Here is a 104,312-nt window from a genome sequence, read left to right on the forward strand (position 1 = left end):
AGCCATAAAATGCAGTGTCATCCTCACTGGTCTCAGCTGTCACCTCAGAACCTCAGGCTCTCCAGTGAGTCTCAAAGGCCCAGGATGTGGAGAAGGTTCAGCCTCACCTTTCTTCAATCCCAGAAGCTCTGCTTCCTATGAATTAGAATTTCTTATGTCTGAACAAGACTTTTTTTAAAAAAAAATTATGTTTATGGGTGTTTTGCCTGTATGTATGTCTGTCCAACGTGTGTGTGTGTGTGTGTGTGTGTGTGTGTGTGTTTAAAGTTTAAGAACCAAGATTCCTTGAGAATTCCCAATTCCAACAGAATCCATGGTAAAATATCGCAAGCTCTACCTACAGACAGCACCGGGATGCAGGCTACGCAGTGAGGAGCCAGCCTCAGATGCAGCATTGACAGGATGCCAAAGATCCAGCGGTGCAGTTGGATTGCAGTTTAGTGCACTGGGGGGTGGCTGTTGCTTTGTTTGTTGTTATTAGACAGGGTCTCACTGTGTAGGTCAGGTGAAGCTTACACTCACCATCAAGAACGGTTGGATTCCAGGCCCAATCTAAAACCTGTAGCTACCAAAGTTTCTTCCCTTCTCTCCTGGCGATTCGCAGGGCCATGTGACCTCCGCTTCCTGGAGACTCTGCACTAGCTCTGGCTTGAGGGGATAACCTAGCTAAAACCTGGTTCTCTTTGTTATGGTGATTCCACTTGTATTCAAGGTCTTAGCAGTGGGCCCATGCCTGCCTCCCCGGACTGCCACCGCCAGACGTCTCAGATATGGGGTGTGACCTTCCAAGAATTAACGATAAACTAATGAGGTTCTTTGATCATTGTGAGAAGTTTTTAACTGATGTGGAAAGAAACGATTCGGCTCTTTATCATGTAGAAGCCTTCAAAACTGGACCTGAAATGCAGAAGATTTTAAATAAAGTTGCCATTTACTCTTGTAGATGAGCCAGGTCTCTTTTGTCTGTGTCTCTTTTTCAACCCTCAGGACAATTGTCCCTTCTCGTGGGCCCAAGTTCAGGAAGCGCGCAGCCTGGGTCGGGCGTGGGTATCCATTTGGAAAGTGCTGACTCTTACAGATGGCGTCCCTCGAGTGGGCTTGGCTTTAAAGAAAAATTGAAGAGTCGCGTCCTGCCGTCAGTGGATCCACCACGAGAAGCCCAAATAGAGGTGAGGGCATTCCCCCACGATCCGGTATCTGGCCAGATTTTGCAGTTTTTGTAATGTGCAGTTGTGCACGGGTGATAAGGGGGTGAATAGGTTGAACAGTTTGATTTTTAGGAATATGGGTGCTGAAAGGTCTGATCCAGAGCTGAAGGCCAGTGGGCAAATCAGCTGCTAAATTTCTTTAAGAGACCAGGCACCAAGATCAAAAGATGACACTGCATTAGAGACTGCTTAGATTTCAGAGCTCAGTCCCTGGCTCTCACATGCAGGGAACTTTAATTTTTGACTGAGAGCACAGGCTGGGCGCAGTTAGCTCCCAGCGGGAATCCGTTCCCAAGGCAACAGGACCGCACTGGGTCATTCACTGTGGCTGAGGTTCTGCAAAGTGCACTTTAAACAGAGATACAGGCAGCTGTATGGTGCAGGGAGAAGCGCAGGCAGCCGCCAGGCCCTGCCTGTGAGTGGTGGGACCATTTCAGACAGGCCAAGGAAGGTAAGCGCAGCGGTGTGCCAGTACACTCAGCCGCGGGTGCATACTCGTTCGGGAGGCACATCCGCGCTCACCAGACACAGAAAGGCAGTCGCACGGCTTCCTCGCCCAAGGCAGCCAGTGTACGGCGGCGGGCTGCAGGTACCTGGGGCAGGGCTATGCCGGTTGTGGCTGCGCCCGAGCAGACAGATAAAAAGAGAATGCTAGGCGGCCAAAAAGAAAAAAGCGACAATAGCAGGCCTTGATGGTACGAAGAATAGTTTAAATCCGCCCGCCTAATCTCAGGTGACAGTTTGCAGCTGGAGGGAGCGGGTCTGTGTCCCGCCCCCTGCTGTGCAGCGCAGCTTTAGCAGTTTTAAGTGGAGACTGTAATAGATTCAAAGGTTTTACAGACCCAAAAGAGGTTAGTTAAATCTTGGAATGGTTTGTTGCCTAATTTTCTAAAAATCCAAACTGCGTCAGTTTGCATTTCCACCAGTGGTGGAGGAGTTTCTCTTAAGTTATGGACAGTATTTGATCTTAATCATGTTTTAGGGATAAGATAAGAGTCAAGAGTTATTTTGATTCACACTTCTCCAATGATTAAAGATGTTACAATTGAGGATTTTTTAAATGTCTTTCAGTCACTTTAAGTTTGTCTATTGAGAGTTTTCAGTTTAGGTTTGTTGCATATATTTTAATTTTATTAATTGCTCTTTGGAGGACTATTCATGGAGTCCTAATATTTTTTATATGGATTGATGACTGACAAAGATTTCCAAATCTATAGCCAGATATGTCGATCCTATTAATTATTTCTCTAATGATGGCGGGAGGCAATGTGCCCCCATAAAGATAACAATTTTTATAATTCTGTCCAGTTGTGTAAGTGCTCATGTACTGGATCAGATAATAATTTTCTGCCCCTGGAAAAGTTCCAGGCGGAACTGATTCTAAAAGATGTTTTGGAGCTGACCATTCAGCCCAGTTCAAAACCTGCTATGATGGTACAGGCCAATAAAAAATAATGTTTTGAGCTTGGCTAATTCAGGCCAATATTTAGGCCGGTTGCAGTAACACAGGCCAATAGAATTTGCTCCTTGGAGACAGAGACCTACAGATCTCTGTATGTCCAAGATCTGCTTGGTTGTAGTTTAGATCCTAAACAGCTAAGCACATTGCTCCCAGAGACTGACGAGGGGAGCCAATTTCAATGGTGCACGCAGGCAGGATTGGCCTCAACTAGCGTCTGACAAGGTCCAGGTCATGTACTGATGTACATGGTCCGGGCCAGGTTTGATTTGGGGAAGAGGAGTGGTTTGCATATTTCCACAGGATGCAGAGCTCCCGATCTGGGTTCCTGAACGTTTGGTGCGGACCGTGGATTCCTCTGTTCAGAAACCTGAGGACGAGGCGAGTTCAAGAGATCCCACGGACACGGCGGCAGAGGCAGCAGCGGAGTTGACAGATTCCTGAGAGATGATCCAGCGCCTGATTTTACCCCTTTCCCAGCTTTCTGTCTCTCTGCCTGATTTGTCCCTTTCGGCCAAGGCTGCTTGGCCTCCTGAGGGGAAAACAGCTACTTTCCCCCGCCCTGATAGCAGCTTTGGATGCTCAAGGCTAAAACCTTGCCAGATACGCGGAATTACCATACTATTCATATTCGCAATTGGACGTTGTAGTCAATCTTTACAACTGGGTGTGAATTTTAACCTCTGCTGGTCACAGGTTAAGATTGTGCTGCTTTTTCTCGGACCCCGGAATACAAAATTGCTAATTGGCTCTAATCTAGTTTAGCTAGTCACATCAGGGGTCCCATTTGCCGGTGCTGCAGCCCTACCCAAGGGCGCTATGCTGAGCCAACGTTTCAGACATTGTGCAAGCACTGTCTCTTCCAGGAATGCTTATGCATGCATCCGCTGGAGTGTCTTCTCCTGGCCAGTGGCTTCAGGTCCGCCACGGCCTGGCCCTAGTAGGTGTTCACCTCAGAATATCTTTCAGCATAAACTGGCTGAACGTATTGGAGGATGGCATTAACCAGAGACGGGTCTAAATCACTGGGCAGACATTTCCAATCCAAGACAGGGAGCGTCGGACCTGAGGCGTTATCCTAAAGACGGATCCGGATCTGTTCTTCTGGCTACTTCCGGTGATGCCTAAGGCAGGTTATGTCATCATATTTTATATATATAAAAAGGGAGACTTGTTGCTACCAAAGTTTCTTCCCTTCTCTCCTGGCGATTCGCAGGGCCATGTGACCTCCGCTTCCTGGAGACTCTGCACTAGCTCTGGCTTGAGGGGATAACCTAGCTAAAACCTGGTTCTCTTTGTTATGGTGATTCCACTTGTATTCAAGGTCTTAGCAGTGGGCCCATGCCTGCCTCCCCTAGCTGACCCTGCCCGAGGCGCCAGGAAAGCTTTAATCTTCCCTACTGCTCCTGGATGGGAGGAGGCTTTGCATTTTCGATTCTTCTAGCCCACTGGTATAAATATCTGACTTGAGTTTAATAAAGTTGCCATTTACTCTTGTAGATGAGCCAGGTCTCTTTTGTCTGTGTCTCTTTTTCAACCCTCAGGACAATCATCCCTTCTCGTGGGCCCGAGTTCAGGAAGTGCGCAGCCTGGGTCGGGCGTGGGTATCCATTTGGAAAGTGCTGACTCTTACAAAAACCATTAAAATTAAGACCAAAAATCCACGATGAACAAAATTCTCAAGATTTTAAAGACAGGATCTGCACTGTTTATGCTTCCTTTGCCTGGCGCTCTAACGCGGTTGGTGTGGCCCTGCTCAAGGGACACTGTGGAGCGTTCAGGGTTACATCCGCCCAGTGAGTCAGGTTTCCCTGCTGCTGGGACAGCGCAATCGGAGCAAAGCCATGTGTGACAGTGATCTGACAGTCAGGCAAAGGGACTGGGAGCACCACGCACTCCCCAGGCTTCTGTGTGTGGGCAAAGGGACTGGGAGCACCACGCACTCCCCAGGCTTCCGTGTGTGTTGAGTTCCTTCTTAGCTTCCTGTACAGCTTCTGCCCAGAGTGAGGAGGAGACCTGGGCACTGGCGGGGAGGGGAGGATGGAGAGATAGGGGTGGGAATGGTGGGTAGGGATGGGTGTGGGGGGTAATGGTAACCTCACTGGGGTATTGAAGTCATCTGGGCAGCCTCTACTTTATCCTCCGCTAAACCAACATTCTGGTCCAGGCAATGGCACTTTTTGATGTTCCCTAGGTGATCATAGTGTGCAGTCGACGCTGAGGATCACTGTTCCAAAGTGGCACGGATGCCTTTGGCTCTCTCTCTCTGTGGCTGGTCCGTGTGCACAGAGGAATCAGCAGCCTTAAGCACACCTGCCGCAGAACACAGGCCAGGGACTGGCAACCTCTGCACCCGTGTGCCTACAGCCTCCAGCAAGTCATAGAGAGATGAGGGTGCTTGAGCAAAAAAGGCCACCTGGCTCCCAAAGACAGTGTTCTACCGGCCTTGAAAAAGGTCATTCCTGTCCTTAGAGAGAGTCAGGAGCCAGGGCTGCCACGGTAAGATTGCCATTCCCCAAAGCGAAAGGTTAGGAGGAATGGAGCCGTGGCAGGACCTTTCCAACAACTTTCCCTTAGGAGGGTAGCTGTCGGTGCATGGGGAGAGCGCTACCTGCCCGCAGGTAACTGCCGCCCGGTGGATTTACAGCAAGAGCTGAGGTTAAAGGGGAAGAATGAGAGAGGAAGGTGTCCTAGTCAGGGTTACTATTGCCCCAATGAAACACCATGACCAAAGCAACTTGGGGAGGGAAGGGTTTATTCAGCTTACACTGCCACATCAACATTCATCACTGAAGGAAATCAGGACAGGAACTTAAAGATGGCAGGAACCTGGAGGCAGGAGCTGATGCAGAGACCATGGAGGAGTGCTGCTTACTGGCTTGCTCTCCGTACCTTGCTCACCCTGCTTTCTTAGAGGACCCAGGACCACCAGCCCATGGGAAGCCCCTCCCACAATGAAATGAGCCCTCCCACGTCAATCACTTGCCTTCAGCCTGGTTTTATGGAAGCATTTTCTCAATCGAGGTTCCCGTCTCTCAGTCGACACTAGCTTGTATCCAGTTGACATAAAGTCACCCAGCCCAAGAGGAGTGAGGAGAGGAAGGAATGAGAGGAAGGAGGAAAAATCAACAAAAAGATGGATGAACCAGTGGAAGAAGCAAGATGACAACCCAGTGAGTGTGTGTCAGACCTGGCTACTGTAAGCACGGCTCTCAGACACACAGCATTGACACCGTCCGGAACATGTCTCAATGCTGGCCCTCAGACCAGCCAGACCCACTGAGTCTGTAGTCTAACAAAATACCTAAGTGATTTGTGTGTGTGTTATGATTTGGGAAGCACTTTGGTAAAACAGCAGTGCATCCTCGGTCCCACTAGCTCCATCCCAGTCACACCCAGGACTTTATAAATCAGCATGCTACTGCATGGCTGTTATCCCAGTGCCCAGGAGAAGGCAAGAAGTTCAAAGACAATGAACTACAGAGGAAGGCCTTGTATCAAAAAATCAGAAGTAAATTATTAAAAAAGGGACTTTAATAACAATGTCTGGATTTGAGTCTGGGCATGCCCCTGAAGGATTAATGGAAAAATAAAGACTCAGCCTGAATGTGGGTGGCACCATCCCATGGACCAGGGGACCAGCCTGAGAAAGACAGGAGAAAGGAGAAAGTCAGCCACTGTAGGTACACAGGTCTTTCCCCCTTTTGTTCGTGGTGATTTGCAGGACCGTTTGACCTCTGGCTCCCTGGCTTTTCTGCACTTGCACCGGCCTGAGGGTTTAGCTTAGAAAGAACTTGGCCCTCTTTTGTTATGGTAATTCCACCTGTAAACAAGTTTCCAGCCGTGGTCCCTATACGCCTGCCACGCCTGTCTCCTGCAGCTGCTTCTGGCCTTGGGCGCTGGGCACCTGTCATCCTCTTCCTCTGCTCCTGATGGGAGGGGGCTTTGCCCTTTTGCCCCCTTGCCCTCTAGTATATATACCCGACTTGAGTTTAATAAAGTTGCCATTTACTCTTTGGTGAATGAGCAGGTCTCTTTATGTCTGTGTGCTTCAACCCTTAGGATATTAATCCATTCTCGTGGGCTTGGTTCGGGAAAGCGCGCGCCTGTTCCGAGGTCTGGGTATTCACAGAAAAGTGCAGGCAACAAGCCTCCGAGTGCCAGCTTTGGCCTCTCTCTCTCTTTCTGTGAATAGAGTGACCAGCCATCTCATGCTCACTCCTGCTACGCCATCCTGAGCTGTCCTGACCACCACCCTGTCCCCACCATGATGGACTACGTGCTCACACCGAGCTGAGATTCTCTTCCTTCTGTCAGATACTCTGCTCAAGCAACGAGAAAGGGAACTGATTCCAGGCACCAATTCAATTGAATCAGAGCTTTTGAGATTCAAGCTGGGGTGACCCTGGTATGGGACCTGTGTCTGCTTCCAGGTAGACTAACATCCACCTCGAGGCTGAGACAGAACTGGGAGCAGCCTGGGACATCTTCAGAGTGTCGGAGGGCCAGTATGCAGACCATCAGAGCTCAGGGCCTCAGCACAGGCCCAGTGCCAACAGTGACTTCTGGAAGGTATGGTGAGCCCCTCCCTTACTGTTCTTTTTAAAAAATAATACCATGATGGGATGTCCCAGGCGGCATGCGAGCCAGACAGAGGCTGCTGCTGCCAAAGCAGTGCAGGGTCCCCGGGCGAGCAGCAGAGTCAGGCGGCTGGATGCAGTGGACGGCAGAGTAAATGGACATAAGGCTATACATAAAGCTAGACATTTATTACTTAAAGAAAGGAAAACATAAACAAACATAGAGAGAACAAAGACACACACACACGCACACATACACACACACACACACACACACCAGAGAAAAGATGGCTGCGGGGGAGGTCCAAAGTGGCTGGGGTGGGCGTGGTTAGTTCTTAAAGTGTCCCAAAGTAATAACATTCCCGGATCCTTTTTATAATAAAAAGTAGAAGGTTAGACATTACAGGTTGAAGGAATTGGGGGGGGGGCGAATTCTCAAGACTGCTTCCAGCTGATTTGTGGGCGTCGTCTTTGGGGGGGGGTGAGGGAGATCCGAGAGAAGCTGGGTGTTGGAGTTGGTCTCTGCTTCTGACAGGACAGGTGTCTGTGGCATGGAAATGTCCCTTGTACCTGGTTAGGGTGTTGGCAGAACAGAGGACAAAGTTAAATTGAGAAAAAAATTTTAGGACCAGGGAATTGAGAGGTTTGTATCTGACCTGTTTACGGTGGGTTTTTTAATTTGGCTCCCTGGAACTTATAAGAAAAACAGAAGTTTTAGACATATATATATTGTATTAAGAACTCCTTGGGTTTATAAAAAAAGAAATTATAATGAAAAATATTTTTATTTGGTGAGACAAGCTGGCAAAACCTCTTAGCTATCAGACTGTCAGAGATCTTTGAGAAGGATAAGATTTTACTTGAGTTACTGATTAAAAAATGACAGAGAACTTACTTGGTTGGCATCTAGAGCTACTCTTTGGTCCTCCCTGGTCGCTGAAGGTTGCATTTGACCTTTGTTGTTTAGCGCAGAGCCAGTCAGGCTTTTAAAGACCCTGTGGACTAGGAAATCTTTAGGAAGACAGGCCTACCTTGACCCTGGGCAGCTAGACTGTCGATTCTGGATCCTGTCCACGTTTGGAGGTCTCCAGTTTAGGTGATAGGCAGTTTTTGCCCAATGGTCAGCACTTGGCAGTCGAAGCAAACTGCAGATGAATGTTGGTCTTCTGTCTTCTCGGAGGAAACAGAGTGCTTGCTAGGAGCCAACCTGTCTCTTTTTGTTATGAAAAGTTTTTTAAATAATTAAACATTTAAATATCTCATTTCCCAGATCTCTGAGCAGTTGAGGGCTGATTATTAGGTATAGCTGCAGTATAGAATCTGTCTGGAAGATTGGGTTTGAGTTTGACTGTATTGACTCTTAATAGGTAAGATCCACATTTGTAAAAAGACAGACAGAAAGAAAAAAAACTGTTTGTAACATTAAGATTAGTGGCAGAACTGACAATGGTAGAAAACAGCTTAAAAGTACATACCAGTTTATGATTTTGTAGTCTGAAAAGAGATGAAATGAACAATCATTATACATAGAAAACAGGAATTAGGCAAAGTGTATGTTTCTGATGGGCCCTCTCAGAAAGCACGTCACTATGCAAAACACCTGTAATCAGAGTTAATGAGAACACCGAAGAGGGGGAGAGGAAAGGCAGGACATACATAAGAATGAGAAAGCTTGGTCGCATGATCTGGCTCTCAGTGAATCTATTGATAAAGTCATCTGACCCCAATGAACATGGTGGCGGTCACGTGTTGTGGCTTGAATGGAAAGCTGCGGGAATTTTAAAAGCCGGGGGCCGCCTGGTTGTTGAATCGTGAAAAACCCGCATAGGCTGGTACGACTTGCTTTTCCAGGTTAAGACCGTGAAAATCCCTCAAAAACCGTGGCATCTCGAGCCTATTGGGAATGGCTCCCCATTTAGGTGAGATGCAAGCGAACATCCAAAACCATGTGCCCAGGCGTCCGAGTGCCCATGTGGGATGCTAAAGGCCGAACCGGATCAGCCAATTACGTCCGCGAGAAAGGTAGGAAGGAAGAAAAGACAGAAATAAAGAGGAAGAAGGAGACTGGAAGCTCCGGGCCTCCAGATGAGGGAATGCACGGGCTTAACAGGATCCAAGCCGTAATGGACGCCAGCGACGGGGCAGAGAAGTACCCCTCCCTGAGCCCAGAAACACCAGGAGGACCAGTCAATCCCGGGTTAAAAAGGCTCAGATAAGCTGGCTGGAGTGAGGAAATTTACAATTAGAAGCCGGTGTTGTTTGTAGGAAGGAGTCCAGGCAGTTGGCGGTGTTGAGGAAGGCCCTCGGTCCGATTCAATCCCAGAAGTTGGTGGTCAGAGTCCCGGACGAAAGGTAAAACTGGAACCCTGGCCCTTGGCGGGTGAATCTTTCCAGTCCCGGCACCAATATTGTTCTTTTTTAAAAATAATACCATGATGGGATGTCCCGGGCGGCATGCGAGCCAGACAGAGGCTGCCACCGCCAAAGCAGTGCAGGGTCCCCAGGCGAGCGGCAGAGTCAGGCGGCTGGATGCAGCGGACGGCAGAGTAAATGGACATAAGGCTATACATAAAGCTAGACATTTATTAAAGAAAGGAAAACATAAACAAACACAGAGAGAACAAAGACACACACACACGCACACGCACACACACACACACACACACACACACACACACACACACCAGAGAGAAGATGGCTGCAGGGGAGGTCTAAAGTGGCTGGGGTGGGCGTGGTTAGTTCTTAAAGTGTCCCAAAGTAATAACATCCCTTCTCACCTGCCCTTTCTGGCACCGCCTCCTCACCGCCTCGGAGAGGCCTGCTTCCGGGTCTACTCCGAGAGACAAGCATCACAAGCTGAAGCGCCATGATGATTGAAGAGGCCTGATGTAACTTCCCGGTACATTGCCAGCCTCTGCTCAATGACCCAGGACCTGGGGACTCCAGCCCAGCCAGTCCCCAGGATCAGTATGACCAGAAGCCTCCTGTTTTCTGGGTATAACCAGGCTACCTCATCGCTCCCAAGCCCCACAAAGAGCTCAGCTTCTGTGAGAAGCAAGAATTTCATTTAATTGAAAATGTTTCTTCATCCCTTCCCTCCCTCATCCTCACGCCCCGCCCCTCCCTCAGGAGAAAACCCAATCAAGAAGCCAGTCCATATGGGAGGCCCAGGATGTACAGTTTCCAGAGAACTTCAAGGAAGGGGCCTTGGGAAGCGACAGGTCCAGGCATCATGGAAGGGGATCGGGGCTGGAGGAGGGAAGGGAGCCCAAGAGGACCCCATCTAGAAAAGTGGCAGACATTAGCGACACCCAGGGAAAGGAGAAGATGTATGACCAGTTTCATTTCATCTTGGTTCTTGGTCAGCTCTCCCTCTAGCCATTGCAGGCAAGCCATGATCTGTGAGAGACACCGTCCAACTCAGAAATTGATGCTTTCTCAGAAAACTTTCTCAGAAGTGGGAAGTCGTGAAGGCGACAGAGACCAGGCCAGGCAGAGGCAAGGTTGAAGACAAGGGACGCAGAGGTCCTCCCTTCCCTGGGGACCATGGTTCCAGGCCTCTAGCTCCAGCTCAATCCTGTCTCATCTGCTGATGAAGTAAAGAATCTGCGAGTTCATGGGTGATGACTCATGACTGGATTCCATGTTCTTGTTGTGCAATAACAAGACACAGCAGAGGGCAGGGGTTCCCAGGGAACATCCTTGTGCTCCAATCGCAGGCCCCTCTGAGCCTCCTGCCTCCCTGAAGTCAAAGACAGCTGGAGGTCAGGGCTCACGGACCAGGCCTCAGAGCCCTGGTTGATTGGTTTCTAAGCAAGGACTTCACCACAGGCTGTCTTGGCAGCAGGCCAAGGCTCCATATCAGCGTCCGTGCTTCAAGATCCCTTAACTCTGGGGAGGGGAGTCCCCCAAACCAGCTTGGAGGCTGACGTGGAGGTAGTCATAGAGCTCTGCCTCACTTCCTTTCTGCTCAGGAAAGCATGGGAGGGGCTGGGGTGGCCAGTCTCCAGAAGGCAGCTCCAGACAGTATGTGACCCTGGGCTGGGTGATGGAGGAAAGGTGTGTTCTGCTGATGGGTGTCCTGGGGAGCAGGATCCGGGGCCCGGCTGCATGAGCCTCTCCCTGAGCTGCTGTGGCATCGCTATATCGCTGGGATCCATTTGTTGTCCTCATTGTAGAGGAAGGATTGCTTCCCTGGGATCTCTGGCTTGTATGTGGCTGAAGAGAAAGAAAGAAAAGACATCAAAATAGAGAGGCGTGGCTGCAGGGCCCAGGCCTAGTCTCAGAGCTGGGAAGGGTGAGGGAGCTCTGCTCCTGCCCCTCAGCCTACACACCCCTCTTCCTACAAGGAGAGGAAGCATCTGCAACTGACCTCATGGTACATGGCTCTTTTTTTTTAAGGGTAGAGGCAGAGGTCACCCACTCCCCCCCCCTTTTTTAGTTTTTTGTTTGTTTGTTTGTTTGTTTGTTTTTTGTTTTTCAAAACAGGGTTTCTCTGTGTAGCTTTGGAGCCTGCCCTGGAACTAGCTCTTGTAGACCAGGCTGGACTTGAACTCACAGAGAGCCACCAGCCTCTGCCTCCCGAGTGCTAGGTTTATAGGATGTGCCACCACCACCCAGCTCCACTTTTATTTCGAGTTAAGGTCTCCCACCAAACCTTCGGCTCCCCCGTCTCCGTCCTGGGTCATAGGCTACACTAGCAGTTCTAGCTTTTGCATGGGTGCTGGGGATCCCAGCCTGGCCCTCATGCTTGCCCAACAAGCACCTGACCCACGGGGCCGCCTTCCCAGCCCTGTTGCATGGCTCTACTGGCCGAGGCTGCCCTCTGACCGTCTTTGACTCTTTATAGCTTCTATAACAGAACCAACTTTACAATACCGCTTTCTAGAAACTATGAAATGACCATTTCAAGTAAAAAGAGTATTCTTAAAGAAGAGAGGGAAAATTGCCAGGAAACTGAAAGTCACGGCCATCGCAAGACATATTTCTCTAGCAAACAAGACTTGGGAGCCACAGTCCCGGCATCCCTCCCATGTCCTCTCAGGAAACTATGGAGAGGAGCCCATGGGTTCAGGAAAACTTCTGCCTGCTGGAGGCACCAAGACGGATGTGTGCATGTGCGTCCTCCCAGCATACCCGCAGGATCATCTTGATGGAGGGGACCACAGCAATAGGAATGGCCTGTTGGAGCACTACCCTGGGGCCCATGCTTCAGAAACCCCCGTGTACATCATACTCAAGACGCCATTCCCAGAGGACTCAACCAAACAGCCAGACTGGAGCCCCTCTGTCCCCAGGCCTCCAAAGCTCAAGCAGTGATAGACACTGTTCTCCAGCGCTGGTCAGGTGCCCTCCAGAATAAGACCACAGGCTCACTGACCTGATTGTCGTCCATCTGAAAAACCAAAGCTGGGAGCCAGGCCTCCCTCCCCAGGGTCCCCTACCACTTCCTTGCCCATGGGTGAAAGAGCAAGGAGAGGCTCTCTCCTGCCAGACTGATGCCTCTGGCGGCCCTCAGTCACCTCAGGGCTACCCAGAATGGGAGTGTCAACAGTGCTTGTTTAATGACTGAGCATGAAAGACAAGGTGGCTACCTGTCAGTTCTGCTTTCCAGTCCCTGTGCGTACGGCACAGGCCACCAGCTCCTGCCATTGTCAGAGATAGGCCAGGGAGCCTTAGAGAGCTGCAGAGGCGTGGGGAAGCACAGAGACCACCCATCACTGTGGAGGGAGCACCAGCATGGTGGAGGGGGGGCCTCAGGATGCTAACTCGCAGGGAGATCTAGATGCAAAGAGCAATTCCTTGGTCTGGGTCAGGAGGGAGGAGCTAAGTGGCTACAGAGAACCACTCCCTCTGGTATCCATTACAAACAAGGCGCCCCACCTGGAGACTGGGCCCTATCGCAAATGCCCCTAGCAGTAAGCAGCTTGCCCTTCAGACCTTAGCCAGTCTAGACTAGAGGCTTAAGATTCCTTGGCAAATCTAGACTAGAGGTTTAAATATCTTTACGAATAAGAATTTTTATGAGACTCTTACAAATGCTATGGCTCTTTCCTTCTAGAACAATCTCTGGGGCTGGAACAATGGGCAGTAAAGTGCCAGTCACACAAGCATGAGGACCTGACTTTAGCTCCCCGGAGACCAAGGGTAAAGCCAGGGTGAGGACATGCACCTGTAACCCTAACACCGGTGGCCCGATGACAGGCAGATCCCGAGGTTCACTGGCCAGCTGCCTAGCAGAATCAGTGAGCTTTAGGTTCAGGGAGAGACCGCGTCTCCAAAAATCAAACAGAGGTGCTGAGATGACTCGGTGGCTTAAAGCACTCGCTGCCAGGCCTGCCAGCCTGAGTTCAGACCCCAGGATCCACCAGTTATCCTCTTACAGCCACACACAGCATGGAATGAGAGTGTGGGCACATGGACACACATCCATATACATACACACACATACACACATACATACACATACACACATGCACACACATACATATACATACACACAATACACACACACACACATATCTACACCACATGCACACACATGCATACACATACACACATGCTCACACATACACACACAAGGTAAGAAGAGGGAGGAGAAAAGAGAAGAGTGGAGGGGAGGGGAGAAGTGGAGATGAGGTTTGTAAGGTACACATTCCAGCCAGTGCAGTCACTACTACTCAGAGCCTCTGGCCTCTTGGACCTCCCAGCCTTGGTTTCAAATCCAAAGCAAGCCCTCTTTACATGCAGAAACAAATATTTTAGTGCCCTGAAATTGTGAGCTGATAACCTGCTAAGTCCACCTCACCCTTGTAACCTGCTTAGCAAACAGCACATAAAATGGTGGAATTTGATGGCCTCGGAATGAAAAGCTGCTGCGGAAGATTTGGGCTCACAGTTCTCTGACCTGGGCCAGGTAGGCTTGGTCTGGATGACAGCACTGGCCACCGGCTGGTATTGGACACAAACGATGCACTGGAGATGAAATGCTTAGGGGGTCCCTCGTAGTCCACGATCTCATACTGACCAGGCCCGGGCAGAGGTGGCTTTGGGGGCAGAGGCAGAGGGTGGGCAGAAAAGTTCAGGAGCGCACCTTTCCTTTGGAAAAGACAAAAATGCAAAGACGTCACCACAGCAGCCTCATGGGGGAAATGGCAGAGTCTAAAGCACAGGCCATGCCTGGGGTCCTGAGGCTCGCCCTGACCAGTATCTATCCTAGTCCAGTTGCCTGTAAGTCCAGGGCCTCTAGGCCTCAGTTGTACAATGGCAACCAAACCTCACAGGCTTATCAGAGTTGAAATGAGGTGCTGGTATCTAACACAAAGTCCTTGGGGCAGTGAGAGCACAGACACTTTTCTGTTAGAGATGTCTGTTGCTGAGCTCATTGGGAAAAGCAGGTTGTACTGATCGTATGTGCTGACTGTGATCGATTGGTAGAGTCTGGCTGGAGCTCTAAGAACTGAAGCCTGGATGAAAGAGGCCTGGATGAGCCACTTGTGATGTCTGCATGGCCAGGGAAAAGGAAACCTTCTTCTGCTTTCCAGGTATTTGTTGTCCCACAACTGACAGATTTCTGTTGACATCCCAGAACCCTGCTAGCTTGCCCTTAAGGCTGGAGGCAGGGATGGAAAAGCACTGGTCTGGAATCTAGAACTTATAAGGACACTCACTGCTTATATTGCAACTGTTTCAGACAGACATCTTTCCCTCCAGAAAGGGAGTCTATTTTGTATGGCATCTTTGCCATTAAGTCACTAAAGAAACACTTAAGTTGGGCCAAGCCTACTTCACAATCCTGGAACACAGTTTACCCATGTGTGAGTCGGGGAGTTAGATGAGAGGACTTTTGAGAACTGTCCCTTCCCCTCAGCCCATAGTAAGGATAGTTACTGGGTGTCCCAGCCATCTGGGGAGTCAAACCACTGTGCAGGGAAAGGGCCACCTCCCACCTAAAGTTTCTTCTGGATCCTTTCATGGAAAGGGGAGTGAGGTTTTCAGAGCCGAGAACATTCAGGAATGGACACTGTGCCTAAAAGCAGTGGGGAAGTCCTGGCTCCCATGACCCTGCTGACCTTGGGCCTTTACCTTCTTAACTCCATAGAGCCAGAACACCTAGAGATGTCTAGTCAACCTCCTTATTTGCTAAAGGAGCCCGTGTCCAGAGAGACCATTGCAGACCTGTGGTTCTAAGTTCTCTTAGTACCAGCAATGTGGAGACGGTCTATTGTCAGCAGAGACTGCTCTTTCTTTTCCCGACCGCCCAGATGCGAATAGTCAAGCAAAACTACATTAATTACAACACTGTTTGGCCAATAGCTCAAGCATATTTATAGCTACTTCTTGCATCTTAAATTACCCATTTCTATTAATCTGTGTATCTCCACGAGGCTGTGACCTATCGGTAAGGTTCCAGTGTCTTTCTCCTTTGGCAGCTACATGGGGTCTGCCTTGACTCCACCTACTCTTTATATATATATATATATATATATATATATATATATATATATATATTCAGATCTCTCGCTTGACTTTACTCTGCTAAGCCATTGTCCGAAACAATTCATCAACCAATAAAAGCAACACACATACAGAAGGACATCCCACATCACACCATGACAAAGGTGTCTGCATTTTAGAGACTCCTACATCGAGTATGAATTCTAGTCACGCCACTGGCTGTCTGCTGGGGTCTCAGACAAAGACCCTGGAGCAGGGAGTGAGAACCCTTACATTTTGTAGGGGAGCTATGAGAACAAACCAAAAACAGCAGAGAAGGTCTGTGGAGCGGCTCCCACAGAGCCAGTGCCTATTCAGTGCTCACACCAGGGCCACTCTGGCGTGTGGGGATCGGCCTGCAGCTGGCGAGGCCCTGGAAAGCCGCTTCTCTCTGCTAGAGGCTCGAACCATGCAACAGCTGGCCTGGGTGTTTATATCCGAACAAAGGTACCCACAGGAAAAAGGTAGAATGTAACCCTCTACTCCGTATGGAGGACTTGGCTCTAGGGTGTGGTCAGGAACCTTTCTCCTCATAAATAAATGCTACCTCGTTCCTATTCTGGCTCTAACTCCCTCCCCAAGACACCCTGACTGGCTACATTTTGAGATAGACATGACTCCTAGAAGTCACAACTGGAATGAGCCAACTATCAGATGAAGTCATTCACTGGTCTGGGTCACTCCCAAGCCCAAGAGTCCCACATTCTTTCCTGGGAAGACCATGAGGTGTCTGCTTGCCCAAGCAGGGGCAGCTGCTGGAGGCAGATGCAGGCTGGGCCACATCACACACTTGCACATTTGGTTGGAGCAGCCTCTTCCTGTCTCCTATCACAGCACTAGGGATGCCCCAGCTCCTCAGCAGAATGCTAGGGTCTCCAGTGAATGCCAGTTTTACCTGCAGCTCTGGTCAAGCACTTTGAGGAGTCCAGGCTGCGGACTAAGACACAGATCTTGAGGGCTGGGTAGTCCACAGCTAGTGCCATCTGAACGGTGACAGTGGAGAGTGCAGCTGTGGCTTAAATGTCCCCTTCCCTGCTCACTGGCTATGTGTCTTCAGGAAATCTGACCACCCCAGATCATACGCTAGGAGTAACTAGGTTTCGCTCCTGTGCCTAACAGGAAGTCTGTTAAAAGGGGAGTTTTAAATCCTGAGCACAGCCAGGCAGTGGCACACACCTTTAATCCCAGCACACGGAAGGCAAAAGCAGGTGGATCTCTGTGAGTTCGAGGCCAGCCTGGTCTACAAGAGCTAGTTCCAGGACAGCCAGGACTGTTACACAGAGCAATCCTGTCTTGAAAAAACAAAACAAAACTAAATAAACAATAAATAAATAAATAACTTTTAAAAATAATTTAAAAGTTCTGAGCACAAATGAAGGCACATGTCTGCAATCCCAGCACCTGGGGAGCTGAGGCAGGAGGATTGGCACAAATCTGAGGCGAGCATGGACTATATGCAGAGTGCCCAGGCAGCCTGGGCTATCCTGTGACGCCCTCTTATGAAAACAGGAGGGCAGCAATGATTCTCATTAGGGGTCCAAACCTGTGCCCTGGAAGAGGTCAGCAGGGAACCTTGAGGTAGGGAGAGTAGGGAAGGGCACACAGGGGTGGACATGGGAGAGAGAGCAGCCAGCCTCAGCCCTTCTGTGGTATCTGAGCTCCACCACCTTCTGTGCCCCTCCCCCTTCTCTGCAGATCAGCAAGGGGCTAGGGACCTCAAAGCTGACTGAGTAAGACAAGGTCACCACCCTTGAAGGGTGAGGCAAGTAGAACGCACAGTTGGCATGAGTGTGTGTGTGTGTGTGTGTGTGTGTGTGTGTGTTCCTTCCTGCAGAAGGAACAGTGTGGGCAATGGCACCGGGTCGGGAGCAGGGCTGTTCTAGGTCTTTCTGGGAGGGAAAGTGTGTCTGAAAGGCTACAATCAGAGCTCCCTCTTAACTTCACATTTTCAGGGTCTGTGGAGAAATGGGGAAGAGGATGGTGAGAAACGAGAGAACCACCTAGAAATAATGGAGGGATGGTTGGGGGAGGGCTGAAGGTAACCGCTATTATCATCTCTTTTCCTGTGTCCCAAAGTCTGTGTTGTGTGGGGGAGGGGGAACAGCATGCAAGGAAGGTGATGGAGTCAAGACATCAAACTTCCCCTTACCCAGGGCTGGTTTCTGGTGGTGTGAGGCAACTGGGAAATCACAGACGTCCAGTGGTCACACTCAGGATGTGTGTGACCGGCAATGTAGTGTGACCAGTCTGGGTTTGGTGGCTTAGTAATGAATGACAACATGGATCCAGCTCCCCCAGCAGCCACAGCAGGGATGAAGCACACCTCAGCTTCCGAGGAAACCCTTTGTGGCTCCGAGATAATGGATGCCCTCGAGGTCTCGGCAGGTCACTTGTGGGAGGCCTCAAGACCCCTGGGACACTCCCAGGCACAGGTTCTCTGCCTGAGGGATTCCCAGGTTTGGGAGGGATATAGGGGCAATTTCTCACAATTCCCCTCCACATTAAAGGGCAACCGACTGCCTCTGGGGTGGAATGCAGTATCTGTCTGCTCTTCAGGGCAGGGGCAGTGACAGATGAGCCGCCTGGGAAGATGCATCCCACAGCGAACTGACAATCCCCGGGAACTTTAGGTGGGCCCAGCATAATTGGCCCAGCATAATTACTGAATTGGAGCTGGGCCAAGGGGCTTGATTCTCGGGCTACCCTTGACAGGACGGCATGCTATGCAAAGCCAATGACTTAGGGACTCCAGGAAGTGGTCAGAAAGGAGTCTCTGGGTGTTCCTCCACCTGGCAGCAGGTGGCATCGGGAGGACCCCATTCTGCCCTGCCTCGCTGAGTCACACCCAGGACCGGTACTGAGAAACTTGAGAACTGAAACCCTGGTGAACGCTCGCTTCACATCTTAAGACAACCTGCAAGTCAACAAATCCTCCTAACTTTGAGTCAGCTGGGCAGCCGAAGGCAGAAGACACCCACAACGCGTTCCTCAGCCACGTCTCCTGAGGCACAAGCACCAGCCTCTGGTGTGGAATGGCCCTACAAGTGACTCCAGAAAACTCCTGGGTTGGTCCACCTCGTTGAGGCTTCCAGATCTGGGCTGTGGGTTTGAGCCACCATGCGAAATTGCAGCTGTATTCTATTTCGGTAGGATACAGAGTAATCCTGACTGTAATGAGTAAGAGCCAGACAGATGTCTGAGACAGACGCTTCTCCCGGTTTGAACATTAAGTAATGCATCAAAACATCACATGGTCTCCATAAATATGCACGGCTTTTATGCGTCAGCTGGGAAAAAGTAAGAACTGTTTCCAAGTTCTGCTTCATTCAGCCTTGCAGGAGCCACAGCGGAGAAAATCCTCAACGCCACTCAGCGAAGAGGCAGGCAGGGGAGGCTCCATGGAAGATAATCCCCTGCCCCAGAGCCTGGAAAGGATCCTGCAGAATCCCACAATGGGACCACAGAAGGAACTTACCTGGTAGCCTCCATCTAAGGCCTGCGTCCCTTCTCCACCTCCTATTTGACTTGACAGATTCCTGAATCCCTGCCCCCATGCCCCAGACTGACAGCCAGATGGTGACCAATGTTTCCAGCCCCCTGCCAGATGCCTGGGTGACAAGCTGTGGCCCTGACCCCTACCGTGTCACTGTGGAGGGGCTCAGGTGCCCATACACTCAGCCCAACCCTAGTGGTCACCCTTCTTGGACCTACAAGGGGGGCTGCCACAGGAGTGAAGGCTCAAAAGGTGACAAGGTCAACCTCATGGACAATTAGTTCTGGAAGTTCCACAGTCAGTTAAGGAATTCTTAAGCCCTGAATACCTTTGAGTCTCTTCGATGAAAATAACATTAGGAATGGTAGATAAAGAGGCTGGAGGGAGGTTGGGGGGCAAGGAGCACTTGTTCTTGCAGGGGGCTGGGGTTAGGTTCCCGGCACCCACAGGGCAGTTCACAAACATTTATAGCTGCAGTTCCAGAGGACCTATCGCCCTCTTCTGGCTGCCATGGACACTGCAGACACATAGTGCATAAACATATAAAGGCAAAACACCCACACACATAAAATAGAAATGAAAACTCTCAAATGGTATATATTTAACGGGGTGACACGGTTGTCTCTCTCCACCTCCCAACCCCACTTTGATGAAGCAGGATCTGGTTACATAGCCCAGGCTGGCCTTGAATTCTCAATCCTCCTGCCTCAGCCTCCAAAGTACTAGGATTACAAGTGTGAACTAACTGACCCAGCTCTGTTTCTTTTTAAATTTGTGTTACTATGAAGTCACCATTTGCACCTACTGTATGCCTGACAAATTTTTAAGTCTGAAAGCAACCCTACGAGGCAAAATTAAACCTGCTTAGCTTTATAGATAAAGGCATGAGAGCTCACAGAGTGTAGCACATGCTGCCCAAGGCCACACAGCAGAGCCAAAGAGCAGATCCAGCTCTCTGCATCAGCGTACCACAATGAGTGTGCCCCAGCTGTTGCATCTCCCAAGCGTGGGGGAAACCCCATGTTATAAAAACAGAGCAATCGTAGCCCGAGGAGAAGCCAGCTTTATGGGGAGCATAGAAAGACCCTGCCAGTCCGGAGTCCTGTTGGCAAGATGTGAGCATGCAGAGTCAAGCAAAGCCCCAAGCCTTCCGGAAGCTCAACTCCTACCTCCAGGAAGTAAGGGTGGTGGTTTTACTAGTGTGGGGCACATGTTCCTAACAGATGCTCTCCAATGGCTTGTGACACGGGAACAGGGCCCCAGACTGAGTCCCGCCTAACTGGTGTGCATTCTCGTTTTTGCCTCTTTGAGCATCCCCTGGAGCTACCTCAGAAGAAAATTCAGAACTCACGGGATATGAGGCTTTTTCTGAATCTTGGTTTGATCGTTGGGGTTGTAGTAACCAGGTCCTGGGCCTGTTGATGTCAGTTTTAATCCACGGCCAGTTTTGGATTTGAAGCAGGACATTAAGATCTTCGGTGAGCGCTTCACCAGCGATTCATTGACATTGTACTGCCCTGAACAGAGAGAAAAATTGACATAGGATGAGACGCTCTCCCCAGATCAGTGAAAAGCAGCGCCTGCCACCGGCTCTCACAGGTACCACACAGCCGGCACAGTAACGTCACTTCAGTGGGTTTTAGTGGACCCAATGGGAAGGTTGCCTGTGTGGACTGAAAGTCAGGCCTTCCACTTGGATGACACACTTCAACCCATGGGCCACATAGCAACCTGGCCAGGTGGGTCTCATCCTTCAACCTACACCCAGGGCCCTGCAGCCCAGAGATAGGAATTACCTAGCCAGAGGACATCCATCCAATCAGGCACCAGGCACCTAAGGAATGCCCACAAACACAGTGTAGCCTGTACTGGCACAGCTCCCCCATTCTGTAGAGTAAGAACACCTAGTTCCTGGGCACAGGGTGGTTCCAATAGCTGAATACCATCTTAATGGTTTGTAAATGTCAAATAAGCTAAGGGTATGTCTGTGTGTGTGTGTGTGTGTGTGTGTGTGTGTGTTTGTGTGTGTGTGTATGTGTATGTGTGTGTTATACAAACATTTATATGTAGGCAAAGATCAGGGATGGCCTGCCCTCTTCTGTCATTTTTTGCCTTATTTCAGAGATCTTTCTCTGTCCAGGCTAGTGGCCAGCAAACCTCAGAGATTCTTCTGTGTCTGCCCTCCACAACACTGGAGTTAGGGGCGCATGTGTGACCACACCCAGCTTTTTCATAGGTAATGGGGATTCGAACTCAGATTCTTACGCCTGTATAGCAAGTACCCTTACCTGATGTGACCACCTCCTCAGGCCCTAAGCAATAGGTTCTTAATTTTTTTTTAATTTTATTATTTTTAGGTGGTTTTGTTTGCACATGGGCACATGAGTGTAAGTGTCCTTTGGTGGGGTCAGATCCCCTGGAGTTGGAATTCCAGACAGTTGGAGGCCACATGGTGTGGAGGCTGGGAACTGAATTTGGGTTCTCTGGAAGAGAGCAAGTGTTCTTAACCACTGAGCCATCTCTCCAGCCCAGCATAACAGGTTCTTACTGAGAATCTGCTGTGTGGAATGCCCGTGCCCCGTGTTCTGTCTTAAGAAACCATAGTCAAATTCACTAAACCTATGCGCAAAGCCTCAGGGAGGAGAGAGCGGCCTGGCTGGAGGGAGAGCGGTGAGCAGTCTCACCCCTGACATTCTCACAGCTCAGGGAGGGGTTGCAGGTGTTTGGGAGGAGAGACAGCAGTACTGGGCAAAAGTCCTCACACACATGTCGGTCCTCACAGCTCACGTCGGTCCAGCCTTCCCATCACTCAAATGAGGGACATTTGTCAAGGAGCAGAATAACTGCCGGCAGGAAGCTGGACACACAACAGCCCCTCAGTGTGAACACGGAGTGTAGCCTCAGCATCTAGGAGAGCATTGCGGAAAGCAAGTTTGGCAGTGACACTCTCGAACACCAGAAGGTCACTTGGGTGTGGCTTGGGTTTTTGTTGTTGTTGTTTTTGTTCTGTTTGTACCTTCAGTTATCTGCATGTCTGTTAGCACCTCTGTTAATATGTGTGTACTTGTATGTGCTGGTGCATGTGGCTACCAGAATTTAATTCCAAGTGTCTTCTCCCATTAATCTCTGCCTTCTACAATTCTTCTGATGTATTTATTTATTGCACGTATGTGTGCATTTACACATGTGCCACAGCACACACGTGAAAGTCAGAGGACAACTTGAGGGAGCTGGTTCTCCACCGTTTGATCCCGAGGACTGAACCCACGTTACCAGGCCTGACAGCAAACATGTTTGCCTGCTAGGCTATCCTGGCAGTCCTCCTTAAAGTTTTGAGACAGGGTCTCTCACTGAACCCGGAGACTAGTCTAGGGTTTGGCCAGACTGGCTGGCTATCAAAACCCGGGACCCTCCTGTCTCTGCCTCCCCAACTCTGGGATGACAGGAACCACTCACTCCTGGAGCTACTGTGTAACCACCACGGCTACTCCTCCTGGCTTTTCACTTGGTGGTAGAAGCCAACGTGTTCTCAGCAAACACTTTGTCAATGGAGTCATCTCCTAGTCACAGCCCCTCTAAAGAACAGAACCCATATTATAACAATTCTCCTGCCTTAGCCTCCCAAATATTGGGATTACAGGTGCACACATGAAAAGAAGAGCAACACAAAACTTGAAAGTCTATACATATTATCATGACAGCCATGCACAAGTGACCACGACTGAACCAGGGCCGGGGTCGGGGGGTCAAGAGGAGTCAAGTCAGGAAAAGAAATCCAGTAGAAGTGGTGGATCCAGATAAGCGGGACAAGCTTAGCTGGCACTGCAGGGAAGGGAGTTCAGATTTTCAAAGCACTATGAATTTGACTCTGTTTTGTCTGCGTTTTTGTTTTAGAGTCAGAGCCAGGCTCTTTAGCCCTGGCTGACCCCAAACTCAAGGCAACCTTCCTGCTTCCGTCTTCTGAAAGGGTAACTTTGTTTTAAACAGGATTTCCTTTTCTATTAGAAAAGTAATGAAGAGACAGGGTGAGGCTACGGGATCGGGGAACAGCTGGATGCCCCATGGGAACCAGAGGGACACTCATCCTGAGCTGGAGGAGCAGCTTGGTCCCCATTCTGTTCTTTGACACAAGGAGCCCTGGGGAGCCTGTGTTGACTGTGATGCCCTATCCCAGTGCTCTGTAGTGGGGCCTCTGGCTAAACCCCAAGGGTGCCAGCTTTGTTCTGCTGTATAAACAAACAAGGTGGGGCTTTGTGGGGATGGTGCGGGGGAGGGGGAGGGGGTGCCTTGTGGCTGAGCCTCCTAATTAGTGATGGTTTTGTTCCTCAGCTTCGCCTGATCTTCTGGCTTTAATCTGGATTTGCTGAAAGCTGACATGCCCTGCAATTTTCTCCACACCCTATGCCTCCCTGCCCCTCCTCTGGGTTCTGGGACCAAAGCTCCAGGCTTGACTGGGAAAGGCCAGGAGTCAGGTTGTGTGCGCTCTTCTGGACCCTCTGAACTGATCAATCCTCTAGGATGTCCTCCAGGCCAGCTTTTGGAATACAGTAGTTCGATTCAGGCAAGCTCTGATGTGATCCTGGATCCTGGTCCAGAAGGCACCAGGGGCCAGAAGGGAAACAGGGGTCTGGTCAGGCATCTTTGAGCTTAGATACGCTATTTAGTGGCCAGCGGCACTGGACAAGTTTTATAACTCTTTGAGCATCTTTCTTTCGTGATGAAATCCAGGAATCTGGGCACGGGCAGGCAGAACGCTCCCTGTGGAATAAACGCTGGGAAATGCAGCCAGGACCTGCCTCATCATTTAGGAAGACAGTGAAGTGACCTCTGAACTAGTGTCACCCTCTCTCTCCCTGTCAGTAGGAAGAGGCCACTTCCTCACCTGGCTGCTGTGCCTGACCCCAAAAGGCCACATCAAGAAGGCTGCTTAGGCTACATGTGCAGAGCCACTGGGTCCCTAATCCTCTCCTCTATGTTCAGCACTTTCTCTGCATACATGAGCACGTACACACACACACACACACACACACACACATCTCCCCACATCCCCCCGCATCCCACACACACACACATCCTACCCATCCACATACATCCCACCCACCCACCCCACACACACGCGTGTGCGTGCGCACACACACACACACACACACACGCACGCACGAGAGCGCGCACACACACACACACACACACACACGGGCAAACCAAGCTCTTTCCCAACAGACTCCCTTTAGGAGATGGTGCTCAGAGACCCAGAGCCAAGTCACTGCTTACCTGGAGCTGGCCCTCCAGATCTGGTCAAAGGGAAGACTCCTCTTTCTGTTTTTGACAGAAACCCAACTCGAGGAGAGACATTGCTTCGTTTTTTGCAGCCTGGGAGGGAGGCCTGTGAGGGAGAAAACACACCCCGTGTGCTCAGTGCCTGCCCCTCTCTGTCTCTGTCACCCAGCCTGGACAGGTGGCAAATAGGAACCAAATTGAAACCTGTCCTTCTTGAGAGGAGAACTGACGTGAGCTGAAAAGGTGACTCTGCACGTGACTTTATTACTTAGTTCAAGTGGTCTGTGACCATCATGCACGTACACACACACACACACACACACACACACACACACTCAAATACACACATGCGCACATGCACACACACCAAGGTGAAACCAGAGGAGAATGGCTAGGAGGGAGACCTGAAGACCCTGGTCTCTGGCCCCTCTTCAGCCTGGCTGAGGCTGCGTGGCCCTGATCAGGGGGCTTAATCGCTTTGCGCTTGAGTTCTCGCACTGTAAAGGGCATCAGGTGACCCCCACTCTGCTTGTTTTAGAGCATTGCCCTGGGCAGGCGAGGCCATCACAAACCGTCTAGAGAAAGTTGGGTTTTGCTTGTTTGTTTCTTCTCAGTGTTGGGGTCCTGTGCACCACAGCTCAGCTGCACCCACGGCTGGGTGTGTGTGTGTGTGGGGGGGGGGTGTTCTTACTGAGCGTTTGGTGCGGAGCGGTCACAACTCATTTACATTTCTTTTGCTGTCATTTTTGTCCTTTCCAGGACAAGTCCTCATGCCTCTCCACCTGGTCCCCGGCTGCATTCTTCTCTGTGCAAACAGTGCTCGCTGCACACGGCATCTGGGGAGCGCCGAGTCCTATCGCTCGAGATTACGATCAAGTCTGCAATCGCTCTTCTCTCTCTGCTTTTCTGGACGGACCAGAAGTTAAGAATTTTGGCTGATCCACGCAATATACATATGAGAGTGTCCCATGCTCTCAGAACTCTAAGAATGGTGTGGGGGGTGGAGATGGGGAGTTGGGTCTCGCGGGACCTGAGACCATTCTGATGTTATGCATGAATCACAAATATTTGAAGTGCCAGTTTGTAGCCAGTCTCCTATTTGTTAGATAACAGAAGCAATAAAATTGTGCCCCAGAGCGCTGGGAATTTTGCTGAATGGGTGAAACTATTTGCTGGGGGCTGGGGCAGCTTGAATCTCCCTGATACTCCTTTGTTTGAAAAAAAAAAGGGGGGGGAGAAAAAAGGTTTCTTGAGACACACAGGTGGCATTTGATTTTTGTGCTCACAGAGGTGGAGGAATGCGGCTCTTCCCAGGGCCCTGGCGGCGGGTTGCATGCAGAGAGCTCCTGAACAAAGACCAGATGGGCAGGCTAATTACTGGACAGGAGAGCGCCAGGCCGGGGGAAGATAATAACAGCCCCCACAGCACAGGACTCCAAAAGAGAAGCTGGACAGAGGCTGGGCAAGTTGCTCAGGGCCCAGCATGGCTAACGGGATTATGGCCTTTGGGCTCCTTGCCTGATGCCGCCACCATTGTTCTCCAGGCTGGGGGAAAGCCTCCTGCAGACAAAACAGTTCCCTGGCTTTGTTCTTTACCCAGACAGAAAACCTGTGGAAAACCAGGCATCTCTGTATACCTGTGAGTCCACAGGAAGATTTCGCCGGTAGACTAAGAAAATACGCAGCAGGTCAGATGCAGAACAAAGCTGAGTTACTGGGGTACCTGGAGAAGAATTGGGGGGGCTAAGAGGAAATACACCCGGACCCTGTGCAGGGTGACTCCAAAACTGATGGAGGGCATGTTGTATGTGCGTGCGTGCGTGCGTGTGTGTATGTGTGTGTATGAATGTGACTCTGAAGGAACTGCACCCGGCTCTTGATGGCATTTGCCTTGGGAACCCTCACTAAAAAAGAACTGGCCCAGGTCAGAGAGATGCTTCAGTGGTTAAGAGCACATACTGTGGGCTGGAGGGATGGCTCAGAGGTTAAGAGCACTGACTGCTCGTGAGTTCAATTCCCAGCAACCACATGGTGGCTCACAGCCATCTATAATGAGATCTGGTGCCCTCTTCTGACATGCAAACATACATGGAAGGAATGTTGTATACATAATAAATAAATAAATCTTTAAAAAAAAAAAGAGCACATACTGCTCTTGTAGATCAGAGTTCGGTACCCAGCACCCACAATAACTGACTTCTTACTTACTGCCTGTAACTCCAGCTACAGGATCGATGCCTCTGACCTCCAAAGGCCCCTGACTAAGGTATAAGACACTGCCCCCACCACACACACACATATCATTTTAAAAAATAAACTTTTTTAACAAAGAGCAGAATAATCACAAGGAAATTCTACTCTGCATGTTGGATTTGTACAGGGCTTAATTGCATATTCAAAATGTACGCGTGCTACGTTCAGTCGCCTTGAAGCAGTTATGGACAAAACTCACGCACTCTATGGGGCTGGAGGGATGGCTGAGCCAATAGAAGGGCCCAAGTTCACATGCCAGCACTCAGCATAAAGTCAGGCACCATGACACACACCTGGGGGAGGCAGGGACAGGAGGGTCCCTGAGGCTCATTGGCCAGCCAGTCAGTGAGGATGTGTTCTCAAAAAAAAAAATTAATTAATAATAAAAACAGTAGGCAGCAACAGAGGAAGAAACCTGATGTTTACATATGAACACATAGGTGCACATGCTCGCACGCGCGCGCACACACACACACACACACACACGTATGCACCAAGCATATATTGGCAAAAAGAAAAAAAATTGGTCTGGACCTCAGTCATTTGCAGAGTCACAGCTGTGTGGGCCCAAAGATCACTCGTTTGATGATGGACATTGATCCCACACTTCTGTGTCCAGGGCCTGTGACCAGCACAGGGACGCAGCCAGCTGCCTCAGATGACACAGAGCCCTGGAAGCAGCCAGGCAAAGCTCAAGCCCTATCACCCACTGCTGCAACTATGGAGGCCACGGAGGGGTGCTCACGAGGCCAGAGCGGAGCCTGTCTCCAGGAGGCCAGTGCCTCTCTCTGAATGCCATGCACCTGGGCAGAGCAAGCTTGGACCATACCCCTCCTTTCTCCCTCAGCCTAACAGCTTCCTCTCTGAAGTCCCCACACTGCAGTCTGAGAGAGGTGCTCTAGGAACCTCCTCGGGTTTTGTTCCACCCCTCCCAGCACCACCCCAGGGCACAGAGAACAAAGTTCAGACACTCCCCTGGGGTCTGCAGTGAAATGCTGAGCTAGCCACAATCAGCCCTGGAAACATGACTGATCCAAAATTAAGACAGGTTGTAAATATCAAATACATATTAAATGCCAAAAACTCCCAATGAGGCAAGAGGCCTCCTGAGACATCTCGTTAATAATCTTATATCAGTATGTGACTGACGTCGAAACAGTGACATTTTGGATCTACTGGGACATATTGCAAAATATATGACAAGACACGTTATAAAAGTTCATTTCACCTGTTCCTTTTTAGTTCTACATGCCACTGCTAAAGATCTCTAAAGGACACAGCTGTCCCCATCAAGTCACTACTGTCCGGAGCTGACCCAGCAGGTGCCACCCCTGCTCCATGCACATCACAGTCAACTGACCCGGTCATATATGGTGGGCAGGAGCTTGGTAGACAAATAAGCATGACTTACAAGTCGGGTTTCAAAAGAGGAACTTGAGACTGAGGTTTCTAAGACCAAAGACCTTTGGGGCACACACCTTCTGTGTGGGATTGTGGGTCATAGCCCCCTAAAGCAGTTGTTACAAATTCCACTTAATAGTGGTAGCTCCACAGACCCCGTGACTTACCAAGGACGGCCCACCCCCTTCCCTGCTTACTGCAGACCTGTGTGCCGGGTGCCGGACTCATTCCTCAACCTAGAATCTTCCCATGAGTATCTTCACCAAGTCTGGAAGGTGAACACGTATTCACACACACACACACACACACACACACACACACACACACACACGATACAGGACCAACAATCCAAGTCCTGAAAAGGCTAGTGGAGCATGGGCAAGATGCGGGGCATGGGAGAGTGGCGATCTCAGCCAGAGTTTCTGCAGCGGGATCATGGTTTTGCACACTGTGAAGATGTGTCACTGTTTTACCGTGCCTGCCAAGCCACCTTTTGACTGGTTTAGCAAACAGGTGAATGGCCAATAGGCAGGTAGGAGAGGATGGGCAGGACTTCCAGAGAGAGATAGGCACTCTGGGAAGAAGAGAGGTAGGATTTACCAGCCAGAAGTGGGAAGTAGGGCTCACAGTACGAGCCCCATGGCACAGTGTAGATTAACACAAATGGGTTAGTTTAAGTCGAAAGGGCAAACTGGGAACTAGCCTAAGCTAAGGCCAAGCTTTTGAACTTAATAAGAAGTCTCTGTGTCATTATTTGGGAGCTGGTGGTCCAGAGAAAGTTCAACTACAGCTTCCTGCAGACACCCTTTCCCACTATTCCATTCTACTTAGAGCACTACTGCTCACACACACACACACACACATGTACACACACACACACATACACACACACATGTACACATACACGTACACACATGCACACACACACGTACACACATACGTACACACACACGTACACACACACGTACACACACACGTACACACACACGTACACACACACGTACACACACACACACACACACACACACACACAATTCCTGACACCTTTATTCCCAGCACTGAGCAGGCAGAGACAGGTGGGTCTCTGTGAGTTCAAGGCCAGCCTTGACTACATAGCGAGTTCCAGACAGCCGGAGCTACACGGTAAGACCCTGTCTTGGAAAGCAAGAACGCTGGTGATTTTCAGATATAGAAAGAAGCTGGGTTTTCCTTATCATATTCTAAAAAGTAAACAAATAGTGCCAGCAGCTGAAACAGGACACACAGCTGTTAGGACAGAGGAGAGAACCACTGGCAGGCTCCGCAGAGTGAAGAGGTGGTCTTCCTGCAGCTTCCTGCTGCCCTCTACCGTTGCCAGACCTTCAGATTCTTGCCCTAGCCTCGGTGACCCCTCTTCACCCTCAGCTTGTTCACAGTGCTCACTGGCTGACCCTCTGTGTTAAAATCCTTCTCCTCAAACCTCATGCTCTCCCCTGAGCACTGGCAACACAGGCACTGGACAAAGGTGGGCGACGTTCCTTACATAGTAATGGTTTGGGGCAGGGGTTCCCGATTTGACCACTTTCATGAAGCTTGGCAGCTGGAACATGCTGGAACACGAGTTGCTGAAGTCCTTCTTGGAAGACAACTCTGAGCGGATGGTGTATGCATTGGCAGCAGGATATTTAGAAATGTTGTCGTCCAGCCGGGCAGACTGAGGAAGAGGGAATAGAATCAGCATTGCCAAGTGCCCCCAGGGCTGTGAAGACAGGTCAAAGGGAAAGGACCCCGTCCCCAGTCCGTCACTGTTTGATTTATTGCTTGCTTGCTCGTCTGATTATTTGTTGAGACAGGGTCTCACTCTGTAGCCCAGGCTGGCCTGAAGCTCACTATGTGACTCAGGCTGGCCTCACAGACTTGCAATGTTCCTCCTGCTTCAGTCTCCCCAGTGCTGGCATGCTGGGCACTAGCCACCATGCCCAGCTTACAAGCAGTTTCCCCTAAGAGGAAATGCTGTAACAAGTAACAGTAGTAATTGGACCTCGGGCTTTGTGGGCTCGCTCTTGGGAAATGCAAGTTCAGACCCATTCCGACTTCTGTAAACTAATTTAAACTCTTCGTCATCTGCTGGGACCTGGACAGGGCGATTTTCCCAGCAACACATTTTCGCTGCGCCCTGTTCCAGGCTACTTCCACCCGCCTCGTCCGCTGGGGGGTGACTCCTGCGATAGGAAGGGTCACGTTGGTCCCAGTGGCATCTACAGGGTGTCTTCAGTTAGCTTAGAGGGGCGGGGCTAGTCAGGGATGGGTGCTCACGCAAGCCTCCCAGCCCTGCCAGCTTGCTTTCATGCCAGGTGCGGTGGCACACACCTGTGGTCCAGAATCTGGGAGGCAGAGACAGGAAGGCAGAGAGTCTGAAGCTAGCCTGGGCTACACAGGGAGACAGACACTGTCTCAAAAAAAAAAAAAAAACCATCAAAAAGTCACCAAGAGCAACAACAAATCACGCAGCCATAAAAACCCTAAAATACTTACTGTTTCAACAGAACCAACTCCAGCCCCTTCGAGAAGCCAAGCTAAAGTATTTTCAGTTCAAAACCAAACACAACCAGTGTTTGCCACCTGAACGGGGGCAAAAGCCATAGAAACTCGAAGATAACATCTCCTCACCCTACGACAGCACAGCTAGTATTAGAATCTGATAAAACAAAAAAGTTCCCACAATTTCACGGTGAAAAGCTTGGGAACCCTGCTCTGGGTTTTCTCCACTCAACGGAGGTCAATACCACCCAGCACAGGAAGTGGGGGGAGCTGGGAGCCATCCTTTTCCTCCCTCTACCCTCTCCTCGAGGGCTGGGTGGAGATGGTTCTTAAGGGTGGCACGGGGTGGGGGGTGGGGGCGTGGGTTTCACCAGAAGCAGGGCTGTCCTTATCTGGCTTGTAACCCGGGTTCAAATCCAAGTTCTCAACAGCAAAGCCTCCGCCAACGGCAGCGGCCTTCCCTTTCTGGCCACTTTAAACACTTTAATCTGGCCACGGATTTGTTGCCACCTTTGGTTTTTACAACTTTGAACAGCAGACATGATGACCATTTCACAGAAGAAGAAACTCAACTCTGCGAATGAAAGGGTGTAGAACCACCATCTTCAGGAAGGCAGTCTGTCTCCACCTGGTGACGCGGATCAGACATGACATTCAAAAGAGAAATGGGTCGGGAGGCACGGCCCTGAAGAGGCCAACACCCTAGTGGTGTCTTTTTGGTCTTCAGAGACTTACTGCTTTTATGTTTGGGGAGCGGGGTAGGGTGGGGTGCGGAGGAGAATGTTCTAAAAAACGTCCAATGATGCCAAGTTCCTTGAGGCATCTTCACAGAATATTAGTGTCTATGGCACTAGCCCTCCGGTCTGCACCTTGAATTTACCTGCCAGGCCTGTGGTGTCCAATCAGGCCCCACACTGGCCCTTGACAACTTCTCCCGGACACATACTGACTCCTCCAGAACCACCCCACCCGCCACTGTGTGACCCAGAAAGACCACCAAACTTCCCGCCCACCTGCCACATTTAGCTTCCCCGTCAGAGTTGTAGAAGATTCTAGAACAAAACCTTGGAGTGCCTTAATGAGGTGCTTTATGTCAGTTAAACTCCGAGAGACGACAGACCTTCTCAAAGGGTTGGGTTTCACCCTGACAGCCATCAGGAAGTGTGCAGAATTTATAGGCCCACGGGCATTTCCGGGCAGCCTCGCCCCGATTACACTCAAATGGACCCTTGTGATCCTCTTCTGAGGTGGGAGGCTTGAATTCCTCAAGTCTCAGAACCCAGAAGTGGGGCAAACACTTTCTGACCCTCATCTAATTTGGGCAGAAACTGGAGACCACGTGGGGCCTACAGTCAGGTACCACAAACCACTTAAGGTCTGCTTCCCAAGAACAAAGGAACACAAATATTTAAAAACATAAAGCTGGGGCTAGAGAGATGGCCCAGAAGCTTAGCTTTCACCAGAGGACCTGGATGCGTTTCCTAGCACCCTAGCACCCACAACAAGCAACTTAGACCTACCTGTAACTCAGTCCCTGGGGGCCTGGCACCCTCTGCTGGTCTCTGCAGGTACCTGCACTCATAGATCCTGCCTCCTGCCCCCACCCCACCCCCAGACTCATAATTTAAAACATTATCTTTAAAACAAGAGCTATAAAATGGACATCTTGGCTCCAAAGGGAGGGTAACCCCACATCTCCTTTATGGGTCTTTTTTTGTTTTTAAGAAGTAAAAGGCCTGGTTAGATTCTACACTTCAAACCTTCCCATGCCTTCCCTTCTGGATAGCTGAACCATTTGAAAGTCACGCTGGTGAAGCCTGGCAGGGCCTTAACCACGTCTCCAATCCAGCCCCTCCTTGGCATCAAGAAGGAACGGTAGTGCACTGTCTGGCAAAGGCGCTCTCAGTGAGCACCTAGGCGCTCTGGGCAGTCTGAGGGGTGACTCAGGGAGGCAACGCCAGCTCCTGTTATGCTGTTCTGCAATTTCAAAGTCTTTCTCACTGCACTTTGCCCGGAGCCTCCAGGGAGTCTCTGAGGCAACTGGAACACGGAAAGGTGACGTGCTTGAGGTCACATTCAGGCTTCACAGCTGAGTCAGGATGAGGTCTCTGGTTCCTGTGGCCCGGGCTGCGGCAGGCGATACAGCACTTTTTTGACAGTAGCTTTAGGGTCTTTCTCCTGACTGGGAGCTAAAGGTCTGGCTATCCTGTGACTTTGCTGAGGGCTAAGAGACTGTGGGCCTTCGCTCCTAAGTCAGTTTACTCCTGACTATTCCACACTGCCAACCTGAGTCCCAACAAGAAGTGGCTGCATTTGGTGACCTTTAAATGGTCCCTTTGTGTGAGAGTAATAAGAATTGGCCCCAGTGTCAGACATCATAGACGTTCATGTAAGACACTGTCGTAACCTTTAAAGGAACAAGCAGGCACATGTGTCCCATCGATGGCAGATTCTGGCTCCGCTTTCTCCTTTGCTGTTCCACTTAAGCAACCTGGCTCTGGTTTGGCTCTCTCCCTTAAGGCTGAGACCATAACTTGCTTATTCGTAGCAGCCTCGGGCGCCATCCTCAGCATACACATACCAAAACCAACACAGAAGAGCACTGTCTTCATCCAAGCCTGCTCAGGCTCCCTGGGGCTTCATATACATATCTGACTGCAAGAATCCTCAACAAAGATAAAGTCTCACATGGTACCATGAAGTATTTCAGGCCCAGTGCAGTCTCTCTCTCTGTCTCTCTCTCTCTCTTTCTCTCTCTCTCTCTGTCTCTCTCTCTCTCTGTCTCTCTCTCTCTCTCTCTCTCTCTCTCTCTCTCTCTCTCTCTCGGGGGCAATGGCTATGCCATGATGCGAATGTAGAGATCAGAGGGCAGCTCTCTCCTCCCACACAGGTCCCAGAAATCCATCTCAGGCCCTCAGCTTTGGCAGAAGCACCTCCTATCCTCCATGCCCTCAAACTGTCCCCTCATTTCTTATTTGGTCCATCCAATTTCCCAACAATTTGAACAGCTCAGTTATATGAACTAAGTGTTAGCAGTCTTCCCAGAACAGGACAGAACTGTTTCCTGGCAGACCTAACAGCCTCAGGAAGAAAACTGCCTCATACTCGGTAACCAAGTTCTAGCTGCCCTCCCTACCTCGTCCACGTGCATCCGTGGAGACAGATGGCCTAAAGACATGGGCTCAGATACATCTCTGTGAATTCACAGGACATGGTTGCTGTCTTAATCAGAACAGGTACTTTGGAGAAAGGACCAGCTGCCCACTGCATCATTACGCAATGAACAGAGGGAATTACTGTGCATTTAACACCCAGGGGCTCTCACCGTGGAGGGGAACATGCAGGTTCCTCTATTGGAAAGAGAGACACTGTTGAACACTGGAGACTGGTGGATGACGTTGTAGAACCCAGGGCCCGGGATGTCGTCCTGAAAAGGACAGAATGCAGTGTCATTGGGCACAGCAGCTTCAACACGCTTTTCCGCCAGCTTTCCATCCATTAGCGCTAAGCCTTGCTCTAATCCTCCAGGGCAGGCTCCATCATTTGCAGGGGTGACAGCCTTGCTCCACCATTCTTCTGGCTTACCCAATCTCTAGCTCAGTGACCAATGGGAGGGGCAGGAATCCTAATCCAGGTCAGCTCTCCCAAAGCCCTTGCTCTTTCTCCCAAGTCTCCATCCTGAGTTCTAAAGGAACCGTGTTGTGTTTTTCATGTCATTAGGGAAATGTGCTGGTGTTCATGTCAGCCTGAGTGGACCGGGCCAGCCAAGCCCGGGGTAAAGAAGGGAGGGTGACCGATTTTATGGGAACCACACCCACCTGACTCAGCTTCCTCCTGAGGCCTCTGAGAAGGGAAATTGGGGAGTGTTTCTGTTTATAAAGCAAAATGAAACAAAAACAACCTTCATTCCAAATGAGGCCATCTTGAAGTCGGAGACAAAATAAGGTGAGCCCATGGGGCCCAAGGGCAACTCGAGACTGGAGTGTCAGGGAGCAGCCAGCAGATGCCGTGTTCAGAGCAAGTTCTGATGCTGTTGCTGCTGCTGCTGCCTGAGCCTCCGAATCTTCCAGCTCATGTCTGGTGCTAGTTACTAAGGGGACACCAGTGTTGACAAAAGCTGGAGGAGCAAGTGGCATGAGATGAGATGCTTCATCGTTGGGGCAGCTTCCTGGGTCCTGCCCAGTACTAGGAGCTTTACAAAGCTAATCTCATTTTGCCATCACCCAATGAGGAAGGGATTACTGGCTCCATTTCACAAATGGGCACATGCAGATGAATTTGTCCAAAGTCCAAATGCTGAGCACACAGTGTGTGGTGGTCATGTCACCAAAGTCACCTAAGGAAGCAGAAGCTGGGCATGTGGGGCCATAGCCAGTAAGCAGTGAACCCCAGATTTGAGCCCATGGACCCAGATTCCAGAGTTTACTAGCGCCACTCAGTCATAGATACATTCTAACTCTACTGCGCCTGCTGCCTTATCTAGGCAGAGAGCTTGAGGCACAGCTAGTGCCTTCTAGAACTTTCCTATCTGGAGAGCGGGGACAGAGTGATTGAAGTTTATTATAAAAAAATAGAGGCATGGATACTACTAACAGGATCTTGGGGCTGAATTTTAGTATGTGTGTGTATGTATGTGTTGTGCACAGGTGTGCACACACATGTGCACATGTGTGTGAGGCAGGCAGAGGAAGAACAAGCAGAGGACACAGACTTCTGGCCAAGAGTCAGAAGCATGGACACTGAAGATGCAGAAGGGAAGGACCACAGAGAGAGGAGTCAGGGTCCCCGGTGCTGTGGGCCCACTGTGTACAGCACACTGAGACTTCACAATGGCGGCTCACTGAGTCTTCACTGGAAAACAGAGAAGATGGGGTCAAAGAGAGACGACCTAATGCTGCCCAACCAGCAAAGGTCGGAGTCGGAATTGAACCTGGACAGTCCGGTGAGAGTCTCCTGACCACGGAGACCAACTGCCTCTCAGATGAGACTGTAGGGGACTAAGAGAAAAGTCCTGCCCAGGGTTGTGGATTGGGAAGTCTGTCCTCTGTGCTGCTGCTCAGCTTCATGATTTTCAGTAACTTTAACCTCACCGGGCCTCAAGGTGCTGGGATCCCAGTGTCGCTAGGGGAAGCTGCAGCAGGAACAACGGTGGGACATGTGACTAATTATGATGATGTTGTGTATGAGTATCTTGCCTGCAGGGACGTATGTGTCTGGTGCCCATGGAGGCCAGAATAAGGCATTGGGTCCCCTAGAACTGAAGTTACAAACAGCTACGAGCTGCTATGTGGGTGCTGGGAACCAAACCCGGGTCCTTGGAAGAGCAGCCAGTGTGCTAACTGCTATGTGCCTCTTACAGGTATGAACAGTGGGCAGAGAAGACATACCTCTAGCTCCTAGTCCATCTGCACATGCCCACTGCTCTGACTCAACCTGCCCAGTTAAATTAGAATCACAAACAGCAACTAGCTGTTTTTACTTAAGTATAGCCCATGAAGTATTTGGGACATACTTATGCTAAAATAATTACCTATCTGCAATTCTAGTTTATCCAAGCATCTGTGTTTTTCTTTGCTGAATCTGACAACTCTACTGGACATCCATCAACAGGGTCAGACTGCAAAATGGCTAGAGTTCAAGGCAAATGGGAATAGGGCTGTCTCTGTTTAGCCTGTGGGGATGAAATTTACTCTTGATGGAAGGTCCAAAGAGAATCTCTCGGGCTGAAGCATGCTGGAGCTGGCCTGTGAAGGCAGCCATTAAAATCCTGACAGCAGTCATTGAAATTGGTAACTCGGAGTATTTTACACTGGAGAAATCTCCTGAGGCTACCGTGGAGGGAAAAGCTGGATGACGTAACAGCCAGAGGCCCTCCACAGGGGCAGAGATCCCTGTGAGACTGCTGGACACGGGATGACCAGAATAGAAACAGTTGCCTACTACGGCCACCTGAGAGCCAGGACCACCCCGTGGGCATGGGACTGAGCAAGCGATGCTTGGCGGATGTGGTCCCCTCCTCTCACCCGACACACAGCTTGGGGGACACTTGACTGAAAAGTACTTGGAGAGCTCATTGGACTGGCAACCTCCGCAGGTGCAGGAGTGGGAGATGGTCCCTATCCATGTAACCTTGGAAGGGTCATGAAGGAGTGGGCATTCAGCTCCTGGGCCAGGGAATCTCCCCAGGCTTGTAGGGAGAGGGGGTCCTACTGCAGAACCTAGAGTCAAGCATGGCCCCCTACACTGCGGTTTCCACAAAACTTCCATAAATTCTGTCGAGTTCATCCGTAAACATAACCTTGCATGATTTTGTCATAATTTCAACTGTGGCCCCTGACTGTTCGGGAGGATAGCTCTCCTGTCAGACCCTGTACAGAACTACCCGAATTAGCTAGCTAGCTAACTAATTTGTTTTTGAGGTGGTTTCTCTATGCCAGGCTAGACTTTAACTCACTACACAGTCAAGGATAATCTTAAACCACTGATTCTCCTGCCTTAGCCTCCCAAGTGCTGGAATTGCAGGCATGGGCCAGGATACTCAATTTCCTTGTGCATTTTATGAGCCACCATATGGGTCCTGGGAACCGTATCCAGGTCTTCTACAAGGGTAACAAATGCTCTAAACCACTGAGCCATCTCTCCAGCCCCTGATTATGCACCTTAAATGATGCCCACTTGGAAGACACAGGGTCCCTGTCCTCCCAGCTTGTGTTCATTCCGATGGAAGGCAGCAGGTTTGGTAACATGCAATTGCCACTCCCAGGAGAAGCTAATCTAGTGTAGCGTTCTAATTTTTTAAGAGGAGGAAACAGATGCAGAGGCAACACATGGGGCCTTTACAGCTCCATGGCCTGGGAAACTGGGTGAGATGGAGCAGAAGATGGGAGACAGGGAAGAAAATATCCCACAGGCTGAGGAACAGGGCTCCGTCACCTAGCGGCAGGTCTCCTCAGGAATGTAAAGTTAGCCACACATTTGTAAATAACCACGAAGTTTATTCCTAGCAATCAAAATTGCCAGTTTAGCCACAAGTCTGTGTAGGACTCTCACACCACCAGTGTTGAGATTCCTTTACTCAAAAAAAAAAAAAAAAAAAAGTGCGCGTGCAAGGGCACACATGTGCCACCGCGTGAGAGCAGAGTTCGGAGGACAAACGAGGGAGTTAGTTCTGTCCTCCTTCTGCATGGATCCCAGAGTGTGAACTCAGATCCTTAAGTTTGCCGGGGATACCTTGACGCTGGCACCCAGGCGGAGGGATTCCTACGAGAAAGGTAGGAATCCCTACTGGCCCTGAGGTTCAGAGGCAGCAAAAGTGAGTGCCTGCCTCTGAGGACACCAGGGAAAAGCTGGGCTAAGTGGGTCACAACTCCGAGGTGAGCAGATGACCGGGTGTGGGCTCAGCACAGGGCGTGTTTGCCTCCTGTCTTAAGAAGGAGGTGAGGCAGGGGAGGTTTCAAATCTCTAGTTAACTTGCATTGTCTCACTAAATTACTGGGTGATGCCGCGCAAGCGCATTACTTCTCCACGCTCGTTTCCCCAGGAGAAATGAGAATGACGGGCAGAGGGCTCGGAAGGAGTGGAGTCTCTGTGCTTAGGACATGGGGAATTATATAACTCCCCAAGAATTACACAATCCCAACTTTTATGATGCAGATGAGGAAACCAAAGCCCAAAAAGGACAAGCGGCTGCTCTCAAGGCTCCCAGCTAGGGACAAAGAACACAGGGAGCTGGGTCCATAGAGACACCATGCTTTAGCAAAGAAAAAAAAGTTTTCAAAGGTTCAGACGAAAGTTTTCTCATCAAATGGATGCAACCACCCTGGAAAATTTGAAACCAAACTTTTTAGTGGTTTCCGCCTGTATCTGTGCGGCCAGCCATTCAGGCTGCGTTCAGGCTGCTGGCCATGCCAGCTCCCTGGGCAGGAGACGTGACAGGATTTCACAGGGCACCTTGAGCTCTGGGATCAGAGCCTTCAGAGCTTGCCATGTGGGTCGGAGCCCCAACAAGAAGCATTTATTCGCGTCCCTGGAGATCCTTCGGTTTTGCCAAGGCCGGTCCAGAAGCATGCTGACTTTCATCAACCAAATTTACAGCCTCGAAGGCCACAAAGGCGGGCGTGGCGCGGTGTGGAAAGAGTGAGAGGCTTTGGCGTGAGCTGCGCCTGGGTTGAGGTCTAATTCTTTCAACATTGACTCAGCAAATATTTACTTAGTCTCTCTTATGTGGCAAACCCTGGGTTGTGTGACCGAGGGTGGGTCACTTTACCTCCCTAAGCCTCGGTTTCCTCTTATGTTCTGAAGTTCCTTTTAGCATTGTTCTGGGGAGCAGTGACACGGCCTAAAAATGCTTTAACACTTATTAGGGGATGGTCAGTGACAGCTGCTGTTCTTTTTCGTGAGAACTGAGCTGCAGACACCCCGGACATGGACAACTAACACACCCTCATTAAAGGTGATCAATGGGAACCCACACAGCAGTGGGGAAGGGGCTGACAGCTGAAATACAGAGAAACTAGAAAAAAGAAAGAAAGAAGGAAAGAAAGGAAGATGGATGCCTGAGCAAGTGTTTATCATTCTGAGGAAAGCTACCAGTGGCTCTAAAATATGTGTGTGCTCTATTATTTATTGCGGGCTTCATAGATCCTGAGGTAATGGGAGCTTAAAGGAACTTAATCCACTCTCTAGTTCCGCATACCAGCTCACAAAGGAAGAGCTGGGCTTGGGGTGAGGGCCCAGCAAAGCGGGGAGAGGGGTGCACGATGGCATACCTCACTTGTATTCAGAATCGGGGTCCTCCCACCCCTTCTCTGCCATCTAGGCAAAGTGGAAGGATGAGAGCCCAGCTGCCTGCAGAAGGCAGCAGACGGTAACAGGGATGGCCCTTGCTGCCAAGGAACGCAGGCTCCTACTAAAAGCCAGGGATGGGAAGTGGTGAAGACTCTCCCCGGATGCCTGCGAGTTGCTACAGCCCCCTGCTGGTGAGAAGGGAGAAGGTCGAGTCCCAGGAATAAGTTAAATAAAGGCTGGCCAGGAAACAACCAGAGCTTCCCAGACGTGGAGATCTAGAGACGAGGGGACGGATAGAGACAGCCAAGTCGAGCATTGTTTTTAAATTGCATTTATTTATCTACTTGTGTGTGTGCACATACCATGGCGCACACGTGGAGATCAGAGGACAACTTTTAAAAGAACTGGCTGCTCTCCACCATGGGGCTCCAGGACTCAAGGCTTGGTGGCAGGCATTTTTACCTGCTAAGCCACCTTACCAGCCCCCATAGTAATAGTAAGACATTATTTAAGGAATTTTATTTTATTTTTGTTGCTGTTTAAGGAAATTTTTAGTGGGGGAGCTCATCACAAATACAACAATAAATGTATCAGAAACTTGTTTGCCCATGTGTTATCTGGGGGATGACGTAATTCCCTCTGATAGAACAGAGTAGGCTGGTTTTTAATCTTCTACTGCGTATACATAGGATTTGAAAGATCTTGTATTTTTATTCCTTTCAAATTAAAGATAATTTTGGCTACAGGGTATTAGTGCACAGTCCTTCAATTCAAACACACAAATGGCCAAGGAAGAAGGACCTTGAATTCAAAGCCAGCCTGGGCTACACAGCAAGACCCCTGGTTATGTTTTCCAAACATATAGTATATACAAAGTCCTGGGGTGGATCCCCAACACAGCAAATAAGTAGATCGATCGATCAATCAATCAATCAATTTCAGGCTGGTTCTTACCTTACTGACACATCCTTGGAGGATAGCACCGGTCCTTGGGTGATACTGCCCTCTGCTGTTCATAGAGGAAACACAACAGCTAAAATTCAAAGAATTTTGAAGGCAATGTCATTTACCTTTTTGTTGTAGAATCTCTTGGCTTGGCTGTTAAATCCCTTTCTTTCTGATTCTAGGATTACTGCTGTTCTGTATCTATAAGGAATGGAAGATTGAGTTGGGTACGCAGCGGTAAAACCTAAACAACAACAAAAAGACAGCCATCAGCGTACGCCGCCAGTGTTTGCTCAGTGCATCCGCTAGGAAAGCGCTCTAAGGATCCATCCTAGGCTGGCGATGTAGCTCAGTGAGCAAAGTAAGCAGAGTATTTCCCTAGCATGCACAAAAGCCCTGGGTTCCATCGTCAGCACCACACAGGACCAGGTGTGGTGGCACACACCTGTACTTGCAACACCCAGAAACTGGTGTTAGAATTAGAAATTCAAGGTCACCCCTTGACTACATATTGAGTTCAAGGCCAGCCTGGAATATATGAGACACTGCCTCAAAAAATAAGTAAACAAACAAAAAAAACCCAAATAGTTATCCTAGTGAGCTAACGAAAGAGAACTCACTATAGGCAGTCCTCACTAGGGGCTATGAGGTTCAGGGTGATACAGAACCTTCTGTGACTCAGAAGGATACAACTTTTCCTTTCTCTTTCTCTCTCTCTCTCTCTCTCTCTCTCTCTCTCTCTCGGATTCTGGTCAGAACAAATGTATACTTATATTGGTAGTCTATTAGACTTCCTTACTCTTTCTCTACAACATATATGCACACACGTGCGCACACACACATGCACACATGAATGCACAGGCATACACATGCACACACACACACAGAGAAATGTGCGTGCATGCGCACACACACATGCACACACACATGAATGCACAGACATATACACGCATACACATGCACACACACAGAGAAATGTGCGTGCATGCGCACACACACACGCACACACACATGAATGCACAGATACAGACATATACACGCACACACATGCACACATACACACACAGAGAAATGTGCACACACATACGCCTTGCAGCTGCCTGATGACATGCGGCTCAACTCCATGGCATTTTCTACATCTCTTCTCTGTTCTCCTCCTCCTGGAAGCTTCTGAGATTCACAGTTTATCTGCTCTGGGGTCTTTCTTTTCTCCAGTAAGATTGTCCTCTTTGAATTAAAAAAAACGCTCGATACAGGGTCAGAGAACGGCTCAGTGGGCAAGGGCTCTTGTTGCCAAGCCTGACCGCCTGCGTTCAGTCCTCAAGAACCACGTGGGGGAGGGAGAGCACCAATGCCTAAAAGTTGTTCTGTCCCCTCCACATGTGTTCCCCGGCATGCACATACAAAATAAATAACTATAGTTTTCAAAAATTAAAATAGAAACTGAAGAGATGACTCTGGGGTTAAGAGCACAGACTTCTCTTCCAGAGGACCCAGGTTCAATTCCCAGCACCATATGCTCACAACCATCTGTAACTAAAGTTCCAAGGGGATCCAACACCCTCTTCTGGCCTCTTCAAATGCTACATGCACATGGTATGCAGACCCAAACGCATAAAGTAAAATAAATGCTTTAAAATTAAAATATTCAATACAAAAGAGTGAACAAATACAGAACGAGCAGATAGGACAGAAAGCAAATCACAAACCAGCAGACTCACACATCTATAACCACATTAAACATTAAGTGGTCTAGACATTCCAGTTCAAAGACAGGAATTGTCAGACTGGACAAGAAAGAAAGACCCAGCTAGATGCTGCCTACAAGAAACATAGTTCAGCTATAAACCCAGAAAAAGAAGTAAAAAAAAATGAGGACTTGCAGTAAGAATTTAGTTGTCAGAAATAAAGCAAGCAATACCTGCTACACATTAACAACCAAAGAACAGGACTCTGACTGAACATATGGAAATAGCATGTACCTTGTTGTTACTGAAGGGACAGTCACCTTCCCATTTATCCTTCCTTACAGTCTCTCCCCATCTACACTCTGGGGTCAGCAGGGCCAAAGGCAATCTGTCTCATACACTCTCAAAGGATGGCCTTGTGGATAACACCCAGGGTTTACTAATCCGCCCAATAGTGCTCTTCTGTACTAGAGCAGGCATGCTGAGATCGAAATTCACTAGACCTTTCTGTAGTTTGTAGTTGTGCTTGTTACGTTGGCCAGAGTCTTCATATTTCAGGGCACCGTTGTCCGCTTTAGTGAAGCCCTGGGGCATGTTCCGTCTGTTTGAGGGGAACCTCAGGCTTGCATTCTTCTACACACCTGAAATAAGATACAGCGTGTTCAGGGGCCGTCTCGCGCCGTCCCAGCTCTATGCTAATGGTGGCTTAGGTTGAGAGATCTTGCGGGGCAGACGAGGACACCCACCAACTGCTCTGTCGCCCCAGAGTCCAGGCACACTGCACTGACGGAATTAGGAGGCCACACAAGATCACCCTCGCTGCTGCACACAGCCACGGAGGCTTTACATATTATTTTCATTATTAACCTAGCTTGGTCGAGATATATTTACATGCGATAAAGTTCTTCGGTGGTAAAGGTAAGAGTCTAAGCTCCGACAGTGTGCGCAGCTGTGCTGGAGACCGTCACAATTAAGACATTAAGGTTATCCGTAACCCCAAAAGTTCCCGTGTGCTTCTGAAGTCATTTCCATCTGGATCTGGCATCTGCCAGCTCCCGAACTTCCTGTCACAACAGCTGCCTTTCTACAACGCCACACAAATGCTACCATCAGCAGATCAATTGCTACCAACACAGTCTTCCTGGGGCTGGCGAGGCAGCTCAATGGTCAGAGCCCTTGCAAAGCAGCCAGGTTCACACCCCAACAACCCACACACAGAGCAAGCCTGGAACTCCAGCTTCTGGGAATCAGACGCCCTTCTCTGACCTCCACAGCACCTGCACTTTACATGTGTGAACACACGCACACACAACTAAAAGGGTTACTCATTTTAAAAAGTTCTTCCTAGATCTTGATTGGCATTGCATCAAAAGATTCAGTGTGATGCAAACTTCCTCACCTATGTGCGTGATTATTAGAGGCGGTTTTCTTCTATTTTTAAAATGTCTTCGACTTTTGCTTCACAAAATGAATTTAAAAGTGTTCATTTCTTTTTTAAGATTTATTTATTAATTATGTATACAGTGTTTTGCCTTTATGTATGCTGCAGGCCAGAAGAGGGCACCAGACCTCATTACATGTAGTTGGTGGGAATTGAACTCAGGACCTCTGGAAGAGCAGGCAGTGTTCTTAACCTCTAAACCATCTCTCCAGCCCCTCTTTTTGTTTTTTGAACATTACATTTATTGTGCGTCTGTGCACGCACATGTGGAGGTCAAAGGACAATTGGAGGGAGTCCATTCTCTCCTTTCCCCATATGGTTCCCTGGGATTGAACTCAGGTCATCCCTCAGGCTTGGGAGCAAACACCTTTACCTGCCATACGTGCCATCTTATTCTATTTTTCTCTCCTGGTGTTGGCATTATTTCTTCCTCAAATGTTTGCTTGGATTGATAGTATTTCTTCTTTCCATTCACAATGGAGTCAAGGCCTGAGGTTCCCTTGAGGGTGGCTCTCAACGGCAAAGTCCACAGCTCTCCATGCCGTCTGTTTCTTGTTTTGTTTTTGTTTGGTTGGTTGGTTTGGGTTTTTTTTTTTTTTTTTTTTTGAGACAAGGTTTCTCTGTGTAGTCAGCTCTGTAGACTAGGCTGGTCTTGAACTCAGAGATCCATCTGCCTCTGCCTCTGGAGTGCTGGGACAAAAGGCGTGCACCACCGCCATCTGACTAGTCTGTGTCTTCTTGAGGGAGCTTTGGCAATAAGCATATTTAAAAGAAATTCCTCCATTTTCTCTTCAGAAGTTCATTCCCATAAAGTTGTTGGTATTGGTCTTTGATAGTCCTTGTTGGTTGAGACAGGGTCACATTCTGTACCTTTGCTATGTAAACTAGCCCGCCAGTGCCCAAGTGCTGGGTTTAGAGGTGTGTACTCCCATACCTGGCTGAATTGTCCTTTTAATATCTATGGAAATGTCCCTCCTTTATTGCTCTTATTGGTGATTTGCATTTTTATAGACTTTTGTTGGCAAGCATCTTTTCGGAAGCAAACAGTTTTTCCATATTCGTTCTTTCTCTGGCTGTCACATGCTCTGTTTTTTTAACTCTTAGAAGAAAGTCTGGGCCACCAAACTCGGCTCTCTCTTGCCACTTAGTAAAGTGACAATATTTACTCTCTTAATCACGTCTTGAGGTGCAGTCTTGATGGCATCTCTTATATTCTAATATCTTACATCTTTATTTTCCTTTTAGTTTCTTTTTGAAATGCAGAAGTCCGCTCTCTGATGTCTAAGGAACTGGGGACTTCCTGCTCACTCCTCCCTTTTCCTAGACTGCTGGACAGCATTTTGCACAGGTGTCGATCCGATCAAACGCTCGGCAGCGATGCTCAAGTTTTCCATGCCTCGATTTCTCGTTTATTCTGTCAGGACTGAGGGACATGCTGATGGGCCCTGTGCCACATCACCGCCAACTCATCTGCATGTTTAGTGTCCTCACATGTGTTCCACGTATGTAGAGGCACTGCTAACGGCTACCTGCACAGATTTATGTGTCCTTTTGAAATGCCTCTCTTGATCCCTGGTAATCTTCCTGTTCTGTCCATTTCTTATGAACACAGCCCCTCCAGCTGTCTTTTGATGACTATTACTATCCATACCTTTCCCCAGCCTGTCGTTTTGAACCAACTGTGCCTTCATATTGAAAAGTGGCTCCTTTTCCCTTTTTCACCAGAATTAAAGGACCTTGCCCTGGGCTATAACCCCAGACTTTCGGAGAGTCTAGTTTCATGGCAGAGATACTGGCAGGAGTCATTTTAATTGCCACATTTCTATGCAGTTTCAAGGTCCCTACCACTACCAAGAAGCATGCCAGCAACTGCTCATAAACACCATTTAAGTGTTTGGTGGCAGGGCCTCTTAAAAGAGCTGTGAGGTTTTCATGGCTAAAGTTGAGTCAGGAAGATTCTCTTAAAGGAGCCACACCTCTGCTTGCCACCAGCAAACAGAGCTTACTTTTCTTTTTTTAAAAAAATTATTTATTTATTTATTTATTTATTTATTTATTATGTATACAATATTCTGTCTGTGTGTATGTCTGCAGGCCAGAAGAGGGCACCAGACATCACCACAGACGGTTGTGAGCCACCACATGGTTGCCAGGAACCAAACCCAAGAACTCTGGAAGACCAGGCAATGCTCTTAACCACTGAGCCATCTCTCCAGCCCCCGAGCCTACTTTTCTCAATGAGGCATTCTCATCTTGCTTCCTCTGCATCTGGGTGGTGACTGACTCTTCCTTTCCTCTTCCCAGAATTCTCCTAGTCTGGTTGCCCCGCCTATACTTCCTGCCTAGCTATTGGTTAATTGGCATTTTATTAAACCAGTATAACCAATATAAATGACAAATCTTTGCAGTGTACAAGAGTATTATCCCACAGCACCTCTATCCCTCACTCATTTGGTTTTGATAATGTATTTGTTAGTATTCAGGCATCTCTACTGGCCTGACCATGGGGTTCTGCTGTGGGAAGTCCTTACAGCCAAGAGGCCCATACATGCTTTTCATCTGCATTTATAGTACATGAGATCATGCCCAGAGAGAGAGGAAAAAAAGTATAGATAGTTATAAAAAGATAGACAGTCATAGATTAAAGAAGTAAAGATAATGAAATAAATATTAAAAAGTAATAGGGTAAAGAATGAGCCACATAAATATGGAAAATACACAGAGAGTCCAGATTATGAATATTATTGTGCTTTCTTAGAATTTTTTGGTTGCAGAAAGACATTTGATTCTGAGGGCTGCTAAGTTAAACCAACATATATATTTCAAAGGTCTATTGGCTTCAAAATTTGAGTCTAAGGATATGTTACTTTGGAAAAAAGACTCTGCTTTTGTTTCCACAGAAGATGAGAACATGTAGATTCCTTCTAGGCTAATGTGGTTTGATGGAACAAAATCCCCGAAGTCTCCATGAACCCTAAAAATACTTCACCCAACAAACAGCAAGAAGCAGTTTGAAGAAAACTATATCCAAATTCCCAAAATGATTGTTTATAAATGTTTGCTTTCATTTAGAGGGGGTTGATTAATGGTCACAATCAATTTCTAAAATAAATAAATAAATAGGGGAGATATGATATAGAGATGAATACTTTACATTGGTATGGATTTTGATCTATTGATACAAATTTAAGGTAGATTTGCTACACTGTGTATATGTATTTCTGCTTTTGCTTAAGGTATTGTGTTCGTGAGGCTCATTTAAAAATATAACGTATAGGGCTGGAGAGATGGCTCAGTGGTTAAGAGCACTCTCTGCTCTTCCAGAGGTACTGAGTTCAATTCCCAGCAACCACATGATGGCTCACAACCATCTGTAATGAGATCTAGTGCCCTCATCTGGCCTGCAAGTATACACGCAAACAGAACACTGTATATGTAATAAATAAAGATTTTTTTAAAAAAAGTAACGTACAATTAAATACAGAGTGATAGTCATATATGATAAACAAACATTGTAGTCATGTAGTTAAGTTTTCTAGATGTATAGAGATAGGTTTCAGATGGATAGGTATTCTTCAAACCCTTCAAAGACTTACAGAATATGACATTTAAAATAATTTAAGAACTTAGACTTTTCTTGACAGTCTGCTTCTGACAGCACCAATTACTTCAGAGAGGTTGATAGACACTGAAGAAACTTGTTACAGAATTTGCCTTCAATGAGACCAGGCTAGCCATGTGGGCAAGAACTGCACTGTTTGATGGTATGCTGTATGAACTGAACATGCAGGACCCACAGAGAAATGACTGCTGAACTTGCCTAAAGAAGGTGATACAGTCCTTCAGGGTTCCTACTTCATGAAAGAGTCTGCCAGACATTCTGCAGGAATCAGAAGAAGGTGACTAACAAACTGCCAATATAGGTGAAACAACCTTTCAAATTTCCTATTTCATGGAAAGGTCTGCCAGATCCTGTGGTCCTGTAGGCTGAAGATGGGATGCCCCAACATTACAGAAGAACTTTGGGAGACTGTCCTGGCAGCAAGATGTCTCTGTCAATTCTAAAGTTTTGGAAATTGCTTACAATGCACTGTTTACTGTTTACTTAGGTAACATTATATCCTTCTGGAGTTGTTGATGGAATTGAAAACAGTTTCCCTTAGTTATGGTAAAAGATAAATTAGATATGAAATTAGATATAAAACTTTCCAAATACAAACAGACTAAATACTGTGGTTTTTTCTTTTGTTTTTCAAGACAAAGTTTCTCTGTAGCTTTGGAGCTTATCCTAGAGCTAGATCTGCCTCTGCCTCCCAAGTGCTGGGATTAAAGGCATGCGCCACCACCGCCTGGCTTTAGACTAAATATTATAAGTGTATTCTTGCTTGATAACTATTTTATTATTTAATTTTACTATGTTTAAGTTAAAACCTTCCTTTTTAATTAGACAGAAAGGGGGAGATGATGTGGGATGCCCTTTTGTATATATGCTGTCTGGGACAATGGCACAGAGTAAAGCCAGGCAAGAAACACAAAAAGAGATATATACAAAAAGAATAGGCAGAGTGAAGGAGACGTCACATAACTGCCTAAGGAGGTAGATGCCATGTAGCTGCCCAAGAAGCAAGAGGTAACAAACCACATATCTCATGGTAAAATATAAATAATAGAAATGGGTTAATTTAAGATGTAAAAGTTAGTTAATAAGAAATATGAGCTATTGGCCAAACAGCGTTGTAATTAATATAGTTTCTGTGTGATTATTTAGACCTGGGTGTCCAGAAACAAAGGAACAATCTTCATTTATAGGGTTCTGGCAGGATTCAGCTACTAAGAGCACCTGCTGTGCACACTTACTAAGTTCCTTTTAAAAGGGCTCTGACCATCTCCCACCTCTCTCTCTTCTCTCTGTCTCTCTGTTCCTCTCTCTCTCTCTCTCTCTCTCTCTCTCTCTTTCTCTCTCTACTTCTCTGCCTGTCTGTTTCCCCACACACACACTGCCTCTCCCCTCTTCTGCTGCTCCTGTCTCCAGAGGCCAGTCTCCCCCTTTTCTTCCCCCTTTTTATGTTCCCTTTCCCCTAATAAAAAACCTTCACATGAGTTTTGCCGCATGGCGTCTTTCTCTCTCATGCCGCTTTTTAAATTACAACAGCCTTGACATGATTTTCTTCAGGGTTTTTAATGTTTGGGATTCGCTTCATTTCCCGAATCAGCAGGTTTAGAGCCTCCAACAGATTCTTGAAAACACTTTGCATTCCTTCTGCAAATAGTTCCTTCTGCTCTCTCCTTTTCCAAGGTGACAGTTATACGTGCATTAAACCACTTGGTATTTCCTTACAGTGGTTGAGAGTGTGTCTTTGAAGTTCAGCCTTGTTTAATCTCTGTATCTGTTCAGGCGACCTGAAATGCTCTGCCTTCAGGCTCTCTGATCTAGTCTTATCTGAGACTCTCACCAACCGTTTTCATTCTAATTGTATTTTTTTTTCATTTCTAGATGCTACCTTACGGCCTGTGTGTGCTCATGTGTAGGCATGAATATAAAGGTCCACATCAAACGTCTTTCTCAATTGCTCACTTTATCTTTTGAGACAAAGTCTCATGCTGAACCTGGAGCTGACTGATTTGCCTTGTTGGCCTGGGATTCTCAAGGACCCTTGCGTTCTCACTTCCCCAGCGCAGGGATTCACAGTTTGTGGACAACCTGTGGGAGCTGTATAGGAGAAATCTACCTCCTGGTAGACATAGGTCTCCTCCCTTGAAGGTTAATCAACTGGGACAGGTCTGGGGGCTATCTGGGGGACACCCAAGGGAAGGGAGGTTTACCTTAAGGTAGTTGCCAGCTGCCATGGCATTCTGCTGGCTCTGTCCGCCCAGGTATAACGATTTCCTCTGTTCCTTTCAGATGCTGGCCAGAGCTCAAGTATGCTTTTAAACTCCCTAATGCCTTGAGCTTCCTTGATCATTTTCTAAAGATCCTGTCCCTGCCATGTCGCTGACCTCCATTCCAGCATCTCTTCTCCACCCTGTTCTTCCCTTCCAGGCAACTGTGAGGCTTAGCTCACCCGCCCTGGGCTTCTCCTTTCAACTGCTAATACATTGTTCTGAGCTTCGGTTTGAGTCAGTTCTTTGTCCTCACGCTTCTGTTTGGGTTCATTCTTAAATTCTTTTATTAATGAAACGGAGACCCCGAAGAAAGGACGCCGACTTCTCCAGTGTCATATGAGGCTCTCTGCAGGGACTCCCCAAGATTCTGGGTAACATTTCTCTATTGCCGTTTAATTCTTAATCAGTGGAGAAAACTAACCTGCTCCTGTCCCCCAGGCAGCATCTTTTTCTTTCTTTCTGTTTTTAGAAAGACCTCCCTGTTCAGCCTCCTTCAGCTCCTGGAGATCTGCCGGATTGTGACGGCTGCCCTGAGGACCGTTTCTGCTGGTTCTGTCATGTCTGCCATCGCGGGCACTGGGGTCACATTTTCCTTGATCTTTGTGCTGGGTTCAGAGAGTATGAAAGTTCCATTTTTGCAAATTTACATTTTTTCCTGGCTCATTTTTTAAGTTTTATTTATATTTTGTGTATGAGTGCTCTGTATGTACACCTGCATACCAGAAGAGGGCACCAGATCCCATTACAGATGGTTGTGAGCCACCCAAGTGGTAGCTGTGAATTGAATTCAGGGCCTCTGGAAGAGCAGTCAGTGTTCGTAACTGCTGAGCCATCTCTCCAGTCCCCTGACTCATTTTCAGTAATTTTCAGATTCATTGGACCCCTCCAAGCTTTCAAATTTTGAAAGGTTCAGAACAGCTTTCTTTCTGGAAGAAGTTTATCTTCACTAGTAAGGCATGACACTTTTTTTTTTTCTTTTAACAGAGTCTCTTGTAGCTCGGGCTGGCAACCTCACTCTGCAGCTAAGGTTGACCCTGAACTTCTGATTCTCCTGCCACTCCCTCCTGACTGATGGGCTGTAGGCATGCACCACCATTCATGCCCCTCTGTATGTGGTGCTGGGACTCAAATTCAGGGCTTCATGCATGCCTGCTAGCAAGTATTCTACCAACTGAGCCACACCCCAGTCACTAGGCACGGCACTTCTGTGGAGTCTACCTATCCCTTATCTGACAATGTCCTCCATTCTGGCTTATGGAACACGAACTATAACCAGTTATGTGACCCCAGGAGATGTCCTGCCTCCTGCTTCCTTGTTGGATTCTTCTTAAGCTTGGGCAGGTCATTCTTCAAGACTCAAAAAGATCTCTTCAGGTTGCCAACATTTTTCTACACAACTCTCTCCTCTGGTATTTTCCATCATATTCTGGGTTCTTTGGCTTTCCTAAACTCTGACCTCTATGTTCTTACACTTGGTGGCCTTCAATCACTGAAACAAAATACCAAAGACTTGTATTGGCTCACAGCTACAAGGGTTTCAGTCTCTAGTCACTGTCCTGCTGCTCAGGGCCCACGTCAGCTCTGTACATGACATCAGAAGCACAGCGTAGTGGAAGGGGGTCTCTTCACTGCACAGCATCCAGGAAGCAAAGAGAAATAGGGAAGGGCCAGATCCCAGCATCTTCAAGATCACACACCCAGTGACACAACTTCCTCCCACTAGGTCCCACCTTCTAAAGGTTCCACAAGCCCCCAATACCACCAAATAAAGGGTCACACACACACACACACACACACACACACACACACACACACACACCGTACCACCAAAGACCAGGGACCAAGCTCTCCATCCAAGATGCAAACTATCATGAATGTGCTTCAACTCGGGAAGCCAAAGTCTGTTTCCACCCCCTCCTGCCTGTGGCGCAGTCTGGAAAGGACTCCCTCACTGAGCAAAGGGAACATCCCTCGGGGACTGCATTATTGTGCCACCTGCTGCCTGAGAGACCAAAGAGTTTTCTAGTCTATGCAGCTGGGGCTGCTTTGTTCTTTTTGTTTTTAGTTGTCAATGGCACAAGCACAGTTTCATCGCCAAAGCTGTTAATTTTTTATGAGCAGACTCGGGATTCATTTCCTTTCCCCCTATGCAGCTCACACCATCTCTAAACACTAACGAAGGGAGCATTGAGCAAGCAAAGGTCTGTCTAGGCCTCTCTTCCTCCGTGGGTTTCTTGCTGAAGGCATCTTCACAGCTGCAATTTGTAGCCTTTTTGAATCATCTAGGATTTTAACATTTAATGACAGCATGAGAAACAACGGCTTTAAAACACTAAGGTATTTCAAAACAATAATCAATACTGACCACAGAACAGTGTCTTTGAGAGTCTCTGAAAGCCATTAGTATTCGCTTGCAACACTGCAGTGTGACCTTGTGTTTTAGGAAGAACCATTAGCGGCCCTACCTTTAATGAAATCGCAGTTTGAGAAAGCTGGGAATGTGGCTCCTTTGGTAGAGCATTGCCTAAGAAGCACAAAGCCCCGGGTTAATCAGCAGAAGTACATATTGGAATCCAAGCACTCAAGAAGTAGAGACAAGAGGATCAGAAGTTCAAGGCTAGCCTAGTCTACACTAAGTTCTAGGCCAGCTTGGGCTGTCAAGACCCTATCTCAAAAACCAAAATGGCAATGTTGGAGAGATGGCCCAGGGGTTAAAGGGCACTGCTGGGTTTGTTGTTGTTGTTTTCCCCCAGAGGACCTGGGCTCAGTTCTAAGCATTCTTATGGAGAGCTCACAACCATATATAACTCCAGTCCTAGGAGATCAGACGCCCCCTTCTGGCACCAGGCATGTGCACTGTGCACAGACGTCTGTGTATGCAGACAAAAGATCCATAGACATAAGATTTTAAAAAATGAGTTTAAAAACTGACAACAAAAAGAATCGTGGAAGCCCAGTGTTGTGGTTTATAGTCATTTAATGCCAGCACTCAGGAGGCAGAGGTGGCTGGAACTCTCTGAGTCTGAGGCCAGTGCTCCATAGTGCATTCCAGGCTAATCAGTGCTACATAGGTGAACCTGTCTTTAAAAAAAAGAAAAATTTGCAAGATATTTTTAAAAATTATGTTTCTCATGCAAATTATCAAATTTTGTAAAGTTTAAGAAATTATAGAAATGTCAAATACATTATCCTGTCACCAAAAGGTAACATTGTCAATCCTGTTTTCTGTGAGATGCCGGGGCAGTTCGTGGAGAACAGGTAGAGCCTAACCCGGAACAGAATGCTGCCCAGGTGAGCATCCGGCACTTCACGGTGGTCCTGGCCGAGAATCTTAATTAAAACATTCCTCCCGTAGGAAGTGGGAGGCACAAGAGACCCAAGAGTCTTTCTGAAGCCTGGGGATGAAACCGTAGCAGCAGCTGGTAGTGGCCTCAAGATTCCAGTCTCACTCTGGATAAAATGAGGCCCAGAAAAAGGGAGACCTGCTGAGGAAGACCCAATGTACCGGAGGGGCTCTGTTAGAGCTGGGCTCTTGGTGATTTGCCAGTGCGCGGCCCAGCTCCAGTACCCCACAAAGACGGAAGTAGGGAGAGTCAGATGTCCACACCACTCACAGGATCCGAGGGGAAGGCGAACCATAGTTAACAGCACTTTCCAGATAGGTGCACTGGGGCATACACTGACCCCACCCCCACCCCCACCCCAAATGGCACCTTCTAGCCCTGGAGGCACCACCTAATTTGGGCACAGAGATTCCGCACACACCCGGAGTCCGGAGGTCTCAGTGGGTGTCCCATGGAGTGCGCAGAGTCCTCCTCACGACCTCAAGGACAGGTCGCTCAACAAGAGCTGGTTCTCACCTAGTCAAGGGGTTGCCGCCCAGTCGCTATGGCAACCACTGGCCTAACATTCCAGAGACCGGTGGCAGGCGGCCGGCTAACTCTAACCAATGGTGTCCTCTGTTTCTCTAACGTGAAAAGCTGTTGGCCAATCGTGAGAGCCGTTTCAAAATCAGCAGAGAAGCTACCAGAATTTTAGGGTTTAGGTTGATTACGCCAGGATCCTCGGCAGGTAACTATTAGGGAGTTCGTTTCTGAATCTGGGGTTTTTGTTGCTGTTTTGGCGACTTCTTGAAATCCTTAGAACCAAAGGCCTAGGAATTTCGCTCACTCAGAAAAGCCTACCCAAGGCATAAACCTGAATGTTTGTATCCATCCACGCCCTGAGCGCGCGAGAAAAGGTTGATCATACAACTCCGCAAGGACAAGCGTGCAGGTTTCCCAAGAGCTCCGTACCCGATTCACCGCAGTCACAGTGCCCCTTCGCAGCCCGCCGTGAACCCACCAGTGGCGCCTTTAAATTTGTGGGATACGCCTTTTATTATAAACTGTCCCCGGCGTTCTCTGCTCACAGCTCCTGCCACCCACGTCTCAAGAAAAAAAATCTCGCACAAGCCCAGCTGGTCTTTAAGCCTCTCCCATAATACAATATGGTAGCTTCATTCTCTCTTAAGTGCTCCCTCCCTGCTTGCTCTACTGTCCCCTCACCTGAGCCCCCTCGCGTCGCCGAGGTCGCCCCAAAGTCATTTCCTTGTAAAGCCTGCATGATCTCAACATCTCCCCCAGAGGTTGCTGTGAGGCCCTGAATCGAACGGCGTGTGCAGGAAAATGTGCGCGCTAGAAGCTCCACGCGTAGGTTCATGGTCCCAGCTGAACACCCGGGAAACAGCAGCAGGGGACTAGGATGATTGACAGCCCTCCGGAACTGCTGAGCTGCAGGCGTGCTGGGAGACAGAGGATGCCACAGCCAACAGGTGGGACGCAGGCGCAGGGAAGAAGGGGTACGCATGGTTCCCGACACACGTCACGACTCTGCTGGGTGCCTATGCTGAGGTCCTCACTACCTGGTGGGAGCAGCAGGGGCACCTCGCAGGTTTGTGGTTGTTAGCGCAGGTTGCGGGAACGCCAGGCGACCTGCACAAGCCCAGCCCAGCTGTCGGGCAGGTTGAGGTGAGCTGCCATACCCAGGGAACCAAAGCAGCCCGGGACTTCGTCCTTTGGCCGCTAGAGGGGACTCCTCCAGGTGAGTGTCAGGTCTGGCCCCTACGCTTCAAGCGAGCTTGGCAGCGCAGCCAATTATCTCAGGATATCCCGCCCATCGCCTCCTGACAGCCACTCGCCTGCGCAGAAGCTCCACCAGCTTGGGACTGACAGACAGGGTGACAAATCAAGTCTCGATCTTTGAAAGCAAAACACTGACTGCAGCCCCCTGGCAACTCGGAGCTGGGAAGGGATCCAGGAGGCTGTACCTCGGGGTGGCACAGAGTGTCCCGGTTGCTTCTCAGGAGCCTGGGATAGGTGAATCAAGAAGCAGCGCCGCGGGTGAGTCCTGTCAAGACTGAGAGCAGGGGGAACTTGAATTCAGGCTTGCTGTTTTAGGAAAAGCAACGCGTTTTTTTAGCTATCTAGCCTCTCCCTAGTATAAATACGATCTCCCTTGCTGTGGCCAGCTTTGTCGGTTTGGGTCCTGTTGCCTCCGATTTTTTTTTTCTTCCATATTTTCAAGGAGGGTGGGCACGGGCTTGCCTTAATGAAGGTGATTCTGGGCGTTACCAGATGAGGAAGTGGAAGGTATTGCCAGCTCCAGCATCCTGGAAATAGCCGGCGGAACTCGCAGATGGATAGACGAGCCCTGTACTTGGTACTGGAACAGAGGTGTGTCTCCGGTGCGCCGGAATGTCCAGCTCAATGGGAAAGGACCCGAGAATGCCACCCTTCGGTGCTCACAAGTCCCGGGAAGGGAAAGCTTGGCATGAAAATGATAGTCTCTAGTCAAACTAAATCGCCAGGTGGTGGCAAGACCTCCTTCCACACAACACACACACACACACACACACACACACACACACACACCCTTGTTTTCGGTTACAGCTGATTTCTAAATCATCTATTTTTCGTGGCGGTGAGGCTGATTTTTCTCTCTGGAAAACTTACTCGGTGGGGTTAATGGAGTACTTCGAGGCCAGGGGACTGGATTGGAAGCAGGCACTTTGTGAATTCTCTCTCCCTTCTTGGGGCAGTGACCATGAGTTGTGACTGTGACTGTCAACACCGACTTGATTGTGTGCCACTTGGACATATGTTGGTCCTGGAAAAGTGCGTTGAAACCAACACTAAACCCGTCACCAGGCCAAAGTGTGAGCCTTAGAAGGGATTGCAACCTGAAGAGCCCACGGAGGCTTCCGAGTGACTGTGTGCTAGCCCAGGGAGGGCCTCCCTCTGCTCTGTCTTCCTGCTTTTAGAGCCCTGCGGGTTCCCCAGGTAGAGAGAGAAGCTGGAGCTGCTGGTTAAAAGCCAACAAACGAGAGAGAGAGAGAGAGAGAGAGAGAGAGAGAGAGAGAGAGCGAGCGAGCACTTGACTGGAGAAGGTTAGAAGGCCTGAATTCCTGCTGTCCTTTCTAGCTGATCCCCAAGTCCTGTGTGCTTTCTCTGACATCCTGTGGGTGGGGCTGGGTATATCTGTTTGTGGTTATACATCCTGAATAAGGCTTTTTTTTCTCTTTTTTGCCACAATATACCAGGGTTTCTACATTTAGTCAGGAGTGGGTGTATATGCCAGTCACCTTGCCAGGCTCTGAGCTAGGTCTTCCAGAGGAAGCAGGGGGCCCCTTCTATCCCAGACTGGATGCAGCTCTAGGTCTCTCCCAGGTAGGAGCCCTAGCCTACCCTCATTAACGATGCCAAGACAGAGATGCAGACATTTAACACAACATTGCCTTCGCACCCATGCAATCTAATGAAGAGTAATTATGCCTTCCCAGCCATTGGGCAATCCTATATTCATCGGGTCTTACAGGTAAGAAACGTGGGTCAGCAAGTTACCCGATGAGGGTGTCTTAGGCAGGAATTCTGTCTCAGTGGGAAAATAGCAGCTGTGATTTAACTTTAGGCCCTTTGACAAGGTGCAGGTCTTCGTGACTGCTCTGTCCTAAACCTGCATTTGGCATCTCCTAGGCGCTGGGCATGACGTTCGTCTTGTGACATCAGTGCATGTCATTGACATTCCTAGGCATGGAACATGGGGCAGAAGGAAGCCAAAACTGAGGGATACACAGTGTTTTGAAGCCTGGTCTTGGCAGAGACTGTTTAGCACATGCTGAGCCTTTAACTCTTTCTTGGGTGCACGCTTGGGTGATGGAAGCGTGTGGATGGATGGATGAACTACAGGATTAAATTGGAGAGTGGGCCTAACACGGCTTAGTGGTGCAGGGCACTTGCTCCTAACCTTGATGAGCTGAGTTCAGTCCCCACGACTAACGTGTAGGGTGGAAGAACTGACTCCGCAAAGTTATCTTGTGACTTCTAAATATGTGCTATGTCACACACGCGTGTGTGCATGCACGTCCACACAATAAAGAATGTTAGAAAATCAGAACTAAATAAAGTGACACTAGTGGTGTTTGGCACGTGGCAGCCATCTACCGTGTTCACCTTCACGTGCCTTGTTCTGTCGAATTCTCACTGCAGCCAGTGGCATGGAAACACGATGAGCCATATTTTACGGCTACGGAAACTGACTCACAAGCTGATGGCCAGGTACAGGTACACAAGGGAGCACAGGGCAGATCGAGAGCAATTCACAATATCTGAAGGGGCCAGAGAGATGGCCCGGCAGCTGAGAGTGCTCGTCCAGCAAGCCTGGCAGCCTGAGTTTGATCCTTGGAACCCACTGTAGAAGGGGAGAACCAACTCCCACAGCCTCCATTGGCACATGATAGCGCTCGTACTTACACATCAGGACAATAGTAAATTAAATGATTTTAACATAAAATATGATAAAAGGATTATACAATGGAATCTAAATCCATATGGTTATTTTGCTTTGTATGTTCGTTTGGTTTTTTTTTTTCCTAAGTGTAAGAAGATCTTACAGAGCCTTTTGCTATGGTGGTAGGGTTTTGACCATGAGCTCTTGGCACAGGTTTTCCCTTCTGTGGGAGAAGTTTGAGAAACACTGAAAACAGCAGTTCAATGACACCAACAGGGTGCTTGTCATCCCTGCTCCTACTTGAAGCCACATGACAGTCCACACTTTACAGATAAGGCGCTGAGTCACCCAGAGCCAAACTGACATGGGCGTCTGGTCCCACCTCCCAGAAGAGTGCCCTTCCTCCATGCCAGGATTGTCTTTACATTCATTCCTTCCTAAATTGAAAACCCATGATTTGCTGGTTGGGTTGGGTTTTTAGTGTTGTTACTGCGGAATTGGATTACTCTAAGACAAGCTCTCGTTATATAGCCCAGGCTGTCCTGTGGTCCTGCCTAGCCTCGGCCTCCCCTGAGTGCTGGGATTGCGAGCATGTGCCGCCACACCTGATGACGGTTCCTATTGGATGCTCATGGGATCTATCTGTTGATTTCGGAGACCTGGAGAAGTGGATGTGGTCAGTCTTTTGTCCTCGAGTTTATAAAGGAAAGGAAGGTTTAAATTAGGATTGACAGGATGGGGGGAAGGCGAGAAGGAAAGGAAATGGGATGTCTAAGGTCAGTAATAAAGTTTTTAAAAGACAGTCTCTTTATTCGGGGGTCAGAGGCCCGACCATCAGGCCTTCGTGGTTCCCTTTTGCGTGGCCAGATGTGCTTTGCCTGAAGCGCTTTCTCAAGCAATGAAGGTGGGTGCTATGTTTCGTGTACATGAGTTTTTCATGTCCTTCTCCACCAGCAGAGCTTGGCCAGAGTCAGAAGACACGCCTTCACCCTTCTGCTTGGGAGAGACCGTGAGTGAGTTGCCTCAGGGGAGCCTGAGGGGAGGGCTGTAAATCAACCCAGAGACCCAGAGAAGAACGCATTTTGCTGAGGAAGAGACCTAGGAGGCTGCCGGAAGGAGGGAAACACCAGGAGAGATGGCTCCCAGTCTGCACCCTGCCTAGCGGAAACCCCAGCTCCCAGCCAGGCCAGGTGGGATGTGCCTCTAGACAGCCATGGATGGGGCCCACAGCGCAGGCCTGCAGCTGCAGCCTCTCCCGCCCACCAGCAGCTCTGTGAGCCTGAGCAGCAGCGAGGGCTCCTTCTCCTACAAGGCAAGCTCTTCACTGTCCTTTGGGAATGTTGTGGGTTTCTAAATGGTGTCCCCTGTGTCTGTATGCTGATCACTAGCTGAGAGGATCAGCTAGTGGCACTAGAGGCAGGTGCTCCACCATAGAGCGCAGCATGGAATCCAGAGGTAAGAAATGCTCGCTCAAACACATAAAAATAGGGCTAGGGAGATGGCTCAGGGTGCTCTACCGGACAAGGGTGGGGGCTGGATCCACAGCACCCATGTAAATGTCAGGCAATTTTGGCAGGCTGTCCATAATCCCAGCACACGGGAGGCAGAGACAGGAGAGGCCCTGGAGCAAGCTATTTAGCTAGACTGGTCAGGTCAGCCCCTCTGAGTTCAAGCCAAAAACCCTGGCTTCAATAAATAAGGTGGAAAACAAATCATGAGAACTCTGGAGGTTGACCTCTGACCTCCACGTGGCCCTGCACCTGCACACACATGCAAATATACCACACGCACTGAAATCGCGTTGATAAATACAAATATTGAAAAAATACCTTAACTGCGGAGTTAAAACTGGATACACTTCCAGTTAGGAAATTTGAGGTTTATTAATACTTTATTTTAGTATGTGTGTATGTCTGTGCACCTTGCCCAAGGGGGTTAGAAACGGTGTTTCCTCTGGATCTAGGGTTACAGATGGGTGTGAGTCAGCATGTGGGAGCTGGGTACCGAACCCAGGTCCTCTACTAAGAATATTGCATACTCTTAACTGCTGAGCCATCTCTCCAGTCCAGAAGATTTGGGTTTTAGTTGAGAGTCTCTCTGTTCACATCTCAGTCTGCCTTGTCTTTTTCTAGTGTTTTAAGATCTGGAGCCACATTGTTCATAAGGTTTGGGATCCCATGTTTCAGTTCCCCCTCCTGGTGGACCACTTCCCCACAGCACTCACAGACGGTGGAATACGTCCCCCACCGCATGCTTCCAGGATGACTGCCCAGTCGCCTGTTGAGCTGCTCTGTGGGAATCCACATGACAGCTTCCCTGTGGTTGGGCACTCAGGCTGTTTAGACTATGGGATGATGTGACTGTGACCATGACTGAGGGCCATCCCCGGTGCTCATCTCGGATGACTTCCTTGGGTGTGTTTTAGGTTGTTTCCTATGAATAGGTAAAAGTTTTTGCGTCAAACTTTGGTGTTCCTAACGAAGCATATAAAGACTGGAATCGTTTTTTTTCCGTTTGTTTGTTTTTTGTTTACCTCTGAATCAGTTGGTTTCTTAGTTTTATTTCCTTTCACTGGGATAGCAGCAACTTCAGGGAGAAGCTCATAATTCCGGGTCGCAGCTGTCACAGCAGTGAAGTCAGAGTGGCCGGAGACTGAGAGAGTTGGTCACATGACATCCATAATCGGGCCCAGAAAGCAAAGAATGCACACATGCATGCTAGTGCACAGCTCCCTTTCTCCCTTTCCTTGGGACCCAAATCCAGGGAATGGTGCCGCCCACAGTGGGCGGTTCTTCCCACATCAGTTAACCTAAGACAGCCTCCACAGACGTACCCACAGGCCAACCAGATCTAGGCAATCCTTCATTCAGACTTTTCTGCCCGGGTGACTCTGAAAGGACCCATCGCAGGGGCTGGAGAGATGGCTCAGTGGTTAAGAGCACTGGCTGCTCTTGCAGAGGCCTCAAGTTTAGTTCCTTGTACCCACATGGCAGATCCAGGGGATCCCACTCCTCTTCTGGCCTTCCTTGGGCTGTGCATACATGTGGTGCACATGCATACACTCAGGTGCACACGCGTGTGCATAAAACTAAATAAGTTGTCTCACAGTCGAGACTGATAACACCCTGGGCTGAAGGTGATTTAGAGTTCACCAAACACTCTGGTTTTATGGGTTGGGGAACTGGAGGCAAACGGTGGGGAGGGACATACTTGAGATCATGTAGCACATTGGTAGGAGAAGCTCCGGCTTATTTTTAGCTCTGAATGATGATAGGAATCTCGACAAGTCACGAGCGTTGAGCTTTCGTTCTGCCCCAGTGCTGTGCTGCGTTCTTCAAATGTATCTTCCCCGACAGTCTTCTCATCGACACTGAAAGTACATACTTTCTTCCTCATCTTATCGTGACAGTAACACCTGCCTCCTGGCTGTTAGGAGGAGCAAATGAATCTGGCCACATGAAGCTTGGCATACGATGGGCAGCTATCAGCAGGTGTCCACTTTGTGGGCAAGGAAACTGAAGCATGAGGTTTTATGATAGCATGCCCTTAACCACCTCACTGGCATCATGGCTTCTCAGCCAGTGCCCTCTCTGCTTCAGCAGACTCCTGAGTACCCCTGTCACCCCGTAGGCCAGGGCAGGTGCTGGGGAGAGAGACACAGGAGGAGAATGAACGGGCTGTTTTCAATTTAATTCCATCTGATCAGGGAGGCTGGATACACATGTGTGGGAGTTCCGAGAGTCTGCCTGGAATTGGGCTTAGTGTAGAAAGAGCAAAATCCGGCCCTGACGTTCCTCGCTGGTTCCATCCCACCTAGGTAGCTCCCATGCAGAGTTGGGTCTGTTTCAAAGTCAAGGTGGCATGATTTTCTTGCTCTCTGATCCTTCCATGAAGCCTGTCATTTCCACCTGCCTCGTGGCCACTGCAGTGTTCTTGGAGGAGGAGGGTGAGTGATAAGCAACAGTGAGGATCGGGAGACCTAGAATCCAGCTCAGCTTCGTCGTCACGTTTGACCTCAGACAGTCAGGCCCTCTCTTTCAGTGCCTTAGTTTCTGTCTTTGTCAAATGAAAGGGTGGAGTCTGTAATGGTTCCCCAGTCCTGGCTGATTACCAGCCATACTTGGGGGGCTCTGGCTCAGCCTTGAACACATCTCTTTGTCTGCACTGCCTCTTTCTCCTTTTGCAAATCCTGGTCCAGCAAACCTGGACAGCTGTGTGGGTGAGTGAGGTCATCTTCCCTGGAGTCCAGGAGAGGAATGGGCAGGATAGGTCTCCACAACGACTTGCCATTAAGAAAAAAAATGTGGTGTTGGGCTTAGTGGTGCATGCCTTTAATCCCAGGACTTGGGAGGCAGAGGCAGGTAGATTTCTGTGAGTTCCAGACCAGCCTGGGCTACATAGTGAGACTCTGTTTCTGCCCCCACACAAGAGGGAACGAAGGAGGGAAGGAAGAACTAGAGCAGAGAGGTGGCAGTGCAGAGTGCTGAGACCTCAGACTTTGTACTCAGACAGGCTGACGTCAAGTCTTGAGTTAAAGCCTAGGAAAGTCATAGTCCTGCAGGTGAGGCTAGAATCTGCCCTGTAGGGTAATTAGGAGGATGGCTGGAATGCCCAGAATGAGGAACCCCAACTCACATGAGTCATCCATTTCTGCTTGGGAAATTCTACCAATCCACCCAATTCCTTTATCACGTATTCCAACACCTCCCAGTGGGAAATATGGGTCCTTTGTCCAGAGTTAATTAACAGACATTGCCGTAAGCATCAGTGTGTGTTGAGCTTTGGCTGTAGCAGGGACTGAACTGATCCTCCTGAGTCTCTTATAACTTCATCTTACACATAAGGAAACTGGCACAGAGAGGCTCATTAACTTGCCTGAGACCACACAGTCTGTGTAGTCCGTAAAAGCTGGAATTTGAATAATCTACTCATTGTCAAGGCCCAGGGTCCTGGCCACCATTTTTGCTGTTTATATTGTGCCGGGCACTCAGCTAGACTCCCTCTGTTCCTACCACGAGTGTAGGGATGGCTGACACAAGGCAGGTAATGCCTCGCCTGCTAAAGACAGCATCAGGGAGGTGGCTTGAAGCCAAGTTGCAGGTGTGGCAGACCTGGTTCGCTGGAGTACATTCTTTGAAAGGCCAGCCACCCAAAGCCAGTCAGGAGGCGGCTTACCTGTTTACAGCTCCAAGCCCAAAGCATTGTGGGAGATCAGCTTAAGCTCTGAGATGGTTGTGATGTTGGTGGTGTTTAAATGGAGGCTGGCGGGAGCAGACCTGAGGGGGACCTAGACACTGGTATGTGAGCTGACTCACTTGGATGCCGAAATCCACATAGAGGGATTGCCTCTCACCTGCAGCTGCCTTCCTGGAAACATTTCATTTCCTTACAGCGTCATAGGGGATAAAAAAAAAATAAGTTTGGATTAGAAAATATCGGCTTCAGGACCCTGCATCTGTGGGAGAGCTGGTCCTGCCCCTCAACAACCCACACCCCTGTGGTGCAGGGGGCAGTGTGAAGTGGGCACAGGAGATCCCAGCACTCGGGAGGCCGAGGCAGGCAGATCTCTGTGAGTTTGAGTCCAGCCTGGTCTATGGAGTGAGTTCCACGACAGTGAAGGCTACACAGAGAAACCCTGTCTCAAGAAAACAAAACAATAACAACAAAAACAAAAACAACGAAGCAAACAAACAAAAAGGACTGATAGTAAAGGTGAGCCATGGGAGCCAGGCTTGTTGGCACACTTAGGAGTACAGGCAGTGCAGTAGGACCAGAAATTCAAAGTCATCCTTAGGTACATAATGAGTTCAAGGCCAGCCTAGGCTACAGGAAAGGCTGTCTTTAACAAAATAAAAGAAAATAGTATGAAGACAAACTGTAGCCGTCGCTAGAATCATTTCAGGATTTACTGCACCGTAAATACTTTCTTTTGGGAGATTTATAATCAACTTTTATCTTAACATCTGAAGGCCGAGGCCCAGAGACTTGAGGTCATTCCCCAAAGTCACACAGCAAGGAAGTAGCAGAGGCAGGACCCCACTCAGGTCTGCTGTCCTGGATCCCTAGAGCAGCAGAGAGAGACGCTTCCTGCCCTCTCAGCTGTCTCCCTGATACCAAGGTTACGGGGAGCTTGCAGCCGTGGCAGGAAGTAGTCTGAAATGTCACTGCCTCTGTCCAATGGTCCCTTTCCAAGTTTCACTTTGAGGACACTGTGGCCCAGAGGTCTCACTGAATAGATGACTGGGACTCCTGGCTTCTGCCGCATGAGTGGGGCACCCTTTTGTTCCGCAGGTGTCTCCATTTAAGTAATGTGTGATTATCCTAAGCATAAGGCCCATTGCTACTTCTCATCCCAAAATTATAGGGGGGCAAAGAGTCCTGGCTTGAGCTGGGCTCTGCTGGCCATGCATGGGCATGACCTGCTCTGCTGGCCTGGTCTCGTGCCTCCTCAGGTGATGTCTGTGAGAAGCAGTGCCTGACAGCATTTGCCTGCTCCTCCTGTCACCTTGCTCTCTGCTGGAAAGCTGGAGACTGGTGAGGACTGGAGGAGGCGGGGCCTCCAACTGCTCGCCCCTCCCCTCCGAGGTGATAGGTTCTCAGAACAGGCAGATAGCCTTAGCCTCCACCAGGCAGTGTGAACCACACGTCCCTTGGCTGGGACCTGCTTGTTCTCGTTTGCACCTTTAGGGCCATGTCTGTGTTCCGAGTTCGTAAGAGTCAGTGTTCGTCATATACTTGGTGCCTCTCACTGTGAATAATACCCCCAAGGGCCAAGGATAACTCTTCAGCAACTGAGGGAGCTGCTGGGGGTCCAGTGAGGAAGCCATTGGCCAAGCCTCCAGAGCTAGAGTCTTCAAGTTCTGAGGCTGGAGGAGGAAATTCAGGCAGGATCCTTCTTGGCTCTGAATGCCTCGTGCCAAGCCCTGAGGGCAGCTGGTGAATGTGTGTCCAAACTGTGTAACCCCTGGGCGGTGGCAGCTGTCCGTGACTTTAAATGTTCATAAAACTAGACCACGCACCACTTCACAAGGGTTCGGGGGCATAATTAGTGTTGATGAGGCCCTGGGAGACACTCAGATCGGAGGGCATGAGCGACGTCTGTTTGTTACTCACTGTGTCGGTCTGTAACCGGCTATTAAGTGTTAAGATTAATGTGCCGCGCAAATGGCTTTGCTGAGCAAACTCAGCTGCCTGCGTCAGCACCAAGTGGAGTACTTACACAGTGCCCCACCCCCCGCCCCCAGTTCCTTCTCACCTCTGAATAAACTCAGAGAACACCCTGGAGACCGTGTGGGGCCAGCATGCTTATCAGGAGGCCAGAAGTCACACTTCCGATCCCAGGCCCTCCTGTCTGCGCTCTGGTCCGGTTGTGGTACCTACCTCTCCGAGGTTTACTTTATGCATCCGTGAGCTTCCAGCTCCGGTGCTGAGAAGAGATTAAAGTGGAACATTACTTCTTAGGGCTCTTTGGGGCGTTTGCTGTTTGGTTTGTTTTAGTTTGGGATTTTGTTTTTGATTTTATTGATTTTGGGGTATGTGTGTACACCCGTGTGTATCTGTCTGTTTGTCTGTCGGTCTGAGTGTATATATGTGCTCCGTGTGTCCTCAGGAGTCCTCAGAGACCAGAAGAGGTATCAGGAATCCCTGGAAATAGCTACAAGTTTGTGAGCTACTGTGTGGGTGCTGGGAATTAAACCCGGGTCCTCTGCAAGAGCACTAAGAGTTCGGAACCACTGAACTCTCTCTCTAGCCCCATGGGTTTTGATTTATTTATTTATTTTGGGGACAACGTCTTGCTATGTAGCCCAGTCTGATCTTGAACTCACTGTGTAACCAAGGATGGCCCACTTCCCCAGTGCTGAGGTCATAGGTGTGTCCGCCACCACGGACTCGCTGTGGAGAGGGCAAAGGCTGGCCCAGACATTCCTCGATGATTCCACCCCACCTCAGTAGCTCCCGGGCAGAGTTGGGTCTATTTCTTAAGTTTGTATGTATCCCAAAGGGAAAGTATAGAGAAGGCCTTCCCCATCACGTGTGAGCCTTGTGTGGACGCCAGCCTTGACGGGGCCTCCCCCCCATCGCGTGTGAGTCTTGTGTGAACGCCAGCCTTTACAGGGCCTCCCTATCACATGTGAGCACTGTATGAATGCCAGCCTTGACCACGAAACCTTTTACTGTGAGACGCCCTGGTACTTAGATTAGTTTGTCTTTGTGGGTTTCCTAGTTTTCACTTCCCCATTCCTCCTCATCAGCTCTCCCTGATGCGGTGTTGGCTTGTCTGGGTGGCAGGGCACTTTCCCCTTATTTAGCTCTTAACTTCTGCCTTCTCATCAGCCTCGTTCTTTTCATCAATGTGATATCAAAGGACAGCATAGTCTCTGTGTGAAAGTAATAGTGGCTCAGTTACAAGTTGAACCATATGAAACCACTGTTTTCTCTATCAGAAATAGATTAGGGGACGGCAGAGATGGCTCAGCAGTTAAGAACATGCGCTATTCTTGCAGAGGACCTGGGTTCGAATCCCAGCACCCACATGACAACTTACAACTGTGTCTAACTCTAGTTCTGGGGGAACTGATGACCCCCCCCCCAGGCTGTGCAGGCACTAGGCATGCAGGCAATGCACATACATGCATTCAGGCAAAACATTCAAGTACATAAACCTGAACAAACATTTAAAATGGTCATCTGGGGCGGGAGCTGTAGCTTAGGTGATAGGGTACCTGCTGACCTTTTGAAAATGATGAATACAGTATGCCTGACACAGAGGTATGTTCACAGTATGTTGTGTAGATCAGTGCTGTGCCAGGAGTTGGGGGGGGGTAGGGTGGGAGAGGAGATGGGAGGGGTAGGGTGGTAGTGGGGTGAGGGGAGGATGGGAAGCTTCAGACCCCCTGGAGCTGCAGACAATTGTGAGCAACCTCATATAGATGCCGGAAGGGAACTCTGAGAACAAGATGCCTTCTTTAAACCTGGAACCATCTCTCCAGCCCCAAGGTTTTCTGGTTTCTGAGATAATATCTCAAGGATGGCCTTGAACTCTTGATCCTCCTGCCTTGACCACAGGTGTGCTGGGATGACAGGTGTGGCCACCACACCCCGCTCTTACTGTCATTTTTGTCACCCGTGCTTCCTAATTATTCTATCCTAAATGTGTGTCGAGTAATTTTTTTATTTAAAAAAAAAAGTATCATGCCCAGGAGCCTGGTTCTCATTGCTAGGGTGATTATAAATGAGGTTTGCATTGATTAATAACTGAAAAGTCCACACTGAAGCTGGCTACTTGAGAGGTTCTTGCTAAACTGTAAGACTTCCCTGGCAAGATGGTGGTGGTTGAAGCCCCAGCCTGCATTTCTCTTCCTCCACACTGGTTTCTATACATTACCTTTCTATTCAAGATGGTGGCAGGTCAGTGCCTCTCAGAGGCCGGTGGGCCAAGTTTAGGCCCGTTCAGATCACCAAGATGAGGACAACCAAGTATCGTGTTTTCTGGACGCTTCCAGCTCAGGACAGTGCCCTGTGGATCTCTAAGGAGCTGGGTGACTGACACCTGGGTGGTCTGGAGGGAAGGGACAGACGGCTGAATATCACATGTGCCCTGGTACCTGTGAACTTAAATGCCACTCACGTCTGTTCTGTGACCCTTCTAGGAAAACTTGATTGGCGCTCTCTTGGCGATTTTCGGGCACCTCGTGGTCAGCATCGCCCTTAACCTGCAGGTGAGTCTTCGGTGCCAGCGCTGTCCCAGGCAGAGGAGCAGGGTGGGTTTGCCAGGTCTGCTGTCTGCTCTCTGGGGGGACCCCGTGTGCTGCCTGGATCTCTCTACAGTCTTTGTTCTCCTTCCTCTCCCCACACCCACCAGGCTCCCATGGGTCACATCCTCCAGTTTTCTTCATGCGTGTGCGTGTGTGGTGTTTGTGTGTGCTCATGTGTTTGCAGGCGGGCCCACCTGCTTATGGAAGCCAGAGAGCAATGGTGAGTGCCTTCCTTGATTGCTCTCCTCCCTGTTTATTTGTTAAGATTTCTTTCACATTGAATTATGTGTCAGCAGGGGATGTGTGCACACAAGTGTGAGTGCTTACGGAGTCCAGAGGCATCAGATTCCCCTGGAGCTAGAGTTGTGGGCGGTACCCAAAGCGGGTCCTCTGGCGGAGCAACACTACCCTTAACCACTGAGTGGGCTCTCCAGTCCCACCATATTTTTTTTTTTTTTTGAGTCAAGCTCTTTCACTGAACCTGGAGCTCAGGGATAGCGAGACCAGTAAAACCACTTCCTGCTCCTTCTCCCCAGTGCTGGGATTACAGGCAGCCACTGCCGTACCTGGCTTTTCACATAGATGGTGAGGATCCAAACTCACGCTTGTACAGCAGACATTTCTTTAATAGTGCTGTCTCCCCAGCTGAGCCCCAGCCTTCTCTCTACCAGTGACATCTTAACCACAGGCCCAGGTCTTGTCTCACGCTGCCCTGTGCCTCCAGCTGCTGGGATCATCATGGTGCCCATCACCCTCAGTTCTGATTCCAGTACTGTCAGTGCCTCGAGTCTCAGGGACAGGGACGGCAGCAGTTACCACAGAACCCCCACAGTGCCTGGCCTGGTGGTAGCCACAGCTGTGCTGTGCAGCAGGCTGGCATCTGGAGGAACTCCCCTGAGGCCCTAGGGCACTGGTACATATGTGTCCCAGGAGACAAGAATGTTCCCATGCCTGGCGACCACTATAGGAGTCAGTGAGTAAATGTCCTCGGTTAGATTTCTCAGTGGTTCTCCGAGGCCCGCCCTGAGCCCCAGGCACAGTATACATGGCCTGTTACCCCTGCACTCAAGAGGTTGGGGGCAGGAAGATTTTAATTTCTTTTCTTTTTTTTCCTATTTATTTATTTATTTTTACGCATGTGAGTGTTTGACAGTCTGTGTGTCTGTATGCCATGTGTGTCTAGTGTCTGTGGATGTCAGAAGAGGGGATCAGATTAGATCCCCTGGAACTGGAGTTATGCACAGTTGTGAGCCACACGAGGGGCGCTGGAAACTAAACCCGAGTTCTCTGTAAGGGCATATGTGCTCTTAACACCTGAGCCATCTCTCCAGCCCTGAGGGTTTGAAGTTTCAAGACCAGCCTGGGTGACATGAGCCAGTGTCTCAAGAGGAAGAAAGGGACTGAAGCGATAGCTTAATGGGTGAATTCCTGTCCTGTAGGCTTGAGGGCCTGAGTTCCATTCCTAGAACCTATGTCAAAACAGCCAGTTGTGGCAGTGTGCGTGTATAAACCAGTGCCAGGGTGGTGGCAGGTGAGACAGGCTCACTGGCAAGCCAGCCTAGCCTGCGTGTCAAGCTGGGGTCACTGAGTCACTGTGTCTCAAAAACTATGGCAAAAGACTGTTTCCTCTGGCCTACACGGACACATACACACACGCACGCGCACACACACACATACACACATGCACACACTCATGAGTACATAGCCACATACATGTAAACATTCACTCTCTACGCACACGTGCATGCATATCTACATACATGTGAATATGTACACATAATCACAAAGAAATGTCCATTTTCAGGTCTCACCCACGTCACCCCCAAACCCAACTCAGGCCCCCATGTGTGGTTTTTAAAAGTGCAGTATTAGCTGGGATTCCTTCATCAGAGTCTTTCATGTTCTCTAAACACCTGGTTAAACATCTAGTCAAATCGCATTCCTTCTTGGACTTCTAGAAATACTGCCACATCCGCCTGGCAGGCTCCAAGGACCCCCGGGCCTACTTTAAGACCAAGACATGGTGGCTAGGACTGCTCTTGCTGCTGCTGGGAGAACTGGGCGTGTTCACCTCCTATGCCTTCGCCCCGCTCTCGCTCATCGTGCCCCTCAGTGCCGTCTCCGTGATAGGTAAGCCCCGCCTTCTCGCCACCCAGAACCCATGGTCTGTGTGACCCGAGCACCATCACGAGGCTCGGAGCACTCATATAAACACACGCGCGCGCGCACACACACACACACACACACACACACACACACACACACACACACACAATTGGGGCCAGGCATGCTGGTGCACACCTTTAATCCCAGAACTTGGGAGGCAGAGGCAGACTGGTCTGCATAGTGAGTTCTTGGACAGCCAGGGCTATGTAGAGAGACCCTGCCTCAAAAACAAAACAAAAAAACTGCACCTCTCTTGGCAGCTGGAGAAGTGGCTCAGTAGTTAGGAGCGCTGACTGTTCCTGCAGAAGAGGTGCTCGGGTGCGATTCCTAGCATCCACGCAGAGGACTCGGGTTCGATTCCTAGCATCCACGCAGAGGACTCGGGTTCGATTCCTAGCATCCACATGGGAGTTCACAATGGACTGTAACTCCAGTCTCAGGAGATCCAATGCCCTCTCCTGCCCTCTTCAGACACAACATATATGTGAAGCACTGATTTATGCGCTGGTGAAACACCCATACACACACCCAAAAATAAAGATTAAAAACAAAAACGAGAACACTCTTGTGGCATCACTCTGAGAGGGAGTGAAGCAGGGGACATGGAAAGGCTTTGGGGGAAGGAAACAGAAGAGGGGATGCAATGGGATTATATTTTAATTTAAAATGTATTTTAAAAAGTAAATGCTGGTTAAAAAAAGAGGCACCTTTGCTTTGGTAAGAACATCTGCCATCAGTGTCACCCACAGGTCCAGCTCTGAGCACTCTGTGGGGCTGCCTTGACTGGTAGCACCCATTTTACAGATAGAGGAAGTGAGGTGCATGTCACCAGTGGCAGGCAGGGGTACGAGCAGGGTCTCCAGACTGTGTTTAAGATTCAGAACATTTTCTTTACAATGGTTTTTATGGCCACTGCAGAAGGGAGTTCAGCCTTCATCGAAGTGTCTTCACACTGGCAAGGCCTACGGCTTTCATCTCTTCACCGTCTTGCACCTCTGAGAAACGCTGTTGGTGCTCAGGTCTTTCCCGGCCAGTCACGTGCCATCATTACCTTTCCCACGTGTCATTTTCCCGTGATTTCCATATCAGAGCACCTGAACCAACCGGCCAAAGATGAAAGAACTTTAATGCCCCAAGGTGACAGATAAAATCCAATTCCAATAGAGATAGCCCAGGAGCCGGAACAATGGGCTCATCTTGAGTGTCCCCTTCCATGTTGCTAGCTCCACTCTCCCCTGCTCTCAGGAAAACAGCAAATCTTGGCGTCTTACGTCTGCTTGAATCCTAAGGTTCTCTTCACCGCAGGGAGGGCCTGTGCGTGATGCATGTGTGGTAACTGTGCCCCTCCTGGGCTCAGGAAAGACATCATTAATCAATCACAACTGCCTAGGTTGGACCTCAGACATCATTAATCAATCCCAACTGCCTAGGTTGGACCTCAGAATTCTCTGCTCTGCAGGCAGCCACTATCAGTTATAAGAAACTGACAAAATGGAAAACTTGATTGGATCTCCGCATTGCTTCTAGAAGAACCTCCTTTGTGAAGCAGGGCTGGTCACCTGACTGCGGAAGCTGTGCTGAGGTTTTCCACCCAGGATCTTTTCTGTTAAGTGTTGGAGAGAAACCCAGGTCCTTGTGTGTGCTGGGCAAGTGCTTGCCGCTTAGCTACTAGGTCGGGCCAGTATTTTTTCTTTTCCCAGTGTTTTCTTCTAAGGTGGTTTGAATGCCATTGGTTAAGGCAAGTCTTTTAGCCATCTCTGTCTTTCCTATCATCTTCTGGATTGCTTCCTGCATTCAGGCCACTGCCAAGCCCCCATCGATAGTTAAATTTATATCGTTTTGTCCACTGCTGGGGTCTGTAATGACCTCTTGGAACCTTCATTCACAGTGAAGAATAAATGACCAAGGGACCAACACTGTAAATATTAGTTTTTGATTTTGAGTAAGTAAACCAGCTTCAAACGCAGAGGCTGAGACCTGGGGGTACAGAATGATGACCTGATTGGGACCAGGTCCTGGTTTTGACACCCAGTACCATAATAAATCAATAAGTAAATAACTGTGACAAGATTTGGGGGTCGAGCCAAAGAGCTGGCTCAGAGGTTAAGATCTCTGGGGGACACGTGCAAATGAGCCACCCAGAGGGCATGAGTGGGTGGGCCACCCCTCCACCTGGCAGCAACCTTATTCCTCTTCTCTCTCCTTGGCTTTTTCCCAGCGAGCGCCATCATTGGAATCATATTCATCAAAGAAAAATGGAAACCTAAGGATTTCGTGAGTAAGTCTCTGATAGAGCCAGCCCTCCCCCCCCCATGGACAGCCCCTCCACCTCTCACTCCCACTTTGGGGTCCATGTTCCTGGACGTGAGTGTCAAGTGCCCCAAGCCTTCCGACTAATGCTGCAATCCTTTAACACAGGTCTCATGTTGCAGTGACCCCCCTCCAACCGTAAAATTATTTCCTTGCTACTTTGTAACTGTAATTTTGCTACTGTTATGAGTCATACTGTAAATGTCTGATATTCAGGATATCTGGTATGCAACCCCTATGACCCTGAGGTCATGACCCACAGGTTGAGAACCACCCGTCTAGGTGGTGGGACTGAGGACGTAGAACTTCACAGGGAGGAAACTGCTGGAGTGTTGGGGATACACAGCCAGGCTTAGGGTTGCTGGAGTAAACAGAGTGAGCCCTCCCTCAGCAGCTGCGTAGATCAGAGCTCTTAGCACACAGCCGGCCGTGCCTAGGCTGGACCGTCCCCTCTGGAGTATGACAGGATGCCAGGGGAGAGGCACAGGGCTCTTGACCTCCACTGTGTCCTGGGTCCCTATGCTGGTCCCTGGCCGGATTCTGGGCAGAGTAACAACAGCACCGAGTCTGTTCCTTGCAAGTAGGCTAAGTAGCTGCCTGGAAAAGAAACAGTCATTCTTAAAAGTTACCCATTGGACTGTGGAGTCTTCTTTGGAGAGTTTTTGTAGTTGGATTTTTCTTTGGGCTACCAGCTCCCAAATAATGACACAGAGACTTATTATTAATTAGAAAAGCTCGGCCTTGGCGTGGGCCTGACAAACTCGCTCTTATAACTTAAATGAACCATATTTTTACTAATCTACATTCTACCGCTTGGTTTTTACCTCTCTCCCATTCTGTGTGTTCGACTCATTCGCCTCTCCGTGGTGTCTTTCGCACCTAGATTTCTTCTCCTCTTCCTCTCTCTTCTGGGGAATCCCTCCTATCCCTCCCGCCTAGCTGTTGGCCATTTAACTCTTTATTAAATCAATCAGAAGGCACCTAAGGCAGAGTCACATATTTACACTGTATTCAAAATATTTAAACAAATATTCCACAGTGAGTTTCAGTTCCTTTTCAGCATGCTCATAAAGGGATTCTAGGCTTGGGACTTCCCTGTAAAGTGCACGTTAGAACCATAGCGCAGGGGCTAGGGGTGTGGTTCACTGGGGAAGCTTGCCTAGTGAACAAGGTTCTGGATTCCACTCCTGGTACTGAAAAAAAAAAAGTGAAACATAGCCCACTCCCAGAATGACTACAATACATTACATGTTAGCAAGCATACAAACAGCCCTTCCACACTACTGATGGGAGTATAAATTGTTACAGGCATTTTTTTGGAGAGCCATGTCATGGTAACCATCAAACCAAACATCACCTACCCGGTGGTCCAGGGTTCCACTGTATACTTTATACCCAATAGAGATTCACACAGACAGGAATGTCCACAGCAACACAGTCTCTACAATCCCAGGCAACAAACACATGTGCCCAGCAGCAGACAATAGGTGTTTGGGTCAGTGTCACACGGGTCACTGCTCGGCTGTAAGAATGAATGAACCCAGTTGGTACAGACAGACCTCATGAACACCATGCTGAGTGACCAAAGGAACTACACAAGGCCGTGTCTGTAAGAACCAAAGCAGTCTATGCCTTCAATGGTGCTCAAAGTCAGGGCCATGGCACCCTGTGGGAGGCTCTGGGGATGGAAGGTGGGGCCTTCCTGATGTCTCCTTACCTGTCTTGGGTGCTGGGGACACGGGCATGGTGTCCCTGCCCAGTGTGAGAATTCACCTAGCACTTCCCCTGTGCATGTGTATGTCAACCTGCACAGAATTTTGTTAAGGTTTTTTGGTTTTGTTTGGTTTTTTTAAGACAGAGTTTCTCTGTGTGAGCCTGACTGGCCTGAAACCTACTCTGTAGCCCAGGCTGGCCTCGAACTCAGAGTTCCGCCTGCCTCTGCCTCCCAAGTGCTGGGATTAAAGGTGTGTGCCACCACACCTGGTTTTGTTAAAATTTTTGGAATGACATTTAGGGGAGTGGATGTGCACAAAATACATGATAAGCATATGTGAGGATGCCGGGATGAACTCTCCCCAATAACATAAGAAGCACGGTGTCACATACAGGTAACATACAGATACATAGGCATACACATAAATAAAAATAAATCTTAAAAAAATGTGCTGGATGGGGCTGGAGAGATGGCTCAGTGGTTAAGAGCACTGCCTGCTCTTCCAAAGGTCCTGAGTTCAATTCCCAGCAACCACATGGTGGCTCACAACCATCTGTAATGAGGTCTGGTGCCCTCTTCTGGCCTGCAGACATACACACAGACAGAATATTGTATACATAATAAATAAATAAATATTTAAAAAAAAAGAAAACAAACAAACAAAAAAAAATGTGCTGGAAAAATAGCTCAGTGGGTAAGAGCACTGGCTGGTCTTGTAGAGGACCTGGGATTGGTTCTTTGCATCCACATGACAACTCACAACCATCTGTAACTTCTTGCAGGCCAAACACCAGTACAAACCAAATACAAAATTTTAAAGTTTTGTGGAAACATTAATCAAATCAAGTACGTAAACAATAAATTAAACACACACATATTAAGGGAACCTGGAGAGATGGCTCAGTGATTAAGAGCACTTGGTGGTCTTGCAGAGGACCTAGGTTCGATTCCCAAGGCCCACGTGGTGAATCACAACTGTCCATAACTCCAGTTCCAGGAGATCTGATGCCTTCTGACCCCCCAAAACACCAGGTACTCATTAGTGCACATACATGCAGGCAAATCACTCATACACATAAAAATACATAAATAAACCTTAGGAGAAGACATTAAGGAAGGTTGCTCTTTTGAAGTAAAGACAACCAAAAAGTGCCAGACGCCTGTCACAGGCTGAGTTTGGGTTTCTGTTGCTATGGTGAAATGCACAACTGAAAGCAAGTTGGGGGGCAAAGGGTTTGTCTTATGCTTCTACACCCACAGTCTTTCACAGAAGGCAATCAGCACCGAAATTCAGGCAGGGCAGGAACCTAGAGGCAGAAGCTGATGGCAGAGACCATGGAGGAGTGCTGCTTACTGACTTACTCCCCATGGCTTGCTCAGCCTGCCTTCTTATAGAACCCAGGACCACCACCAGGCGAGGGTGGCCCCTCCCACAATGGACTGGACCCTCCTCCATCAGTCACTAATTGAGAAAACGCCCCTACAGTTTTTCCTGCAGCCTGATCTTTTGGAGGCATTTTCTCAGTTGAGGATCCCTCATTTTCAGATGACTCTAGCTTGTGTTGGGTTGAGATAAAACTAGCCAGGACAAAGGCAAAGGCTGCCCTGACTTGCCAAGGACCCCCTATGCACCTGACTCATGCCCTGAACCCCTGATCATCCTCCCTCCTTCCCCACAGGGCGCTATGTCTTGTCCTTTGTTGGCTGTGGTTTGGCGATCGTGGGCACCTACCTGCTAGTGACATTTGCACCCAATAGTCACGAGAAAATGACAGGCGAGAACATTGCCCGGCACCTCGTGAGCTGGCCTTTTCTCCTGTACATGGTAAGTGAAGGTCCCATCCTTCTGCTTGAACAGACCAAGGCCAGCAGTTGGGATCGCTGAGGCACAGTTGAACATGCCGATACACATGGCATGCTGGGGCCATGTCTGTCCTGGGTACCATCCAAATCCATCTGCGGTCACTGCCAGGCTTGGGTCTTCAGAGGACTGTGAAGGCGTACGCACAGCCTGTGTCTGTGAAGACAGGTGGAACAGATTCTGGGTAGTTGTCACCGGAAGATGAAATTATGATGTAGATTCCATTTCCACTTCATCTCTTTGTGTCCAAATTTTAACATCGTGCATCTAATTTTATTTTTATTTTTTGTGGCACTAGAGATGGAACCTGGGGCATCACATATGCTAGGCAGGTTCCCCACTGAACTATACATTCCTGGTTCTCTTTTTACTTCTTAAATTTCGACCCAGGAGCTCACTAAGTTGCCCAGGCTACCCTTGAACTCTCTGTGTAGCCTAGGCTGGCCTTAAGGTCCTGATCCTCCTGCTTCATCTTTCCATGTAGCTGAAATGACAGGCCCGTGCCAGTGGGTCTAGCTTTTAAAGATTTTATGACAATGTTGTGAGCGTGGGAGACTGTCCCCATTACTCATCTGTCACGTGGTGGCATGGAGGCGATGTCCCCGCATTGCCCATCAATGCCCTTCAATGCCTGAGGCAGATAGAAGAGCTGGCCCTGCCCCCATCAGCTGCGGCACTTGGGAGAGTGGCCCCTATGTTACGCTCGGGCAACACAGTAGAACTGTCCTTGAGGGTATGTGTGGGACAGCCGACCCTGAGTGTAGGAAAGAACCAACTCCACACCTTGCTCACTGCTGCAAAGGAGGAACTAACCAGGGCAGTGCTGGAGAGCTCACCCTGGGGGTGAGGACAAGGGAGAGCTGACCAACCCTGCAACCACCCAGGCCCAGAACCAGGGTTATGTGTTGATCCACCCCAACATCCACCCCATCTGTGATCTGCTGGAGCATGGTGTGTGGGGGAGGGAGTGGGGAGTTGGTCCTGCAGATCAGGACTGCAGGATTTCCACAACACAGGGCAACAACAGGATTTCCAGGAGAAGTCCCAGTGAGGTCCCAGCCTCAATAGTGTAGCAGAGACCAGGGCCTCAATCCAGACCAATGATTCTTTGTAATAGACACCGTATGTAAAAATATGTGACTCACTGTGTCATGCTGCAGTTTCAATGGCAAAATGTTCCCCTTCTTCCTTTTTTTCCCCCTCTTAAATTTTAATTTGTTTTATTGGGGATAATGGGTGGGATTTGAGGCATATAGTGAAAATCACAAAGAATAAATAAAAAGTAAGCTGAAAAAGTTTTTATAATAAAAGAAGGAGTTAAAAATATAGCTAGATGCCAGGCCGGGCAGTGGTGGTGCACACCTTTAATCCCAGCACTCGGGAGGCAGAGACAGGTGGATCTCTGTGCGTTAGAGGCCAGCCTGCTCTACAAAACAAGTTCCAGGACAGCCAATACTGTTATACTGTTAACCTGTCTTGAAATATATATATATATTTGGCTCAGTTGGCAGAGTTCTTCCCTGCCATACATGAAGCCCTGGGCTGGATCCCCAGCACCACATAGACTGGGTGTGGTGGTGGCACATACCTCTAATTCAGCACTTGGGAGATGGCGGTAGGAGGATCAGGAGTTCAAAACCCCCCTCAGCTGCATAGCCAGTTTTTAAGGCCAGCTTGGACCTGGAGACCCTGTCTCAAAAAATAAAAATAATAGTTAATTAAAATTTAAAACGGCTTTTTTGAAACTAAGAATTAAACAATTTAAGAATGCTGTTTTTCCCTGTATCACAATCACACAGCTGGTAGGAAGCCAGAGGACGGAGCTCTCCCCCTCCCCCCGCGTCAGTGCTAGCTCCACTTCAGATACACAAACACACTAAAAGGAGAACAGCTCTGGTGCTCACACAGCGTTTGCTGTGAGCTGGCCTCGTGCCGACACAGTGCAAAATGGGTTTATAATATGTCTCGCATTCTCACAAGGCTTTAAGCTGTTTTCCTCCCAGTTTCATGGATGGAGACATTGAAACTCTGAGCGGTCAGAGCACCTTTTTGCCTCAGATAGCCCTGGAAACAGAGGACAGAATCCCTGGAGTCCAGGGCTGTATCGGTCTTGTCTCCAGCAACCCCCAACAGAAACTTTTAGCGAAGCTTGACCCCCAAACGGGCCTCTCACTCTGAGAGAGCTGGCCTCAAATCCTGTGGGTGCTGTGTGGCAAGTCTCATTCCTTCTCTGTGAAATAGCAAAAGTGATAAGACATAAGTTTGTTGGGGTGCAGCATGAGGCTGCAAAGAAGTCGCCCAGAGTATGGAAGATGCTCTGTGAAGGGCTGGGTGGCTTCACCAGGCCTGACAGGATTGAATCAAACTCAAAGAATGCATCTCTAGGGGGTTTCCTACATGCTGGGCATCATGGTATGGAAGGTCACTGAGCTTGACTCACAACTCCTGTCTTTCCCGAGACACCTATACATGCACGGCCATTGTAGGGTTTAACACCAGGTGCTGGCCTCACATTCACTGGTGAGCCACAAAGAGTCAGGCAATAGCTGAAAGTTGGGGTGCCCTCCCCACCGCCTCAGGAGTGTTAGTGAGTCAGTCTGCACATGTGTGATGGGATACCCACCAGTAGCCTCGTGGAGGGTGCATAATTTCTTCCTAAAACACGAGACTCACTTCCAGACTGGCCCTCACCGGATGGAACGCGGGACACCATGGACATGGAAGAGCTTGAGTTAATGTTGAGTTAATGGCCTCCAGTTACAAGGACATCTTGAAATCTCACTTTAAAATGTCTGTTGATGTTCCCACATTAGTTCTGGGAATGAACAGACTTTAGTCTGGGTTTGGGGTTGGCAAGGGGAGCTGAGCCATGATCACAGTTTTCTTAGCAATGCCAAGTGCTAGGGCTGGCTTCATTTTACGGGACATACTGTCACTCATCGAGGCCTCTAAGGGGTAGAGAGGACTGGTGGCTGGTGGTGGCCAGGAAACAGTCTTCCAATGCAAGCTCGGAATTAGCTACTAGGGAGTTTCTGCTGCTGAAGTCGCTTTTCCATGCAGGACTCTAGGCCTCCAGCCCCAGACAGCGTCGTCTATTGGGAAAGGATGTTGGCCCTTAGGTGCCCAGGTTCAAATCCTGCCTCTGCCATCAGCTACATGGGTTCTGTTGGTCCCCACTTCACAGTGCGGTGTTGGTGTAAGGAACTGAACACGATGGCCATGCTGGGAGTGGCGTCTGGCCTGTGGGCAGCGTTCATGCAGCATAGTGCTGACTGTTGCCCTGTGAGTGGTGGCATCCCTGCTTTGCTGTGGGGGCAGCAGGGATTTGGAGATGTTTAGACTTGCCTAGGGTCACGCAAGCAATTTAGAGACAGATGCAACTACATCCTACAACTCCCAAATTCCACTCAGCTTCCTCTTCTATACTTTGAGACAGCTTCACCACATAGCCCAGGTTAGCTGATAACTCCAAAGCCTCCCACCTCTGCCTCCCAAGTGCCAGGATTTCAGGAACCCAGCAGCTGCCTTCTTCTTTCTGGAAGTTGCGCCCGGCTGAGGCCTAGTGACAGAGAGTGCTCCTGTTACTTAACCAAATGGTTCCCCAAAAATTTGTCTCACTTGGGGGTGGCATTTTGCTTTCTTTGTTGTCGTTTGGTTTGGGTTGAGTTTTTATTAGGTATAGAACCCCGGGCCTGGATGTCCCTGAAAAATGCTCTGTGATTTGTCTGACCAGCCGCTTTTGACTTTTCGTATTTTGAGGTAGGACCTAGTTCCCCAGGCCAGCTTGAACTCACTGTGCAGTCTGAGCCGACCCTGAACTCTCAGCTCCTCCTACAGCCACTGGGCCCAACAGTTGCCTGCTTCTTTCTCTGATCCGCTACACACATACTGGGACGTGGTCAGGACAGGGGACACACACTCCATTCTTGACTACATGCCTGGTGACCTCTGATGTCCTCCACAGCTGGTGGCAATCATCCTGTTCTGCCTGCTGCTGTACTTCTACAAGGAGAAGAACGCCAACAGCATCATTGTGATTCTCCTCCTGGTGGCCTTGCTTGGTAAGCGGTTTCTGGGTGATGGGGCTTTGTCACCCCTGGTGACCCTGCTCAAGGCTGTCAGCTCTGCATACAGAAGCTGCCTGAGGCCAGTTCAAGGCGATCACACTACAGGTGGCCACAGGGAGCAGGGCCTGGCTGACCGAGGTGGCTTCTAACACTCTGGCTCAAATCTCGAGTCTTCCAAGTGCCCAGAACTGAAGGCCCAGTGGTGACTCAGAGAGGACCATCTTCAGCAAGAGAAAAGTGAGCAAACACATGGACCACAGCCATCTGAGTGTGGGCAGTGACTCGTCAGGAGAAGGAATGGAAGGAGGGTAAGCTAGGTGAGGTCAGAGGTCACCTCAGAGCTGTCCAGCAGTATCCTCAAAGGGCTGTGAGGTCAGAGGGCAGGTATGGAACAGGAACAGACAGGTTTTCCTTTCTTTCAAGGAATGGGTGCTGAGACGGGAGATGGCCTTCAGTCTGAGGCAAAGGTGCTGCTAGTCACTCAGTGTCTAACAGAGCAGAAAGGGCTTTCCGTCTGGTGTCTCCTCTATACAACACTCTAAAACGGACAAGGAAAATGTCCTCAGTGTTGGGAGGACGGTGAACTGATATCGGCAGAGGTACCCACATGTTATTCCCCGTCCCACCTCGATGACAGGTCCCCCTAAACCATGCAGATGTCACTGAACACAGGCTAGCATTATTCTGATCTACTTTTTAAAACAGCTTTATTGAGATAGAATTCATATGCCATGTGGTTCTTATGCTCGAGGGAAGCCTTGAGTGGGGTTTCCTATAGTCATAAACTCACACAACCACAATCTAATTGTAGAACACCCCAAAAATAAACCCTGTACTCAGTACTAGTGACTCCCATCCCCCTTCTCCCCAGCCCCAGGCGACCACTAATCTCCCTTTTGTGTATAAATGCATCTTTGTGAACATCTTATATAACTGGAATTATATCCTAATGTGGCTCTTCATTTGTTTGTATCGAGACTGTGTCCCGGGTATTCCAGGCTGACCTTGAAATCCCTGTGTTGTCACCTCCCGCTGGCAGCTCCTGAGTGTGGGGATTACATCCCACCCTGTTTAGGTGGTGCTGGTGGCTGAGCCCAGGGCTTTGTGCATGCTAGACAAACCCTCTCTCAACTGAGAAACATCTTCAGCTTAGGAAAAAAAAATCTTCTTTTGTAGACAACTAGCCTCAAGCTCTTGATTCTCCTGCCTCAGCCTCCTGAGTGCTAGGATTACAGGCGCACACTGCACACCTGGCCCTATGAGGCCTTTCTATAACTGGCTCGTTTGAACATAACATTCCTATCGCAGCATAAGCAGTCTCCCGTCCCTTTGTGACTTTGTTTATGGTGGTTAGTACATAAGTCATCAACATGCCGTCGTTCATGGCCCATCTGCTGTTTGGTAGTGTGGACAGTTTGGTGACGCAAGCGTGACTTCCATGGCTTCCCGTGCCTGCAGACCAGTGCAATGGCCGAGGGACCCAGAGGGCACCGTGTGCTGGATTGTTGGCAGGAGAAAGCTACTGAGGCAGCTGACAGAGGGGAAGCAATGCAGTTCAGTCGGGGCTGTGGCTTCCTCTGTCCCTTACCCCGGTCATTTTTCCTAACTCCAGTTTGGCAGGGGATGTGACACTTTGGGAGCTGAAGCCACTTGAAAGCCAGCAGCAGTGGGTGTCTGTAACAAGGTGGCCACGATAGTCATGAGATGTACAGGAAGAAAACAGAACTTACGCCATTTCCCTTCCATCTTTTAAGTCGTTAATGTTTCCCTATGTGTTTTCTACCATCTAGTGTGCATGTGCATACATAGCATATAAATACTTGTTATAATTTTGATGTAAAGATACATTGGATATGAATTTGCATATGCATAAAGGTACATAATACCAGAGACTTCTTGGAGTAAAAAAAATATATATAATATATATATATGGAAGGAGCTTGGGAGATGGCTCAATCAGTAGAGTGTTTGAAAGTCCGAATTTGGACCCCCAGAACTCACATAAAAAGCTGGGCGGTGGTGACGCACGCCTTTAATCCCAGCACTTGGAAGGCAGAGGCAGGCGGGTCTCTGTGAGTTCGAGGCCAGCCTGGTCTACCGCACCAGGACAAGCTCCAAAGCTACAGAGAAACCCTATCTCAAAAAAAGAACAAAACTAACAAAAAAAGCCAGGTATAGGCTGTTGCACCTATAATCCTGGCACTAAGGAGGCAGAGACAGGAGGATCCCCAGTGCTCACTAGCCAGCCAGCCTAACCAAATGGACTGCTTCAGATTCAGTAAAAATTGTCTTTTTTAAAATAAATAAATAAATGGAAAAACAACTAGAAGACACCCTATGTCAAAATCTGGCCTCTATGTGTGTATGATTTCCATGAAGGCTACAAGAGGTGTCACATCCCCAGAATCTGAACTTAGAGATGGTTGTGAGCTGCCATGTAGGTGATGGGAATTGAACTCACATACCCTAAAAGAGCAGCAAGTGCTTTTAACCCCTGAGCCATCTCTCCAACCCCTAAACCCACAGGAAATACACGTGATTGAGCATTATAAAGCTTCGATTCCTGAGTTCTTTCCTCACCTATTATCCTGGGATTACCATGAAGTCAGTGCTCAGGGGAAGTTTGCGTGTCTGTTCAGAGAGCCATTTCCCGCCCACTGTCATGTAGTCTGGGGCAGAGATCTGAACTTGCTGCCCATTAGGGTACAGTGAAGTGATATTTGGAAAGAGCCGTGGGCACCTCACATCCCTCCGTTTGACTTGTTAGCCCAGATAAGGGAGTCCTGGGCAAAGTAGACCTATCCAATGGTGTCTCACGGGAGCTCCGTGAACCTCCCACCTCTGTCCCCGAGTCCTTTCAGGACCTTGCTTGCTCTCCACAGGTTCCATGACGGTGGTGACGGTCAAGGCTGTGTCCGGGATGCTGGTGCTGTCCATCCAAGGCAACTTGCAGCTGGACTACCCGATCTTCTACGTGATGTTCGTGTGCATGGTGGCCACTGCCGTCTATCAGGCCACGTGCGTTGCATTTCCTCCACTCTGGGGCCTGGTTCCATTTGGTTCTGAAGTTGTAGGACAGCCAGAACATATAGGGAGCCAGTTTAGCATCAGGGTGGAGATAAACTCATGGAGCGGGGAGTGGAATCCAAACACACACACACACACACACACACCCTGCCCTGTCCCGAGTGCTCAAAGTATAAGAAGCAGCCTGTCATCTGCCCTATGGGAACTGGAGAAGAAGGCTTGCCGTCACCAAGGAGGCGCTTGCTTGTCTACTTGGAGAAACAGAGTTGTCATTTCCTGTCCTTGAGAACTCTGCCCCAGGTCCTCACAGAGAAAAGAGGGCACACTCGTTTCTTCCTCTGCGTATGGGTGATGTGAAGCCTTGCAATCCTGAGAGCAGGCTTCAGTCCTGCCCCCTCTGAGTCCTGGAGCCTTTCCTACCAGAGGACTAGAAGGGAGTGGCACTCTGTGAATATTATAGGTGACAACCCGAGTCAGTCAGTCAGAAGGATTCAAGGTGGCAGGTTCCTAGGTCTAGCCTGAGCTCAGCACCCACTAGCCTCCTGATCTTGAGGGCCATCACAGCAGCTGCTGCTGGTGTAGGCTCCCATCTTTGGATCACCTATGCTCACAGCACCCTGGGGGGCGGGGCTGGAGATGGTATTGTCTGTCCCGTGTTTGGGGGCAGAGGGAGATTAAAGCTAGGACGTGATAGATTGAGGGCTGAACTTAAGCATCAGGTTCCCAGTCTGAGCCCCTCTGCATCTGCTCCTCCAAGTCCCACTAGGCTGCTCTGGGGTTCAGCTTCACCGTCTGCAGCTGAGACCCACAGGTCTGCCTGAAGCGCCCCAGGTTGGCGTCCACACACGTCATAAGTTTTGTCACTGCAACCGTTTGACTATCAGGACTTTTAGTTCCTCGACACTGTTATAGCCCTCCCAAGGAGAACCTTTGCCCAGTACACAGGTTCGGTGCTGAGAGATCAGGGTCACACAGGCAACTAGGGACTACTGCCGCCTCTTAGGAACATATGGTCTCCCAGTCAGGACAGTCTCCCAGCACGCAAAGCCACAGTCCCCCACATAGCTCTCAGGGATACAGCCTGTGCACAGACAGAGTTAGCATAGCGGCTAGTGTTCCTGTGGGCAGCTGTGCAGTGCTGACTGGGATGTCAACGGGGAATTGGACAGAGGCTCAGTTCCCACATGAAGGTGCTGTCCGCCACAGACAAATTAGGAGCTGACTTTCCCTTTCTTTCTCCCGTTCTTGCAGTAACCACTAACATGTTTCTAGTATTTTAAGGAATCATAACATTGGGCTGGCTGTGACAAGTCCCATGAGACTGTCCTGGGCTGTGTGTGGACCCAGGAGAAGCTCTGTTCAGTGAGGTGGGGACCAGACATGAGGAAAAGGGTGTGGCCATGGCTCCAGTCACACAGTCAGAGGTATCCTGCAGAAGGGCTTCAGTCTGTGGGCCAAGCTCAGACCTCAAATCTTGAGGTACCCAGCACTCTGTAACAGAGAGAGTCCATTTGTATAGACCTAGAAACCCTTCCCATGCCTTGCCTTGTACCCCAAGTTCCTCTCTTACCCCCTTAGCCCACTGACCCAAGTACCTGTGTGTTGTAGGTTTTTGAGTCAGGCCTCTCAGATCTATGACTCCTCCTTGATCGCCAGCGTAGGCTACATCCTGTCCACCACGGCAGCCATCACAGCAGGTGAGAGTAGCCCTATTGGGTATCTGTGTCCTGCCTAAGCAGAGGGACATTGTTCCTGGGTGGGGGTGGGGGCCTACCTCTCAGCTGACTCTGCTTTCTGGATCTGCCTGTGGTTTTCGTGGAGGGCGTGAGATTTGGAAGGCTTGCATTCCGACAGTCGTTATGCCGACCGTGTGGCTCAGGGAATAACCACCTACCTTCCAAGCCTTGGTTTTACACGTCTAATAACACTTCCTCTCTAGAACTGCAATATGTATGATCCAAACATCCCCCGTTCCTCCTGCTGTGGGTCCTGGGCAGGGCTTCTCCAACAGTGTAGGTCGTCGGGGCTAGGGTATGGTTCCATCGGTAGAGTGCTGGCCTGGTGTGAACAGAACCCTGGTTCCACCCTCCGTGCTGCTTTAACCAGGTCTGGCTATGCACACCTTACCTGTCATCCCAGCCCTTGGGCGGTAGAAGAAGGAGAATGAGAAGTTCAAAGCCATCCTTGACTACATAAGGAGCTTGAGGCCAGCCTGGGCTACTTGTGGCCAGAGTCTGTGAAAAAAAAATAAATAAATAGAAAGAAGTGGGGACATGAGGAGATGAAGGAACAAACAAACAAACCAGGGTGTGGTGGCTAGAGTCTGTAATTCTAGCACTTGGAAAGCTGAGGCAGGAAATTATCAATTATCAATTGTTCAATTATCATGACCTGTGGTTAATGATGGGGATGAGATATGAAGAAGCATATATGGAACTTTGCTATTTGGAGCAATTGAATATTGTCTCAAAAGTTTCTTTGTTTGTTTGAATATGGAAATATAAAGAGCCTCATAGGACAGTCACCTCCAAACGAGTTAGCCCTAGTGTTTTCGGTCACTTTGGTACCCTGCAAGGAAGGGCAAATAGCAGAGGTAGCACTACCCGGGGTGAGCATAGGGCAGGTCTGGAAATGACCGAGATCTCTTCTCTCCCTGGCTGCCGCAGGTGCAATCTTCTATCTGGACTTCCTCGGGGAGGAAGCGCTGCACATCTGTATGTTTGCCCTGGGGTGAGTCCCACTCTGTCTAGCCAGGAATTGCCCCTGACCTATTGCTTCATCTGTGGTTCTGGAGTCAGAGAGAGTTGCTAGCCGGAGGGTGCTGGCTCCAAAAGTGAGCAGCTGGCTCCCCCAAAGGCCTGCAGCCTTCTCTCCTCTTGTCATTTCTGATAAATGTAACTCATGGGGAGAGAAGTCAGGCATGGTGGGGCATGAAGAGAAGAGGCACCGAGTTCCTTCCGGGAAGCTGGGCTGGGGCATATTTGGTTCAGTTCCTGCCCAGCATGCCTAAAACCCTAGGTTCCATCCACAACAATGAATGAAACCAGGCAGTGGGGCACTCACTTCTAATCCCAGTGCTCAGAAGATAGAGGCTGGAGGATCAGTTCAGGGTTACCCACAGCTGCTTAGAATCGTCTAGAACAATGAATGGTTCACAACCCCTATGGGGATTGAATGACCCTTTCACAGGGGTCACATATCATATCTCCAGCATACCATGTAGTTACATTATTAGTCATACTACTAGCAAAACCACAGTATGAAGTAGCAATGAAATAATTTTATGGTTGGGGGTCACCACAACATGAGGAACTGTATTAAAGGGTCACAGCATTAGGAAGGCTGAGAACCACTGCTCTGGGGATGGAAGTCTTTCGATCTTGACCTGGGAGGCGAACAAACATACACACACGTGAATAGAGACTGCCCATCTTTCCTCTTGGGATCTCTGCATCACTGCCTGTAAACCGCACCTTGATTCTGAGGAACTGCTTCTTTCCATACACTGAGAGAAAAGAAAACCGAGTGGGATGGCGCACACCTTTAATCCCAGCTCTGGGGTGGCGGGTGGAGCAGAAACAGGTAAATCGGTGAGTTTAGGTCATCCTGATCTGCATAACAAGTTCCAGGCCAGCCAGAGCAGTGTACTGTGTGTGTGTGTGTGTGCGCGCGCGCGCGCAAGAGAGAAAGACACAGGGACTTTCTAGTATATTCATTGTCATTTTGCTAGACTTTTATACCAGTTGTACTCAAATCATAAAGAAATTTTTTAGAGCTAGGTGGTAGTGGCTCATACCTTTAATCCCAGTACCCCAACCCTAGGGAGACAGGCAAATTTGAGGCCAACCTCATCTACAGAGCAAGTTCCAGGAGAGCCAAGGCTGTCTTGAAAAACCAAAAAATAAAATAAAATAAAAGCAAATTTTTTAGTTTTTTTTAAAAAAATACAGCTTTCTAAAGGGCATGCTTTTGAGAACACTAACTGTAGGAAAGTGGATGAGCCACACGCTACAAAATTCCCTGGAAGACTCTAGACAACTCTGAATCCTGTAGCACAAATAATAAAATCCCAGAAACAGATATTGGGGCTCAACCGAAAACCAGAAAAACAAAATAGCCAAGCCACTAGAGGAGTTTACCTCTACCGAGGCTGGGTGACTGTAGACCAAGTAGACTAAGTCTCTGTCTCCTCCCATTTTATATTCCCTCTAGTGCTGGGCTTAAAGGTGTGAGGCACCACCACCTGGATTTGTTTCTGCCTTGATCTTGTGTAGCCCAGGGTGGCCTTGAACTCACAGAGATCCCTCTGCCTCTGTCTCCCAAATCCTGGGAATAAAGGTGTGTGACACCACTGCTGATCTCTATCTAGTGGCTTAGCTTTGTCCTTCTGATCTTTAGACAAACTTTGTTTATTAAAGCATAAATAAAATATCACTATAGAATCCAGTTTGTGGAGACTCTGGACGTGTGGCCCCTGCCCCCTGTCCTGCCCCCAAGCTATTAATATGCACAGTGCCTCTTGCTGGCTGCAGGCCTTGTGGTCTCCGCTCTCTTTAGCTGGCGCTCAGCCACTTGCCCTTAAGTCCCCTCCTCGTGGTTGCTCCTGGTCTCATTTCTCCTCTTCCTCTCTGGTCTTCAGGTGCCTCATCGCCTTCCTGGGTGTGTTCTTAATCACGCGAAACAGGAAGAAGGCCATTCCGTTTGAGCCCTATATTTCCATGGATGCCATGCCAGGTAACGAAGCCCCGCCCCTTCCTCTCCTCCCTCCCCGTGCCCTGCTGGCTGCTCTTGTAGGGTGATGTAGAGTGACTGCTACTTTGGTGTAGGAAGCGCAGTGCAGGACAGGTGTGCTGTGGTGTGAGTTCTAGCCCTGTTTTTTGTTGGTTTGTATCGCTTTCAAGCTCTTCCTTCAAATGAGGAACTGACAGCTGAGGCACCTCAGTTGGCCTTGAGAACCCCTTGCCAGTTCCCAGGTCTGTCACAGGGTCTTGGAAAGAAAACCCCAACTTAACATCAAGTGTGGCTCCAATCAGCAGCACCAGGACCTGAGCCTGCAAACAGAGAGAGAGAGAGAGAGAGAGAGAGAGAGAGAGAGAGGTCAGCGAGAAAGAAAATTAACATGAACGAATCCAAACTAACCTCGATCCTGCCCCACCGTACTTTCCAGGGAGTTGAGGGCTCACACTGGGAACTCAAGCTCAGATGGTGTTTAGCCTTGGCTAGAACCACTTAGCAGTGGGCCACACACAAGGTGGTAGGGAGGTGTGGGGATTGTGGTGAGCTAGGAAAACTGAGTGGGAAGATAAGACTGGACTAGCCTGGGTTAAGTTAGCTGATATAAATTCTTCCAGCTACTAATGACCACTAACATGACCACTCAAACCCAAAAATCATCTTTATTTTAAATGCGTGAGATGGGACTTTCTCTGCCGCCATTACCGGGACATCCCCCAACAAGACAGCAGTGCCCGTGGGTCAGGAAAGGGCACAGAGATAAACCACTCCGGAGACGGTTTCAGGGAACAGCATCTGCTTTAGTGGATTTTATACGGTGGAAGACTACTGTGATTGCTTAGCACATAACCGCGGACTGGGCCGTGAGCACCCACACCACCAAGGTCTCTATACAGGAAAAACTCATTAAAGTCGTTCAGACTCATCCCCTGGCCAGCTACCGGCTACTCGCGCTACTTCAGAATTCAGTCTTTTGACTTCATGAGCATGGTGTGCCATGCTTCTTACACAGAGGTGCAATATGCCAGGTAGGCTGGGCACCAGGCCATGCCTGCATTTTCTTCTACTTTTCCACAACATAATCACTCATCCTCCAGTCACGGAATCTATAAACAAAGTATGTCAGCCACATAAAATACTCCCTCATCCAAAGCAGTTCTTAAACACTCCTAATGGTGTGCACCTATAAACCCCAGCATTTGGGAGGCTGAGGCAGGAGGATCATGAGTTCAAGGCCAACCTGGGCTACATAGCAGCATGACTCAGCTTTTAGGTTTTGATGCCTTGACCCAAGTGTGTTCTCAGGACTGACTGATGTGCTCCTGTGTCGAGTGGCCCCAGCCGCATCCGCTTACTGGTCTGTCTGTTTTATCTTGCTCTGCTAAGCTGCCATCTACCCTGCTTGCTGTGGCCAGCCTGCCTGAGTAGGAGTAGAGAATCCCATGTCAGCATTTTCATTTGGCCCGACTCAGCCACGTGTGGATAAATGCAGAGTGGCTGAGTGGGGCCCTGAGGTTTCTCCTGGCAGTTCAGGGCTCGGGCTGTCAGTGCGTGGACTGTGTTAACGTCGAACCTGGCTGCTCAGATGCCTCTTCTGCTTACTTCCTTGTCTCTCGGCTGTGTTCCGGATAGATGAGGGCGCTGGATAGCTGAATCCCAGATAGGTGAGGTGTCAACTCTGTGTGCGAGTATATGTATGTCCCCGTGTGTCTGTGTGTTTATAAACTGTGTGTCTGTCCATACACATGTTCCTGTGTGCATACGTACACTTCTCTGATGGGAAGTAGGGGGTGACGTCGGCTGATCCTAGAAGCCAGGATTCTATGACCAGTTTGTGGGTGTGGCTCTTTTACCTTATGACCTCAGTAGGAAATGAGGCATTGAAGATCGAAGACCCTGTCCTATCGCAGTTGAGTTCACGTAGAGTTCACATGGCTCGATTCAGATTCAAACTCTGCCACCTTCCCCCCATAAGACGTTTCGAGACCTCTCATCCTCACTCATAAACGGGGACCCCTTATCTCTGGGTCATGGGATGCATGTGTCAAGGCTGTGGGCACAGTGCCTGGGATGTAGTAGATGCCTGACTAGCTTTGCTTTTGCTTCCATTTTTCTTTCAAAACTTTGAAGTTTTGGGGTTGGGTAGATGGCTCAGTGCATACTCTGCAAGTGTGTGGCCCCATGGATCCCCAGCACCCACATGCGTAAAAGCCTGGCCCAGCAGCATGCATCTGGAGTCTTAGTGCTGGCGGGGCAGTGTAACTAATCAGTGCGCTCAAGGGTCAGTGAAGGACCCTGGCTCAAGATAATCTAAAGCAGAGAGTGATCAAGGAAGACACTCAGCATCAACCTCCAGCCCCCACATGCACACACGCGCACATACACACACACACACACACACACACATATTCAGGATTTCAGCACATGACTGGCATGGTCCTCAACAGAGCCACTTCTCCAGTTACTTGCTTTCTCTGGCCATGGGATCTGGCCTTTGCCTGTCTGGTTTGGTATCTTTAGATTCCAGGACTTCAGGATACATCACAGTTGGCGGGGCTTTCCTAGGTGGATAAAGAGAACAGCAGCCCTGGCCGTCAGGATCAAGGCAGCCCCCACGGGCTCTGTGGTCCTTGGCCCACTAGAAACCACTCCTCAGAGCCTCAGCAGTCGAGCCATGCTCGCCTGGATGGGTGTCTACATGGACAGGAACACTCTGTTACCGTGTCTGAACATAGACCAAGTATGGCCACTGTCCAAACCACAGAAAGCGGAGGTGCTGTTCCTAATCTGGCTGGAGCACCAGTGAATGCTGATTTATACCACAGCCTGAGCCTTGTCCAGTCTTCTCAAAAAGAATCAATAAGGTCAGAAGTATCCCATTTCCTAACAGTGTCAAATCCTGAGCCCTCCTCAGGCCCCCCCAAGCCAAACCTAAGACCCCTAGTAGATACCCCTAGCAAACCTGTTTTATTATCCAGGACGTGAGGGTACTAGTTTCTCTCTGTCCTAAGGTTGTTTAGGGATTAAGGTCAGTCTGTAAGGCAGCCCATACCCACTCCAGTTAAGAACATAGGCTTTTGAGTTTAAACAAACTTGTGCTAAACCCTGCCACTGCCTCTCGGCAGCTGTGGCTCTCTGTTCCTTCTCTGTGGCCTTAAGGATCAGATGAGACAAAACTGGGTGAACATTTGAAACAGCATATGTTACCTTCTAAATACCAGCACACCTCAGCCACAGGCATCACTGCTGGTGTTGGTCTCCAGCCGTGTGGTGTTAGCCCAGTGCAGAGGGTGTGCCAGGCCGTGAGAGACCAGCTGTTCCCATCCTTTCACAAAAGACACTTGGCATTTCGTTAGGGAACAAGTTGGCCCCCACGTGATCTCCTGGAGGGATTGTAGGAAAAGGTCACAGGCATTGAAGATTAAGTTCTTTAAGCCAGGCATTGGAGGTGCATGCCTCTAACCCTAGCATTTGGGAGGCAGAGGCAGTTAATTAGCGTGATGTGCTTAGAAAGTTCCAGGTCAGGCAGGGTTATAAAGGAAGACCCTGTCTCTCAAAACAGTAATAACACAACAATGATAACAACAACAACACTGGGTCTTTGTTTCCCGTAAATGTAATGAAACTTATACCTTGCCCTACCTAGAGATATTGAATATAAGGTCAAAGGTCAAACACTCCCTCCAGTCATCACAATGCTACTCTCATTGCTGGGTCTCCAGGGTGCAAAAGTCGCCCTATTTCCTCAATGCTAAGTAAGCTTCCTGGATCCCTGAGTTGATTCAACAGCAAAGTGGCATCTACCACGTCCGGGGCACGGTGTCCTGTCCTGTCCACCTGCCACTCAGGACGCCAACACCTTCCTTCCTGCCGTGTAAACAGGAGTATTTCTTCTTAACTCTAAAGCGTCTGGGGAATCAGGATTTCGTTTGCTCTACTCCTGAGCTCTGGGGGGACTGTGGGGGGAGCACGGAAAGTTGAGCCTCCCTTCCCGCGTGATGACTGGGGCCATGGATGTCATTACAGGTATGCCGGACATGCATGCAAAAGGAACGACGGTCCAGCCTGACCTCAAAGCTTCTTTCTCCTACGGGGCCTTGGAAAACAATGACAACATTTCTGAGATCTACACCCCGGCCACACTGCCGGTCATGCAGGAGGAGCATAGCTCCAAAAGCACCCCTGGGGTTCCCTACCGTGTCCTGGAGCACACCAACAAGGAGTGATTTGCCTCACTTGGGGGCATAACTGCCCACAGGGCCCCCCCCCCATGGTTCTGCCCTTTTGTCCAAACTGCCTTTCAAGTGTCCTGGTTTTAAACCAAGAACTCTATAAGATGATCTTGGGAGGCCTTTGTCTCAGGCAGAGGAGCCATTCAATGTCCTTGGCCCTGGAAGACATTTCAAGTAGTTGGGGAGCATGCCGGGTGGGCTCTGTGGCAGGTTAGCCCAGTGGGGGTTGAGTGAGCTTAGGTAGTGATTGCAGCCTACCACACATTCCCTAGAGCAAAGGCAAGACAGAGTCAGCCCCCTCTTTACACATCCAGTGAAAGGCTGGAGACCTCCACAGTCGGTCTTCCTTTACCCAGCACGCATGCTGCAGCTCTGCCTGGCTCACTCATGAGTCTGTGACTATATTGGTGTCCCTTTTGCTGAGCCCAGTAGGGCCAGCCCTGAGTGGAACAAGCTGTCGTCTGCACCTTGGTGGTGTGCATGGGCCTTCCTTCTGCGAAGACCTGCTGGCGAGTTCCTGCTGGGCCTGCTCTGAAAGCTGGCTTGGTTCAAGTCCTGTGAAGATTATTTCATTGTTTCCTCCCTCCAAAGAAGTCGAGAGCCCAGAGGGTGAGGGGGACAGAAGTAAGGCAAGGGGAGGGGGCTTTCAACCCTCTCTGTTTCAAACTGGTGAGAGAGGTTCCTGGTGACTTTTCTGACCCGGTGACTTCCCTGCCAGCTTCCCGGGATGTGCCGAGGCCCGAGTAGGACAGACTACTCTTTCTCTGGCACACCGAGCTCCTGGGAAGAGTTTGGAGCCCTCATGCAGATCTACTTCCATCTCCTCCCCTTCCGTTGCTTTTAGACCGCTAACTAGCTAAGCTTCACCTCCTGTTTCCCATCTTTGGAGCACCGGGGTTTCCGGCCCTGAGCTGGGTCCAGGCTGAGCAGGCGTTTTTTCACACACAGGTCTGCAGCTTTCTTCTTGTCTATATCATGGTTCGCTCCCCACCCCCATTCCCAGACCAATGTGCACATTTGAGAGTGGCAGGCAGAGGCTTGCAGGCTTTTAAAGGGCATCATAATCCGATAGGGGTTTGTTTAAAATGCCAGTTTCTCACTCCAGCCCTAGTGACCTGGCTCAGGGGACCTGGACTGGGATCCAAGAGTCTGCATTATTAGTGGGCATCACAGGAGATCTTGAATCCCAGAACCCAGAAAGCATACTGCCTCAGAAGCCTCCTCATGGGCCACTAAATCTAGAGGGTGTCTATACAGCCCTGCCAGAAGATTCAAACCTCCCGTTTTCTTACCCTCTCTGGGTTCTGCAGGCAAGCTGGACGGCCCCATAGGACCTAGGGTAGTCTCTACCCAGTAGACACCGCTCTAAGGTGACAGTGTTACCAGGTCAGTGTTGATAAGCCATCCCCGTCACAGCTTTTCACACCCAGTCAGAACGCTGCCATCTGGCACAGAGTCCATAACCACTTCTGTATTTCCTCTTGACCACGTCTGTATTGTGGCTTACATGCCTGAGGTAGAGACGGTGGCAGAGCAAAGGCTCTGTGGCTCAGCCATGCTGGAGGGGTTTTTACCATGTGTTTAGCCCACAGAACTACAGGCACGGAGCTCTGCCCTCTGGGGCAGGCTGTGCCGCAGAGAAGGATAGAGTCACAGATGCCTTCATGAGGCTGGTCCCACACTCAGAGGGCGTTCAAAAGTGGGGGTGATTTTCATGCATTCATGGGAGCTGGCAAGTGTAGCTAAGACGAGAGAGCTCTCAAGGGAAGGGGCAGCTTTGCAAAGTCAGAGATTGGAGCCAGGGTTGTCAAAGAGCCTCAAAAGACAAACAGTGAGGCCCGGCGTGGCACTGCACGCCTTTAACCCCAGCACTCGGGAGGCGGAAGCAGGCAGATCTCTGAGTTCGAGGCCAGCCTGGTCTACAGTTCCAGGACAGCCAGGGCTACACAGAGAAACCGTGTCTCAAAAAACCCAAAAGGAGAAAGAAGACGAGCAATGGAAGTCATGGATGGCTTCACACTTGTGGTCCCGGCACTTGGGAGGCCTTTTCTTTCCTCCAGGATTTGCCTCGTGTTCTAGGCTAACCCCGGCTAGCCTGTGAGACCCTGTCTCAAAACAAGATGAACAATGAAGGCAGACTCCTAGCGAGGCTTGACTAGCTGTCAGAGGCATGTGTCCTAGAGAGTGCGGGAGCCACTGAAGATTCACGAGGAAGGGGGTAGCAGGGCCAGCACCTATTGGAAAGGAAACCCTGCTCTGGGGTGGGATGGGGGAGCAGGGGCAGGGGATGGAGTAGTAAGTCACCCTCAGGGTCAGGCCCCAGGTCCCTAAAAACAGAATTAAAATCAGACCTTGTTTCTGTTCTGATAGTGCCTGTCAGTTGCCTGGGGTGCATAGGGGGAGTGGGGACTGAAGCTGACAGGGATGGGGAAGCAGGTGAGCAGGGAGGTTAAGCATGGCAAACCCAGGTGGGCACCCATCATTTGGGCATGGCATGTGTGCCCAGCCTCTCTCTGCCCCTTCCTTCCCTCTTCTGCGGGCAGTTTAGCCCTGGGCAACCTGAGATACAGGTACACTGGAACTGCAGGTCAATGCAGGAGAGGTGGGCAGAACCACCCAGGAACGCTTCTAGTCTGGGGACGGTGGCCACCATCTTACAAGTTGAACCGTGACAGTTGAGCAGAAAGGCCTTTGAGCTCCTGAGTGGAGATGGGGCAAGGCCGTGGGAGACCTGTTTCCAGAGTTTTCACCCTGCCCAAGAAGCCTTGCTTTGCCCCCAGGTGTCATCAGATTGTCAGCTGACAACAGGGCTGCCCACTTCCTACCCACAGACCTGACTGGTTTCATTCCTGGCTCAACAACACCTACCCACTCCCATTCCTACCCACCCTCACCCTGAAGATAGGCATTCAATATGTAGCCCAGGCTGGTCTTGAACTCTCAATCCTCCTGCCTCAGCCTCTGGAGTGCTGGGATTATGGCTGTGTACTACCTTGTCCAGCTCCCATCTGAACTCTCCTGGCAACATTAAATGCCACAACGCTGCCTCTCTCCCAGCCCCGAGGCCATCAACTGTGGGTTCAACTTGATTTGTTCTCTTGTCTTCCTCTCCCACCCCCACTCTGGCTCTCTGTTCTTCAGGCTGGGGTTCTGGATCCCTGAATAGACATTAGAATAAATGTTCGTGTGGACTGCTGCTTGAGAAGAGGGGAGCCCTGGCCCCACACTGCCGCCTGATGACACCCTCACTTTCCGCACCAGGGTTTGGGGCATCAGTGTGCAACTGAGTGCTGGGTGGGAAGAGAGCCTTTCTGGTGGAGCCAGCCAACTTGAGGGTACTGTGTTAATGGCCATCAGAGAAGGACTGGGCCCTGCCCACCCCTGCAGTCTTGCAAATTTCAAATGTGACCCAGCCCTAACTGACACTGAAGGCGCCGTGTAAATGAAGTCACTCTAGACTATAGTCTATAGATGCTTATATTTTGTTAACATCAAAACTAATACAGCATGTGTTAGTTCACACAAATGTGTGTACTGTGTGCAGATAACGTTATAAAGCGGTATTTAATTAAAATTCCAAGCAGTACCTTGGAGCTTGAGTCTTGTGTTCAGCTAATACTTCAGTAGCCACCTAGTAGAATGTTCCATGTCAGTTCTGCCTAGTCATCCACACGTGGTTGCCAAGCACTCTAAACATGGCTGGTGTGACTGAGGAACTAAGGTTTTATATTGTGTGAATGTGTGTGTGTGTGTGTGTGTGTGTGTGTGTGTGTGCGCGTGCGCATGTGCCCAACATGTGGAATCCAGAGGACTTTGGGGGGTCAGTTCTCTCCTTCCACCATGTATGTGGGTACCTGGCATCAAGCTTGGTTTAACAGCAGGTGTCCTTACCCGCCATCTCACTAGCCCTGAATGTTCTACTGCTGAGCCACACCCCTTTCTGTTACTGTGCTAAAACACTGTGGCCAAAAGCAACGTATGGCTCCAGAGGGGTAAGAGTCCATCATGGCGGGGAGGCATGGCAGCAGGAACAGGAAGCTGAATCTTCACATCAGGAAGCAGAGAGAACAACCGGAAGTGGGCAAGGGATAAAGTCCTTCCTCCAGGAAGCCTCCACCTCCTGAAGGTTCCAGAACCTCTCCAACAGCACCCAACTGGGGACCAGGTGTTCAAATATCTGGGCCTATAGGGACATTTCTGTGAGAACACCACAATTCCCAAGTCCCATTCTTTCATCATCATCATCGTCATCATCATTATCATCATCCTTAGTTTTGCTATAGAATATAATCAGCTTTATTTAGACAAAGATTACATCTGTCACATCAGCCCGAGTTCTGCTGTTGGGTTTTTTTGTGTGTGCGTGTGTGTGTGTGTGTGTGTGTGTGTGTGTGTGTGTGTGTGTGTATTTATTTATTTATTTATGGTTTTTTGTTTGTTTGATTTGGTTTAGTTTGGTTTTTTCTAGGTTTTGGTTTTGGTTTGTATTTTGGTTTTGTTTCTAGTTTTTCGAGACAGGGTTTCTCTGTGTAGCCTTGACTGTCCTAGAATTTGCTCCGTAGACCAGGCTGGCCTCAAACTCAAGAGATCGCTTCCCCTGTCTCCTGAATGCTGGGATTAAAGGTGTGCATCACCACCACCACCCGGCTCTACCGTGGACTTATAAAATCTCAAAACACACCAAGCAGAAGGTCAGCTGATTAAATATACAGAGAGAACAGACCAAGAGACAGAATCTCTTTCTCACTGCGATGTCAGGATGTGTTCCTAGAGCAGGCTGTTCAGTGGTGCGGACGATGGAGGCCGAGTGGTGGTGTTCGCATTCAGTACAGTGACTGCACCTTAAGCAACTGCTGGCCCAGCCGGCAATCCACGGCTACCAGAAGCAGTTGGGCCGCACAGGCTGCAGCCTGGCAGGAACTCTGTTCCCTCAGGCACCAGCTCTCTCATGGCCACCGAAGGAAACTTTATTTAAATCTCAATCCTTCTGTAGAACTCAGGATTCAAAGGCTGGGGTGAAATCCTGCTAGATCAGAGAGGCTGAATATCAAGTAGCTTCCTTCTTGCTCCTGTCTCCTGAAAAGGGGGCCGCCCTTCTGCTCAGCCTCCACTTCATAATCCTTGGTACCCTGAATTCCTCCCTACCGCTTCCTGTCAGCTAGTTGCTGACTCAATCTCCTGACCCCAGGTTAATTTTATTTAATCAAATAAATGTAACGCATCTTTGCATCATTAACAGAAGCATCGGAAATAAATGTACACGCCTTTACACAGTTAAAGTAATGCACCACAACAGAGTGGCCCTGAGAACAGTGCCCTGCCTTCTACAGGAAGCCCAAGAAAGAAGTCTCAGTGTTGCTTTCTAGAAATGCCCTCCACTCTCAGGTTACTGTCTCGTAAGAAACAAAACCACAGAGTCCTTGTTTAGCTCTCCTAAGCTTGTTTGATCATAATACAAAGGCACGAGAAATACGACTGGGCTGTTATGCCCTGTGCTAACCTTCCAACCTTCCAGTACCGCCCTGCCTGCTGCCCAGGACACTCAGGAAGCTGAGAAGCCTTGTCTTATTACACTGCCAAAAAGTTACTAAACGTATTCTATCAAAATGTTCCCATTGTGGTGTGGTGGCCGGAGAGAAGGTTGAGTGGTTAAGAACACTTACTGCTCTTGCAGAGGACCTGGGTTGGGTGCCCAGCACCCACACAGCAGTTCACAATCATGTGTAACTCCGATTCCAGAGGCTCCATCACCTCTTCTGGACTGTGAGGGCATTGCACACATGTGAGTTCGAGGCAAGCCTGGTGTATAGAGCTAGTTTCTGGACAGCCAAAACTGCACAAAGAAACCCTGTCTTGAAAAACAAAACAAAATAAAACAAACAAAAACCCTAAAGGTCTTTAGGGCTGGGGTGCAGCTCAGTGATTGAGCATGCACAATGCCCTGGATTCCATCCCCAGCACCAAAAACAAATAAGATAAATAGGTAAATAAATAAATATCCCTGCTGGTGCCATTACCTATTGGCTTAACCTGAGCAAATCTCATATTTTCCATTTATTTATTTTATGCGTGTATATGTGATCTCCTTCATCTCACAGCACGTTTGGGGTCCAGACAACCTGCAAAAGTTAGTTCTCTCCTTCTAACACACGGGCTTCAGAGATCAAACTCAGATTATCAGGCTTGGCAGCAGGCACTTTTATCTGATGTGCAATCTCACGGGCCCTAAATCTCATATATTTTAAATCCTAGTTTCTCCTAGTCTAACAGAGATAATAATGGTACCTTCAGCATCAGATGGTTTTGAGACTCTATTAACTGTTTCTGGAAGTTTCTAGAAAAAAAACTCTTAATTAAAAGGTGGGTGGTCAGTAACTATTAAATTTTTATCTTTAAAAAAGAGTCCTGGGCCATGCAGTGGTGGCATATGCTTTTAATCCCGGCACTCGGGAGGCAGAGGCAGGTGAATCTCGGTGAATTCGAAATCAGCCTGGTCTGCAGAGCTAGTTCCAGGACAGCTAGGGCTGTTAAACAGAGAAACCCTGTCTTGGGAAAGAAAAAAAAAAGAGTCTTGGATAATTTTGAGGCTTGGGTAGAAATATATATCTTTTTCAGGTGTTTGGGATCACAGAGAGCAGCTAAAATTCCATCCCGTCATGTGGAGCTCCATGACGCAGGATTGGGTTCACCCATCTGAGCCTCGAAGACAGTGTGATCTATTACAACAGTTCACTTGTCTTCTATGTACTTGCTTTTGGACAGTGTCTCATGTATCTGAGGCTGGCTGTGAACACAGTATGGAGCCAAGGATGATCTTGAACTTCTGATCCTCCTGCCTCTATCTCCTAAGTATTGAGGTGCCAAGAGTGCACTGTCATGCCTTGCTGTAAAAACGTTTCTGAAAGTGTCTGGAAGTATGAATACCCTGACATTCCCTTCTAGAGAATAAAACGAGATGTATCTAAACAGTTTCTAGTAACAGATAACTAAATGTAAGCTTCAACCTGGCTAGGTATGTTGGGAAAGGCAGGTGGACCTCCGTAAGTTCGAGGCCAGCCAGAACTATATAGCAAGACCCTGTCTGAAAAAAAGAAAGAGAATAAACAACCTGGAAATATTTGTATACATACGCATTCAAATATAGTTGTATTTATATGAAGCACTGGGAAAAATAGGTTCTTTCCTAATTTGTGTGTGTGTTCTTTCCTAATTTGTGTGTGCATGCACATACATGTGCCTGCCATGGCACACAGTGCACCTGTAGAAGTCAGGAGTCAGCTCTTGACTGCCATTTTGCTGTGGCTGGGTCGCCCTTGCTCCACGTGGGTTCTCCTGTCTCTGCTGCCCATCTCACTGAGGGAGTTCTGGGCAACAGATGGGTACTACAGCACCCAGCTTTTTACATGGATTCTGGGGATCCAACTCATTCAGACTTGTGTAGCAAGGACCTTGACCTGCTCAGCCATCTTTCCAGCACTATTCTTTAAAGTCGCTGGGAAAAAAATAAAGAGTGAGTCATGATAATTCACACTTGTAATTCCAGCACTCTGGAGCCAGAGGCAGGAGGATTGCCTTGAGACTAGGATTGCCAGTCTAAATGACACAGTGCGTTTCAACGAAACATAAAACAAAAATTTGGGTGTTACATGCCAGCAGGTTGCCTCAGTGGGTAAGGGTGCTTGCCACTAAGCCCAGTGACCTGAGTTCAATTCCTGGTACTCACATGACAGAAGGAAAAAACTGACTCCTTCATGTTGTCCTCTGCCCTACACAGATAGAGAGGATGCAAATGCACACAGAAACAAATAAGTGTAATAAAAATTCAAAGTCTAACTGAAAGATACAAGAACAGTAGCATAAAAATTGCAAATCATCAAAAAAAGAAAGTAACGCTGCACATAATCATGCAGACTCGTAATCTTGGCAGGAGGACTGCAAGTTCAAGGCCAGCCTGGGCTACATAGTGAGACTGGAAAAAAGAAAGAAAGAAAAAGATAGGTTTTTTTTTTTTAATGGAGATTGCCAGACCTGGAGAGATGGCTCAGCAGTTAAGAGCACTTGTTGCTCTTGCAGAGGACCAAAGGGGTTCCTAGCACCTACATGACAGCTCAGAACTGCATGTAACTCCAGTTCTAGGGCATTTGATGCCCTCTTCTGGCCTCCGCACCATGTCTGCCTTCATACTGCCATGCTTCCTGCCATGAAGATAATGAACTAAACCTCTGAATCTGTAAACCAGCCCCAATTAAACGTTTTCATTTACAAGAGTTGCCGTGATCATGATGTCTCTTACCAGCAAATAGAACACTGACTAAGATGCATACACATACAATACAGCCAGGTGATGGTGGCACACACCTTTAATACCAGCACTCGGGAGGCAGAGGCAGGCAGATCTCTGAGTTCAAGGTCAGCCTGATCTACAAAGTGAGTTCCAGAACAGCCAGGGCTACACAGAGAAACTCTGTCTCAGAAAGGAAGATATCTCAGAAAGGAAGGGAGGGAGAGAGGGAGGGAGGGGAGGGGAGAGGAGGGAAGGGAAGAGGAGGGGAGGGGAGAGGAGAGGAGAGAAAAGGAGAGAAGAGAAAAAATTATTTCAACAATGAAGCCACAGAGGGAAGCTGTCGAGCAAAGGCAGTGTGTTGTTACAGTCAATTGAGCTATGCAAATAGCTCAATAAGAGAATATAATGAACTTGGGCAATTTCCCCTGAGGAGCAGATAGTCAGGGTCACACAACCCTGTGATGCAGACACCATGTTGCTGGGGTTGTTTGCTTTCTGCCTGTAGAACAGGAAAGCCTCTTCAGTACCTCAGTGCTATGAGGGATGTGGTGAGGTGCATATGGAGGATGTGGGAGGGGTGGGCCCTGCAAGCCTCCCACAGAGCAGCTGTCATTTCCTAAGTCTGTGCATGTTCATGCTCTCTGGCCCACTGCCCTCTTCTGGAACTTGAAACCAACATGGATGTAACGATGTGCAAAGCATTCGTTGAATGGTTAACTGTACAAGAGAAAGTTTGCAAGAAACCTTGACCCACCAATTAGCTAAGTAATTGCACAGGGTAAAGTTTTAGATCATTATTTTAAACCTTTTTAAAATCATTTTTGAAGCTCAAGGAAATATTTACTGGCATTAAGCAAGTAGATGGGAGGTCCAAATTGAATGATCCCAACAGCAAATCTAATTATAAAAAGGAAATATACCAAAATATCGAAGAATGGCTAACTCTGACTGATTCTAGTTATCTTAGTATCATTTGCTTTCAGATTAATAAAGGCCAAGTTCAATTTTTGCTTGTTTGTTTTTTTCAAGACAGGGTTTCTCCCTGTTGCTCTGGCTGTCCTGGAACTCACTCTGTAGACCAGGCTGACCTCAAACTCAGAGATCTGTAGACCAGGCTCACCTCAAACTCAGAGATCTGTAGACCAGGATAACCTCAAACTCAGAGATCCACCTGCCTCTGCCTCCCGAGTGCTGGGACTAAAGGCGTGCACCACCACACCCATCTGCCAAATCCAATTTTTATAATGAGAACATTTAAAATAATCCCAAGTCTACAGGACTCATCTCCCCACCAACATTGAAAGTAATGCCTTTAAGAAACTACCAGATAACACAGCAGGTGATGTAAATTCAAGGTGTTGCCGACAAGTCTGACAGCCTGAGTTCGATTCTCAGGTCCCACAGTATGGAAAGCATCAACTTGTTAAAGTTAACCTCTGCTCTTCACACAGCTGCACATAAGGGATGTGCACACACCGGTACACCAAAATAAATAAATGTTTTTCTTTTGTTTTAAATCTCTGGGCCACTTTGTAGCTCCTGATGGGGAAATGGTTGATTCAACCAGAACAAAATACGTTACCAGGGAAACGGGTTCATTTGAGGAGCTTCTTCTAGAGTGGATGGTAGATCCTGGATTGAATCAGAAGCACAGGTAGGCAGTTGGGGGTGAGGAGTGGGGGTGGGAGGGTAGTGTTGACCCATGGAGTTCAGCCCCAGCCTCTCAGCTTCCTGTGTCAGCGTGACCTCTTGGGAGCCCATCTCTCAGCTTCCTGTCTCAGTGTGACCTCTTGGGAGCCCATCTCTCTCACCAACATCAGCGATGGTTCCTGCCTCCCGTCTCTTCCACAGCCCTGGAGCCCTTATTCTCCACCAGCACTAGATACCATGATAGGAGCAGGGGCCACATCATTGCATAGACTAGTCCTGCGCCTATAAAACTTGTGCTAGACCCCTAATCTTCTGGAGCCAACATGCCACTTGCAGCTGCCACCTTCAGAGTTGCTTCCTGGTCTATAAGGGCTGCCGCAACTCCAGCCACTGTGTTTGCATTGCAGGCTAGAAATAAAAGGAGACTAGCAAAAGGCAAAGAGTATGCCCTGTAATAAAGACAAGTGCTTTTTGTTCATACCTTACTGGATACAAAAAATTAACCTGGGGGCTGGGGATGTAGCTCCCTTGGTAGTGTTTGCTTAGCATGTACAAAACCCTGAGTTCCAGCCCCAGAACATTTTAAGTCGGGTGTGGTAGTACACACATGTAATCCCACTAGTGGAGAGGTGGAAGCAGGAGGATCAAAAGTTCAAGGCCATCATCGACTGCATGGAGGGTTCAAAGCCAGTGGGCTAGAGACTCTGTCTTAACAAAAAAGAGAAAGGTGGGGGGAGCAGAAAATGGGAGAAGAAAAGAAAGAAAAGCCTTGGCTCTGTTAGTCAGTTCAAAGAATGTTTAAAATGCTCTTATTAGCCACTCAGCTGATGGGCATGTAAGACACTTCCAACTCAGAGATAATATGAATGGGTAAGTATGTCCAGAGACTTCTTGGACAAGTCTTTTTTAAAAAATAAAGTATGGCCGGGTGGCACTCAGGAGACAGAGAGATAGGCCTGGTCTATAGAGTGAGTTCCAGGACAACTATGGCTGTTACACAGAGAAACCCTGTCTCAAAAAACCCAAAAGATAAAATTAATTTTTTTAGAAAGTGTGTGTGTGTGTGTGTGTGTGTGCGCGCGCGCGTGCGCGCATATGCACACACACACACACACACTCACAGTTGCTTGTTTGCTTGTATGTTATCTATGGGTGTACCTGCACATTTGTGTCCATGTCTGGAACGGCCCAGGGATGTCAAAGTCTTCCTCAATGGCTTTCCACTGTATTCATTAAGGTAGGGACTCCCAGTTGAACCCAGAGGTTGCCTAATCCAGTTTGCCTAATCCAGCCTGCCAGCTTGCTCCAGAGATCGTCTGTCTCAGTCTTCTGCTGGAGTTACAGTAAATGCCACACCCCCTCGAGTGCTCAGGATCTGAACAGCAATCCTCATACTTGAGCAATAGACATTTTATTCACAGGACCATTTCCCTACCCTCTTTTCTTTCTTTTTTTGGTGGGTGAGGTGGAGTTGGACATTCCTCTTCAGTATATGCCCAGGAGTGGAGTCTCTGGATCACAGGTTAGGCGTCCATCTAGTTGATAGAGTGGCAGACCATCTCTGGGAACAGCCACAAGCCTTTGCATTCCCCCAGCAGACCCATCAAGGATGCTTTCAGTGTATCGACTGCTTGCACATCGGATGCGAAAATCGGAAATGAGATCGTGTGTCTGGAAACTTTGCTGCAGGAGCCGTGCCACTTAGGACCCGAGGCATCAGCTAACAGACTCTCCTGAGTTTTGTGGGACAGAAAACGCTTATCAACCTTAGCCCCGTTTCAAAGGATCGAGCGATCGTTTTCTCTCTGCCTGTAACTCAAACCACAGAGATGAGGCAAGCAAGGTAGGGTGCCTCGGAAATGGGAGTCTGTGCCAAGCTCATTCATAACTAACATTGCTTACACACAGTGCCTGTCGCCTTGCCACACGCAATGGGGAGGAGGGAGGACGTGGAAGATTCTGTTCCTGTTCTCTCGTTCACAATACAGCAGCAACGTTTCTTTGCCATGAAGGCAGGCACACAGATCTGACTTCTGACCTTTGTGTTTTATTCTGCCTACTCTCTCTGAACCATCTCAGCTGAGCCCATGGATTCAGCTGACACCACCACCCTCCAACTCATCTGCGGAGGTCCCAGAAGTGTGTTCCCCACCCACCTCCACCCTCCGGTCCCCTCTACTCCAAGTTCCCATGGCTCTCATGAGTGACTACTGCTGGCTTTGCCTTTGGAGCACATCCACAATCCTGCCGTTTCTCCCATAGCCACATGTATGGCTCCTGTCTAAGCCAGATCCTCTGATCTGAATCTCTGTCCTACTGTTAGGAAGCAGTGGTCCACATTGCCAGCTCTGTTCACCCCCTTTCCTTTCAGTAATAGAAACAAGTTCCTCTGACCTCCAGGGTTCTGGCAGATGGGAGCATTAGGAGTTCACATACATGTGTCAGGGTGGGCTCTCAGTGAGCTCCTTGAGCTGTCCCTTCCAGACTCAACCCCCAGCACAGGGTCTTAATACCCAAGGAAAACAGGTTTTTAGAATGGCTCACAGCTCTTCCTATATTCCTCCTAGTTCTCATGTATCGCTAAGCAGGAATAGAGAAGGCAGCAGTCCTCGACACATTGACCTAAAACTCCATTGTGTACATGAGTGATATGTACATGTCTCTGTGTTTGCACACACACATGCACATGTATGTGGAGGTCAGAAATTGATGTTGGGTGTCTTCCTCAACTGTTCTCCCATTTGCTTGTTTATTGTTTGAGACTGAACCCCAGTTGTTTACCGGCTGAGCCATCTCAGAAAGTGCTGTGTTAAGAGAACTTCCGAAGAAAAATGACTGCAGTTCCTAGTGTGATCCTGACCAGGCAAGTCGCTCTCTGGAAGCATTCTTTAGTGAAAAAGTAAAGCATTTAACCTGTCAAGTCAAGATTGCTCAGCAGCCACAGGGTGGGAAGCTGCAGAAACCAGGCAAGAGGGATACAACCGTGTGACCCCGCAGCAGATGCTGTAGGAGCTACAGGGCCTCCTTAGATCTAACTCTGATGAGGATGCTACGAATTTTATTGCACTTTATGCCCATGACCCTTGCCGAGTGACGCTGTGTCCTTGACTTTGACCCCTTAGTTCCACTTGTCCTACAACTTAGGGTTAGGGTTAGGATTGACGAGTCTTGAGTGAAAAGAACTGACTTTCTTTTACTTTATTGGTCCAGTCTGCCACCACCCCACCCCTTACCCCAGACAGGGTTTCTCTGTGTCATAATCCTGGCCGTCCTGGGACCCTTTTACTTATTTTTTTATTTGGAAGGGCAGCCGT

At 49.0% G+C, this 104,312-nt stretch overlaps 2 protein-coding genes and 1 long non-coding RNA gene across 15 annotated transcripts; 1 reads left to right on the forward strand and 2 right to left on the reverse strand.

Annotated features, from left to right (window-relative positions):
- Positions 1-7,722: 7,722 nt before the first annotated feature.
- On the reverse strand, positions 7,723-54,115 carry Stpg1 (sperm tail PG-rich repeat containing 1). Of its 8 annotated transcripts, XM_048443204.3 has the most exons (10): positions 53,197-53,969; positions 51,897-51,955; positions 42,611-42,748; positions 40,545-40,663; positions 34,013-34,114; positions 29,690-29,860; positions 24,508-24,619; positions 20,588-20,753; positions 14,155-14,345; positions 10,291-11,465 (listed from the first exon to the last, which is right to left on the reverse strand). In XM_048443204.3, the coding sequence occupies exons 3-10, from the start codon at positions 42,699-42,701 to the stop codon at positions 11,389-11,391; spliced, it is 1,029 nt and encodes a 342-aa protein (XP_048299161.3). In that variant the 5' UTR covers positions 42,702-42,748; positions 51,897-51,955; positions 53,197-53,969; the 3' UTR covers positions 10,291-11,388. The 8 variants fall into 8 exon arrangements, with proteins under 8 accessions (XP_087763148.1, XP_048299161.3, XP_048299164.3 ...); XM_087907022.1 differs by lacking the exon at positions 29,690-29,860 and having other exon boundaries at positions 7,723-11,465; positions 53,197-53,971; XM_048443207.3 differs by lacking the exons at positions 51,897-51,955; positions 53,197-53,969 and adding an exon at positions 53,979-54,115.
- Positions 54,107-94,650, forward strand: Nipal3 (NIPA like domain containing 3). 6 transcript variants are annotated; one of them, XM_048443200.3, is made up of 13 exons: positions 54,662-54,812; positions 58,156-58,510; positions 66,849-66,917; positions 68,912-69,083; positions 71,338-71,397; positions 74,823-74,968; positions 78,969-79,065; positions 81,954-82,089; positions 83,707-83,795; positions 84,765-84,828; positions 86,738-86,832; positions 88,465-88,496; positions 90,859-90,996. In XM_048443200.3, the coding sequence occupies exons 2-12, from the start codon at positions 58,412-58,414 to the stop codon at positions 88,479-88,481; spliced, it is 1,044 nt and encodes a 347-aa protein (XP_048299157.3). In that variant the 5' UTR covers positions 54,662-54,812; positions 58,156-58,411; the 3' UTR covers positions 88,482-88,496; positions 90,859-90,996. The 6 variants fall into 6 exon arrangements, with proteins under 6 accessions (XP_048299154.3, XP_085546631.2, XP_048299157.3 ...); XM_048443197.3 differs by lacking the exons at positions 54,662-54,812; positions 88,465-88,496 and adding an exon at positions 54,107-54,244 and having other exon boundaries at positions 90,859-94,650; XM_085690505.2 differs by lacking the exon at positions 90,859-90,996 and having other exon boundaries at positions 54,661-54,812; positions 88,361-88,497.
- On the reverse strand, positions 69,759-70,530 carry LOC125406300 (uncharacterized). Its single transcript, XR_007233865.3, has 2 exons — positions 70,391-70,530; positions 69,759-70,213 (listed from the first exon to the last, which is right to left on the reverse strand). It is a non-coding gene; the product is annotated as an uncharacterized LOC125406300 (long non-coding RNA).
- Positions 94,651-104,312: the final 9,662 nt, after the last annotated feature.

This window comes from Myodes glareolus, chromosome 6, assembly GCF_982192425.1.
Source record: "Myodes glareolus chromosome 6, mMyoGla1.1, whole genome shotgun sequence".
NCBI lineage: Eukaryota > Metazoa > Chordata > Mammalia > Rodentia > Cricetidae > Myodes > Myodes glareolus.

Excerpts from the sequence above, each read along its gene's own strand:
- Stpg1 (XM_048443207.3), bottom strand. The coding sequence starts at position 42,701 with ATGCCCCAGGGCTTCACTAAAGCGGACAACGGTGCCCTGAAATATGAA. Across the intron at positions 40,664-42,610 it reads CAACTACAAACTACAGAAAG|GTTTTACCGCTGCGTACCCA; the intron begins GTCTAGTGAATT and ends GTTGTTGTTTAG. Across the intron at positions 24,620-29,689 it reads CTGCCCCAAACCATTACTAT|GCCTCCCTCCCAGGCTGCAA; the intron begins GTAAGGAACGTC and ends TCTCCCTCACAG.
- Nipal3 (XM_048443197.3), top strand. The coding sequence starts at position 58,412 with ATGGATGGGGCCCACAGCGCAGGCCTGCAGCTGCAGCCTCTCCCGCCC. Across the intron at positions 58,511-66,848 it reads AGGGCTCCTTCTCCTACAAG|GAAAACTTGATTGGCGCTCT; the intron begins GCAAGCTCTTCA and ends TGACCCTTCTAG. Across the intron at positions 69,084-71,337 it reads CAGTGCCGTCTCCGTGATAG|CGAGCGCCATCATTGGAATC; the intron begins GTAAGCCCCGCC and ends GCTTTTTCCCAG.